Source organism: Hemitrygon akajei, chromosome 11 (assembly GCF_048418815.1).
Source record: "Hemitrygon akajei chromosome 11, sHemAka1.3, whole genome shotgun sequence".
Lineage (NCBI taxonomy): Eukaryota > Metazoa > Chordata > Chondrichthyes > Myliobatiformes > Dasyatidae > Hemitrygon > Hemitrygon akajei.
The window spans coordinates 120,246,391-120,389,143 of NC_133134.1; the positions used below are offsets into that span (position 1 = coordinate 120,246,391).

Here is a 142,753-nt window from a genome sequence, read left to right on the forward strand (position 1 = left end):
ATGTCATCCCTCTGATCCCACCTATCCAAGTCACTCAGAATAGTTTTGCTCATGACTTGGGAAACAAAGCCCCAGCAAGGAGAGAAGGGAAAAGGGACTCTTTAACAATGTAAATAAATCAAATCTATTAACATTTCTACTAAATCAGAATTTGTTATTTGAAGGGGACATGATATTCCAAAGAGGATGAAAGGTAGACTAAGCAGAGAAGCTTGTCCTTAACGAAGCTTGGTGTGAGAATGATTATGAATGCCTTCTTGGAATGAAGAAAGAAAAAATTGTGATACTGGAAGATCACGGTGGCACAGTCATTAGCACTGCTGCTTCACAGCTTCAGTGGTAGGAGTTACATTCTGATATCAGAGTTAGCCTGATATCAGTAAGAGTTTGCATGGCTTGAGTCTCCTGCCAGGCCTCGGGTGCTCTCCCATTTGCCAAAACTGACAGGTGCTGAAAATTACCCCCACCAGCAAGGAAAATGTCAATGGGAAGTTGATGAACATGTGTGAGAGAGAACACATCATAGGTGTACAGGGAAACAACGACAAATGGGCCAACAAGAAGACAACGGAGCTTAGGAGGGCTAATGGTACCTAATGGCGACTCCTTTGCTTGCATCTTCAGAAACAGCTCTATTTCCATCTTTAATATCTACTTTTCCCTTTCAGGGTTCTTTTGAAGACCCTGACCTGGAGTTACACGCTGACTACGGTTCTTTGAGGGAATGGGACCTGCTCTCAGGGTTTCACAACTGGCCGTTGTTCGGCACACCAAGTGCTCAACCTAAGAGTTTGGTTCGCCTTTGGAGGTCTAGGATCTTAAGGCTCTGGAGATGGGCGGATTGAGGGTCAGTGTCATGGCAGGAGATCCGTGTGTCGTCAGGGGAGTCGGAAGATCTACGGCTGTGTGCCCAGAGACCTGAGATCTTTGGACCCAGAGCTCGAAAAAAAGTGATGCGATGGACTTTTAACACTGTAAAGCAGCAAGCTGTTTGTTATGTCTCCCCTCTCGCTGTGAAATGGAGGCATCACTTTCTCTCTTATTAGGGAGAGAGAGAGCCTCTGGTATGTCGAATACCGGGTGAATAGAGTAGTCTTTGGAGTACTGCAAGTCTCTGTCTTTGCTGTAGCCTTGCTCACAATCGAGTGCTCGGTGGTGGGTGCCAATGTTTTTTTTGCCAGTGGGGGGGGGGATTGTTGCTTGCTGCTGCTTACATGAGGGAGGGAGGGGAGCTGGGGGGGATCTTTGGGGTCCTTACATTTAACTGTCGCCTATTCTTTGGGGCACTTCTCTGTTTTTGTAGATGGTTGTGAAGAAAAAGCATTTCAGGGTGCATATTGTATACATTTCTCTGATATTAAATGTACCTTTAAAACATTCGAACAAGATATGGAATAAGGTAGATGAACTTGTAGTACAGTTAAAGGTTGGCATGTATGGTCCAAATCAGAATCAGGTTTATTATCACCAGCATGTGATATTTAATATTTGAAAAAAAATCAAAGGACTATATTGTTATGTTTCGTAACTCCAAGATCTAATCGAAAGAAAAGCACAAGATCTGGGGATAAGCACGTCTACTTCATCTTATTTTAGTGAGGTGTGCACATATGATGTGGTGGCATAATGAGGTATGCCATTCATGTACTTCTTACATATAACCCACAGCTGCAAGAATTATATTGCAAAACTGGAAAACACCCAGATGTCCCACTGTGAGGGAATAGACTGAGGAAATGGTTAAGATTTCATCATATGAACACATGTTGGGAAGAATTAACAGTGAGGGAAAAGTGCAAGACGCGTGGGATCAATTTTGGTTGTATGTTAATTTAAACTTAAATTAGAAGTTTTTTTCTTTTTCTTAGTTTTATATGTTTTCCTGTCATGGGATGGCTGTGTAAATATGCTGTACTGTATCTGCTCTATGATATGCTGTGCTGCTTTGTAAAATAAGAATAAATAATAATAAAAATTTGAATTACCAAAAATAACATTCTTCTCTGCTTAGCTATAAACTCTTAACTCAATATAAAATGAATCTCAACTCAAATATGTAACAAATTGCTCTCCAGTCTATACCTAGAGATTTAATCACTGTGGAGGATTTCTTACTCTTGTGGGATAACATCTTTTCTGACAGGATGGGTTGGGGGAGTCACTCTGCTTGGCAGATGGGAGTTGTGACTATAGAACAATCTCAGGTTCTGGGGCCTCCTTCATGATGGTTGTAGGAGTTGACTCTGAACTGCAGGAAGTGGTTCTGACAGCTCTGGACACCTTTCTTCTCTAACAATCGACTCCGCTCTCTGCTACTGATCAGTGTGTTGCCTCCAGGTGGCATCAGATGTAATCTTTGCTGGGTAAGAGAGTAGTACAGTTCTGTCCTTAATCTTTCCAAGTACTCACTTTTGATCACCTCTGTAGACCCTCGTCACACCTACTTCTCCAGGAGTATTACATCGAACCTCCTTGTTTGAGGAGCCCTCACTTTGTCTCAGTTGTTTGCCTGCGTACTCCTTCTACAACTGGGTTTGAGAAGATCCAAGTGTGAGTGCAAGGGACAACCGGGAACAGCATAGCTGGTGAATTGTTGGTTGAGGACTGTGCTGCATTGTAATATGCAAAGAGGAAATTGGTGAGCTTCCGATTCAGTGTCAGTGTAGCATGTTCTGCTGACATTGCTTGCAGTGTGTTCTTTAGACTCTGGAGAAACCTTTCTGCCAAGTTATTTGTATCTATGTAGTATGGTGCAGATGTAATAGATCTTATTCCATTTATTTTCAGGAATGACTGCAACTGTACACAACAAACTGTGGTCCCTTGTCACCTACTAAGTATTCTGCAATGCCAGTCCTTGGGAAGAGGCTTCTCAATACACCAACAGTGTGCAAGGCTGTAGTGGAGGCTATTGGGAACACTTCTGGCCAGTTTTTAGCTGCATCCAAGAAATTTGGTTCATGAATGGTCCATCAAAATCTGCCAGGGCAATGCGGGCCATTCCCAGGGCTGGAGAGGCACTGCTTTTGGCATCTTCTAGATCTGCTGACATCCCGAACAATGCATAGCAAGCTGCGTAGTCTGCTGCTCTATCTCAGGCCACCAGACAAGGCTCTAAACCAATGCTTTCATTCTGACCGCATGTAGATGACCAGCATGTAACTCCTCCAACACTTAGCTCTCACTTTGGATGGTACATCAACTCTCAATCCCCACATAAGGCAACACCTGTCAAAGGCAAGTTCATTCCAGCACTGGTAAAATAGGACAACTGGAATTTCTGCTGCACATTCCAGACATTTTGGGTGGTCATGTAGACTGAGACTGTGTGGGGATCTTTTCTGATATCCCTTTGGATAATCTCTGCCGTAACAGGGAGACTTTCAATTTGCATTAGGAAGAAAACGTCAAGAGGAGTATCCTCTCTTATAAATTTTTCTGGTATTTCCTTTTGCAAGTGTAAATGGGACTTAGCATTTCAATGACTACTTATCCTCTAAGAAACAGCCCATCTCTGCATTTATGCTGCTACTGGTAATGGAACACCCTTCTTTGAACTGAAATTAGACACTAGTGGCGGATGATCAGTAATGAGTAAACTCTCTTCCATACAGGTACTGGTTGAAAAGTTTTACATCCCAAACCAGACTTAAGGCCTCTCTGTGTGTAATTTTTCTCTGCAGCGCTAAGGAAACACGATGCAAAGCCTATGGGGCATTCGCTTCGTCATTCATAATGTGACATGATTGCACCTATATCATAAGGTACAGCATCACAGGCAAGCTTCACCAGGTGATGTAGATCATAATGTGTGAGTACAGTATCTGACATCATTATTCCCTTTACCTTTTTGAAAGCCACCTCACACTGCTTTGTCTATTGCCAATCTAATGGAGACTGAGAAAGTGAATCAGGAGCTAGAGACAACCCTGGGGTGCCTTGCCTCTTCGAACCCCATGTCCTGGAGCTCCCACAATAACCTCCAGTCATTCTCCACTGGCACGTCCCCCTTTGAATGCCAGAAGGGATTCCAGCCACTGGCGCATCCCCCTACGAATGCCATACAGGATTCTCTGACCAGGAGATTGACGTAGGAGTTCTTGCTGCTGAACAGTTGGTCCAATGCTACAGCGTGGAGATGAGCCAGGGCTTCTCTGTCGTGCACTCAAAAACAACATGCCCAGCAGCCTGATTGGCTCCACTGACAGGTGATGCTTCTCAAGCCAGGGGAAAAGGTCTGGCTGGCATCTAAGGATCTTTCCTTGAAGGTCAAGAGCCGCAAATTGGCCCTACATTATATTGGACTCTATGTTGTGGAGAAGGCTATAAGCAAGGGCTTGAATAGATTCTGCCTACCATCATCAATGAAGATTCAACCTGTGTTCCATGTTTCCCAGTTCAAGCCAGTGGCTACCTCCCTGCTGGCTCCAGTGACACCCTCCCACTCTCTTCATGCTTGGTGGATAGTTCCCTGGTCTATTCTGCATTTTGCCAGGTATGAGGCAAGGACCAGTACCTCATAGATAGGGAGGGGTATGACCCTGAGGAATGTTCTTGGTTTCCAGCCATGACATCCTGGGCAAGTCTCTTATCCGGGGCTCCACCAGGCAAAGGTGTCCGAACCTCAGGAGCTGCACCCAGGGAGGTGGCCTCTGTCACAACCATGGACTCAACTGTCTGTGTGCCCACACAGGAGGGCTGTAGAACAGCTTCAGCAATTGGTCACGTTCCAGCTAATTAATGTTTCATTGCGGTGGTATTTAACTCCCTTCCTCTTGTTCCAGTCTTGGCAGCGTCTACACTCCCTGCTTACCTTTATCCTTGTTCTGGGAGAGAAGACTACCATTTCGATTGGCACTGTAAAGAACAGTATGTCTGTCTGTCTGTCTGTCTGTCTGTCTGTATTCATTTTGCATTTAGACACAACTTCCTGCTGCAATTTTGATGTTAAATTTCAGTTTCAGAATTTTAGTTAATGGCCCAGTTGGCCTGATGTTATTGTTTTTTATTCTTTAATTCTGCACAGTTCTCATTGAACTGTTGATCCTCTTCAGTATCTCTCCGCACTTGGACACAAGAACATACTGTAAATTCCTGTCACAGGCAGATCCACAGTCCATTATCAGTCCAGCCTGTAACAGTATGCACAGAATTATTCCTTTCAATTGATGAGTAGGACTTTTTCATTATGATTCCCCCAAGTACATCCTGTCCTATCAGCCGGACAGACTAACCATGGTGGCAAAACTATAGTATAATCAGAGGGTTATCCTTGAAATTTGCTGGCAAACCTCCTGCTACCTATTACTATCTATCCAGCCACCTTCAGTTGAATCAGGACTCTGCTTTATTGAACACTAAGTGAAAGAACATCAGAAGACTGTCCAGTATCCTGTGAGTAGGTTATTGAGTAGTGACATCGATCAACAGGGTGGCACAGTCCTGAAGGACATGTTTCTCAGAATGTATCTGTGTCAGATTCTAAGGAAAGCAACAGGTGATATAAACCCCCAAGAAGTCATCCTCATAAATCTCACTGTTGTAGATGCATTTGTCCTTGACAATATTGGAGGATTGTGATACTCTGAAGCATATCGAGATTATGAAGAGGGTGGTGTTGGGGGATTTGAAGCTTATAAGAAGTAGACAAATTCCAATGTCCTAATGAGGTGTACCCTTCAGTGCTGTTGAAGGCAAGGGAGGAGCTTGCTAGGGCCTTGACTGAGAGTTTGGTATCCTTGTTAGCCACGGGTGAGGTGTTAAAAGATTGGACGATGGCTAATGTTCTACCTTTATTTAAGAAGGGCAGAAGGTATGCAAGGACAATTTAAGTATACCTTACATCAGTGGTGGAGAGGTACTAGAAGGGTTTCTGAATGACAGGATGAACTGAACCTGCTGAACTGATTACACAACCTACAGACTCACTTTCAAGGACTCTACAATTCATGTTCTCAGTAGTATTTATTTTTTATTTGCACAATTTGTCTTTTGAAAATTGGATGTTTTTCAGTCTTTATGTATATCTTTTCATCAATTCTGTTGCTTTACTTTCCTGTAAACGCTTACAAGAAAATGGGGCAGTACAGTACATGGTAACATACACATATTTTGATAATAAATTTACTTTGATTTTGCAAAACCAGCATCAGGAGAGGATGAACTGATTAAGTCTAAAAGGTTCTATTTCCTCAAGGATGGTGAGGGAGCACGGAGGCTGATTGTTTTTCCTTGTCAGTTTATCAGATCTCAATGTCTTCTGCGGGGGACCAAGAGCCACAAAGCCGTTGTTTGGAGAGCTCACGGGCACAGTCCATTCCGGCTTCCTGACCTCCACATCACTGCAGATTGTTGTAACTAATCAATGCTAATTCACACTTTGCGGTACCGATATTCCGATGCTGAAGGAAAAGAACTCTACACTGGAGCAGCACGATGGCATGGCTGTTAGAGCATCGTTTTACAGCACCACCTGAAAGACTGGGTTTCTGTTCCAGCCAAGTTCATAATGTGACTGTGTGGGTTTCCTCCGGGTGCCCTGGTTTCCTCCCACATTCCAAGATATATAGTTGTGGGTGTGCTATTTTGGTGTTGGAAGCCCAGTGCAATTCTCGCTGATTTGATCTGACTCTATCAATGCATTTCACCGTGTTTCAACGTACATGTGACAAATAAAGCTCATCTTTAGTCTTTATCTTTACACTCAGATAGGAAGCAGTAGAGACACAGTAAAGAAACCGGCCATTCAGTCCATCGATAGGCACATGGATGATAGAAAATGGAGGGCTATGTAGGGGTGAAGTGTTAGCTTGATTTTAGCGTAGGTTAAAAGGTTGGCATGACATTGTGCACTGAACCTGTACTGTGCTGTGTTTATTTGTTTATACCCTATGTTTACTTATTGAGATGTAGTGTGGGAGTAGGCCCTTCCGGCCATTTGAACCGCGCCCTCCAGCAATCCCCTGATTTAACCTGAGCCTACTCACCATCAAATTTACAGCTGGTACGTCTTTGGACTGTGGGAGGAAACCGGAGTACCTGGAGGAAACCCACGCGGTCACAGGGAGAACATACAATGACAGCGACAGAATTGAACCTGGGCCGTTGGCACGGCCAAGCGGTGTGCTAACCACTTTGCTACTGCGCTGCCCCACGTTCTATGTGCTATGTTTAAAACGTGTATTTGCAATTCAGCCTATTGTTAAATAGTCAGTTTCTTGCCACGTTTCTTTCTCATGTCCATGATACTCTTCCCATTCAACTATCCTTATGTACCTCCAAAAGTAGGTGGCCTCGTCATGGTTAGAGAATATTGCAGGAACATGCTGCCAGATGTTTAAAGAAAAATTACAGTTTTAAACTTATTGTCCAGATTATATGTATCACTTTTGAAAATAATTCCTGGGGCTTGCTCATCAGAGTTCATGAAGATCATTCTTGGTGATCAGAATTAGCCGTTGAGGTGAAGGCTAGGTGGGGTGGGTTGAGGCTATTAATTTGTGAATTAACAAAACGTGTTCAGTCATCAATGCTGATGAAGGGTCTCTGTCTGAAACGTCGGCTCTTTATTTCTTAAGACCATAAGACATAGGAGCAGGATTAGGCTATTGGCCCATCAAGTCAGCTTTGCCCTCGATCATGGCTGATACATTTTCACTCTCAAACTTATTCTCTTGCCTTTTCCCCTTAACCTTTGTTGCCCCTACTAATCAGGAACCTATCAACCTTCGCTTTAGATATACTCAATTACTTGGCCTCCACAGCTGCCTGTGACAATGAATTCCACAGATTCAGCCCATTATGCCGGTCCGTCACACCCCATCCACACCATATTCCAGCCCCCATTACCCACATTCGCCACACCCTCACCTTCATTAACCCCGTCTGCCAGACACCCATGGTTCATCCCCCCTCTTCCCGTTCTACCACCCTGCCACTGCAGATGACCCTTTCCACAATACTTGGAGATGAATTAATTATTCCTCTCCATAGATGCTGCCTGACCTGCTGAGTTCCTCCAGCAGTCTGGTTGTGTTACTCTGGATTTTCAGCGTCTGCAGAATCTCAGTCTAACCCCTCCAAAATGTTGAATATCAACATGGAATATTTAGACCCAACATGATAACACAAAATTAATGATAGGTGCCAGCACCATGTGAATAAATTGTACTGGGATAAACCTCAGAGGGTTAATAAAGTATTGGGCCGGTGTGCTAGAACTAACATGGCATAAATGAGTTATCTGTTTCGATCCGTCAAACCTCAACAAACGTCTTATAAAAATGCACTGACCTGTGAAAATGGGGTATTTGAACAGATTAATGAAATCCCACAGTCGATATATGCAAACAGGGTCGGAAAAGAAGAGCAAACGTGGCTTTAGCCATGTGCCATTCCCAGGGTCCAAGTCTGTGAGCTTTGCTCTTGTTTTTGTCATGGCTAGAGAAAGCTAAACCGCAGTCCTTTCCCCCGGCTCTAATCACTTTAATAAAAAGCCTGTATGCTCTTTTATCAGACTGATATCTTATGAATTCAATACCAGGCAACAGCATTGTTTCCAACCTGTCTCATATGCACATTAAAACACAGCCTCTCTTTATCCTGCCCATCAGTGTTGACATTTCTGCTACAGTTTCCATGGACGAGGTCAGAGTTCATAAAAACACTGAGGATATGCCAAAAAGGAGACATAAAGACTCTTTTTTTTGTCGATAAATCTGTGTAAAGGTTATTTATTGCAGAGTAAATGTTGTTTAGACTTTAGTTTCTGGCATGGGGAGGATTATAAATGAAAGAAGCTAGTTTAAGCTGATTTTTGAAAGTCTTTGCATGGGAACGGGTTCCTCCCCATCTGCACATTAGTAATGCCTTGTGTGTCATGTTTTTTTTTCTCAGCAGTACATGCTACTACATTGTCACACAATCTGTAGGCAGTCACGGCTAGCATGAGTGATTACTGGGGAACTTGATGATTTATAATGGCTGTTTACTGCACTAATACCTTCTGCTTAATGAAGCTACATCCGTTTTAAACCCTGTACCTAGCTTTGCAGATAGGAAGGATGGGGATAGCCCTTATGGTTTTCAGCATTCTAAATGCTGAAAACTGTTTGACTGACCTAGAGGAAATAATTTTCCTCCTCTCAACTCCACCTCTTGCTTCACCTCTCTCCTGAATAGGTCCACTGATGCCTGGGGTTTGAAGTTACAAACACCCGATCACTTACTGTGATCTGTATTGGTATGGTTAGGCTACAGGTTAACAGGGTACTCCAGTAGGAAAACGTCACAATGAAGTTTCACTTGTATTTCGCCTGGTATCCACAGAGTCACTGAGAAGAATTTTCATCTGGAAAGTGAATGACCTCTTGACCTCATAATCTATCTTGTTATAACCTTTCACCTTATTGTCTAACTGCACTGCATTTCCTCTGTAACTGTGACACCTAATTCTGCATTCTGTTAATATTCTCCCTTGTACTACTGCAATGCACTGTTGGAAGGAGATGATCTGTTAGGCATAATGCAAGATGTGTTTTTCACTGTACTTTGGTCCCTGTGAGAATAATAAACCAATTTACCAAGTTACCACAGGATTTCCAAAAGCACTTTGTAGTCCATCCCTGTAATCAAACGGATGATGGTGGCAGGCTAGTTTCATGGGTAATCTGATTGTCCGGTCAAACACAATACAGTGCAGGAACAACCCCTGACAAATGCTACACATACCCCTACATCTCCTCCCTCACCACCATGTAAAGGCCCCAAACAGTCTTTCCAGGTGAAGCATCACTTCACTTGTGAGTCTGTCTGGATCACCTATTGTATCTGGTGCTCCTGGTGTGACCTTCATTACATCAGTGAGTCCCAATGCAGATTGGGGTACCGCTTTGTCCATAAGATTGTAAGACTTAGGAGTGCAATTGAGCTATTTGGCCCATCACTCATGACTGATGCATTATCCCTTTCATCCTCATTCTCTTGCTTCTCCCTATAACCTTTAATGCCCTTGCCAATCAGGAAACTATCAAGCTCTGCTTTAAATATATCCAGCGACTTGGCCCTCATAGCCGTCTCTGGCAATGAATTCCACAGATTCACCACCCTCTGGCTAAACAAATTCCACCTCAAAGGAACTTTCTATTCTGAGGCTGTGCCCTCTGGTCCTAGTCTCCCCACTATAGGAATCGTTCTCTCCATATCCATTCTATCTAAGCTTTTCAATATTTTGTAGGTTTGAATGAGATTCGCCCATTATTCTTCTTCTGAGCTCCAGTGAGTATAGGCCTGGAGCTAACAAACACTCCTCATACCTTAACCCTTTCATTCTCACGAAACTCCTCTTGACCCTTTCCAATACTTTCTTAGATAAGGGGCCCAAAACCACTCACAATACTCCAAGTGCACTTTGACCAATGCCTTATAAAGCCTCAGTATTACATTTGAAATGCTGCTGCATTCCTTGGCTGTGTGAGTCTCGGGAAGATGCACTTCAGTCCCGCCAAACCTGTGAGATTGAGATTGGTCTCCCACACCAACCCCGGTTTGTAATTTGCTACCCTGTTACAACTCAGTGCCGAGAAACAACAGATAGCACACTGCATACGACTAAAGGAATGATGTTTTGAATCTTACTTAACTAAAGGGTTAGTAAAGAAAAGAAAGAAAAAAGAAAAGGGCCCATTATAATTAAACAGTCAAATGTGCACAAGTTGGAGCTCATCTTGAACTTCTCTGTCCCTCACGTGCTGGGCCCTCTGTCTGCATGAAAGCACACACCACCTTCCGAATGTCGCTGGCAATCCATCTCGAACAGACGGGTCTCCCACTGGGTCATATCCTATGACCAGTTCTCCCCAGTGTCTTCACTCTTCATCTCCCACCGAACAAAAGACCCGAGACCTACCTTAGTGTCCCTCACCAAAAAAACCTCCCCCCGGTTCCACCATCCTAATTGGATAACACGCATTCCTCATCATCCCTTATCGTCAACAGTAACCCAAACAGGCTGAGCGCAAAACAGACTGCTCTTACAGATTGCTAAATGAAATACCTACAGCATAGCAGTAAAGATGTGAACCAGGACGTTACACGTTCTTGCCTTTATATTCTAGTCCTCTCGAAATGAATGCCAACATTGCATTTGTCTTCCTTGCCACCAACTTAACCTGCAAGTTAACCTTTTGGGAATCTTACATGAGGACTCCTACACCTTGGCATGTGGTTCCTTCCAATTCATGCTTTATCCCTGTCCTTCAATGTCATCGCTGAGAATTGACTAACTTTTCCAATTGGTCAAGCTATTATTTTTGTTCTTCGCAATGAGAAGGACTGCTAGTTACACTGATACATTGTGTTAACAAGCTGGAGTGTGTTCTCACTAGCATTCTAACTTCCCTGTGTTTCCCCTGGCGTGTGGATATAAACCCTGGGTCACAGTGCGATGGAGGTCAAGCAAATTGAGCACACTATCATGATACCTCATCCGCCATGTACAATGGGCCAATTGCTAAACATTCCTTGATGCTTGATTGGTTAGGAGTGGTAAAACAGGGCCAGGGAATGCACCATTCCACCAGCCCATGCCAGCTTGATCCAGAGGCAAATTTGTGAAGTTCCTCTGATCTGAGCGTACAACTAGCACTAACTTCAATGTTGAGTCCTCACTGTCTCACTGGGGGAAGAAAATGCAAGCAAAATGCTGGAGGAACTCAGCAGGTCAAGCAGCGTTTATGGAGGGGAATAAACAGTCGATGTTTCAGGTTGAGACCCTTCATCAGGACTTGAAAGGAAGGGGGGAGAAATCCAGAATACAAAGGTGAGGGGGGAATAGGTACAAGCTGGCAGGTGATAGGTGAGACCAGGTGTGGGGGGAAGGTGGAAGAGGTAAAGGATTCAAAAGGAAAGAATCTAATAGGAGAGGAGAGGGGCCTGTGGGAAAAAGGGAAAGAGGAGTGCACCAGAGGGTGGTGATAAGAAAGGAGAAAAGAAGAGGTAAGAGGGGACCCTGAATGGGGGAATGGAAAAAGATGGGGCAGGAGAAATTACTGGACATTAGAGAAACCATTGTTCATGTCATTAGATTGGAGGCTACCCAGACAGGATATGAGATGTTGCTCCTCCAACCTGAATGTGGCCTCCTTGTAGCAGTAGAGGAGGCCATGAACCAACATGTTTGAATGGGAATGGGGAGTGGAACTGGAATGGATGATAACTGAGAATTCATGCCTTCTTTGGCCGTCAGAACAAAGGTGTTTGACCGCTTTTTGCAGTACTTCCTCTATGCCAGTGTTTGGGTGGGTGGGGTGGTTAGTGGCCAGTGAATGTGGTGCTTCCACTGACTGTGTCCACTAGGACAGCAGTGCGGACCTCCTATAGGTTAGAAGTTGGGTGCAAGGAGCAGATGTGATGTGCCAGCTCACAGACTTCCCACCTACCTGTCCTGTCAGACAGATTCTGCACCAGCTATTGTAGACTCCGCTTTCCACAGTGGCCTCATCAGTTAAGATTATTGTCACATGCACATGTACACATGCGCACAGGGCCAATGTAAAACCTACTCGCAGCAGCATCACAGACAACAGATGAGCAGTATTCACAAGAAAAACATTAATTAAACATAAGTTATGCACATTTTTTAAAGGAAGAACACAATTAGAACAAAATAAACAACTGCGTCAGATCCCCAGCTATGAAGTGGAAGCAAGTTATCTATAATCTCAGAGGACACAGAAAGAAAAGCTCACTTTGAATTCCTCCAGCATTTTTTTTCTGTTGCTGAAGATTTCCAACATCTGCTTGAAGGAAATAAGTAGTTGAGTCAGCTTTCTAAACGATTAATTCCAGTGTAGCTTAAAGCTGGCCTGCTCCTCTTTAAAGCAGACGTGTTCTGCGGCTGTGTAGCAAGCGGACCCCATGTGCAATGAGACTGTGGCTTAGCAGAAGACAGAGAGAGTGAGCTGTCTGAGCCAGCACAGGAGAAGGAGATCCTTTACCCACAGAGATGGAGGGGACCTACCTTCCAGCACAAGCAGAAAGGGATGAGCGACCAGATGTGGAAAAGATGGACCCTAAAGATCAGTCAGGCCCCCTTCCCCCAGGAATGGATGAAGTCTTGCAAAAAGCTGAAATTACTTCAGAGGCCGTAATTTAATACCATCTACACTTGCCACATCGGATCAACTATTTTGCTGGACTCTCTCACTGCTTAGTGAGTCACCATTCACACACCAACACATTATGTTAGTCAGGACATAGGCCAAACATTCACTGCCCCACACCCGCACCCACCCTGCCCTCCAGCAAGGTGCACAGCTGCTACCTTCTGGCTATACGGATGTATAGTCTACCATTTGGCATGTTATCAAAAATCTTGGCAAACTTTCATACACAATATATCCTCGTTCTGTAGAATCTGATCATCACTATCAGACAATCGAGCACAAATAAGCTTTAAACATTTTATTTAGAGATACAGCTTGGTAACAGCGTCTTCCAGCCCAACAAGTCCACACCACCCAATTAGTTCAAAGTTCAAAGTAAATTTATTATCAGAGTACATGCATGGCACCTGTGGTGAACTACATCTACCTGTCTGGACATGCCCCCCCCACTGACTGCTCCTGTGGCTCCTCCCACAGACCCCTGCTGACTCCTCCCACAGACCCCTGCTGACTCCTCCCACTGACCCCTGCTGACTCCTCCCACAGACCCTGCTGACTGCTCCTGTGGCTCCTCCCACAGACCCCCGCTGACTGCTCCTGTGGCTCCTCCCACAGACCCCTGCTGACTGCTCCTGTGGCTCCTCCCACAGACCCCTGCTGACTCCTCCCACAGACCCTGCTGACTGCTCCTGTGGCTCCTCCCACAGACCCCTGCTGACTCCTCCCACAGACCCCTGCTGACTGCTCCTGTGGCTCCTCCCACAGACCCCTGCTGACTCCTCCCACAGACCCCTGCTGACTGCTCCTGTGGCTCCTCCCACAGACCCCTGCTGACTGCTCCTGTGGCTCCTCCCACAGACCCCCGCTGACTGCTCCTGTGGCTCCTCCCACAGACCCCTGCTGACTGCTCCTGTGGCTCCTCCCACAGACCCTGCTGACTGCTCCTGTGGCTCCTCCCACAGACCCTGCTGACTGCTCCTGTGGCTCCTCCCACAGACCCCCCGCTGACTGCTCCTGTGGCTCCTCCCACAGACCCCTGCTGACTGCTCCTGTGGCTCCTCCCACAGACCCTGCTGACTGCTCCTGTGGCTCCTCCCACAGACCCCTGCTGACTGCTCCTGTGGCTCCTCCCACAGACCCCGGTATAAAGGCGTTTGGAGCCTGGGCCCTGCCCTCAGTCTCCAGGATGTTGTGTGGTGGTCACTTGCTGCTTGTTCTTTCTTCCAGCCAGTAAAAGCCGATATCTCGCCTCACGTCTCCGCGAGATATTGATGGTGCATCAGCACCACACAACCCTGACCCTCTTCTTCTGTGGCAGACCCAGCAAATCAATAGAACAGTAACTTTAAACAATGGACAACAAGCTGCAAATGCAGATATAAATAAATAACAATAAACCATGAGCATTAAATAACAAGACAAAGGAGTCCTTAAATGAGTGTAGTTATCCCTTTTTGTTCAAGAGCCTGATGTTTGAGGGGTAATAACTGTTCTCGAACCTGGAGGTGTTCGTCCTGAGGCACCTGTACCTTCTACCTGTTGGCAGCTGTGATAAAAGAGCATGGCCTGGGTGGTGGGGATCTCTGATGATGGATGCTGTTATTCAATGGCAATGTTTCATGTAGATGTGCTCAATGGTTGGAAGAATTTTACCCCTGATGTACTGGGCCAATTTCACAACCTTTTGTTGGATCTTCAGCTTGAAAGCATTGCTGTTCCTGTACCAGGCTGTAATGCAGCCAGTCAGCACACTTTCCACCACACATCTGTAGAAGTTTGCCAAGATTGTTGATGACATGCTGAATCTCCACAGACTCCTGAGGAAGTAGAGGCATAGTCGTGCTTTCTGTGTAATGATATTTATATGGTGGTTTCGGGACCATCCTCTGAGATAGTGACACCCAGGAACTTCAAGTTTCTTACCCTCGCCACCTCTGATCCTTCGATGATTACTGGCTCATGGATCTCTGGTTTCCCTCTCCTATAATCTACAATCAGTTCCTTGTTTTTAGTGAGTGAGAGGTTGTGTTATTACACCACTCTGCCAGATTTTCAATCTCCCTCTTACATGCTGATTCATCACCACCTTTGATACAGTGCACAACAGTGGTGTCATCAGCAAACTTAGCCACATAGTCATAGGTGTAAAGTGAGTAGAGCAGGGGGCTAAGTACACATTTCTGCAGTGCTCCTGTGCTGAGGGAGATTGTGGAAGAGATGTTTTTGCCAATCTGAACTGACTGGGGTCTACAAGTGAGGAAATCCAGGATCCAATTGCGCAAAGGGGTATTGAGGCCCAGGTCTTGGTGTTAAATGCGGAGCTGTAATCAATAAAGAGCATCCTGATGTATGCTTCTCTGCTGTCCAGATGTTCCAGAGTTGTGTGAAGACCCAATGAGATTACATCTGCTGTAGCCCTGTTGCTTCAGTAGGTGAATTTGAGTGGATCCAGGTCGCCATTCAGACAGGAGCTGATATGCTTCAACACCAGCCTCTCAAAACACTTCATCACTGTGGATGCAAGTGCCACTGGGCGATAGTCATGTAGAGGGGTTACCACACCCTTCTTGGGCACCGTGTGATTGAAGCCTGCTCGAAGCAAGTGGGTATCACACACTGCCAGAGTGAAAAATTGAAGATATCTGTGTAAGTACTAGTCCCCTATGTCGCAGGATTTAACTTTGTCGGAGATAATGGCATTCAAACCCTGCCCCAGCTGTCGAGCATCCCTTGTTCATTCCACTCTAGTCCGGAATCTCCACTTTGCCGGTGAAATAGCTTTCCAGAGATCATACCTGCACCTCTTGTAGCATTCTCAATCTCAGACTTGAATGCCTCTGATCTGGCTCTCAATAGATTCCAGATTTCATTATTCATCCCAGGGCTTCTGATTGGGGAAAACCCTGAACGATTTTGTGGGGTCACACTCATTCACAGCTATTTTAATAAGGTCTGTAACGACCCTGGCGTAGTCATTCAGGTCCTCAGATGAGTTCTTGAACACGGCCCAGTCCACTGACTCAAGGCAATCTTGTAACCGTTCCTGTGCCTCCCGCAGCACCTCTTAGTTGTCTTAATCTCTGGAGCCTTGCTTTTTTGGCAAGCAGGTAGTAGCAGTTCAGGCAAATGATCCGACTTGACAAAATATGGTCTTGGAAAGGAACAATAGGCATTCCTTATCATAGTGTAATAGTGGTCTGGTATATTGGGACCTTTTGTGCACCAGATTATGTGCTAGAGATAATTGGGCAGAGTTTACACTGTTGTGACCAATTAACCTACTAAACCATATGTCTTTGGAATGGGGAAAAACTTACAAATTCCTTTCACACAGCAGCGGGAATTGAACTTGAATCTCTGGCTCTATAATGGCACTGTGCTCCAACCGTACCACTCCAACATGGATAACCTGAGTGCTGCTATTCAACTATAACTGTACGATACAAGTTAATTCAATATAGAAAATGCAGGAGGAATTCTGCTGGATAGTGGAAATGGACGGCAGACATTTCAGGTTGAGAGCTCCCATCATTGCAAACTCTCTTACTCTCATTTCCCTCCACCGATGCTACCTGACCTGTGGAGTTACTCCAGCATTGTGTATGTTGCTCTGGATTTCCAGTGCCTGTGTCAACGCAAGTTGCAGCATTCACTGACATGGGGCCCTCACCCCTGTGCGACAAGATGAACCCGAGTGCCCCCAGCAGCAGCGAGCTGCAACAACGTACTCCTTTGCAAAGAAAGAGCGGTCCTAACGAACGACCCTAACCACGTCAATGGGCAGCGGCAGGGCAGTGTCCGCCAAGAGCATCACCCCAGTCTAACCTACATGGTTTCAGGGGAACCAGATGAGTAAAGCTGGTTGTTTATTCATTTTATTATAGATACAACGTGAAACAGGCCCTTCCGGCCCAACGAGCTGTGCTGCCCACCAACTCAACAATTTACAATGACCAATTAACCTTCAAACCGGTACGTCTTTGGAGCACCCGGATGAAACCCACATGGTCCTGGGGAGAACGTACAAACTCTTTACAGTTAGTGCCTGAACGTGGTGAATCTGTGGAATTTATTGCCACAGAGGCCAAGTCAATGGGTATACTTAAAGCAGAGGTTGGTAGGTTTTTGATTAGTAAAGGTGTCAAAGGTCGTGGGAAGAAGGCAGGAGAAGGATAATAAATCAACCATGATGAAGTGGCAGAGGTGACTCGATGGGCCAAATGGCCTCATTCTGCTCCTATGCTTTGTGGTCTTAAGGACTCTGTCTACTCTTCTCAGTGCCGTAGTAATCAGCCAACATAATCAAAAATTCCACCCACACTGGCTATTCACTCTTTACCCGTCTTCCATTGGGCAACATTACAAAAGCCTGAAAGAATATCCCACCAGGCTCAAGGACAGCTTATTTAACACTGTTTTAAGATTATTAAATGTATCCCTATTATGATAAGATGGATCCTTGATTTCATTATGACCTTGTTCCTTATTGTTTACCTGCACTGCATTTTCTCTGTAGCTGCTACACTTTATTCTGTATTCTGTTATTCTACCTCAGTGTACTGTGTAATGGCCTGATTTGTATGAACAATGTACAAGGCAAGCTTTTCACTGTTCTTCAGTACGCCAATTCTTTGTGGCAACAGTTAATAATGTGGTGACCTATTGCACCACCTTGTGGCCCAGAGTCGAGTTTCAGCGAGGTTTTGCCTGAAATGGGTCAGCACCTAAGCTCAAGCTAGCCAAATACCTTTTAACTTACGTTGAAACTCACTTGAACAACACACAAAATCCTGCCTGATCCAGCTCTGAGGCACTGAAGACTAAGAAGATGATTCTGTAAGTTGTGGCCAGTCGCTGATGGCATCCAAGCTGATGGCCGTGGTGTTTAGGTGCATTTTCCAAAAGCTCCCTCTGGAAAGCACTATAGGGCTATTAAAACAAAATACTTCATGCCATTTTAAAAGGTTCTTCCCCCAGGGAGCAACCATTTTAGTTAATCCCCATCCCCTTCTAACTATCACCCCATTCACTGCACTGTGGACACGTTAAACCACGTTTTTATAATGCTGTTTACATCATAAATACATGCTGATATTTATGTATTTATGAATACTTTATTCCATATTGGTCCCTTAACCTCTAACTTTTTTTAATAATTCTTCATTCTTTATAATTGTTGAATGTTGTTTTTCGTTGCATGTCGTTGCATGTTGCAACACACCACTGAAAATTCCTAATATGTGTAAATGTTTCTGGTGAATAAAGTCGATCGTTATTATTTCGAGGAGGCATTCTAACTGGGAAGTCAGGATTCCAGGAGAGCATTTAGCTGGAGGAGTGGGAGGATTGAGGCAGTAGATGTATTGTGGAGGGATTGGAAATAAGGTTTACACGTCATGTAGTTTGTTGTTTTGTGGCAGCAGTACTGTGCAAGGCATAAAACATACTTTATAGGAATAAATAAACAAACACAAAAGAGGAATGGCGAGGTAGTGTTCGTAAGTACATGGACATTTCAGTCATCTGATGGCAGAGGGGAAGAAGCTGTTCCTAAAACAGGCTCTTGTACCTCCTCCCCGATGGCAGTAATGGGATGAGGGCATGTCCTGGATGGCGAGTGTCCTTAATGATGGATGCTGCCTTCTTGAGGTACTTTTTCTTGAAGATATTCTTGATGGTGGTGAGGGTTGTGCTCATGATTTGGCAGAGAGGGTTGTGCCCATGACGGAGCTGGCTTGGTGTACAACCCTCTGCAGCCCCTTTTGATCCAGTACTTTGGAGTTTCCCTACCAGGCTGTGATGCAACCCATCAGAATGCTCTCCACCACGCATCTGCAGCAATTGGTAAAAGCTTTTGGTGACGTTCCAAATCTCCTCAAACTCCGAATGAAGGCCTGCCTTCTTTGTAATTGCATCAATGTGCTGGGCCCAGGATAGATCCCCTGAGATGTTGATGCCCAGGAACTAGAATCTGGTCACCCCTTCCACTGCTCACCCCTCGGTGAAGACAGGGTGCGTTCAGTCTCTGAGATCTGTTTATCTGAAGAGGTGAAGGAGTCACCTGAAAGCATCTCTAGATGCTTTAATCTGATGGTCACATTCTTCTGTAGAATGGGTGCCACTCCCCTGTCTCCTAACCCCTGCTCTGCCAGCAAAGGACTTCAGATTGGCCAATAGTGCAGTGGGATAATCAGAGATAAAGGTGTAGATGTTTTAGCAGCAAACTCAAGTCTATGCTGCATGACCACCATCTTCTTGGGGTTGTGTCCACATAGTCCTATTGACATCAACCAGCCATCTTTATTCTGTAGTTCCTGACTCCCAGGGATTATACAATCTCTCACAGCTCTCCTTCCATAACCTTCCACGACCAGTAGTTGAAGCACTCTTACATTCTCCCCTGCCCATCCGTCCAGTTTGCTTCCACCTCAGAATTTGTCTCCCACTAACCCTGGTACTCTGAGCTTCTGCCATACTCTTCGGCTCCCCCATTTGTTCTACAAGTTAGGCTGCACCAAGCACGTTGACAAATGCTGACCTGCCAGTGTCTCTGTGTTAGAAGTAACAATGGTTCAGAGATCACTTAGGAGATCCCTCGGTCCCTTCAGCCCACTCATCATTTAGTAAGATCACAGCTGATCTGATTGTAAAATCAATCCAAGTTACTGCCCTCCCTAACCCTTCACCCTTAGCTTATCAAAGACTTCAGCTTGGACTTTTAAGAAGTTTTCCTTTGCTTATGCCGGGACCAGAATATCTATCACCATAATAATATGGTTATCTATAACCATAATCCTAGATAACTATAGACCTGGGAACAAATTAACTGTCAAACCACTGTCTGAAAGAAGTTCGTATGCTCCCCAATGACTGTGTGGGTTTCCTCAGAGTGCTCTGGTTTCTTGCCACATTCCAAAAGACACGCGGGTTAGTAGGATAATTGGTCACATGGGTGTAATTGGGTGGTGTGGTCTCGTTGGGCTGGAAGGACTTGCTGCTGTGCTCTGTCTCTAAATAAAACTAAAACTTTGAAAAAATGCTGGAAATGCACAGCAGGTCAGGCAGTACCTATGGAGAGGGAAAGTCAATACTTCATTAATCTTGCTGAATATTACTGGCATTTTCTGTTTCACCAGTACTGATTCTTTGATGGATTTGGATTTAAAAGGCTCAAAATGACTGTCATATTTTGAAATAAAGCTTAACAATATCACCTAGGAAAACATAGTGCCTAAATTGGTTCCCTTTTCAGAATTACATAGGTGAACTTTGTTTTGTACAGATAAAACTATAATTAGAACTAAAAATTGCATGAAAATAATTGCTTTTGCTCAGTACTTTCCATCTGATTCACGTCACCTATCAATATCCCTTGTGCAGAGCCTGAGCAATAAGGGAGAGGCAGTTCTTTCTAAAAACCTGTTGTACAGATTTTTCTAAATATGCCATTTACTGCCACAATACATATTCCCTTTGGGCAGTGCAGTTCTAGATGTCATTATATCTATCCAGATGCAGATGTTGCTAGCCATTTATGCATTGAGTGGTTCCAAGGTTACAATGGAGTTCCATTCCTGAGGACTGTTTGTAAGCCAGAAATGAACTAAAGCAGTGTGTGTGAACCCTCCAGCTCTACTTGGCTCAACCCAACCCAGTTGTTATGGTTCAGGGATCTGTGAAGGGTTGTATTTGTTGAGAGCCCATAGACAGAGAAGCAGAATTAGGCCATTCAGCCCATCAAGTCTGTTCTGCCATTCCAGCATACTGATTTATTATCCCTGTCAAGCCCATTCACCCTTCTCCCCATAACCTTTGATGCCCCTGCTAATCAAGACCCTATAAACCTTTGCTATGAATATACCCAATGACTTGGCCTCCACAGCCAATGAGTTCCACAGACTCACTGCATCTGGCTAAAAAAAAAATTCCTCCACATCTCTTTTATAAAGGGATTCATTCCGAGGCTGTACCATCTGGTTCTAGACTCTCCCACGATAAGAAACATCGTATCCTATGTCCACTCTATCTAGCCCTTTCAACACTCGATGCATTTCATTCTTTTAAACCCCAGCAAACTCAGGCCCAGAGACACAAACACCCCTCAAATGTTAACCCTTTCATTTCCAGGATAATTCTTGTGAATCTCCTGTGGATCCTCTCCAATGCCAGCCCACCTTTTCTTAGATAAGAACCATACAACAAGTGCAAGAAAATGTTGTGAGAAAATGAAATAACAAACCATGCCATTTTAAAATCCAGAAAGGGAAATGGACATGAAAGGATAGGGTATTGCCCTGCCCCTATAAAAGAAATCCAATTCAACTGTTCCAGTCCACAGGTAGGACTTCCTACTGGATTTAGTTTATGATCTCCATTATCTAATACTTCAATGTGCTTTTGAGTTGCTAAGTGATGCAATGGTGGGCCAGATCTCGATGACCAATGATAGAAGTTCTATGACAAACTGGCAATGAACTGCATCCTCAACTCTTCAAATCATAGAAGGAAGTTAAAAGAATACTCAAAGTAGAAAACAGTATAAAATGGTAAATGACACATTAACTCTGTTCTTTCTACAGACGTGACCTGCCTCGAGTATTAAAACATAGAACATAGAAATCTACAGCACATCACAGGGTCTTCAGCCCACAATGTTGTGCCGACCATGTATGTAACCTACTCTAGAAACTGCCTAGAATTACCCTACCGCATAGCCCTCTATTTTTCTAAGCTCCTTATACGTATTTCCACCATCTTCTGCTTTTATTACAGAAAATATTAAAAGAACATTTGAATACTTTAGAAAAGGAATGTTAACATTCAACAATCAAAAAAATCATCTAACCAATGTCAAAACCATTACATATAGGATGGTGGAAGAAAAGGATTTGGAGATTTATTTGCCAGGGTGAGTGACTGGTGAATGAGGTTGGGTTGCATAAATGAACTTTTTAAAATAAAATTGGCGTGTAAAATATGCATCATTTTCATCAAGGAACAGAGAGAAAAATGTTTGGTTTGAGGCAGCAAAGGTTTTCCTGCCTCCTATTTCAGGTGCTGTCCAACGTACTATTAACGTCAATTGATTTCAAAATAGCCAAGACTTAGTACAGTCTTAAAAATTGGCATGTTTGGTCTATATTAGCAAAAACTTATGTAACATTAATTGAAGATTAATATGCTATAAGCTATATGATTAATAGACAGACTATATGCTTTACTGTTGAAAAAAGGTTCTGAAATAAATCCATTTAGCTTGTCTTACCATTGTGTAATAATCATTTTAATTACATTTTACGCTGGGAAATATACATCTTGATGGAATTGAGAAAAAAACAACAGAAGGCATATACAATATACTCAGCTGTAAAATTATACCAGTACTGTTAGCAAAAACAAAAAAAAACGAGCAAAAAATATCAAGGAAACTGAGAGTTATAAAGTCCTTACTAGAATAAAAGTTTACTCTTGTATTTTTAAAATGTAATTTCTACTAGAACAGAACAGAGTAGCTGTAATGTCCATATCGGATTAAGACTATAAGAACAGTTTTGGGGTCTCCTGCTTCAGCTTTGTTTGGAATGACAACTCTTGGAGTCAAGGCACAAACATCAGTGGAATGGTAGTTCAAATGGATATGTGGAATCTTTTTCTAGAGAAAAAGTAAAAGAGGACAAAGCTGTCATGTATTGAAAATGAATACAGAGTATTGACATTAATTGGCTTTGAGAAAGCAGTCACCAGATCAGAGAGGCAGCAAGATCGGAACTGAGGGAATACACCAGCAAAACAGTCCATATCTGGATGCAGCAACATCAAGACAATATTCAAGGATAGGCTGTAAAGTGATGCATGACATCTGCATGTGGAAAGTGGCAGGCAGTGACAATCTCTAATATGAGAACCACCTACTCTTCACATTCAATGCTTTCTCTGTGTTCAAGAGTGACCAGCAATTCAACTGGATCAGCTAGCTAAGTACAGTAGCTACAAGAGAAGGTTACAGATGGGGTATCTGATGAGCAAATCACTTGCCAACACCCAAGGCCCTGCAGCATACTGGCAGTGGGATAGTGCAGTTTCCATTTGTTGAATTAATTTCAGCTGCAGCAATTCCCAAGAAGCTCAGCACCAGCCATGGATAAACAGCTTGTAGGACAGCGAGGTCATCAACCACCCATTTATTCCCTCCAACATCAGCACACAGTCACCGACCATCTACAAAATGCATTGTTGTTAATTATGGTTCTCGGTAAGCACTTCCCAAATCCAAGGACTTTACAACCAAAACATAATTAATGCAAGGGCAGTAGGTGCACAAGAACACCACCACACAGGTTTTGCTTTAATTTAAACACTATTTGGTTTTGGAAATGTTTCCCAGTCCTTCACCACTGATAGCACTGTGAAGAGTGCCTTTACAGAGGGACTGCAGCAGCTCAAGGAAGTTCAACACCAACTTTTCACCTTTCTTTTTGGGGGGGTGTGTTGAGAGGGTTAATAAATCATGATGGAATGACAGACCAAACTCAATGGGCTGAATGGCCTAATTCCGCTCCTTTATCTTATGGTCTTAGGGTAATAAATTCTGACTGCCAGTGAGACCAGGATGCAAAGTGAATAAATTAGTTGTAAAGTTTAGAATTCTTTCTTCCGGTTTGCATTTTTTATTTTTCTAACTTTTGGTACTTTTTGTCTTGCACTTATTGCTGCTACAAAACAAAAAAATTCCCCAACATACACCAACTCGTTAATGCAAATATCTAATCAGCCATTCATGTGACAGCAACGCAATGCACAAAAGCATGCAGACATGGTCAAGAGGTTCAGTTGTTGCTCAGACCAAACAGAGAGAGATCAGAGAACGGACAGGCTAGTTCAAGACAGGTGTTATAATATGAGTCCGGCAACAGTGAATATAGAATTGAGACAGGTTTTATAAACAAACAAACATGTATTAAACTCTGCTCAACAAAAATGAAAAGTAAACAAATGACTAACTTAACTGGAAGTTAACTGCTATACGGCAACTCTAGAACAGTTTTTAAAGTGGTAAATGAGAACACAGTCTTAAAGTGGTAACTACGAAAGTCCAAGTGATTTATACAGTCAATTAGGAGAGACTTTCCTGAAGTAATGAATTCCTCGACGACATGATGTTACTGCTGATCCCAACCAAAATATGCCTTGTCTGAAGGATTCATGAAGAACGAAATAAAAATGGCTTAAAGGAACTGACCTTTTTCTTGGTGAATAACACTACACACCCCTTTCTGCTCTTCCAGGCAGGGGTTATCTCAGATGCAGGTCACTATTTCCTGAATGAAGATTCAAGAAGGTCGATCCTATATTGAACTGCCAAATGACAGCAACTTTACTCGATCCTTCGGGTTCCGGTACTTCGGTAAAGTCTTCACTCTCCAATACTTAGACTTTAAAATTAAATCAAAGATACATCAAACAAACTGGCAGCAATCGGCAAAACTGCCGGCACAATGATTCTGTACCTTACAGTAGAAAGTAAAACATTTTAAACCGAAACTGTGTTATGAGATAAATACGCAGCATAATGGCGTAACTGATGAATTAAACGACTCAACACAAAAACTCCTGCGTCGCAGCAGGCTTTCCCGTTTTATACCTGTTGGAACATGTCATCACATGACCTCACACTGGTGGAAAAATTACATCTCCCCACCATCACAAGACCATTACATCATGCTCACCAGATACTCAATTACATCATGGTCATAAGACAGTCACAAGATACCCACGGGGTATGAAACATAGGACAGCATCAGTAACTCAAGTAGCCATGTGTTACAACAGTGGTGTAACATACCAGAAGAGCATCTCTGAATGCAAAACACATTGAACATTGAAGTGGATGAGTTACAGTAACAGAAGACCACACCAGGCACCTAATAAAGTGGCCACTGAGTTTATGTCAGTGATAATTGGAGGTTGGCAGGTGTGACATTGTGGGCATCACTGAGTTGTGTCTGAAAGATTACAGTTGGGAGCTTAACGTTCAAAGATACACATTGTATTGAAAGAATGGACAGAGTGGGTGACATTGCTCTGTTTGTAAAAAAAAAATAAATCAAATCTTTAGAAAAATGTGACATATGATCAGAAGAAAAGTGACTTGACTTGATATAGAATCTTTGGGGGTAGAGTTAAGAAAATGCAAGAGCGAAAAAACCTGATGGGATTTATACACAGGCCTCTAAACAGTAATCAGGATGTGGGCTACAGATTACAATGGGAGATAGATAAGGCATGTTTGAAGGGCAGTGTTATGATAGTTGTGGGGGATTTCAGTATGCAGATGGATTGGGGAAGTCAGGTTGGTGTTGTACCTCAAGAGGGTGAATTTGTAGAATGCCTACAAATTGCTTTTTAGAGTAGCTTATGGTTGAGCCAACTAGGGCATCAGTGATTCTGGATTGCATGTTGCATTATGAACCAGGTTTGATTAGGGAGCTTAAGGTAAAGGGGTGCTTAGGAGACTGTGATCACAATATGATAGAATCCACCCTGCAATTTGAGAGGGAGAAGCTAAGGACAGATATATCAGTATTACAGTGAAGTAAAGGAATTTATAGAGTCATGAGAGAGGAGCTGGCCAAAGTTTATTTGAAGGGGACACTAGCAGAGATGACAGCAGAGCAGCAATGACTGGAGTTTCTGGGAACAATTCAGAATTCACAGAATAGATACATCCCAGCGAAGTATTCTAAAGGCAGAATGACACAACCATGGCTGACAAGGGAAATCCAAAGCCAACATAAAAGGATTGTGAAATTTTTCAAAACCAACAGAAGGCAACTAAAAAAAGCCATAATGGGAGACAAAATGAAATATGAAGGTAAGCTAGATAACAATATCAAAGAGGATTCCAAATGTTTTTTCACATATGTAAAGAGTAAAAGAGAGGCAAAAGTAAATTTTGAACTGCTGGAAATAACAGTGGAGAGGTAGTAAAGGGGGCAAGGAAATGGCTAACAAACAGAATAAGTATTTTGCATTAGTCTTCACTATCAAAGACATAGCAAGTACTGTATGCCTAAAGTTCAAGTATCAGGGGGAAAACATGAGTGCAATTGCCATTATGAGGGAGAAGGTGCTTGGGAAATTGAAATGTCTGAAGGTAGGCAAGTCACCTGGACCAGATGCCAGGGGTCTGAAAGAGGTAGCTGAAGAGATTGTGGCGGCACTAGTAATGATCTTTCAAGAATCACTAGATTACTAGAATTACTTCCAGAGGACTGAAGAATTACAAATTGTCATTCCACTCTTCAAGAAAGGATAAAAGCAAAAGAAACTAAATTATAGGCTATTTATTCTGACTTCAGTGGCTGGGAAGATGTTGGAGTTGATTGTTAAGGATGTGATTTCGGGTACTTGGAGAAACTTGATCCAATAAGCCAAAGTCAGCATGGTTTCCTTAAGGGAAAATCTGGCTTGATAGATTTTCTGGAATACTTTGAAGAACTAACAAGCAGGATAGAGAAAGGAGAATTGGTGGATGATGCGTATATGGATTTTCAGAAGGACCTTGATAAGGTACCGTATGTGCAGCTGCTTAACAAGGTAAGAGCTCATTATATTACAGGAAGGACGCTAGCATGGATGGGGCATTGGCTGATTGTCAGGAGGCACAGGGTGGGAAGACAGGGAGCCTTTTCTGGTTGACTGCCGGTGACTTGCGGTGTTCTGTAGGTGTCAGTGCAGAGACCTCTTTTTACATTGTATACCAATGATTTGGATGATGGAATTGATGGCTTTGTGGCCAAGCTGACAAATGGTATGAAAATAGTTGGAGGGCAGGCAGTGTTGAGGAAGCAGAGAAGCTACAGATGGACTTGGATAGATTAGGAGACTGGGCAAAGAAGTGGGAAATAGTAAATGGTGTCAGGCAGTGTGTGGTCATGCACTTTGGTAGGAATAAGAGCATAGACTATTTTCTAAACATGGAGAAACAAAGGGACTTGGTAGTTCCTTTAGGATTCCCTAAAGGTTAATTTGCAAATTGAGTTGGTGGTGAGGAAGGCAAATATGATGTTAGCTTTCATTTGAATAGGACTATAATATAAAAGCAAAGATGTAATACTGAGGCTTTATAAAGCACTGGTGAGGCCTCATTTGGATTATTGGAGTAGTTTTGGGCCCCTTATCTAAGAAAGGATCTGCTGACATTGGAGAGGGTTCAGAGGAGGTTCACAAGAATGATTCTGGGAATGAAAAGTTCATTGTATGAGGAGCCCTTGATGTCCCTGGGCCTTTATTCACTGGCATTTAGAAGAATGAGCAGGGAATCTCATTGAAATCTATTGAATTTTGTAAGGCCCAGAAGAATGGATGTGGAGAAGATGTTTCCTATGATGGAGGAGTCAAGGACCAGAGGGCACAACCTCAGAATAGAGGGACATCCATTTAGAACGGAGATGAAGAGGAATTTCTTCAGCCAGAGGGTGATGAATCTGTGGAATCTGTTGCTACAGGTGGCTGTGGAGGCCGGGTCAGAGAATACTTAAGGAGGAGGTTGATAGGTTCTTGATTAGTCAAGGCAAGAGAGGTTATGGGAAGAATGGGGCTGAGAGAAAATGGATCAGCCATGATGAAATGACAAAGCAGACTTAATGGGCCAAATGGCTGAACTCTGCTCCTAAACCTGATTCTATTTCCAGGTAAAATTACATCCTATGCTACTTACATTACCATAGAAACAGTTTAGCTTTGCAGAATTAACACATGCATCCTTAGGAAAACAACGATTAATCAAATTGCTTTCATAGTAGTTGGGGCCAACAATGTCATATGTTGAGATGTTGACCCCAAGCATAATGAAAATACAGAAGTAAATGGTCTAATAAACAGAGTGGAATGTGATATTATGAAATAACAATTGGCTTTTCCTGAGATGCATGTATAACCCTGAATATAATCAGCACTAATGATTTGTTATTCTTTACTCTACACTGTGGTTTCATCCTGATGGCATAAATTATGGGTGATGTTTCAACTGCAATTCTTCAGCACTTAATCTTTATACAGGAGAAAAAATGTCTTTATTTCTGAGAAGGCTGTATTAGAAGTGGTCTTGTGTTTTATAGCCCACGCTCTCCAAAAGCCCATCAACTATACGCAAAAGATGTGAAAGATTTTGGCCCAAGACAACAACTGTTTTTTTTTTTGCTTTCCATAGATGCTGCCTGATCTGCAAAGTCCTCCAGGATTTTGCATGGGTTTTAAGACCACTAGATATAGGAGCAGCATTAGGTCATTTGACCCATCGAGTCTGCTCCACAATTTCATCATGGCTGCTCCAATTTTTCTCTCAGCCCCAGTTTCCTGCCTTCTCCCCATATCCCTTCATGCCATGACCATCAAGAATCTATCAACCTCTGCCTTAACTATACATTAAGAATTGGCCTCCACAGCTGCCTGTGGCAAAGAATTCCACAGATTCACCACCCTCTGGCAAAAGAAATTCCTCCTCATCTCCACACTGAAAGGACACCCCTCTATTCTGAGGCTGAGTCATCTAGTTTTAGACTCCTCCACCATAGGAAACATCCTCTCCACATCCACTCTATCAAGGCTTTCACCATTTGATAGGTTTCAATTAGGTCACCCCTCATTTTTCTCAATTCTGGTAAATACAGGACCAGAGCCATCAAACTCTTTGATATGACAAGCCAATGAACCCCAGGATCATTTTCATGAACCTCCTTTGAACCCTCTCCAGTTTCAGCATCTACTTTCTAAGATGAGGGACCCAAAACTGCTCTCAATACTCAAAGCAAGGCTTTACCAGTACTTCATAAAATCTCAACATTACATCTTTGCTTTTATAATCTATCTCTCTTGAAATGAAAGCTAACATTGCATTTGCCTTCCTCACCTCAGACCCAATCTGTAAATCAATCTTTAGGAGTCCTGCATAAAGACCCCCAAATCTCTTTGCACCTTAGTTTTTTGTATTTTCTCTCTACTTAGAAAATAGACAACCCCTTCATTTCTTCTGCCGAAGTGCATGACAATAGACAATAGGTAATAGGTGCAGGAGTAGGCCATTCGTCCCTTCGAGCCAGCATCACCATTCAATGTGATCATGGCTGATCATCCACAATCAGTACCCTGTTCCTGCCTTCTCCCCATAGCCCTTGACTCCACTATCTTTAAGAGCTCTATCTAACTCTTTCTTGAAAGCATCCAGAGAATTGGCCTCCACTGCCTTCTGAGGCAGAGCATTCCATAGATCCACAACTCTCTGGGTGATAAAGTTTTTCCTCAATTCTGTTCTAAATGGCCTACCCCTTATTCTTAAACTGTGGCCTCTGGTTCTGGACTCCCCCAACATCGGGAACATTTTTCCTGCCTCTAGCATGTCCAATCCCTTAATAATCTTATATATTTCAATCAGATCCCCTCTCACCCTCCTAAATTCCAGCATATACAAGCCCAGTCACTCCAATCTTTCAACATATGACAGTCCCACCATCCCGGGAATTAACCTCATGAATCTACGCTGCACTCCCTCAATAGCAAGAATGTCCTTCCTCAAATTTGGAGACGAAACTGAACACAATACTCCAGGTGTGGTCTCACCAGGGCTCTGTACAACTGCAGAAGGATCTCTTTGTTCCTATACTCAACTCCCCTTGTTACGAAGGCCAACGTGCCATTAGCTTTCTTCACTGCCTGCTGTACCTGCATGCTTACTGTCAGTGACTGATGAACAAGGACACCTAGATCTCGTTGTACTTCCCCTTTTCCTAACTTGACACCATTCAGATAGTAACCTACCTTCCTGTTCTTGCCACCAAAGTGGATAACCTCACATTTATCCACATTAAACTGCATCTGCTCATTCACCTAACCTGTCCAAGTCACCCTGCATTCTCCTAACATCCTCCTCATATTTCACACTACAACCCAGCTTTGTGTCATCTGCAAATTTGCTAATGACCATACACTTCCCAACAATATATTCCATCGACCATTTGTTTGCCTATTCTCGTAATCTGTCTAAGTCCTTCTGTGGTCTCCTTACTTCCTCAAAACTACCTGCCCATTAACCTATCTCCATATTGTTTGTAAACTTTGCAACAAAGCCATCAATTCCATCATCCAAATCATTGACATATAAAGTAAAAAGAATTGGTTCCAACACACACTTGTGGAACACCACTAGTCACCAGCAGCCAACCAGAAAAGACTTCCTTTATTCCCAGTCTTTGCCTCCTGCCAGCCAGCCACTGCTTTATCCATGCTAGAATCTTTCCTGTAATACCATAGACTAGTAACTTGTTAAGCAGCCTCATATGTGGCACCTTGTCAAAGGCCTTCTGAAAATCCAAGTACACAATATCAACCAATTCTCCTTTGTTTATCCTGCTTGTCATTTCTTCAAAGAATTCCAACAGATTTGTCAGGCAGAATTTTCCCTTGAAGAAACAATCCTGACGATGGCATATTTTATCACGTGCCTCTAAATATCCTGAGGTATCATTCTTAATAATCAACTCCAAATTCTTTCCAATCATGAGGTCAGACTAGCTGGCCTATAGTTTTCTTTCTTCTGTCTCTCTGCCTTCTTGAAAAGTGGATGACATTTGCAATTTTCCAGTCTTCCAGAACCATTTCATAATCTAGTGAGTCTTCAAATATCATTTCTCATGCCTGTATGATCTCTTCAGCTACCTCTTTCAGAACCCCGGAGTGTACATCATCTGGTCCAGGTGACTTATCTGCCTTTAGACCTTTCAGTTTCCTAAGAACCTTCTCTCTAGTTATGGTAACTTCACACACTTCATGATCCCTGACACCTGGAACTTCCACCATACTGCTGGTATCTTCCACAGTGAAGACTGATGCAAAATACTTCTCAGTTCTCCACCATTTTGTTGACCCCCATTACTACCTCTCCAGCATCATTTTCCAATGGTCTGATATCCACTCTCACCTCTCTTTTACAGTTTATGTATCTGAAGAAACTTTTGGTATCCTCTAATATTATTGGCTAGCTTACATTCATATTCCATCTTTACCTTCTTAATGACATTTTAGTTGCTTTCTGTGGTATTTAAAAGCTTCCCAATCCTCTAATTTTGCACTAATTTTTGCTCCATTATATGCCCTCTCTTTGGCTTTAACTTTTCTTGTTAGCCATAGTTATGTCATCTTGCATTCAGAATACTTCTTCCTCTTTGGTATGTATATATCCAGTGCTTCAGAATTACTTCCAGAACTTCTAGACATTGTTGATCTGCTGTCATTCTGCCAGTGTTCTTTTCCAATAAATTCTGGCCAACTCCTCTCTCATGCCTCTGTAATTCCCTTTACTCCACTGTAATAGTGATACCTCTGACTTTTGCTTTTCCTTCTCAAAATTCAGGGTGAGTTCAATGACAGCATGATAAATTTCCCCTAAGAGTTCTTCTACCTTAAGCTCTCTAATCAATTTTGGTTTATTACACAACACCCAACCCAGAATAGCTTCTCCCCTAGTGGGCGGAACCATCTGCTCTAAAAAGCCATCTCGTAGGCATTCTAGATATTCACCCTCCTGATTTTCTCAAACTACCTGCATATTGAAGTCCCTCAGGACTATTGTAACTTTGGCAAGCATTTTCTATCTCCTGTTGTAATTTGTAGGACACCTCCTTACTACTGTTTGGAGTGGCTTTTTATCCTTGTAGTTCTTTAGCTGTATCCACAATGTTTCAACACCTTCCATCCCTGTCAATTCTTTCTAATATTTGATTTCATTTTTTACCAACAAAGCCACCCGCTTTAGCTTCCTGCTGTCCTTTCAATAAAATGTGTATCCTTGAACATTACGCTCCCAGCTATAATTTTCTTTCAGTCACGATTCAGCGATGCATACAATATCATACCTGCCAATCTGCAACTGTGCTACAAGTTCGTACATTGCATATTCATACATAACACTTTTAGCCTTTTGGATGTTGTCTGACTTTTACATTGTGACTCAACCTGTAGATTGCAAGTTTCAACTATCAACAGCCTCTCCTCACTACATTTGCCTCATTTGTAAACCAGCTACCTCATCCTCAGCACATAGTAATGTACCTTTACTATTATGCTTCTTGCATTGAAACATAGGCAGCTCAGGACACTAGTCACACCATGCTCAACCTTTGATTCCCAACTTTGCCTGAGGTCTTACAAACATCTGCTTCCACAACCTCTCTACTAACTGTTCTGGCACTCTGGTTCCCACTCCCCTGTAACTCTAGTTTAAACAGCACCATACAGCATTAACAAACCTTCACGCTAGGATATTAGTCCCCCTCCAGGTCAGGCGCAAACCATCCTTTCTGTATAGGTCCCACCTTCCCTGGAAGAGAGTCCAATGATCCAAAAATCTTATACCCTTCCTCCTAAGATACATATTAAACTGTATAATCTTCCTAGGTCTGGCTTTGCTAACACATTGCATCAGCAACAATGCTCAGATCACAGCCCCAGCAGTCCTGCCCTTTACTGTAGCACCTAACTCCCTATCCAGAACCTTGTCACTCATCCTATCCATGTCATTGATACCTACGTGGACCACAACTTCTCGCTGTTCACCCTCCCAGTTAAGAATGCTGAGGATTCGATCCAAGATATACCAGCCCCTAGCACCCGGGAGCCAACATATGATCCAGGAATCTTGTTCTTGCACACAGAACTTCCTGATTCAGTGCCCAACTGCTGTGACTTCCCTCCGCTAGGCACCCCCCACCCCCCCAATTGATAGTATCCAAAGTGACATTCCTGTTGTCCAGGGAGTACTCCGCACTGGCTCCTTTCCCGACTGGCGCCCAGGTTCCTCTGTGTCCTGCATCTTGTGTAACTGCCTCTCTGTATGTCTTATCTATCACCCTCTCAGCCTCCCAAATGATCCAGAGATCATCCATGTTCCAGCTCCAGCTCTGTAACACAGATTGTTAGAAGCGGATGCACTTCTTGCAGTTGTAGTCTGCAGGGTCATTGGAGATCTCCCTGCCTTCCCACTTCCTGCAAGGGAAGCATTCAACCATGCTGCCTGGCATCTCTATTGTCCTAGTTCAGCAGATATAAAGAGAAGGAAAAAACTTAACCTTGGGCTTTTCTTTCCTTTACTTTTTGACTGAAGATTCTCTTCGCCGAAGCCTCAAGATCACCACTCTGACTACAGCCACTACACTTGCCACTGCCTTCCTTCAATTTACTCTTGCCAATCAATCCCTGGTCGCTGGTCAAAGCTCTTTCTTTGTAGCAACCTGCTGCTGCCTTTTGTACTCGAGCAGTGGACCTAATTCAAGTCCTCCCTCTCAAAACCTTCGATGTCCATACTGGCTGTTGGTCAGAGCTCTGGCTTTCCAGCACCAACATGTAAGGCTTCAGAGTCTCTGCACACTTATTTATTGAAAGTTGTCCCAGGTGAGATTTCTATGTTGAGTTTATTATTGGTACCAAATTTTATTTCACTTTTCTCCCCCCAGAAGAGGAATCAACCAAGCCAGTATTGTGCTATGCAGACAAAATACTGGAGAATCTCAACAGGTTAGGTAGTATCTATGGAGGAAATCAAACAGTCAACTTTTCTCTCCATAGGTGGTGCTTGACCTGCTGAATTCCTCCATTTTGTATGTGTAGCTCAAGATTTACAGCACTTACTAATTCTCTTGCAGCATTTAGCTGTGTTTGAAGCTGGACTTTTAAGGTGTTAATGGGCTAATCGATGTTGCAGGCTTTCAGTAATCATCACCCCCAAAAAAAACCACTGGATTGTGTGAGTGCATTTTAACAATTACAAGTTCCTGCAAATAAAACAAGAGACTAAACAGCATGAACACATTTGTCCTTCCATCTTGGAAACAATATTCACATCACAATAGAGTGCTACAATGGCAAGTTCTTTTTAAATTGAGCATCTGTTATATATTAAAATGGAAAACAAGAAGCAATGACAAATAATACAATGATCAAGCACCTGAATTCCTCAACTAGATCTTCACATTGTCATTCACCTGCAGGCATTCAATAATCTGTACATAATATTTTTGTATATATTCTTTATACACATACATTAAATATATGTATAGATCTGTCTGATTTCTCAGAAGGTGGAAGCTTGTAATTCTTAGATTTTCTTTTATAAACACACAGGTTCATCAGTCCATTTTAAACACTGTGCTAAACCTTTTAATAAACATAAAAATTTGCATTTCAGGCTTTTTGCAAAGATTCAGTACCAAGTTTTATGCATTGGTCTAATCACTGACCAATCTGCAAAGGCCCTGTAGACAAGGAAAGGATGAGGTCGATGGTTGGAAGTGAGATGTACAAATCAACTTTTCATTTGTTCACTGCATGCAAAAGCTGGTGAGGACAATTTGGGGAGCAAACCAAGTTATTGTTAAAGGCAGTGAATGTACAAGTCATTTTGTTTTCTCCCCCATCTCCTGGCCTCACTTTCTCCCATCTTTTGCTCAAAAACAAAAGTGCTCCAGTCTTCATCTGCTCCTTCTGCAGTGTATTAGTCTTCAGAATACGTAATGACTTCTGCATGAGCCATCTCGTACTGGATTGCCTGTTGCTGAAGTTGCTGGATTTGTTCCTCTGTAGCTTCGGTAGTGTAGATCCCTTGGACCTGAGCCATGGCAGCATCTGCTACAGCTGAGGAGGAAAGGGATACAGCAGCTTACCTTCCACATTTTACAAGGATTTGCAGAAGACAACTTCAAAAGCCAATTTTAAGTGTTAAAATCAACATATCTTTCTTCATGAAAAATGCTGCTTTGCAAATTTGTTAATATTTAATATTCAGAAAGTCAAATGACAATGGCCAGATGAATACAGCTACAACAGGAAACATTTGGAAATACTATAAAATCTGCTCACTGTTACTAATTCTGATAATTTTCTGTTTTTAATAAATTTAAAGCTGTAGAGTCAGAGCACTCCAGCACAGAAACAGACCCTTCAGCCCATCTAGTCCAAACTATTCATCTGCTTGGTCCCATTGACCTGCACCTGAACTAGGACTGTAGCCCCTCATACCTCTTCCATCCATGCACCTATCCAAGTTTCAACGTTTAAGAAAAACCAAACACACATGCAGCACTTGTGCTGGCAGCTTGGTCCGCACACTCAACACTCTCTGAGTGAAGAAGCTCCCCTCAGATTCCCCTTAAACATTTCACCTTTCACCCTTTAACCTCTAGGGCTAGTCTCTCCCGCTTCAGTGGAAAAAGCCTACATTTATCCTTTTTATACCCCTTATAATTTTGTATGCCTCTAACAAATCTCCCCTCATTCTCCTACCCTCTTAAGGAGTCCTAACATATTCAACCTTTCCCAATAACTCAAGTTCATGGGTTCTGGCAACATCCCTGCAAACTTTTTCCAAAAGGCGAGTTATGTACATCCTGAACATGGAGCCATTTAAATATAACAAACACAATCTGAAGGAAGAAAGCATCGATGCCTTAAACAGAACCCATGAAGATATAATGCTAACGACTGTGTTTTACTTTATATCCAAGAGGAACAAAGAAAGTTCCATCAGCGAGGGCTGGGAAAAATGGCCTAAAGATGTGAGAAAGGAAGATGTTATGTTGGCTGCTTCCATTAGTTAACGTTAATTGTAGTCATCGCTAAAGTAGAAGACAAGCAGCAATTCCTGAATGACAAGGTTTCATAAGTAGCGGTGACATTAAATAGTCTGACTTTGGTGATAATGTTGGTGGGATAAATATTGGTCAAAAGACTAGGAGAATTCACTAATGTATTTAAAAGAAAGCATAACACATGGAATTTTTTTCCACTTGGAGCAGCAGATGGAACCTTGATTTAATGTTTTATTTAACAAAGGTTCACTGCAATATTTGCTGGCATGATTGCACTGAACCCAGCAAATTGAATCTGAAAATCAGAAATGCATACTTCATCATAGGCTTTGATTACATGCTGGAATGGAGCTCTTGTCATAAAATCTAGGCCCATATTAGGTGTTTTAAGTACCAGGGTTAAAAAGAATAAATGTTACAGAGTTAGTAGCAAATGCTAAATATTACCATAGAAGGAAATGGATCCATTGATAAACTACAAGAAAAGCAGATAAGGAAAATATTCAAGAAACAATTAAAGTGTTCATAAAGAAAAAAATACAGGCAATGGAGCACAAGAAAAACCATGAAAGCAATTCAGTCGGAAACTGGATACACGAGTATAAATGAAAAAGTGCTGAAACCCCTGCTGCATTTGTAAAGTGAACAAAACTGATCACTGGAAGAACACAATGGGTCAGGCAGCAGTTGTGGAGGCAGAAGGTGCGAGTTGATGCCCTGGACCGAGATGATGCATCAGGACTTCGGTGGGGGGGGGGGGAAGAGAACGATTGCCAGTGAGTGTGCCTGTTCAAAACTGGGATGTGATAGGTGGAAAAGATAAAGGGCTGAAGGAGGAATTGAGTAGGAGAGGAGAGTGGTGCATGGAGAAAAGGATTGGAGCAGGACATCAGAGGGAGGTGATAGGTAGGTGAGGAAAAGAGGCAAGAGGGGAGCAGAAAGGGGAATGGATGAAGAGAGTGGGGAGGAATGAAAAGTTACCAGAAGTTAGAGATATCGATGTTCATGCCCTCAGGTTGGAAGCTATCCAGACAGAATGAGGTGATGTGCCTCCATCCTGGGAGTGGCCTCATCGTGGCAGTAAGGGAGGTCGTGGACTGCCATGTTGGAGTGGGAATGGGGTTTGGAATTAAAATGGTTGGCCACTGGGAAATCCTACTTGCTGGTGCTCAACTGAGATTTTTGAGGAAGTGCCAAAGGAAGGGCAAGGCAGTGAACATTTTCTACATAGATTTTAGTAAAGCATTTGATAAGGTCTCTCATGTTGGGCTGATTCAGAAGGTAAAGATGGGATTCTTGACGAATTGCATGTTTTGATTCAGAACTGGCTCACCCGAAGAAAGCGTAGGGCCAGAAGGCTGCTTCTCTGATTGGAGGTTAGTGATTTGCGGTGTTCCCCATGGATTGGGGCTGAAACCCGACCGGGGGGGGGGAGGGGGAGAAAGGAGGCATGGAGGTGAAGTCAGAATCTGTTTCCCCGAGAGGAAATGTCAAATACAAGAGGACATGTTTTTAAAAGATGGCTGAGAGGTTGTTTAAAGGAAAAATAAGGGACAAGATTTTTTTAAAATCAGAGTGGTAAGTATTTGGAATGGGCTCCCATGGGTAGTAGTGGCAGCAGTCAATTTGCTGGAGTTTAAGAGGTTTTTAGATAGACATAGGGATATATAGGGAATGCAAGGATATGGATGCTACATAGGAAGAGGATATTTAGCATAAATTAGTACAACATTGCAAGTCGAATGCCCAGTCCAGTGCTGTCCTGTGTAAGAATATATGTGATGCCATGTGGACTCAGTGTGTGTGGGAGGAGAGCATTTGAGGGGGGTGTGGGATTACCTGACATTCTCCTCAAACTTAGGAGTGAACCCAGTCGAAAGAGCATTAAACATTGTTTCAGGTGCAGAATTCATTGCAAGGCTCCTCAAGGGGATTGAAGCAGAGGTTGGGGTGGGGTATGCTCATTTGTGGCATTAGGCATGGCTACCAGGTACAAGCGCTAGAAATACTCAGACAATGGCAGTGTGGAGGGAAGAACAGGTTAATGGCCTTCAGATAAACATAGCCACAATTTTCCCTTCACACCAGAACTGGGGGAAAGAGGCTGGTTTACCTGTCACTGCCGAGTGTGCAGCGGCCTCCAGCTCCGCCTGTGTCACTACCTGTCGGTCGGTGATCGGCACGTACTGGATCTGTCCATCGTGGCTCACTGCAATCTTAACAACACAACACCATGTAAAGACGCTGAAGTGATCAAGCAAGCAGAAACTGGTTGCTTCAACATGAAGAGACTGGGATGAAATATATGGAAGGTAGGGAATGCTCCTCCTGCAGCAGGTAGGAGATCAGAGACACTTAAATGTTCTTGACATCCTCGCCGGTGTTCAGCTGCAGCTCTATCCACTCTATGAAGTCTGACCTAGTTGCAGATGGACTCTCTATGCAGTATCTGAGATGCAGATGATCTGTTAGGCAGTAGTTTAGTCAGCTGGTCACCCCATAGGTACAGAAAGAGAGAGGTCCTTGATGGTCACTGACAATCAGTGTAGGAATTTGTTGTGGTCATTTTCCTCTCATTTGGAACACTGGTGTATCAGAGTCAGACTCAGAGCAAAACTGTACAGATATAAGCCCTTCAGCCCAACCAGTTCATGCTGACCGTGTTGTCCACTCAGCTTGTCCCCTATCCCTTTAAGTGTCACCTCCATGTACCTATCCAAGTGCCCCTTAAATGGTACTACGGTACCATTTTCTGGCAGTTCAACCCAAATACAGGGTGGAAAAAGTTGCCCAGAGGTCTCTTAAATCCATCCCCTCTCAATTCTAATCTTTGCCCCCCTAGTTTTAGATTCCATTTCCCTGGAGAAAAGACTGTTAACATCCACTTTTTCTATGCCTCTCACTCTCAATTGTAAAAAATTCTATAAGATCACCTCTTATTCTTCATTCTGAGGAATGAAGAGCTAACCTGGCCAAACTCTCCCTATAAATCAGGCCCATTAGACCACAAGACCTTAAGACAAAGGAGCAGAAATCGGCCATTAGTTCCAGCAACCTCCTCATAAGATGGGATTCAACTTGGAATACACTCCCAGAGAGTGTAGTGGAAGCAGAGTCACTGATAAGTTATCTGAAGGAGCACTTAAGTCAGCTAGGCATAGAATAGTACTGGCCAAGGATTGTGAAATGGGATTAATGTAGTGAATGTTGTGGGCCTAAAGGCCTGTTTTGATGTTGTACATCCCTGACTCCCAAGAATATTTTAAAATAATCGTTGAGAGAGCAGAAGTTCCATACTTTATCCAATGGAGGGTTGAGACTTTAAAATGGAGTTTCTATGCATAGGAAGCACTGCAAGATGCTCTACCTGAGCAAGTTCAACAGAGTTTTTACTGACTGCAAATCTGGAAGGAGAGCCTTGCTCCCTGTCAGAAGTCCCAAGTCATTTAAAACCTTTAACATTTTTTTTATTTAGACATTTTTAATCACTTTGCATTAAAATGAACTTTGTTAATTCTGTTCTTTCTAGTAAAAGAAAATATATATAATTGATATATTTCTTGTGAATGCTGCTACTCTGAAGCTCTGTGCCTGTGATGCTGGAGCAAGTAAGTTTTTCCATTCGACCTTTGCACACACATTCTTATGCACATGAAAATAAACTTGATTTTGAATACATCAAGTTGGTGTACATATTTCAAAAATAATTCTAACAAAATAATGACATTAAAGTGTTGCTGCTTTGTGGGACAAGCGAATGGGATCTCTGTAGGTTCGGAGAGACACACCCCCAGCAAGCAAGGACTTCACTCCCTGACTCCACGTGGAGACAGCAATGTGGAGTAGCACCGGAAGTGTTGTGGGACCTTTTTCAGTGTGAAGGGTTGAGCGTCAGTGGTTTCACTTCTGGTCAGCATGGTCTGGTCCTTTGGCTACAGGGGCTGAAACACCAATATGTACTTTTACCTTTCCAGTGGAGATGTCAACTAAACCTGGCATCATTACTCATTGAATTACCAATGCTCTGTTCTGCAGCATGAACTTTGTCAACACGCAATGCACTTACTTGCTGTCAACAATAACAAATTATGAAGAGATTATGTAACCCTTTGATTTAAAATCATTGTACCATCTACTTTATTAATAGCTTAATTTCTAAATGAGAACTGTACCTGCTGTCCCTCCAAGACCTGTTGTATCTGTGGATCTGATTCATATTGTATGTGGTGGATTTGACCATCTTGAACCTGCAGAAAACATCAATACATTAGTGAGCTACTATTTACCTACAGACTGGAAAACATTCATACTTACAACACTCCTAGCTTAGTCAATTCTGCAAGTCACAGGCTTGAAGAAATGACAAGATAATAGGTGACTGGATGCTGGATCAAATGTAGTTTAGTGTAATACCTTGAAAGGCAAAAGTTCCAAAATACCTTAAATCAAAGATCTTGATTACTGCAGACACAACTATCAATGGTGGAAAATTAAAAATGTGTAACCACCCAAAACTAGGGGAGTTCAATAGTCTTGTGCTGGGGAGTTTGTGTTGAAATGTGATTCCAGCTGAGTTAAGAAAAATGCAATAAGTTATATGTGTAAAAGCACTGGTGTACAGTGCTATACAGCCTGTAGCATCCTCAATAGCAAGGATTTGCTTTAGTGGTAAAGTAGGAAACAAAATGGTGAGGAAGCAGAAGTTCAGGTCAAACGTTACTGAAGCAGAAGGAGGAGCTGTACATGTTTTATACATAGACTTTAGTTAAAGAGTGATTAAGTTTCATGTCAAATGGCTGGTCCAAAGGGTTAAGGCATATGGGATCCAAGGCAAACTGACTAATTGGATTCAAAATTGGTTTGGTGATGGGAGGCAGAGTGTCATGGTAAGAGGATACTTTATTTTGATTGGGAGTCTGTGACCAGTGGGAATATTTGAAGGATTGGTACTAGGACCCTTGCATTTAGTGATATATATTATGATGAAAGGCTTAGAGTTGGTCGTGGCTAGAATCAACTCCCGTCTCAGAAAGGACCTAGACCCACTGCAATTTGCTTATTGCCACAATAGGTCTACAGCAGACGTGATCTCAATGGCTCTCCACACGGTCTTGAATCACCTGGACAATGCAAATACCCATGTCAGGTTGATGTTTATCGACTATAGCTCAGCATTTGACACCATCATTCCTACAGTCCTGATCAAAAGGGTACAGAACATAGGCCTCTGTACCTCCTCCTGCAAATGAATCCTCTACTTCCTAACCAACAGGCCACAATCTGTGTGGATTAGTAATAACATCACCACCTCACTGAGAGTCAACACTGGCACACCACAGGGATATGTGCTTAGTCCACTGCTCTACTCCCTCTACACTCAAGACTGTGTGGCTTGCCATATCTCAAATGCCATCTATAAATTTGTTGATGATACAACTATTGTTAGCAGAATTTCAGGTGGTGATGAAAGAGCTTAAAAGAGCAAGATATACCAGTTAGTTGAGTGATTTGGGAGTGCTTGTGCACAAATCACAAAGGGTTGGTTTGCAGGTGCAGCAGGCTGTCAATAAGGCAAATGGAATGTTGGCCTTCATTGCTAGAAGGAATGAACTTAAGAGCAGGGAGGTTATGCTGCAACTGTACAGGGTACTGGTGAGGCCACATCTGGAGTACTGCATGCAGTTCTGGTCTCCTTACTTGAGAAAGGATATACTGGCTTTGGAGACGGTGCAGAGGAGGTTCACCAGGTTGACTCCAGAGATGAGGGGGTTGGACTGTGAGAAAAGATTGAGTCTCCTGGAACTGGACTCACTGGAATTCAGAATAATAAGAGGAGATTTTATAGAAACATATAAAATAATGAAAGGGATAGAAGATAAAGGCAGGAAAGTTGCTTCCACTAGTAGGTGAGACTAGAACTAGGAGACATAGCCTCAAGATTCGGGGGAGTAGATTTAGGACAGAGATGATAAGGAACTGCTTTTCCCAGACAGTGGTGAATGTGTGGAATTCTCTGCCCAATGAAGCAGTGGAGGCTACCTCAGTAAATATATTTAAAATAAGGTTGGATAGATTTTTGCATAGTAGGGAAATTAAGGACTATGGGGAAAAGGCCAGTAGGTGGAGACGAATACATGGCCAGATCTTATTGAATAGCAGAGCAGGCTCGATGGCCTAGATGATAGATAGATAGATAGATAGATAGATAGATACTTTATTCATCCCCATGGGGAAATTCAACTTTTTTCCAATGTCCCATACACTTGTTGTAGCAAAACTAATTACATACAATACTTAACTCAGTAAAGAATATGATATGCATCTAAATCACTATCTCAAAAAGCATTAATAATAGTTTTTAAAAAATTCTTAAGTCCTGGCGGTAGAATTGTAAAGCCTAATGGCATTGGGGAGTACTGACCTCTTCATCCTGTCTGAGGAGCATTGCATCGATAGTAACCTGTCGCTGAAACTGCTTCTCTGTCTCTGGATGGTGCTATGTAGAGGATGTTCAGAGTTATCCATAATTGACCGTAGCCTACTCAGCGCCCTTCGCTCAGCTACCGATGTTAAACTCTCCAGTACTTTGCCCACGACAGAGCCCGCCTTCCTTACCAGCTTATTAAGACGTGAGGCGTCCCTCTTCTTAATGCTTCCTCCCCAACACGCCACCACAAAGAAGAGGGCGCTCTCCACAACTGACCTATAGAACATCTTCAGCATCTCACTACAGACATTGAATGACGCCAACCTTCTTAGGAAGTACAGTCGACTCTGTGCCTTCCTGCACAAGGCATCTGTGTTGGCAGTCCAGTCTAGCTTCTTGTCTAACTGTACTCCCAGATACTTGTAGGTCTTAACCTGCTCCACACATTCTCCATTAATGATCACTGGCTCCATATGAGGCCTAGATCTCCTAAAGTCCACCACCATCTCCTTGGTCTTGGTGATATTGAGACGCAGGTAGTTTGAGTTGCACCATATCACAAAGTCCTGTATCAGTTTCCTATACTCCTCCTCCTGTCCATTCCTGACACACCCCACTATGGCCGTGTCATCAGCGAACTTCTGCACATGGCAGGACTCCGAGTTATATTGGAAGTCTGATGTGTACAGGGTGAACAGGACCGGAGAGAGTACGGTTCCCTGCGGCGCCCCTGTGCTGCTGACCACCGTGTCAGACCTACAGTCTCCCAACCGCACATACTGAGGCCTATCTGTCAAGTAGTCCACTATCCAATCCACCATGTGAGAGTCTACTCCCATCTCCGTTAGTTTGTGCCTTAAGATCTTGGGCTGGATGGTGTTAAAGGCACTAGAGAAGTCAAGGAATGTAATCCTCACCTCACAACTGACCCCCTCTAGGTGAGAGATGGCCTACCCCTGCTCCTATTTCTTATGTTCTTACAGCCTGCACTTAACAATTAGCAAAACCAAAGTGCTGATTGTGAACTTCAGAAAGGGTAAGAATAGGAACACAAACCGATCCTCAGGGGGATCAGAAGTGGAGAAAGTGAGCACTAGTGAGCAATTTCAAGTTACTGTCTGTCAATATCTCTGACGATCTAACCTGGATGCAACGTACTGATGCAGCTACAGAGGAGGCAAGACAGTGGCTATATTTCATTAGGAGATTGAGGACAGTTGGTTTGTCAACTAAAACACTCAGACTTCTACAAATGTATCACGGAGAACATTCCGACAGGACAAATCGCCCTCTAGTATTTGGAGATTTGGAGGGGGGTTGTGGAGAATTGGCTACTCCGCAAGATTGAAGAAAGTTACAGAAACTTTAAGATTAGTCAGCTTCATCAGATAGATAGATAGATAGATAGATAGATAGATAGATAGATACTTTATTCATCCCCATGGGGAAATTCAACTTTTTTTTTCCAATGTCCCATACACTTGTTGTAGCAAAACTAATTACATACAATACTTAACTCAGTAAAAAATATGATATGCATCTAAATCACTATCTCAAAAAGCATTAATAATAGCTTTTAAAAAGTTCTTAAGTCCTGGCGGTAGAATTGTAAAGCCTAATGGCATTGGGGAGTATTGACCTCTTCATCCTGTCTGAGGAGCATTGTATCGATAGTAACCTGTCGCTGAAACTGCTTCTCTGTCTCTGGATGGTGCTATGTAGAGGATGTTCAGAGTTATCCATAATTGACCGTAGCCTACTCAGCGCCCTTCGCTCAGCTACCAATGTTAAACTCTCCAGTACTTTGCCCACGACAGAGCCTCCGTAGTATCCAAGACAACTTCAAGGATACGTTAGGAAGGCGGGGTACCACCACCCAGGACATGCCCTCTTCTCATTGTTACTGTCGGAAAGGAGGTACAGAAGCCTGAAGGTGCGCACACAGCGATTTAAGAATAACATCTTACTCTCTGCCACTACTTATTTTAACATGGTTATTTAAAAGACATATACACACACACATTTTATATATAATATATACATACACATACAACATACATATACATTTTATATAGATACACACACACACATATATTTTTACTGTAATTCAGTCTTCTCCCTCTATATTTATCATATATTTCATTGTATTGCTGCTATAAAGTTAACAAATTTCACAATATACACCGGTGATATTAAACCCGATTCTGATAATCTGATACATTAAAAACTTGGATGTGAACATAGTTAAGTTTGTGGACACCATGAAAGTGGGTGATGATGTGGATAACAAGGGAGGTTGTCCAAGGCAAAAGCATGATATAAATAGGTGGAAAGCCCGGCAAAGTTTTGGTAGATAGAATTAAATCCTATTAAGTATGAGGATAAATACATATATATTTTGGAAAGTCAAACAGATGCTTTTCATTCCTTTGAGGGAGGAAGAGACGGTATTCACAATTTCAACAAAGTGCTTCACAGCCAATGGATTTCTATTGTGGCATGGCAGATAAATCTGTGTCCCATTCTTGCATACATTTTGATGCTGCTCCTGTATGCCAGTTTCTAGTAAGTTTGCATCAGAATACATTGGCACCCACCTGAATATGGTGGCCGTCAGGGACAACCACGTACTCCTGTGGAACAAGATGCTGTACACCTTCCTGGGAAATTATGTATTGCACCTTCAGAAAGGAAAAGAATATCAACACGTTTAGGAATAGAACAGAAATCAATTAAAACTATAACCATTTACCTCGTTCAAATAGAACATTATCTGAATTTGAATGAATACAAATTTGAACTCTGAACCTTACTTTTAAAGTTTGTATGGAAACTTGCAGCACTGTACTTGATCTGGTATTGGGAAATGAACCTGATCAGGTGTCAGGTCTCTCAGTGGGAGAGCATTTTGGAGATAGTGATTCACAATTCTATCTCCTTTACCATGGCATTGGAGAGGGATAGGAAAAGACAAGTTAGGGAAACGTTTAATTGGAGTAAGGGGAAATATGAGACTATCAGGCAGGAACTTGGAAGGATAAATTGGAAACGGATGGTCTCAGGGAAACGTACAGAAGAAATGTGGCAAATGTTAATGGGATATTTGTGTGAGGTTCTGTGTAGATACGTTCCAATGAGGCAAGGAAAGGATGGTAGGGTACAGGAATGGTGGTGTACAAAGGCTGTTGCAAATCTAGTCAAGAAGAAGAGCTTACGAAAGTTTCAAAAAACTAAGTAATTATATGAATCTAGAAGATCAAAAGGCTAGCAGGATGGAGCTTAATAATGAAATTAGGAGAGCCAGAAGAGGCCATGGGAAGGCCTTGGTGGACAGGATTAAGGAAAACCCCAAGGCATTCTACAAGTGTGTAAAGAGCAAGAGGATAAGACGTGACAGTAAAGGACCAACAAAGTGTGACAGTGGAAAAGTGTGCATGGAACCGGAGGAAATGGCAAGGTAACTTAATGAATACTTTGCTTCAGTATTCACTACGGAAAAGGATCTTGGAGATTGTAGTGATGACTTGCAGTGGACTGAAAAGCTTGAGCATGTAGATATTAAGAAAGAGGATGTGCAGGAGCTTTTGGAAAGCATCAAGTTGGATAAGTCACTGGGACTGGATGGGATGTACCTCAGGCGGGGGAGGAGATCACTGAGCCTCTGGTGATGATCTTTGCATCATCAATGAAGACGGGAGAGGTTCCAGAGGATTGGAGGGTTTGCGGATGTTGTTCCCTTATTCAAGGAAGGGAGTAGGGATAGCCCAGGAAAATATAGACCAGGGGGTCTTACTTCAGTGGTTGGTAAGTTGATGGAGAACATCCTGAGAGGCAGGATCTATGAACATTTGGAGAGGCTTAACATGATTAGGAATAGCCAGCATGGCTTTTTCAAAGGCAGGTCGTGCCTTATGAGCCTGATTGAATTTTTTAAGGATGTGACTAAACATATTGATGAAGGTAGAGCCATAGATTTAGTGTATATAGATTTCAGCAAGGCATTTGATAAGGTACCCCATGCAAGGCTTATTGAAAAAGTAAGGAAGCATGGGATACAAGGGGACATTGCTTTGTTGATCCAGAACTGCCTTGCCCACAGAAGGCAAAGAGTGGTTGTAGATGGGCCATATTCTGCATGGAGGCTGGTGACCAGTGGTGTGCCTCAGGGATCTGTTCTGGGACCCCTTCTCAGTAATTTTTATGAATGACCTGGATGAGGAAGTGGAAGGATGGGTTAGTAAATTTGCTGATGACACAAAGGTTTGGGGTGTTGAGGATAGTGCGGACAGCTGTCAGAGGTTACAGTGAGACATCGATAGGATGCAAAACTGGGCTGAGAAGAGGCAGATGGAGTTCAACCCAGATAAGTGTGAGGTGGTTCATTTTGGTAAGTCAAATATGATGGTAGAATATAGTATTAATGGTAAGACCCTTGGCAGTGTGGAGGATCACAGGGATCTTAGGGTCCGAGTCCATAAGGCTCTCAAAGCTGCTATGCAGGTGACTGTGGTTAAGAAGGCATATGGTGCATTGGCCTTCATCAACTGTGGGATTGAGTTTAAGAGCCAAGAGGTTATGTTGTAGCTATATAGGACCCTGGTCAGACCCCACTTGGAGTACTGTGCTCAATTCTGGTCACCTCACTACAGGAAGGACGTGGAAACCAAAGAAAGGGTGCAGAGGAGATTTACAAAGATGTTGCCTGGATTGGGGAGCGTGCCTTATGAGAATAGGTTGAGTGAACTCGACCTTTTCTCCTTTGAGCGGAAGAGGATGAGAGGTGACCTGATAGAGGTGTACAAGATAATGAGAGGCATTGATCGTGTGAATAGTCAGAGGCTTTTCCCAGGGTTAAAATGGCTAGCACGAGAGGGCAAAGTTTTAATGTGCTTGGAAGTAGGTACAGAGGAGATGTCAGGGGCAAGGATTTTTTTAAAAATAAATGCAGTGAGTGGTGAGTGCGCAGAATGGGCTGCCTGCAGTGGTGGTGGAAGTGGAAATGATAGGGTCTTTTAGGGGACTCCTGGATGAATACATGGAGCTTAGAAAAATAGAGTGCTGTGGGTAAGCCTAGGTAGTTCTAAGGTAAGGATATGTTCAGCAAAGCTTTGTGGGCCAAAGGGCCTGTATTGTACTGTATGTTTTCTACGTTTCTAAAATAGTTGAAGGTCATATTCATTTATACAATTTATTTAATGCCAAATTTGGAATATAAATTTCAGAGCTTTGTTGTAAATGAATACTTTGAGGGCCATCCAACGTCTTACTGAACACCCATGAAGTTAAAGTAATGCGCCAATATCAATTTTGTATTCCAATGATAATGCCAATATTTTGAACTCAAAATCATATCTTGCAATCTTCTCTCAAGTTCTCTTCCCACACCTGTACATACAGCCACAGGTTAACTCATCTTGCTCCTAAATCAAATATTGAAATAGCTCAACCTTCTAAACAATAAGTCTCTAATACTATCCTTCATGGCCAGATGAGCAATATAGGTGATTAACAACGTCCATTAACACAAAAATTTACTTCATAGAGTGGACCAGCCAATATGTCAATATTTGCCCCACAGCACACTTGCCAAATCTAAAATCTGCCTGATCCATGGGAAGAGTCTGTGGGGATGAACTGAAATGATCAGCCCAACCTAGAGATTACAAAGATGCTCAGTTCCTCACACTCGCTCCACTATTTAATAACATAGCTCATCTGATTGTTACAATTCTGCACTCTCCTCTACCAGTCTGAAGTACATCAGTTTTTAAAAAACTCATCTGCCTTAAATAAGCCATCCATTCATTTTAATGAACAACCCTCATCTCTAGATTTTTCAGCAGTAGAAAGCATTTTCTCCATAACAACTATGTTAAGTCTCCTTTGGACATTACATATCTCATTCAAGTTCCCCTTTGCTCTTCTGAACTCCACTTCTCCCCAACTCATATGAGATACTACTCCATTAAATTGCCTCTGACCTGCTATCAAAGCACTTATATCCTTCCTTAACAAAGACTACTACTCTATTTCCTTAACAAAGACTACTACTGGTCTAGTCCTGACCAAATCTCCTGTGCAACTGAAGTCTTTGGTTCCTCCAGCAATAAAGAATAGTATTCTGTTGGCTGCCCTCATTACTTGCTCTGGCTACATTCTGTCTCACTTGATCCATGCACCAGGGTACCCATATCACTCTGGCCCCTACAGTCTCCCACTATTTGGGTCATACACTTTTTGTTCATCTTTTTCTGCTAAAAATTACCAGTTTGCCATTTTCTTCCATTATCATACATTTAAAAATTCCTTGCCCCTTCGCTTAACCCGTCATCTGTAGACCTTTGTAAACCCCCTTTTGTCCTTTTTAGAACACACAGTCCCATCTACGTTTGTGTCATTGGCAAATTTATTAACAACACTTTTGGTTCTTTCTGCACAACCTAATAATCCTCAATGATGAATAATATACTTTGGATCTTACCCTTACCCTTTATCTTAATCTTACCCTTTGGCTGATTCAATAGGTACATTTAAGAGACTCAATGCATATGGATTTAAGAAAAATGGAGGGTTATGGGCTGTGTAGGAAGGAAGGGCTAGGATCATGGAGTAGGTTATAATGGTCAGCACATTATGGGCCAAAGGGTCTGTACTGTGCTCTACTGTTTTATGGACAGCAACTAGTATAATTACTAGGACATTAAATGGGACGAATTCTCACTTTGCTGGGTCTCCCACACTCACATTCATGGAGCATCAGGTATATTTGTAAGTTTGTGTACGGGGCTGCAGGATGGCATAGCTTTACAAGGCCAGCAATCTCTGGCAGGGGTTCAATTCCCACCACTGTCTGTAGGAGTTTGTACATTCTTCCCATAACTGCATGTGTATCCTTCGGGTGCTCCGGTTACCTCCCATCTTTCAAAGACGTACTGTTAGAGTTAGGGTTATAATTGTGGGCTATGTTGGTGCCCAGCATAATCCTCACTGATTTGATGCAAATGATGCATTTCACTGCTTCAATGTACATGTGGCAAATAAAGCTAATCTTATTCTTCCTTAAATTCCATTGACATACAAGCATTAAATTCAGATTAGTCATTCGGCTTTTATTTGTAAAATTAAGAATCTTATTACCACATTATTACAAGGTTGACCAATACTAAGAGACCATTTAAATATGATTTAACCCAAGAGTAAACAGATTAAAAATTAACAGTTCATTAGGTAGAAGTGGGTAAACTATTCAATAGGTACTACTATGAAAATTCACAATTACCTGGTTATCTCCTGTCACTAAATGTTGAACGGTTTGCCCATCAGACGTTATGTGTTGTATATACGTTGTCTCATCCTAAGTTTGTGGTTGTCAGAGGAGGAAAGAAGAAAACAATAACAAACATTGTAGAGAATCCACAGAGCAGTTTGATATTGAGTTTACCTCAGCCCATTCACGCTAGTCTCAGGATTATAAACTCAGCACCTACCTGGTCAGAAATAGACTGCTCCTGGGCCACAATGATATGGTCCTGGGCCAAGGCCTGGAATCGATCTGATGAAATGACAGCATCATCTGTCTGCAGAGCTGCACAGTGGATATGAACAATTTTCCTCAGTTAGCAGAAGATTCACTGAGTCAGCTCAGCCCTCTTAAACATTATCCAAGCTTCTAAAAATCAAAACTGAAAACCCAGAACAATATCTGGAAGAGAGCAGAGCAGGATGGCTCACAGTGAGAAGTAACAAAAACATTACATGTAGATATGCGTGTGAGGAAGCTGGTCTCAGCTACTTCTCTAGTAGATTGTACAGAATTTGACTCTGCTCCCAAGATTAGAAACATGTGATAAAATGTTATCAAAAATTCAATATTGTATAAGACACCAGAGGGTAATCCTTTTTGGCCATTGCATGAGCCATACAAAGTAATCAGAGATGGTGTGAAAGGGAGGTTGACTTTGATGAGTGGCCATCTTATAGACTAGAAGGCACCTTCTCCTTACGTATTTATAAAAGGTAAAGAAGAAATAGTGTAGAACAAAATGAAAGAGAAATGATTGCTTTAGACAGACATACATCAGTTACACCAGCACCAGTGGGTACCTGCTTGATTCAGTAAACTATGTACAGGTTATCAGAGGTTTGTCAGCATTTAGCCCCTTCTGCTAACTGCCTGATGCAGACAGTTTGTCACTCGTTAGTTTATCATCTAGAGAGGACATTAACCTATGCACCATGGAATAGAAACCGAGTCTGCACATACACCCTACAGTACTTTTCCTTTATCATGGAGGACGTTGCAGGGAAACCCAAACTGGAGCAGCAGGCACAAGGGTGGGGTAACCAGGTGGGTGCAGATGTGGTTATGATACTCTTGGGCCTGGCCACCATGTGCCCAATGACCAACCAGATGATCAATGATAATGGAGGACGACAGTACATTCACATCTAACTGTTCTCAGAATCCAATTTCCCTCCTCTCATGTACGAGATTCTAGTGGTTTAAAAGTGTCCTCCCCTCTCTGCCTTTCACACACAATATGACCACATCCTTTAACCACTTCCCTCATTCCTTCTGCACAAGCAACACCATGGTATCAGAACTGTTCCAGCCAGAGTAACGGAATGATAAGCATGTCAATGCATTAAACTGGTAGGCCCGTTATTAGTAAGGCCAGAAGAAAAGGGGGGGGGGTGAGAGAAGGGGGGGTGGAATATAGTAAATCAGCCATGATGGAATGGTGGAGCAGACTTGATAGGCCAAATGACCTTACTCTGCTCCAAGTCTTATGGTCAATCTACCAACACAGATTCTAGCTCACGTCCAACAGTAGATTAAAAGTAAGTAACCAGTCATGAGCACCATGTTCAGAGCCTCAAATCACACCTTTTTCTGTGACTTATTATCCAAGTAAAAATTCTTTCAGTTCTTTAGACTTCCTAGTGGCCTGTTACTCACCGATTGCTTCATCATCACTATTCAGAATGACGTGTTGCTGCCGAGGCTTCTTCTGTGAGTCCGAGCTGTGCAGTCGCTCGATGTGGAACTTCAGGTGCCCGTTTCGGTTAAACCTTCAATGTTTGTTGTTGCGAAATACAAAGAAATTACACGATAGAAATTATTAAATTGAACACAAATTTTGAGGTAAATTATACACAAGATCTTGGAATGGACCATCAGCACTACCTTGCTATTCTTCTTCTGCATTGTTATTTGTAACTTAGTAATTTTTAATGTCTTATACAGTATTGCAGCCACAAAACAACAAGTTTCATGATATATGTCAGTGATAACAGTCATTTAAAGTAAAATTGGATAGGTATATGGACAGGAAAGGAATGGAGGGTTATGGGCTGAGTGCAGGCCAGTGGGACTAGGTGAGTGTAAGCGTCAGCACGGACTAGAAGGGCCGAGATGGCCTGTTTCCGTGCTGTAATTGTTATATGGTTATATATAATAAACCTGACTGCGATACAGATGATATTCAGTAGTATTATATTGGTTTTATAGAACATTAACAACCAGCAACATGAACATTGATGCAATCGCTGATCAACTGATTTCTCGACACAAACATCCCTGAGCATTAGTGAATAGGGCAAAGCAAGAAATGCCAAGTCACCCCACCACTTGTGCCAGATTTCTCAGGATAGAGAGTAGAAATCTTAGCTGACAATGAAGCAATACTGGAAGGGGTAAAATATAAAGACTTCGATGTAGGCTTCGATACAAAATTAAAAATGTGAAAGCTAGGGGATAAAAATCATTAATATTGGAAAGAAAAATATTTATTAAGTATATCATACTAATTTAAGTCTGCATTTAGCAAGTTCAGAAAAAAAAGACAGTGAAAGAATGGGGCAAATTTTCCAAGTCATCCACGGGGCTATGTTTAAGTCCACAGAAACCTACCACACACACAACTGGCCATAAAGCTTGAACTAGTTGGTCCAAAATTGGAGAAAGTCCTAAAAATAGACAATGTGCAATTCCAAGAAAGCTGCAGCGAGGGAATAGGTTAATGGGGAATACTGACAGGAAGGCTATTTGAACAAATATTTCATAAATATATGGGATACACATAATGCCTATAATTATGTAACTTTGCTGTTAAAAGATAGCTTAAATGAGAGTAAGACAGTTGATGGAAAAAGGGAACAAGCTCGAAGTTCACATTCATGAAGCAGAGAAATACTGGACTTTTAGGAGTTTTTTGGCAAAAATTTTCTAATATTCTGTTAATTGATAACAATAAACAAAATGTACATTATAGTAAGTCAGCTGCCTGCCTAACCTATGAAATTTAGACAAAACTTACATCTTCCACTGTAATTTTAAAGAAATAATTCTTTGCTTTGAAAGCTGCAAAGTACAAGATGAAAGATTTACCTCTGTCCACAAATATCACAGGCAAAAGGCTTCTCATTTGTATGTGTGAGTAGATGCCGCCGAAGATCTTTCTTGTTTTTGGATGCAAAACTACACTGGTTACATTTGTGAGGTCTTAAATTGGAATGCTGCAACATATGATCCTGCAGGCAAGAAGAGTTCCTCTTTTACTGGGGGGATACATTCACAATACAATCAGTACAAATGCATACGCATTAAACCACATCGAGGGGGGTAGCAGTAAAAAGCTCAAGCAGCTTCAAGTTCCTAGATGTCATCAGCTCAAAGAACCTATCCTGGGCTCAACACATTGACACAGTTCTGAAGATATGCCAACAGCTATACTTCATTAGGAGTTTGAGATACGGCACATCACCAGAGACTTGCACAGTTCTACAGATCTACAGTGACGAGGGTTCTGAGTGGTTGCATCACCACTTGGTATGTAGGCTCCAATACACAGGCTTGAGAAAAGTGCATTAAGCTGTAGACTCAGCCAGCACCTCCATGGGTACAAGCTTCCTCAACATCAAGGACATCTTCAAAAACTCGCGCCTCAATAAAGCTGCATCCATCATTAAGGACTCTCACTTATTCAGGATATGCCCTCTTCTCATTACTACCATCAGGAAGGAGGAACAGGAGTCTGAAGATGGACACTCAACATTTTAGGAACAGCTTTTTTTCAATTTCTGCATGATCCATGAACACATTAACAGTATCTCACAGTTTTGCTCTTTTTTTGCACTTTATTATTATAATATTTCATTTTTTAACTTCAAAAAAAGATTATGTGTCAGTGATAATAAATCTGATTCCTGTTCAGTTTACACTGTTATAACATCATATGCAAACCTTGGGCAAGTGTTTAAGTGAATGAGCCGCTAAAAGGTCGAAACCACAAAAGGTGCATGTGCCACATTTGATCTTCACGTCTCTCTACATTGGTTCATCCATGGGTAGTGCCACCTCTGATCAGGTCAATCTATTTAAAGGTCAGAATCAGATTTAATATCACTGGATATGTTGTGAAATTTGTTGTTTTGCAGCAGTAGTACAGCGCAATACATAAACACTATATACACGTTTTAAGTAGGTAGCCCAAAAAGAGAGAAAAAGTTAGGTAGTGTTTATGGGTTGGTTCACTGTCATTGATGATGCAGGTAAAACTGTCCCTAATACGCTGAGTATGTGTCTTCAGGCTCCTGTATCTGCTCCCTCATGGTAGCAATGAGAAGAGGGCATGTCCTGAGGGTGATGGGGTTCCTTAAGGACAGACACCACCTTTTTGAGGCATCACCTTTCAAAGCTGAAGGTCTACAAGCCTTCAGCGATGGGCACATAAGAACCATGATTCGTTGTCCTACAGGTTTCTAATTTTAAAGGGGCCAAGCAAGGTGCCAAAATAATTTACTAACAGTCAGAGTCAATTCATTTGACTAATGTGGATTAGATTCAATAGGCTAGTTGTACTCTTCAGAACAGATTGAGATGAAATTTGTTAAAAGGTGATCAAAATCACTAATGTCAAAATGAGAAAACCTTTTCAACGGTAGAATGATTGAGAAGCAGAGGGTAGAGATGTAATTATCTAAAGAACCATGAGAAATGGTTTTCACACAAACTGGTATAATGCAGAATGTATGGTCTGAATGGATGATGAACAGAAATGCAGATATGGTTTTCATGACAGCATTAGAAAAAGTACTCGAAATGCAGAGAAAAAACCTGCAGGATTTTTGGGGAGTGTCAGGAAATGAGATCAACAAGATTGTTCTTAGAAAGTGCCAGTTGTTACGAAGGATGAACAACTCTGATGGGCAGAAGGGTGCAGTGGCCCATGCCCTCCCTTTTGGAAAATCGCAAATCGCTACTATTTCGATGCTGCTAACAAGGAAGTAAGAGAGACAAAAGAAAATCTGCCAGAGCAGATTTTATTGATAACAGCTCATGAAAGTTAATGAGAGAGAGGCACGGCTAAGGTGGAATGTCTCCTAACAAAAGAGGAACGGAACCATTGATTACTGCTATTGACTTTTGGAGAAGGATTGTTTACTTGGTACTGTTCTATTCATTGAAACCCCTCAGGGGGCAACCAGAGTGGGCTGGTTTGATGGTTACATCACCCTAACCTGATTGACACCTGAGACCCCGTGAGTGGGGATAAAAATAAGGTCTGGGGTAACACCCCTGAGACGCACCAGGAGAAATGCTAGTGAGCATCAGAACCCCCACAAGACAGGGTGGGAGACCGGAGACCGAACGAAGGGTCGGTAAATTTTAACTCACAGTGTTTTGTAGCAAGACCAGTGGGGGCTTGTGTGTGTGTCCACCCTTGCCTGGGTGACGAGTCCACCATGGAAGAACGGTCTAGCTAAAGGACGGAGGGGTCATATGTGAATGGCCATAACAACAACGCATTGACGGATCAAAATCGTAAAGGAAGGTTGGCAAGATAATAGCTGTTACTGTTCACACGTTTTCTCTCTCTCTCTCTCTCCAACAATTGCAACACATCGACAAACAACTACCGCAGCCTGCATGAACTGAACTGAACTTTATATTTCCATCTGACAATTCATTATCCCCTAGACAACGATAGAACATGTTTCATTAGTGATTATTATTATACCCGCACTTTTAGGTTTAGTATTGCTAACGTATATTCTCTGTATATTCGCATTGATATTATTTTGTATATTTTTGCTAATAAATATTGTTGAAAATAGTATCACCAGACTCCAACGGACACTTCTATCTTTACTGGTAAGACACCCAGTTATGGGGTTTGTAACACAGTTAACATCTTTTGTTGCTTTGAGTCAATGATTCTGTTTAATTCTGAATTAACAAAACTGAGATGTATATGAGGCTGAAGTATAAGGTAAAATGCTGATTGTCCCAGTTTACAGACTATTGATGAAAGCCCAAGAGCTTAGATAATAAAAATAACCCGAACAGGACAGGAATTTAAAAATAACCTTACACGAACTTCTGGCCATGTGCTGGCTGCAAAGTTACAATCAAGACATTTGAAGCCATGTTCGCCTGCGTGTGCTCTCTTGTGGCTCTCCATCTCCGCTCGGCCATGAAATGACGCTGTGCATATTTTACAGGAGAACTTCTTCATTGATGACTGCAGGTTTGAATCAACTTGTGGAGATGTGATGTTACCTGCAAACTGGGAAATTAAGGAAGAAAACTAGAACTTTTAAACTTGGTATCCCCTCAGACAGGTCTGAAATCACCAGTCAGTGCAAGAAATGGAACCAGATGAGACACAGGCACTGTGGTTGAGGTTCGCTGAAGTAACACTACGAAGTGCAGCAGGTCTTCACCTTTTCAGAAAAGTGATGCTTTTCTTATCCCATGACAATGATTTTTTCCAAGCATTATTTGTTTAAAAGAAATTACAGATACTCTCCATCAAACACTACTCATGATATTAGGTAGTTTGTTAAAATTATGTTCACGGGGTATGGATATTACAGAGAAAGCATTTGTTGGCACTTTGGTCGGTACAGCTCCAGTATCTGCGCATTCTGTTGAGATTTTTGTTAAGAGACTTGCTTGGATACTCTCAAGAATGTTGGTGGCTAGATCAAGGAGGACAGCAGATTTCCTTCAGACATTAATGAACAATTTTAGATAGTTACAATACATTGACAGCTGCAAGGCCCTTTCTGGTTGATAACTCCCAACTTCAGGTTTTGAAAAACTCATTCTCGTGTTCATTCATCCAGTAATGTGAGCAGTACACTATCATATCCTGTAGAGCACAGAAAAACAGCAGAACAGACCTTTGAACCACATACCTCAATCTGCTGAAACTGGTTGCCCTGCAGGTTTGTTGTCATGATAAAGCGGCCCTGGTGTTGCTTTAACTCATCACCACTAACTAACACAGTGTGAGCCACATCTCCATTGCCAGTAGAGCCACTGAGGAGGAAGTACAAAATTATAGCATCTAAATTGGATTCACAAAGGAAATGTACCACAGAAATATTGCACCATTAAATTCACAGTTGATATTTTGTAATTTCAACACCACCATCCTAGTTTTAAAGTGAATCATGTTCAGGATAAATCATGAAAATTAAGAAATGTGCTACTTTACAAAATAGAAATCCATCATAGCATCTTCAGAAGGAATTTTACTTGTATCGTATAAAATGGGAATCAAGATATTCATTGCCACCTGAAAAAGGTCTTGAAGCAACCAGCCCTAATCACTACAGTATGACTACTTCAATCCCTGCATTAAAATGGACTTGTTCAAATTACATTTTCTTATAAAGAATGCACCTGGCATTAGATAAGCAACATTCACAAGATAAACTATGTGCCTGTGATGTTGAAGTAAAATTTTCACTGCACCTATGCATACAAGTACTTATGAATAAAATAATAAACTCATCTTATAAGCATATAACAATTACAGCACGGAAACAGGCCATCTCGGCCCTTCTAGTCCGTGCCGAACGCTTACTCTCACCTTGTCCCACTGACCTGCACTCAGCCCATAACCCTCCATTCCTTTCCTGTCCATATACCCATCCAATTTAACTTTAAATGACAAAACCGAACCTGCCTCTACCACTTCTACTGGAAGCTCGTTCCACACAGCTACCACTCTCTGTGTAAAGAAATTCCCTCTCGTGTTACCCTTAAACTTTTGCCCCCTAACTCTTAACTCATGTCCTCTTGCTTGAATCTCCCCTACTCTCAATGGAAAAAGCCTACCCACGTCAACTCGATCTATCCCCCTCATTATTTTAAATACCTCTATCAAGTCCCCCCTCAACCTTCTATGCTCCAAAGAATAAAGACCTAACTTGTTCAATCTTTCCCTGTAACTTAGGTGCTGAAACCCAGGTAACATTCTAGTAAATCTTCTCTATACTCTCTCTATTTTGTTGACATCTTTCCTATAATTCGGTGACCAGAACTGTACACAATAACAGAAAACAGGGATATCTTTGAGATAACAGGGATAGTGCAAGATGTTATTTTTCAATAGACTCAAAAAGATTTCATTAGATGAAATAAAAAACAATGTGCTGTACTCAGTGGCCTGGAAACATTTAATTTTAAATGATACATTGTTTCTGTAACAGAAAGTACATTATACTAAATCAAAATAAACTAATGATTGAAATCTGCTAAGGGAATATACACTCAGTGACCACTTCATTAGATACATTTGTTCATTAATGCAAATATCTAATTAGCCAATCACGTGGCAGAACTCTGTGCATAAAAACATGCAGACATGGTCAAATGATTCAGTTGTTGATCAGACCAAACATTAGAAAGGCAAAGAAAAGTCAAAAAAAGATGACTGTGGAATGATTTTTTGGTGCAGACAGGGTGGTTTAAGTAACTCAGAAGCATCTGATCATCAGGGGATTTCACACACAAGAATTTCTAGAATTTACAGAGAATGGTGTGGGGGAAAAAAACATCAAGTGAATGGCAGTTCGTGGGCAAAACCGCTTTGTTAATAGAGAGGTCAGAGGAGAATGGCCTGACTAGCTCAAGCTGACAGGAAGGTGACAGTAGCTCGAAAAAAAATCACATATTACAGAGTGGTGTGCAGAAGACCACACTGGGTATATTACTAAGATCCCTTGGAATTTTCTTACTTTATTTAATGCAGGTTAGAGACAGGTCAGGAGCAGATAATTATGCTAACCCAGGTCTGTGAAGTCTAGCCACAAACTCGAGAAGATCTGCAGATGCTGGAAATCCAAACACACACAATATGCTGGAGGAATGAGGATAGGTCTCCTGATGAAGGGTTTCAGCCCGAAACATCAATTGTTTACTCCTTTCCATAGGTGCTGTCTGGCCTGTTGACTTCCTCCAGCATTTTGAGTGTGTTGCTCATGAAGTCTAAATCTGTTGTGCTGAATAAATTTTTGCAAAAGTATTCAAAGCAATAAGTATATTTTCTCTCTGTATTAGAAGGTAGGTAAAACAATATTGTTGTTTGTACAATTTTGTACGTGCAATTAGATCTACTTTGAAGTGATAGAAAATGAAACTAATTATGCAAGAAAGTGGGTTTTGACATTATGTTGATGTTACCTGTACACGGTGGTGTGTTGCATCTCCTCATTTCCCGGTGTGACAATATTGTATTCTGTGCCGTTGGTGTAAGGGCTAATGGTGACCTGTGGGATTCCAGAGCTGTCAATGGTTGTAGCTTCATACATCTCCTGGACCACAGTCTCACCGTGTTCACCCACATGAAGTGCAACGATTTTGTGTTGAGGTGACATGGTCAACTGCTCCTCCTCGTGGTCTTGAGATTCTTGTGAGGGCTGGTCTTGGACTGCATTGTCTGATTTGAGTACTGCTACCTGAGCGAAGCACATGAACAAGAAACAAACCGAAGGTTATGTGAATATACTCAGCACTGCTTGGCAACAACAGTGACATAATAATCAAACACACTCTAGGGAAAAGCATTTCAAATCGATTATTAATGACGCTTCTCCCATCAGTTTCATGGTGGGGGCACACTGGGGCTCTGCAGATGGTGTCATGGTACTCCTCTCACACTTAGGCAAATATCTTAAGCAAAAGGTTCAATTACTATGGAAAAATCTCAATATTTTACAAAAAATGTTGAAATCAGACCATTTCAGAGATAGTCTATTTTCCAACATTATTGTATTATTTAAACACTAATAGGAGTCGGCACTCATCTCCATGAGTAATGATTCAATTTAAAAAAATCATAAAAGGCATGTTATTTTTGAAGAATACATCTCAGGATGCTCTGAACACATCAACAGTGATGCAACTTGGGTTCTTTGGGTCTTTCAACATCAGGCACCTTTACATAGGCGACCCAAACGTAGTAGATCGAGCCATGACCTGTGTTCAAGCAGCATCTGCTGCAGATCCCCATGGACTTGCTCTCTTCATCCATTTAAAGTTAATTAAAAATTTAAAAAAAAGCGATGAAACTTCAAGCCTATGCAAAGACGGCTGATGTCTCAGGATATGTGATAATTTTCAATGAGCAATGCTCAAAATTTTTTTTAAAAAAAACAAATTCTGAAAAAACTAAGCAGGTCAGGCAACATCTCTGGATGTTTTAAATGGTTGACTGGTCTTTAGATCAAACAATTTTAAAATGACACACAATTCATTGAAACAACAATCTCAGGAGTTCTGTACCTGTAATGAATTTGTAACAAGCTCTCTTGGGGTGCTCATGTTCAGCAAGAGGTCCAAGGCATTTTGTGCTGCAATCTCCGACGATTCACTTGTACCTGACAGATGAAAGATCACATCCAAATTCATCTACTACACAGTTATGCTTTCCATCAATGGAGACAAAGACTGGATGGCTACCAGATAAATTGCAAGTAGGAATCTACACACTACAAAGACACTGAATCTGCATGTAAATTCTAAGGGAAAAGGTTTTCGAAGTTAAATAAATCTCAACAACCAATGGGGGGAAAAACAGGAATTGAGCAGTCAACACCCATTGATTGAGTCTTATCCATTCACATACAAAATGTCTGTGCTTTAAAGAACGTGTCTGATCTGTTGACTATTTTGCATTTTCCATTTAAATGAGCCCAAATGAATTGCGGTCACTTTTATTGTAATATAGTTGCTGACATTCCTTGGTTGTAGGTCGATTAAAGAGCAGAGTTTAAATTATCATCCTTTTCCACTCCCAGCATCCTTACTCCATCCCCTTCAGTTCCTGCAAGAACTCCATGCACACTGGCCATGCTTCTTATTGAAACCTATCCACTCCAAAGGCCTAGACAGAGTGGATGCGGAGAAGCCATTTCCTATAGCAGGAGAGTCTAGGACCAGAGGCCACAGACTCAGAATAGAGGAACATCCATTTGGCACAGATGAGGAGGAACTTCTGCAGCCAGAGGGTGGTGTATCTGTGGAATTAACTGCCAAGAATGGCTGTGGAGGCCAAGTCACTTAGTATATTTAAAGCAGAGGTTGATAGGTCCATGATTAGTCAGGGTGTCAAAGGTTATGTGGAAAAGACAGGAGAATGGGAATGAAAGGGATAATAAATCAGTCATGATGGAATGGAGGAGGAGAAATGATGGCTGAGTGGTTCATTCTGTTCCTATGTGTTTAGGTTTGCACTCCAGTAAATTCAGGTTCCACCTACTGGGATACACTCACATACACCCCCAAAATGCACTGTGAAACCCATTCTTTTTTTTTGAGCTTGATTCCAGCATTGGATTACTCTGCTGCAAGATGCCCTGCAAATGATTACACATTTACAGCACTATGCCAATTGAAATTGTTGCTCTACACATGGCTCATATCAAAAAGGTCTTCAGTGTCAACATCTGCTTTTTACATGTGCAACAGAATTCTGTCAGACTTATTTACCTTGCTCATAAATTATAGTAGCCGTTCCTAAGGAATCCTGATTGACTATTGATGCTGGAACAGTGTGGTACGTCAGGGGCATCTGTCAATATAAATGTACAGAATTATACAGAAGATATATAGTTTAGGGATAAAAGATTACTTACATTTGTGTCAATAAACATAAATAGAAGCAAGAGACATTTGGCCCCCCAGTGCCTGCTCAACTGTTCGTGAAGAGCAGCAGATGATTACAGGAATTGTTCATCAAGTGAAGTATAATGAAGATTATTTACATCAGAAAATCTTGGAAGTTTACTCGGTAAACTTCTGTGGAATGTCCCTATGAAAGAGGCACTGGGAGCTTTGAAACGAAAATACTTGTACTAGAGGAAAGGCAGTTCTGTGAAGACTTCACTGAACAGAATCCTGCAGCATATGAACCTCAAACATGTTGCACAAATTCCAAAAGAGTACAGAGAAAAGCACAGATAACCCACTATCTGAATTGAACATCCTCTTTGGAAATATCAACATGTACAAACAAACTCAGCAGGTCGGGCAGCATCCGTTGAAAGGAGCAGTCAATGTTTCGGGCCGAGACCCTTCATCAGGACTGAAGGAGGAGGGGGCAGGGGCCCTATAAAGAAGGGCCTTCTCCTTCTTTATAGGGCCCTTGCCCCCTCCTTCTTCAGTCCTGATGAAGGGTCTCGGCCCAAAATGTTGACTGCTCATTTCAATGAATGCTGCTCGACCTGCAGAGTTCATCCAGCTTGTTTGTACATGTTGATTTGACCACAGCATCTGCAGTGTATTTTGTGTTTATTATTCTTTGGAAATACTCTTCTGCTAAACTGTCACGTTTTATTTAACTGTGATGGTAGGGTACAGGAACCCAAACTTACCATTTTGTTTATTGAGAGATTCCTATTAGTATTGGGCCAATTGTTGGAACTAACATTATAAGTAATGGGGAGGGACAGGTAAAGAACCTCAAAGCCTTTTTACAGTGGATTCTGGTTAATTGGGACACATCAGACCCAGTTCATTTAGACCCATTTAAGTGGCTGCTTCAATTAGCCAAAGTTTCATGGAGAGAGTTAAAAGGGTATAAAAAAAAATAAAGAACAAATCAGAATAGTAATAATACCTCTACAGTAATATAAAATGGAGTATTATTAGTTCCTAATAATTCATCCGGTGTATGCTGCAGTCTTCTTTAGATTGACTAAATGAACAAAACCTGTGCAGAAACCTAGTGCAGATAATGGACTGCCTTCGTTCAGTATTTTCGTAACTTGCATTCACTGAATCTTAATTTTCATTGTAACATTCAATATGATTGTCGATACCCCAAATTCCTTGCAATTTTAAAACTGAAAAAGAATCTAGTGCTTTCCTGGCATATATGACAAATAAACTCTTCTTGGGCTTCCAGCTGGGTACAAGTATCAATTTTAACTGATGTTTCAATGACAACTCTGCCATTTTTATCAGGGATGATGCCTGGGCATCTCTAGTCCGTTGGAATTTATTCCCCACGTCGCCTGCTTCTCCAGATTGGTTAGTCCTCATCCAATCAGGTTTCTGTTGTCCTACCTCGTTTACAATCAAATTCCAGTTCTTACTTAGGGCGAGCCCTTCACCTTTGTTAAAAATGCAATGTCCTGCTACCGCCAATTTCTCCGGAGTGGCCATGGGATCGCCCTTGTTGTCAGCTATTGATTGTTTCTACATGGGGAACTCTGAGGAGAGAGCTCAGAGTTCATCGCCCTTACACCCCAAATGTTTCTTCAGATAATGTCAAAGACAACTTTGTAGTGTGGCTTCATGGACTCCACGCACTCCAACAATTCCATGATCATCTAAACAGCATACATCTAAACATTCAATTTACGATGGAGATGGAGAAGAATGGCTGCCTCCCGTTCCTGGACATTCTAATATGACGGAAACTGGACGGTAGCCTCTGACATGGTGTCTATCGGAAACCCACTCACATAGACTTATATCTCAACAGTAACAGCAATCATTATGCCTCCCAACATAGAGCAGTTTTTTCTATTTTGATTAACTGTGCAAAAGCTATTAGAGACTTGCAGAGTCTCCACAAGGAAATAAGACGATTACACACTATGTTCCTACAGAATATGTAAAAGGTGTAAGAAATGAATTAGGCCCTTAAACAGGTTAATAGAAAAACCAGGAACTAACAAGGAGGTGGAACACATTACCACCGACTACCTTCTCTATACTTCCACAGTTTCTGGAAGGATCACCAGGATGCTGGAGAATTACTGGATTAATACCATCCACAAACCGGTAAGGAAGGTCGAATCACAGCTTATGCAGGTCAAAAGATGACCTGGGATTCAGGATGACTGGCATCTACAGGATATCAGCCAGATGGGATGCACAGTAAACCCGCATCAAGGAGCACAGGAGGTGTATCCATTTGGGTTATCCAGAGAAATCGGCAAATGTAGAACATTGTGTTTGCAACAGCCTTAGGACTGACTTTTAAGGTACAAAGCTTCTGTGCCACACCGGTGTCTTTTAGGACAACCTGGTGAAGGAAGCCATTGAAATAAAACTAGAGGAAGAGAATTTAAAAACTGTTTAAAAACTATTGAAAAACATTTTGCTCTAAGTATGGTGTACTGTCTAATGTTAGAAACTAATCGGCAACAGCCTCCTGTCCCAATTAAGCACATAGAGTCCCATATAAACAAAGGGAAATCCCGGCTATTCTCTCGATTAGTTTTTGTTCTTTAAGAGTTGTCCCAAATAAGCACCTGCTCCGATTAACAGATGGCTAATTAACCAAAATCCACTGTATAAATTTTTTTTGTTTTTTTAAGGGATTATGATAACCTAGGATGAGAAACTGGTGTAGTAATTTACCTCCAATTTTTAATTTGCTACATTTCTTGAATAGTGTATCAGGAAAAATTGTGAAGTGCAGAACAGTTAATCCAAAGTTTTCTATAAATTTTCCAGCCAACTATAATGTGAAATAAAAGAATAATATGGAAGTGGAACGCTAACAGCATTCGTATGCATACAGCAGTCACCACTCCGACAGGCATGTACAGAAACTTGTGAACAATTCCACACTGACGTCTGGAGAAGTGCACTTACAATGGTGTCCCGGATGCTCTCCTGTGTAGACTGCATCTGCTCGTGCTGTTGTTTCAGCTCTTCAATTTGCTGCAGAGTGAAGAATGGCCGGCGTCTGCGTGGAGGCTCTTCAGGATGGATTTTTGACCAGTCTTCGTAGTATTCTGGGTGCCGACACTGAACGTGAAGTCGCAGGTTCTTCTTGTGTTTGGTATTGAAATGGCATAGGTCACAGGAAAATGGCTTTTCACCTAGCAAAACAGTTAAAATGTATTCCCCACCAGAACAGCTTTTGTAGCATTCCAACAAATAATTAAACTAGTCTGCGGTTCGCTTTGCTTATAAACAGGAACTTAACTCTTACTAAACTGCAAACTCTAATTTATCACAGTCGGCCCTCCTTATCCGTGGGTTCCGCATGCGCAGATTCAACCAACCGCGGATCGGGAAAACCTGGAAGTTCTCTCTCCAACACTCATTGTTTGAGCATTGTTTGCCTTGCGTCTTGTTTGGTTGCTACCTTGTTTCTGAAAAAATGGCTCCTAAAAAGCAATTAAGTGTATTAGGTATTATAAGTAATCTAAAGATGATTTAAAGTATACAGGAGAATGTGCGCAGGTTATATGCAAACACTACGCCATTTTATATAAAGGACTGGAGCATCCACGTTTTTTGGTATCCGCGGGGGGTCCTGAAATCAATGCCCCGCAGATAAAGAGAGCTGACTGTATTTATGAAACATAGGGCTAGAGCAGTCTTTTCACTTCAGATATCCTGGTTTGAAACATTGATGCAGGATTTATTTGTAGTTTTATATTGTTTAGCCAAAATATATAATTGATTCAATTCACAGAAAATCTCTAAATCAACACTTTTGTATTTAATATTTCAGTAATATTTCAATATTGTAAATTTAATGTTTCATTAAGCATTCTTTGTTACTTACACAAATCATTACAAGTTGTACGTAAAAGTATGTTAATGGTATGTGTCATTACACGACCATATCATATGCGTGCACCTCACAAAAGTAAAAACAAACTTTAGTATATACATAATTCAACTACTATACACTGACACCCACACATAGTAAATTTTAAATTGTCTCATTCAGGTCTAAAGATTTAAATTGGTGTGGAAAATTTCTTACTCTTGTGGGATAATGTCTTTCCTATGGGAGTGGGTGGAGAAAGTCATTCTGCTTGGCTATAAAACAAACACAGCAGTCAATAGACAATAGACAGTAGGTGCAGGAGTAGGCCATTCTGCCCTTCTAGCCAGCACCGCCATTCACTGTGATCATACACAATCAGTACCCTGTTCCTGCCCTCTCCCCATATCCCTTGACCCCGCTATCTATAAGAGCTCTATCTAACTCTCTCTTGAATGCATCCAGAGTCTTGGCCTCCACTGCCTTCTGGGGCAGAGCATTCCACATATCCACCACTCTCTGGGTGAAAAAGTTTTTCTGCATCTCTGTTCTAAATGGCCTACCCCTTATTCTTAAACTGTGGCCTTTAGTTCTGGACTCACCCATCAGCGGGAACATGCTTCATGCCTCCAGTGTGTCCAATCCCTTAATAATCTTATATGTTTCAATCAGATCCCCTCTCATCCTTCTAAATTCCAGTGTATACAATCCCAGTCGCTCCAATCTTTCAACATATGACAATCCCGCCATTCCGGGAATTAACCTTGTGAACCTACGCTGCACTCCCTCAATAACAAGAATGTCCTTCCTCAAACTTGGAGACCAAAACTGCACACAATACTCCAGGTGGGGTCTCACCAGGGTCCTGTACAGCTGCAGAAGGACCTCTTTACTCCTATACTCAATTCCTCTTGTTATAAAAGCCAGCATGCCATTAGCTTTCTTCACTGCCTGCTGTACCTGCATGCTTACTTTCATTGACTGATGTACAAGAACCCCTAGATCTCGTTGGACTTCCCCTTTTCCTAACTTGACTCCATTTAGATAGTAATCTGCCTTCCTGTTCTTGCCACCAAAGTGGATAACCTCACATTCATCCACATTAAACTGCATCTGCCATACATTTGCCCACTCACCCAACCTGTCCAACTCACCTTGCATTCTCATAACCTCTTCCTGACATTTCACACTGCCACCCAGCTTTGTGTCATCAGCAAATTTGCTAATGTTACTTTTAATCCCTTCATCTAAATCATTAATGCATATTGTAAACAGCTGCGGTCCCAGCACCGAACCTTGCGGTACCCCACTGGTCACAGCCTGCCATTCCGAAAGGGACCCGTTAATTGCTACTCTTTGTTTCCTGTCAGCCAGCCAATTTTCAATCCATGTCAGTACTCTGCCCCCAATACCATGTGCCCTAATTTTGCCCACTAATCTCCTATGTGGGACTTTATCAAAAGCTTTCTGGAAGTCCAGGTATACTACATCCACTGGCTCTCCCTTGTCCATTTTCATAGTTACATCCTCAAAAAACTCCAGATTAGTCAAGCATGATTTTCCCTTCATAAATCTATGCTGACTCGGACTGATCCTTCTACTGCTATCCAAATGTGTCGTAATTTCCTCTTTTATAATTGACTCCAGCATCTTTCCCACTACTGACGTCAGGCTAACCGGTCTATAATTCCCTGTTTTCTCTCTCCCTCCTTTCCTGAAAAGTGGGACAATATTAGCCACCCTCCAATCAGCAGGAACTGTTCCTGAATCTATAGAACATTGGAAAATGATTACCAATGCGTCCACGATTTCTAGAGCCACCTCTAAGTACCCTGGGATGCAGACCATCAGGTCCCGGGGACTTATCAGCCTTCAGACTCAACAGTCTATCCAACCGTTTCTTGCCTAATATAAATTTCCTTCAGTTCATCCTTTACCCTAGTTCCTTTGGCCACTATTACATCTGGGAGATTGATTGTGTCTTCCCTAGTGAAGACAGATCCAAAGTACCTGTTCAACTCATCTGCCATTTCCTTGTTCCCCATAATAAATTCACCCGTTTCTGTCTTCAGATCAGAACAGTCATTGTGGGAGCTGACCCTGGAGCTACAGGAAGCGGTTCTGACAGTTTTGGACACTTTTCTTCTGGACGTGGTGGCATACTGAACAGTGCATAGCAAGCTGCTCAATCTGCTGATCTATCTAGTGGTTGGTGATCAATAATGAAGGGTAAACTCGCTCCCATACAAGTACATGTGGACATGACTACAACTATCCCATAAGGCAAGGCATTACAGGCAAGCTTCACTGTGTTGATCATAATGTGAGAATACAGTGTTCGATGTGACCATTCCCTTTACCTTTTAGAACGCCACCTGACACTGCTTTGTCCATTACCATTTCTTCCTGATCTGTGGATCAGGCCACCAGACAAAGCTTCCAGCCAATGCTTTCATTTTAACCACACCTAAATCAGAGGAATATAGCTCCTCCAATGCTTCGGCTTTCAGCTTGGGTGGTACAACTCCCAATCCCCACGTGACGCAACCTCCAGAAAGGGCATGTGCATCCCAGCACTGGTGAAAATAGGGACTTGGAATATCAGCTGCATGTTTCAGCCTTTTCGGATTTCCACGCAGACCTGAAACAATGTTTGGTGTTTTGGGGGTTTTCTTCAATTGTGTTAGGGAGAATGTCAAGAGGAGTGTCCTCCTTTGTAAATTTCAGGTATTTCTTTTCTCAAGAGTAAACAGGATGATTCATCAGTATTTCTATGATTACTCTTGAATTCGATCTTGTAATTGTGTCCTCCAAGAAACAAAGCCCATCTCTGCATTTGTGCTGCTGCTGTTAGAGGAACACCCTTCAGTGGACTGAAAATGGACACTAGTGGTTGGTGATCAATAATGAAGGGTAAACTCTCTCCCATACAAGTACATGTGGACATGACTACAACTATCCCATAAGGCAAGGCATTACAGGCAAGCTTCACTGTGTTGATCATAATGTGAGAATACAGTGTTCGATGTGACCATTCCCTTTACCTTTTAGAACGCCACCTGACACTGCTTTGTCCATTGCCATTTCTTCCTGATCTGTGGAACTCAGTAGCCAGGCTTGGCAGGAACCTTTTATAGTAATTGACATATCCTAAAAATAACCACAACTGTGACATGTCCTTTGGCCTTGGGACATTCACCACTGTTTAAATGTTCTCAGCACCCTTGTGTAATCCACAGTAAGCGAAGCTTGGTTTAAAGAATTCACACCTGTTGTATCATGCTCCGAGTTCATAATCTTTTAATCTTTTTAACACAACCTTGAGATTTTGCCCTTACTGGTAATAAAGATGCCATCCAGGTGACAGTGCCTGGGCACCCTTGCAACACTCGGTCCAAAGCTTTCTGCTATTGTGTAGGTCATCACAGATCCCCAACGGACCCATTCTTCTTGGCAACTGGTACTACTGATTTTGCCTATAGGCTCCACTCAGCCTTGGAAAGAATTCCTCAGCCTCCATGTGAGTGATCTAGCTCACTGGCTACTTTATCACAGATGGGATAATGAACTGGATGGGCATTGTAAAACTTGGGTGTAGCATATTCATTTAACACTGTTATACCCTTGATGTGCTTGAGTTTTCCAGTACCATCATTGAACACTGCTGTGGCATCAAGTACCTTTTTTAATTCGCTTTCAGCTACAAGGCTGTCTACAAGAAGGGTCAGAGCTGTCTCTATTTTCTGAGGAGAATGAGGTCCTTTAACATCTGCCGGACGATGTTGAGGATGTTCTATGAGGCTGTGGTGGCCAGTGCTATCATGTTTGCTGTTGTGTGCTGGGGCAGCAGCCTGAGGGTAGCAGACATCAACAGAATCAATAAACTCATTCATAAGGTCAGTGATGTTGTGGGGATGGAACTGGACTCTCTGATGGTGGTGTCTGAAAAGAGGATGCTGTCCAAGTTGCATGCCATCTTGGACAATGACTCCCATCCACTCCATAATGTAATGGTTAGGCACAGGAGTACATTCAGCCAGAGACTCATTCCACCGAGATGTAACACTGAGAGTCATAGGAAGTCATTCCTACTTGTGGCCATCAAACTTTACAACTCCTCCCTCGGAGTGTCAGACACCCTGAGCCAATAGGCTGGTCCTGGACTTATTTCCACTTGGCATGATTAACTTATTATTATTTAATTATTTATGGTTTTATATTGCTATATTTCTTCACTATTCTTGGTTGGCGTGGCTGTAACAAAACCCAATTTCCATCGGGATCAATAATCAATACTCAATAAAGTATGTCTGTCTATCTAACTCTATTCAGGGGATGTGGCATGAAAATGGTGGATGGATCTTCAATCAAGTTGGAGATGTCTCAGTCGGAGTCACCAGGAGACGCTCATGGAGTGAGTACTGTTTCAGATTCGCTCCAAAACCTTTACTTTTTTAAACCTATGATCACCCTTATTTAACTTACTTTTACCTACACCAAAAGATTCTTGCTACTTTTTTGGACTTATCTTTAAGAGTGTACCGTAAATTTTGAAGAAATGAGTACAGAAATGGCTTTAAGATCTAAAGGGCGAGACCCTGGGAAAGATCCTAACGGCAATGGAAAGAAAAAAAAAAGACTGATCCTAAGTGTACTGAATTGACTTATGATATGTTATTGGAGCTCTTAAATGAAAAATTTGAAGAACAATGACAAACTTTCAAACAAGATCTAAAGGCTTTCCAGGATTCTATGGATAAGACTGATTTAGTAGTTAAACAGCAGCAAACTCTAATCGCAACTTTGCAAGAGGACGCTCGGAAGTGAGACTTGATAATCGAAAAACTGGAGCAGAAATCATCTTCGACGATTAAACAGGTGGAAACACTTAAAGCCAAGAGTGTCGACTTTGAAAATCGGTCCAGAAGACAGAACTTACGCATACTTGGTCTCCCGGAAGGTATTGAACAAGGGGACCCCTCGAAGTATTTTGCTCAACTTTTAAAGGATGCGCTCCCTTCTGTAATCCCAGACAGTCCTCTGTTACTTGATCACGCCCACAGAATTATGCGCCGATCATCAAGTTCTTCATCTAAACCACCTGTTGTAATTGTTCGATTTCATTATGAGCATGTCAAAGAGCAACTTATTCGTGTGGCTCGGCGTTTAGGGATGGTTAAATTTAAAGATTTCCAATTCCGATTAGTGGAGGATTTTAGCCCAGAAGTAACGAAGGCAAGGCTCCTTTTTAAACCTCTGATGTCCGAATGTTATGAGAAAAATCTAAAACCAGCGCTTTTATACCCTGCGAAACTTAGAATCTCGCCTCCGAATGCACCACGGCGTGTTTTTCTCTCCACATCTGATGCTCGAAGCTTTCTGGATGAGAATTATCCTACTGCTTTGGACTCCCGTTTCTAATAAATGAGTGATTTTGATCGTTACAAGGTAGTTTTTGTTTCCAAAACCAGATTTTGTTTCTGGCTATTGGTGTAGGTTTATTCTACATTTTATATTCTAATTAAAGTTTTTTTTCAACATACTAATCTTTTTAATTTACTTACTTTAACCATTGTACTTTATTTTTGGTCATTATTATTAATTCTTTGAAGGTGAATTTTTTTTAACGGTTTGATATATATCCTTTTCATTTTTTTGTGTGACTAAGATGGTGGTTTCTTCTCTAAAATATTTCTTGCTTTTTTTTAATTTCGCCTTTTTTTTCTCTCGTCTTCTTCCTATAATGCATTTCTTATCACATTTTAACTTTTTTTGTTTGGGTTTTAACCCGATTTATAAGTTACTAGTGTTTATATTTTTTTTATTAGCAATTATATTAATAAGTTTGTTTTAGTATAGTGTTAATTACTTTTTTGGAGTTTGGGTGGATCTCTTTTTTCCCTCCTTTATATATTTGAAGTTGCCTTCTGGTGATACGGGGGGTAGATTTAGTATCATTCCTTTTTTTTCCTGGCCTCCTCCAGGCTCAGGAAGAGCTTTTTTTTCCATGGGTGGGGGGTGGGGGATTCCTTTCTAATTCTATTGTTCTTTTTACTAGTTTTTTTTAGTTTTTTCATTTGGGCTGATTTTAAACTACTAAAATGTCCGCGGTGTCGTCAATTCCGGGTCTGCCCCTTATTTTTGTTCCTCTTCCGGGTGCATGAGTTCATAATTTGGTTAACTCTTTATATACCAAAGGGTTGATTTTAGAAATATGGCTCAGACCATTAATTTTGTCTCTTGGAATACTAATGGCTTAAACCATCCGATTAAATGGAAAAAGACTTTCAAACTATTCCAAAGACTGAATGCACATATTATTTTTGTACAAGAAACTCATGTGAAGAAAGAGGACAATCAACTTTTTTTTTAGGTTTTTGGGGGGGGTCAACAGTACCATTCGAATTCGAATGCCAAAGTAAAAGGAGTTTCAATTTTTATTGACCCCTCTATTACATTTGTCCAACACGATATTATTTCGGATCCGAATGGCAGATTTTTGTTTATTACTGGGTTACTTTTTAACAAAAAGGTTGCTATGGTTAATGTTTATGCTCCAAATGTGGATTATCCCGATTTTTTTAAGTCCTTATTTACTTCTCTACCTAATCTAAATGAATATATGTTAATAATGGGTGGTGATTTTAATTGTTGTTTAAATCCTTTGCTGGACAGATCTATATCCACTCAGACTTTACCTAATAAGTCCGCCACTTACATTAATTCTTTTTTGACTGATAATGGAATTTTCAATATTTGGAGATTTCGGCATTCTAAGGACAAAGAGTTTTCATTTTTGTCACGTTTATCATTCTTACTCGAGAATTGACTATTTTTTCATTGACTCTCATTTTATTCCATCTGTAATTGGTTGTAATTATGACATTATAGCCATCTCTGATCATGCTCCATTGAAACTTTCTATTAAATTAATGGATACAGCTTCTAGTATCAGGCAATGGCGATTTGATTCTACCTTACTGCAAGTTCCAGATTTCATTAAATTTATGAAGGAACAGATCGATTTCTTCTTTTCAACTAATTCCACGGATGACATTTCTTGCAGAACACTTTGGGACACTTTTAAAGCATATATACGTGGACAGATTATCTCCTATTCCGTTGGTTTGAGAAAACATATTAAGAAGGAAACTCTTTTATTGGTTGATAAAATTAAAGAAATTGACAAGAAATATTCGACTGCTCCTAGTAAGGAGCTTTACAAACAAAGGGTTGAACTTCAAATGGAACACAGTTTATTACTTACATCTTCGATTGAAAATCAATTAATGAAAACCAGATCTGATTTTTATATACATAGTGATAAATTGGGTAAACTGTTAGCTAATCAATCGAAGAATGCTTTGGTTAAACGTCAAATTATTAAGATTCGTCAACAGAATGGTGAATTGACATAATACCATGCATGATTTTCTTGGGAAATTGAATTTTCCAAAATTATCATCAGATGATCTTTCAATATTAGAAACGCCTATTACAGATGCAGAAATTAAAGGGGTTTTTCTTCTATGAATTCTGGGAAAGCACCAGGTCCAGATAGGTATACAGTGAAATTTTTAAAAGTGTTTTTCCTCTACTCTTTCTCCTTGGTTATGCAGGGTTTTTGAAGAAGCAATTAGATTGGGTAAACTGCCACAATCTTTTTATAGAGCTTCCATTTCTTTAATATTGAAAAAAGATAAAGACCCTACTGACTGTGCATCCTATAGACCAATATCCTTATTGAATGTAGATTCCAAGATCTTTTCCAAGTTACTGGCATCCAGGCTGGAGAAGGTATTACCTCAAATTATCTCGGAAGATCAAACTGGTTTTATTAAAAATCGCTATTCTTTTTTCAATATTAGGAGATTATTGAATATTGTTTATACTCCTTCACGTAGCACCTCAGAATGTGTCATTTCATTAGATGTGGAGAAAGCATTTGATAGAGTTGAATGGCCATACTTATTTACTGTGCTTGAGAAGTTTAATTTTAGTCCGACATTCATATCCTGGATTAAACTAATATATCATACTCCAGTAGCCTCGGTCTTTACTAACAATCAAAGATCTCCCTTTTTTCGTTTATTTCGGGGTACCAGGCAAGGCTGTCCTCTTAGTCCATTATTATTTGATATTGCTTTAGAACCTTTGGCAATTGCTATTAGAGAATCACCGAACATTTTTGGCATTACTCGTGGGATGGATATACATAAGTTATCATTATACGCAGATGATTTATTATTATATATTTCTGATCGTGAGAAATCCATTCCTGTAGTTATATCATTGTTGGCTCAATTTAGTAATTTTTCCGGGTATAAATTAAATCTTAATAAGAGTGAATTGTTTCCTTTAAATAGACAGGTTCTAATTTATGGAAATTTACCTTTTAAATTAGTTAATGACTCTTTTATATACTTAGGGATTAAAATTACAAAAAATTATAAGGAGTTATTTAAGGTTAATTTTTTACCCTTAATTGATCAGATTAAATGTTTGTTCACTAAATGGTCACCATTATCTTTATCTCTGATAGGTCAGATTAATGCTATTAAGATGATTATTTTACCCAAGTTTTCATATATATTTCAAGCAGTCCCAATTTTTATTCCGAAATCTTTTTTTGCTAATGTTGATTCAAAAATTTCCTCATATATATATATGGCAGAATAAAAATCCTAGATTAGGTAAAAAATATTTACAGAAGGCAAAGAAGGAAGGTGGATTGGCATTGTCTAATTTTAGATTTTATTATTGGGCAATTAATATCCGATATTTGATATGTTGGTTAAAGGATTGGGATTTATCTTTTAGCCCTCATTGGGTAAACCTGGAAACTAAATCTGTACAAGGATTTTCATTGGGTTCTATTTTAGGGTCTTCTCTTCCCTTTGCTCTTTCTAAATTGCAGAAACGAATTGACAATCCGATAGTTAAACATACTTTACGTATATGGTTTCAATTTCGGAAATTTTTTGAGTTGAATCAATTTGTTTTAACTATTCCTATTGTATCCAATTTCTTTTTTCATCCTTCTATTATAGACCAAGCCTATTCAGCTTGGAGAACTAAAGGATTACTACAATTTTCCGGTTTATTCTTGGATAATTGTTTTATGTCTTTTGAACAGTTATCTAATAAATATTATTTGCCTAGATTTCATTTTTTTAGATATTTACAGATTAGGAATTTCTTAAACACTGTACTTCCTACCTTTCCAAATCTTCAGTCTTCGGGTATTTTGGAGAATTTGTTAGAACTAAATCCTTCTCAGAAAGGTGTAATATCAAAACTCTACAATATAATTATGAAAATACATTCAGAGCCCTTCTATAAGATTAAAAATGATTGGGAAAGAGAACTTAACCTTATTATCCCTATTGAGAATTGGGATAAAATTCTTCAATTAGTCAATTTATCATCTATATGTGCTAAACATTCATTAATACAGTTTAAAGTTGTGCACAGGGCTCATACGTCCAAGGATAAATTGGCTCGTTTTTATTCATATATAAATCCTCTATGTGACAGATGTCATTCTGAGATAGCGTCTTTAACTCATATGTTTTGGTCATGTCCGCTTTTGAAAAAATATTGGAAAGACATTTCTGATATTATTTCCACGGTATTGAACATTGATTTACAACCTCATCCTATTACTGCAATTTTTGGTTTACCAATGATGGACTCAATCCATTTATCTTCTTCTGCTTGTCGAATGATTGCATTTCTTACATTAATGGCTAGAAGATCTATTTTGTTGAATTGGAAAGAAATTAATCCCCCTACCGTATTTCATTGGCTTTCTCAAACTATGTTATGTCTAAATTTGGAGAAAATTATAAGTGTTGTATTTGACCCTTCTATTAAATTTGAAAAGACATGGAGACCATTTATTCAATATTTTCATATGATGTAATTTGACCCTGTTCCAAACTTATTTGTTTTTCCAGTTTTGATTATACGTATGTTGAGAGGATCGGAGTTGGCGACACTGATGATTTTGTATTTTTTTTATAGATACTATAAACAGCCCATTATTCGTTATTATTTTTTTTCTTCCTTTTTTCTCTTTATTAGTTATTAGGTTGTTAGATTAGTTTTTCTTAGGGTTAAATTTTTTTTCTTTTTCTCTTTTCTGTTCTTTTTTACATATAATATGATATACCTAGTTTTGCTTTGTTTATATGATATTTGTATCATTCATGATTTGGGAAGACTTAACTATATTGTAACTATTGCTTGTGTATCCTTTTATATTCAGTTTAAATTTGTAAGTTTGTAATCCCACTATCTACGTATTAATCTTATCATGTTGATATTAATAATAATAATTAAAAAATTGAAAAAGAAAGATGTCTCAATCATGGCCCCAAAATGCTGGCCCTCTTGTTTTTACCACATACAAGCACGGATTTGTTGGTTGTTGTAGTTTGCTATCACAAATATTATTCCCACAGCAGTTATCTTTTCACCAGTACAAGTTCCTATTTGGATATCTGCAGGCTTCAGTTCAGTATCTTTGAAATGCTGTTCAAACTCATTTTGTGGAATGACTGAAACAGCCGAGCCAATGTCCAATTCCATTTTAATTAATTTGCCATTCACATCTGGTGGAAGCTGTACTGCTCGTTTCTTATTAGTTTTCACATTATAAATCTCAAGGCTATCCAGACCTGTGACACTCTCATCATTATCAGATTTTCCATTAACAGCTTACCGATTAGTGCTCTCTTTGGAACTACAATTTGACTTTTTAAATCTAAATTTATTTATTTTTGTCTGCCTGACATGCTCTTTGTATGTGTCCTACTTTGTACTTTCTAAAAGTTTTGCCTTTAAAACTGCATTGGTCTGGTATATGTGAGCCCCTGCCACAGTGGTGACACAATTTATTCAGCCAGGCAGGTTTCTGTTTGATGTTGCAATTTTGCTCATGCTCACTTTCATTCCTGCCTGCAACTCAATTGTGTTTCTGGCTGCGGTTTACATTGATACAGCAATTTCAGCTGCTCTTTTAATTGTAAGTTGTGCGTCAGTTAGGAGTTGTTTTTGCATTCTTTCTTGTAACATTCCACAAACTAAACTATCTCTCAGTGTATCATTAAGCCAATCATTGAACTGACAATGCTCAATCTCTTCAATTGCACCACACAAGCTGAATGGACTCCTCTTCCTTTTGATTTTGCTTACAAATCCTAAAGGGTTTTAAATAAATTGCAAGTGGGAAAGCACATGGCAAAGTCAGAAAGGAATATAGGTTCACAGAAACAGAGGCGTGACTAGGCAAGAAGGGGACAGGTAACATGAAATTACCTATTTCAGTATGAGCTGTAAAAAGTTGCAAGGTCTTGTATACAAATCTCAAAATTATTGTATAGGTGTAGCAGGAAATGAGAGAGATAAATGGCACATTTAACTTTTATTGCCAGATTGGATTGAATCAGCAAGGTTGCTGTAATTTACAGCAAAATCATACTTGGAAGTGCTGTACAGTTTTGGTGTCCTTTAGGAGGTACATGCTTACTTTAGAAGGAGCAGAAGAGTGATTAATTCATGGGAAATGGGGTCTGTCTCAGAGGTCAAGTCTATATTCTCTGGTGTATTGAATAACGAAACATGATCTTATTGAAACAATTCTTTCAAGGTTCAACAGGATGGTGCCAAGAGATTATTGGGAGCTAAAAATGAGGGGTCAAACTCAAGTGATCTGCTTTTTGTGAATGTGTTGAGCAAAAATGTCTTCATTCAGAGAGCATGCAGCATTGTTCCTCTATGTGCTGAAAACTTTTGGACAATGGAGAAATCAAGGAATACAAGGATTGGGTAGGAAAATGTGTTTGCAGAATTTCAGCCATGATTTTATTAAATCATGGGGCAAACCTTATGTGCCATAGAGACCAAATAGAGACCGTGTCTGTCTTAATATTCGAAAGTAATTACTTAACAGCTGTCCTGATGAGAGGCAGTTGTTTCAGATGAATAGCCTAGAAATTGTTTTGCAGTTACAAAGCCACACAACATGGCGTGCAATATAGAACATTACTTTGCATGTTTGCATCTCCTCTTGACCCTTTTCTCACGGGCTAAAACTCCACTAAATAAAATATACTAGAGTGCAATGGCCAAAACACTTCACTATGATTAATTTTGAATCTCCCAGGTTTGAAAAGACAAGTGCCTATTTAATTCAAGTACAATCAAATTTTATTACACGTGGTTTTGAGGGAAACATATTTAAAAAAGGCCTGTATGCAATCTTAATTCTTTCTCCTTAGTGAAATGTTGGGTTCTGTTAAAGATAAGCTTTATCGGTCACATGAACATTTTGTGTTAACGACCACAGACTGAGGATTGTGCTGGAGCAGCCTGCAAGAGCTGCCAGGTTTCCAGCAGGAATGCAGCACGTACACTTGGGATTATTAAGTTGTGGGCGTCTTTGGAATGTGGGAAGAAACCAAATCACCACAGGAAAAATACACAGTCATGGGGAAACATATAAACTTCTTAGAGACAGTGGTGGGAATAGAAACTCAGTTGGTGATTGCTGGTGCTGTAAAGTGATTCTGCTAACTGCAATACGATTGTGCCACCCTTGGCTATGGAGTTCAAGGTCAATCTCAGCCTTAGCCTCAGGATCATGCCCAGTTGTTGATTTTTGCAGCATCTCACCCTTCTGCTCAAAGTTGCATTGGAGAAGTTAACCAAGCTCCATTATAAAGTAGGGCCTTCATGTATTTTAGCCCACAAGAAAGGTGGTGCAGAGACAGCACTAGCCTCTATTTGTAGGCTTCTTCAAAAAAAAAATGCAGGCATCTATGGACTGCATATCCTAAGCAACTTCCTGTCATTCTGCACAATCTCCATGGCCCTCTATCACCAAGAATATTCACTTTATAAGCATTTTCAGTATGCAGTCATAGAGCTCAGGAACAGGTCATCTATAGAACATTGGACCAAAGTTATTACCCCTCTCAACCCCATAATCCTACCTTCTCCCCATAACCTTTGATGCCCTTGCTAATCACAAAGCTATCAACCTCCATTTTAAATACACCCAATGACTTAGCCTCCACAGAAGAAATGAATTCAATATATTCACCATCCTCTGGCTGAAGAGATTACTCCTCATTTCTGTTTTAAAGGGATGACCTATTTTGAGTCTGTCTTACCTATGGTTCTAGACTCACATACTATAGGAAACATCGTCTTCACATCCACTATCTGGGTTTCAATAAGGTTCTTCCCCCTCTCCCCCCCCCACTATTTTTCTCAGACCAGAGCCTTCAAACACTCCCATGTTAACTCTTTCCTTCTGAGAATCATTCTCGTGAAACTCCTTTGAACCTTTTCCAGTGCTAGCACATCTTTAAGAGCCCAAAACTGCTGACAATGCTCCAAGTGTGGTCTAACCAATGCCTTATAAAGTCTCAGCATTATATCCTTGCTCTTATATTCCAATTCTCTTGAAATGAATGCTAAAATTGCACTTGCCTTCCTTACCAACTCAACCTGCAAGTTAACCTTTAGGAAATCCTGCATGACTCCCAAGTCCCTTTCCATCTCTGATGTCTGAACATTCTCCATTTAGAAAATAGTCCATGCCTTGACCCCCTCCACCAAAGTGCATGATCATACATTTCCCTACACTATATTCCTTCAGCCACTTTGCCCATTCACCTAATTGTCTAAGTCCTAATCAAACTGTCAGCTTCAACACTACCTGCACTCCAACTATCTTTGTATCATCTGCAAACTTGGCCAGAAAGCCATCATCCAATTCATTGACATAAAACTCGAAAAGAAGCCGTCCCAAAACTGATTGTGGCAGAACACCATGGGTCACCAGCAGCCAACCAAAAAATTCCCTCTTTATTCCCGCTAGTCAGTCAATCTTCTATCCACGCTAGTACCTTTCCTATAATTCCACAGGCTCTTATGTTGTTAAGTAGCCTCATGTGCAGCACCTCGTCAAAAGCTTTCTGAAAACCCAAGTTAACAACATCCATCGACTCTCCTTTATCCACCCTGCCTGATACTTCCTCAAAGAATTCCAACATACTTGTCAGGCAAGATTTCCCCTTAAGGAGACCATGCCAACTTTGACCTATTTTATCATGTGCCTCTGAGTACCCCAAAACCTCATCCTGAATAATGAAATCTGGTTCTTATAGCCAGGGTTGTAATGGGGATAAGCTCCCATTACCTATTCAATGCTCCCAATGGCGTGCACCTGAAGTAGCTTCTGACAACCAAGTTCAGTTCCTGATCTCTACAAGCTACTAAGCCCGATGGAACAGTTTCTACTGACAGGAGAAAGGGCAAAGTCAGGTTACTGGTGCCTTAAATCCAGTTGCTTTGGGCAGATGGGGTTCATCAGCCATGGTTGGCAACTCATAGGAGAAGGAAAACTGATTTCAAACTTCTGCTGCCTTGCAGCTATACCCACTCATGAGGAAGGCTTCGGGAGTAAACCGGGAGGGAAAAATACACAGCTGGAATCCCTAAGATAGTCCTATGTTGAGTTCAACACTCAACACCGTTAGGGTCAAGCTGTATCAATCTCTGCCGTTCCTTTGCATTCATCAGATGTGTGGGGAGGGGGAGCTTGCTACAAGGGCAACAGCTTGCTCTCCATATCATACTGCCCAGGCTTGTGCACCTAGACAGCTGGGGTGCAACATCCATGGTCAACCCCGTCCTAGGAAGGCCTCAAAGTAATGGAATCCAGCATCTTCCTAACTACTGAAATGAGGCTAACTTTCCTATAATTTCCTGTCTTTTGCCTCACTCCCTTTTTAAAGAGTGGAGTAACATTTGCAAATACTAGCATATACTGATCCAATTTACTAGCACTTGGTTGCAACCTTTTATGCTTGGCAATTCATGTACTTGTCTACGTAATCCTTAACTGGTCTCAGCATCTTTGCCTCCACTACCCCCTAGACAATAGTCTAACTAAAGCCCTTGGATCTCCAATATTCCCTAACATCTCATCCCCTCAAATCAGTGGAACAGTCATTCAATAGCAGCATTCCCTTACAAATGGGAGAATATTGCTCGTCTTGTGATATCTCCCTTTAAGAGCTGGCTGCAGAGACCCAACTTACAAGGGTAAATGATGGCAGCTATGAGAACCTGGAACAGATGAATAGAATATGCCTCTTCTAACTGATAGAACTTGGTGTTGGAAGGAAACTCTCAACACTCTCCTGTGAACTCTGCAGCTGAAGATGGACCTTTATCCAACTTTCAAAAGGATTTTAGGGTGACTCAGTGTTCTTTTGGAGACATTAAGATTGAAAAGTCAAAATGCTTCTTCTTCACCCGCTGAGTATTTCCTGCATTTTCATTTTGACAGATGAAAGTTTACAACTTGTTAAAATTTCAATTACCCTCTTCATGCTACAAGAAAAAAAATGGAATTGCTCAAACCTATTGAAGTGATGTCATACATCTTAAAGTAATACATCGTAATCTTGTTTTTTTTTACAGTTTGAGAAGATAGCTAAATTCTCATAATTGCTCAAATATATTTAACAATGAAAACTAAAGATTTGCCTTGCATTAATCTTTCTAAATTCTAAATAGTCCTGAGACTTTGCCACTGCTTTGTGAGGAAGAACAAAGGCAGACCAAAGAGAATTTTCATTTAACAGTACTGAAATTGCAATAAGAAATCCCCATCCATAAACGCACCTGTATGTTTGATGGCAACATGAGAAACCAGGAAGTCTTCTTTGATAGTGGAATACTTGCAGAAATCACATTTAAATGGTTTATCTGTGGTATGTGAAAGCTGATGATTGAGAAGAAGCTTCTTATTTTCACAGATGTAATCACAGAACTCACACTTAAATCTATAAAGCAGAACAAAGATTAAATGTATTAAAATGAATGCTGCTCACTGTCACAATTTACAAAAAAATAATTAGACTTTCTGTTCACCATTGGCAATATCAACATTTATTACCATCTTTATTGATCCTGAATGTCTTAATCACCCATTTCAGACTCAATACACATTGCTTTGGGACTACAGTCATATGAGGACCAGATCAGGTAAAGGATGGCAGGATCCCTCTCCAAAGAACATTGGGGAATCAGATGGACTTTCATAGCAGTCTGGCAGTTTTAGGGAAACTATTTCCAATACTACCCTTTACCCTGTACTCACTGGAGTTTAGAAGAATGGGGGAGGGTGGAAATCTCATTGAAACCTACTGAATACTTAAAAGCCTAGATAGAGTATATGTGGGGAAGATGTTTCCTATAGTGGGGGAGTTTAGGACCAAAGGGCACAGTCTAAGAATAGGACATCTGTTAGAACAGAGATGAGGAGGAATTTCTTTAGCTGGAAGGTGGTGAATCTGTGGAATTCATTGCCACACACTGCTGGAAGCCAAGTCATTGGGTATACTTAAAGTGGAGGTGGATAAGATTCTTGATTAGTAAGGGTATCAAAGGTTAGGAGAGAAAGTAAGAAAATGGAATTGAGAGGGATAATAAATCAGCCACAATTGATTGGCTGAATGGCCTTATCCTGCTCCTAAGTCTTATGGTCTTAATGCAAGACTGACTTAATCAACCAGTTTTAAATTTCCAAGCTGTCCTGGCAGGGTTTGAACACATGCTATTTATGTCACTGGATAGCAATTCATCAATTTCACCACTACGTTATAGCTCCTGACATTTATCTTTTATAAACTAATTATTTTTGAAAGTAGCACTGTCAGTTCTATTATTCCTTGACTGCTAACCTCAGCCTTCCAGTCTAACTATGCCCAACCTCTATGATCTACCACTGGCTGGGCTATCTGTGCATCCAGTTACTGTCTGGGGGAAAAAGGCAGTGAAGCCCCCACCCCCTCACCCACTGCTAATTTTGACTGGATTATCAGATTATCTTGGCTAAAGTTCAGCAGCACATTTCCCTACCAACTATACAAACAATATTGAGAACTCATGAGACACAAGATTCCCAAAAGTTAAAGTAAATGCACAACCATAAGACAGAAAACAATATTTACCAAGTGCATTGACACCTTCTGCTGCCAGATATATAATCATACAAAATCATTTGAAGTAAATTCAAGTTAATTGTTATGGCAAAAATGTTTTTTTTTTTGAAGTTTTCCATTCATTTCCTCTGCCTAGTCATTTCCTAGTACTGGTGTTCCACTGTCTTTCTATCCAAACTTCTTTTTACATTTGAATTACCCTTCAATGCCTCATATTTCTCTCATCACACATCCTCTGGGTGCTCCTGTTTACTCCAACGTTTATTTCAAAGACGTACAAGTAGTAAGCTGGGAGCTGCTACGGCAGCTCTGGAAGCACGGTGACATTTGCAGGCTGCCCTCAGCACATCCCTGGTCTGTGCAGGTCAATGACATAAACAGTGCATTTCACTCTATGTTTCAATGTACATGTGACAAATAAAGCTAATCTAATCTTTCAGTTTTTACATGTCTCAAATTTTACCCATCAAAGCTTTAAAGCAATCAAAATAATTAAAAGCAATAAAAATTGAAAACTGAAACATCTACCAAATACTTGAAACTGTCAATTAAATATATAGCAACTTCCAAGTTCCAGAGAATCCTACCCTTATTTATAGAACATCACTGTGTTCTAGCTAGTGCTCCTTCCCCTTCACCCTCCTTTTTATTCTAGCTTCTTCCCCCTTCCTTTACAGCCCTGAAGAAGGGTCTCAGACCAAAACATCAACTGTTTATTCATTTCTATTGATGCTGCCTACCACAAACATGTGAATGACTGGAAGATGTAATCATTCAGAATGCTACAGAAAAAAAAAAAGACTTCAGATACCAGAAACCTAAAATAAAGACTGGTTTAGGTTTCAAGCATCTGCACAATCTCTTGTGTTTATAACTGTGTAATGCAACTCTTAGAATTCAGGTAATTATATGCTTCATTCTCCCTAAAGCTAATACTTTCATCCAAAGACATGTCACTAAAATTGCTGACAATGCTTCAGGCATACACAACTTTGTTGCTGCATTGAAGCGATTCCCCAGTAACCTATTCCTAAAGTTTATTATCCTTTATATATGAATGAAATATTTCACCTTGCTACTCCTAGAACTTCAGGAAGGGGGGGGGGGGGTTCTTAGGTTTTACCATTGTATAGAACATCTCCATAATCCATTAGCACATTTAACCAGCAGTACGGTCCAGCTCAGTAGTATCCTGTGTTGCAATGTAGCTCTGGACATCAGGCTTACCTGCTGTTCCCAACAGATTGAATGTGGGTTAGTAGATGCATCTTGAAGGTGTATCTCTTTTTGAATGATTTTCCACACTGTAATAAAAAGGTTTGAGTGTAAAACAGATTACACGGTCTAAACCTGCATTCCACTGAATGTCAGAATCATGAGTGTGCAGTATAGAAGCAACCACTTTAGCCCACAATATTCTTTTCAACTAATGAATCCATACCAATCTTACATTCCAGCGCTCAGCACAGTCCTGATACCTAAAGTGTCATAAGCACCTACTGTATATCGACCACCCCCTCAGGGCAGATTCTAAACACATGTTCTTCCTCAGCTATCCTCCAAATATCACACCTCTTACCTGAAACATTTGCCTTCTGGTTTTGGGCACTTCTGCTGTGGGAAAGTTACTGCATCTATCCTATCTAATACTGTACATCTCAATCAGGCCCCTGACTTCCTCCACTCCAACACAAAAGAATGGTGTGCATCCAATCTTTCCTCAAAAGTGATGGGATCTAGTCTGGGCTGAATTTCTACTGTATCCTTCAAAGTGTAATCACATTCTTCTTCGTGGGCAACCAGAAGTGTACCCTCTACTCTACCAGATACTTAAGTTGAACTTTAATCTCCAATCTCTGATCTACCTCCAAGCTAATGATAGCAGGCATCCTACATGTTCTCACTCACCTTTTAACTACTAGTGCTGCTACTTTCAGGAATCACTGGACAAATTGGTCACTTCGTATTCCGTGGGGTCTCGTCACTTGCTATGTACATCTTAGTTTTATTATCCCCCCTGAAAGTGCTTTAGCAACGTAATGATCAATTTAAAAGTGTATAATCACACACAAAGTATATCAAGGTGGACTTTAATCTAACAACAAAAAAGTGTGAGCAATTTACAAGAATTTTTTGAGCAGTTAGAACAATAGAAGACATGCTCAAACCTTATCACACATATGGGGTTTCTCAGCACTGTGTGTTTTCAAGTGCTGTGTTAGTCTCTTCTGCATGGGATAGACCCGATAGCAAACAGGACAAGGGTAGGAATTCACCTTGGGCACCTGCAGGAACAATTCAAACATAAAGGATGAATTTATACTAAACAAGGATTCTTTTTAAAAACACAGAATTTGCTACATAGTGGATTAACTGCATTAAATCATATTAAGATACAGTTCTTCAATTAAAAACCAAACTGTACAGCTCAGTCAGAATATTCAGATTAGTTTTTCCAGGCATGACCGGTTTTTAAAAAAAGGATAAGGGAGCACAAAAATTAAGTGATTATTTTCTACAGCCTTACCCAGAAGAGCATTCCACACTCACAATACCAAGTTGTTTGAGTAAAAAAAAAATCCTTTTCAATCTTAACAGGAGAAAGAGAAATGGCATTGCATAATTAGGTTTAGGGACTAAACAGATTCTGAACCATAAAGAGAATAAACCTTCAATGAATCAAATGGCCTTTCATGAGCTGTCATTCTGTGAAGAAGATAAGTACAGGAAATGGAGAAAGAGCAAGTCCACTGCAAGAGGGAGAAAGTCCAAACTTCATTTTGCAAAATTTACTAAGTCCAATTTCTCCAAATTTATGCTTGACTTGGAGCTGTGCCTTCTCTCAAGACTAACATAGATTTAGTCACATGTCCCAAATTGCTAATTAGGGTAGTTAAAAGAAATCTGGACCCAATTACAATTAATGTAATCATGATTAAACACAACTCAAAATATGACAGAAGTAATTGTTACTTCTTAACACTTACAGGAAGTGTGAGATTTTTTTTGTAAAGTAATGACAGTTTGAACCTGGCTCCAATTCCATGATTGATTGTGGCCTGTTGTTGCCTACCTTAATTTAGTATTGCCCTGAATAAAGTTCTTCCTTTATCCTTCACAGGCTTTCAAAATACATTTAGTTACACTTCAACATACATCACATTAACAAAACAGAAGGCTAAGTAGATTTCTTGCGCCATTTTTATTTCATTACCTGAAACTACTATCACTACTAACATTCTCAAACAAACATGCAAGATTTCATCTTAGATTTTTAGAACACTAAATATTCTTCCAAGACCCATTGTGGTTGGAAAGGGTTTTTCCAACCTTTTTTTAAAAAGTTTGCATTTACCGGCCCAAAATGGAGGTAATGGTTTATTCTTCTTGAATTATTGTAATCTATTGGGTATTCTTTGTGCAGATTTGATATAATCAATCACTTCAGAAGAGATCATGAAAATAATTTTTGTATAAAAGTTTGGGATGTGATTACATCAGTAAAACACGGCAAGAAAAATAGAGATCCTTCTTAAAGATCAGTAAATAAGGGAAATTCTCCCCATTGTAGCTTCAAGTGGAACAGAAGTCTAACATGAAGCATAAACACAACATGCGGCCATTAAGAGATCATTTCCATGGCATCAGGTTTTCAGATACAAGCCAGAATCCATTTCTCCCCCTCCCTCTCACTACTGTTTGAATCAATTTAACATAGCACAGTACAGGCCCATAATGTTATGCTGATCTTTTAACCTACTTTAAGTTCAATCTAATCCTTCCCTCCCATATAGCCATTCTCAAGTCTGATTGCTCCCTTTCTATTTCTGACCTCCACACACACACCAACTCAGTACACAATCCCTCCGTGGTGTCCTCCCTTTCTGCAGCTGTGATATTATTCTTGATTATCAATGCCTTTCCTCGAACCTCTTACATTCCTCCCTGTCCATTTTGAAACATCCAAGCCACAGAAAATCCAGCAGCCACTGTTGCCCTTGTGACAGCCAAGTCTCCGTTATGGCTACAACATTGTAGTTTCAAGTACTGACCCATGTTCAAAGTTCATCACCCTTGCTCTTGATGTTTTTATGCATTATACTAGACGCACTTCAACCCATTCCACTAACTGCAATTTTTCCCTTTCCACTGTCTATCCTTCCTCACCGTCTCTCTAAACATTGAATCTACCTGTACACCAACAGCCCCATCCTCTGACGCATCACTGATTCCCATCCCCGTCAAATTTGTTCCAATTAATAGAAGTAGCAACTAACAAACAATGAACTGAAGTCACATCCAAATGCTCAGTTTTTCCTAGTACAATGCCATTCCAATGCCAGTAGTAAAAAGGGGAATATAAAAAATACGAAAACAAATGTTAAATTACCCAAGCTCTACCCAGACCTTGCTAATGCTTAATGAACACTTACCAAATCAGCTTTCTTCTTTCTAGGAAGGAAGAAAAAGAAAACAAAAGGTCAGACAAAATTAAATATTCTCTGGGAAAAAGAAAGCAAGCATATCCGGTCTGCTTGTAGGGCTTCCTGCCTTAAATGCATGATGGCATTTATACATCTTTTATTAGGTGGTTTTCTCAAATGGATCTCCACAAACACTTGCATGATTGACAATGCCCAGACAGAGCTTGAAAATACAAAATATATCTGTAACATTAAAACCAGTCTGGAGATAAGCCCTTTCTGATGCAAAGTCATTCAGCTGCAGCATTCATTCTGTTAGTATTTCTACAGATTCAGCCTAATGTGCTCCATATCCCCAGCAGTTTCTGGTTTTAATTTCACCTTTAGCTCAATTTGTGTTGTAGCAATGCTAGTTATTTTAGCAAGTGTAACACTTACAATAATGCTGGAAAATGGTCAGAAAATGAGTAGAATTAATCTTTGGATTTAGAGATAGAACTCCCATACACTTTATCCTTAATCCAAACAGTCCCTTCCCTTAATCTCTTATATTTAGAATTAAGAATAGGAAAGCTCAAACCAATGCGGAACCACAGTTTGCAAGAGACAAGTTTGTGCTTTAGCTCACCGCTCCTTTGTGTGAATTGAAGAGTGCCTGAGAACATCCTTCTTGTAAACACTTGTATAATCACATTCTTCACATTTGTATGGCTTTGTTCCAACATGATTAAACATGTGCTCCTGTCGGACAGTCATAATAAAACAGAAGGATATGTATTAAAGAAGTCCGTCATTTTAAATGTATTTTCATTCTCTTTTAATCCATTTCCAATGGTTGCATAACATGCAGTCAAACTGTGAAGATATGTAATTATCTCTCCTGCTGCTCTTGAATGAACTAGAACTACTTAGCAGAGGCAAAGCACAAACTGACACCAAGTCTTCATTGGGTTCATTTGCGAGATAAGACTTAATTCAACATGATTTGAATTATATCACTCAAAATTTCCCTTTCCTCAATACTTGCAACCACTCTCTTGCCAAGATGCGATTACTGGGTAGCAATCCAGACAAACTCTGGGTGTACATCACTTTAACCATATGTAGTTCAAACCACAAATGACCAACTTTACATCTTATAGCTCAGAGTATCACAGAAGCCCTGTTGATATGGCATGGAAGGGGACTACTTGGTTCTCTGGATCCATACTGGCTCTCTGCGAGAGCAATCCAGCCAGTCCATTTCTCCAAAGTCTTGCAATCCCTCTTCTCAGGCACCTATCTAGTTCCTTTTTAACCTACCTCTACCTTGACAATGTTGGGTACCCTCAATCTATTCAGAAAAATTCCAGCTCCTCTGATCTATCCAGAACTGAAGACTCCCATCTCAAGAATTGTTTAAATCACCCACACCTCTAGAAACAATATGCCCCCATTTCCTATTTCTGTCATCTTTAGTCCTAAATAACATGGCCAATTAGTCAGATTACCGGAAACTCTGCACAAAAGACCTGCATTCGCTATAGGGCAACAGAGTCTTCTATACAGGATCCTTGTAACCAGAGGATTTTCACTGGAGTGGGCTGGGCTTGAATCCTGACCTATCATCTGAGCCCAACCCTCCAACACAGTGTCCTGCTCTATCAGCTACAGTTCATGAATGATCACAGCAACATTGCACAATTGTGGCGTTGGTTAGAATGTGGGGTGGGGTTGAGATGGAAGAGGAAGAAAAAATATAATCTTCACAGACAGTTCATAGAGATTTATTTCATAAGGCATTGTTTAGACATTGTTTAGAGTATCGTGAGCAGCTTTGGGCCCCTTATCTAAGAAAGGATGTGCCGACATAGGAGAGGGTTCAGAATGACCGTGGGAATGAAAATATTAATGTATGGGAAGCATTTGATGGTTCTGGGCCTGTACCCACAGGAGTTCAATAGACAACAGGTGCAGAAGTAGACCATTCGGCCCTTCGAGCCTGCACCGCCATTCTGAGATCATGGCTGATCATCTACTATCAATACCCGGTTCCTGCCTTGTCCCCATATCCCTTGATTCCCCTATCCATAAGATACCTATCCAGCTCCTTCTTGAAAGCATCCAGAGAATTGGCCTCCACTGCCTTCCGAGGCAGTGCATTCCAGACCCCCACAACTCTCTGGGAGAAGAAGTTTTTCCTTAACTCTGTCCTAAATGACCTACCCCTTATTCTCAAACCATGCCCTCTGGTACTGGACTCTCCCAGCATCTGGAACATATTTCCTGCCTCTATCTTGTCCAATCCCTTAATAATCTTATATGTTTCAATCAGATCCCCTCTCAATCTCCTTAATTCCAGCGTGTACAAGCCCAGTCTCTCTAACCTCTCTGCGTAAGACAGTCCGGACATCCCAGGGATTAACCTCGTGAATCTACGCTGCACTTCCTCTACAGCCAAGATGCCCTTCCTTAACCCTGGAGACCAAAACTGTACACAATACTCCAGGTGTAGTCTCACCAGGGCTCTGCACAAATGCAAGAGGATTTCCTTGCTCTTGTACTCAATTCCCTTTGTAATAAAGGCCAACATTCCATTAGCCTTCTTCACTGCCTGCTGCACTTGCTCATTCACCTTCAGTGACTGATGAACAAGGACTCCTAGATCTCTTTGTATTTCTCCCTTACCTAACTCTACACAGTTCAGATAATAATCTGCTTTCCTGTTTTTACTCCCAAAGTGGATAACCTCACACTTATTCACATTAAACGTCATCTGCCAAGTATCTGCCCACTCACTCAGCTTATCCAAGTCACCCTGAATTCTCCTAACATCCTCATCACATGTCACACTGCCACCCAGCTTAGTATCATCAGCAAACTTGCTGATGTTATTCTCAATGCCCTCATCTAAATCGTTGACGTAAATTGTAAACAGCTGTGGTCCCAATACCGAGCCCTGTGGCACCCCACTAGTCACCACCTGCCATTCCGAGAAACACCCATTCACCGCTACCCTTTGCTTTCTATCTGCCAACCAGTTTTCTATCCATGTCAATGTCTTCCCCGCAATGCCATGAGCTTTGATTTTATCCACCAATCTCCTATGTGGGACCTTAGCAAATGCCTTCTGAAAATCGAAGTACACTACATCCACTGGATTTCCCTTGTCTAACTTCCTGGTTACATCCTCGAAAAACTCCAATAGATTAGTCAAGCATGATTTACCCTTGGTAAATCCATGCTGGCTCGGCCCAATCCTATCACTGCTATCTAGATATGCCACTACTTCATCTTTAATAATGGACTCTAGCATCTTCCCCACTACTAATGTTAGGCTGACAGGTCGATAGTTCTCTGTTTTCTCCCTCCCTCCTTTCTTAAAAAGTGGGATAACATTAGCCATTCTCCAATCCTCAGGAACTGATCCTGAATCTAAGGAACATTGGAAAATGATTACCAATGCATCCGCAATTTCCAGGGCCACCTCCTTTAGTACCCTAGGATGCAGACCATCTGGACCTGGGGATTTGTCAGCCTTCAGTCCCATCAGTCTACTCATCACCATTTCCTTCCTAATGTCAATCTGTTTCATTTCCTCTGTCACCCTATGTCCTTGGCCCATCCATACATCTGGGAGATTGCTTGTGTCTTCCTTAGTGAAGACAGATCTAAAGTACTCATTAAATTCTTCTGCCATTTCTGTTTCCCATAACAATTTCACCCAATTCATTCTTCAAGGGCGCAACACTGTTCTTAACTATCTTCTTTCTCTTCACATACCTAAAAAAGCTTTTGCTATCCTCCTTTATACTACTGGCTAGCTTGCGTTCGTACCTCATTTTTTCTCCCCGTATTGCCTTTTTAGTTAAGTTCTGTTTGTTCCTTAAAAATTTCCCAATCATCTGTCCTTCCACTCACCTTAGCTCTGTCATACTTCCTATTTTTTTAATGCTATGCAATCTCTGACTTCCTTTGTCATCCACTGTGGCCCCTTATCTCCCCTTTGAATCCTTCCTTCTCCGGGGGATGAACTGATTTTGCCCCTTGTGCATTATTCCCAAGAATACCTGCCATTGCTGTTCAACTGTCTTTTCTGCTAGGATATCTGTCCAGTTAACTTTGGCCAGCTCCTCCCTCATGGCTCCAGTCTCCTTTGTTCAACTGCAACACTGACACCTCTGAGCTGCCCTTATCCTTCTCAAATTGCAGATAAAAACTTATCATATTATGATCACTACCCCCTAATGGCTCCTTTACTTCAAGATCGCTTATCAAATCCTGTTCATTACATAACACTAAATCCAGAATAGCCTTGTCCCTGGTCAGCTCTCGTACAAGCTGTTCCAAGAATGCATCCCTTAGGCACTCTACAAATTCCCTATCCTGGGGTCCAGCACCAACCTGATTCTCCCAGTTCACCTGCATGTTGAAATCCCCCATAACTACTGTGACATTACCTCTGTCACATGCCAATGTTAACCCCCTATTCAACTTGCACCCAATATCCATGCTACTGTTTGGTGGCCAATAGACAACACCCATTAGGGTCCTTTTGCCCTTACTGTTCCTCAGTTCTATCCACACAGACTCCACTTTGCCTGATCCTATGTCCCCCCTTGCAAAGGACTGAATCTCATTCCTCACCAACAGGGCCACCCCACCCCCTCTGCCCACAGTTCATAAGAATGAGGGACATCTCATTGAAATCTAACAGATACTGATAGAGTGCAGGTGGAGAAGATGCTTCCAATAGTAGTAGTGTCTCGGACCAGAGCACACAGCTTCAGAATAGGAGGATGTCCCTTCAGAACAGAGGCAAGGAAAAATTCCTTTAGCCAGCCGGTGGTGAATGTGTGGAATTCATTGCCATGGACAGCTGTGGAGGCCAAGTCATTTGCATATATTTAAAGTGGAGTTTGATTAGTTCTTGATTAATAAGGACATCAAAGGCTACAGGGAGAAGGCAGGAGAATGGGTTTGAGATGGATAACAAAATCAGCCATGACCAAAGAATGGCAGAGTAGAGTCAATGAGCCAAAAGGGCCAACACTGCTCCCAAGGACAATTCCTGGAATACAATTTTAGTAAGGGCTTGGACAGTGTGAAGAGAATTGTACTAGAATGAATTTCACTTATTGGAGAAACTTGACTGTTCTCTTCAGAGCAGTGTAGGCCAAGAGACTTATGAAAAAATAACTGCAAAATTGACTGACTTTAACAAGAGTGAACTAATAGAAACTATTAATAAAAAACACAAAATGATGGCAGAACTCAGCAGGCCAGACAGCATCTATGGGAGGAGGTAATAATGACATTTTGGGTCAAAACGTCTGCCAGCATTTTGTGTTTTTTATTTATTTCCAGCATCTGCAGATTCACTCGTGTTGTAATAGAAACTATTTTCCAGTCTAGGACAGCTAGAAATCAGAGGACACAAATTAAGGGTTATGGGCAAAGAAACTAGATTGGAGAAGAGTTTTTGTTTTTCAGGAATTAAATGTTATTTACCAAAATGTATCATTTAAAAGGAAAAATACAACAACTGTCAAAACAGGAGTTGTATATATTGGAAACATAAGTATGGTGTTATGATGAGTGCAGTGGGAGTAACTACCCAATTAATGTGTTGGTGTAAATAGTTGTCTCCTTTGCAGCAATAATTGACAACACATCTTAACAAAAGCTGGCTAACAAAAATCACAAACAAAAAAAAACTGAAGAAGTGGATTTAACACAGGCAAGTGTAGTTGAACTGATGAGAAACACTATCTTAGTGTTGTTTCCAAAACCTCCAGAAGTTCATTTAACTTATCACTCACCTTGAGTGATGACCATCGCTTACAACGATAGCTGCACTGCAAGCACTTGAAACGTTCTGGATCATTCCCTTCATGAGAATCAATGTGAAATCTCAAGTCTTCTTGTGTTAGGAAGCGTGATCCACAGATCCGACAGTGGTGGGGTCTCATCAGGGGCTTGCTTGACCTATAGTAATTGTATCTTTGTGCCCATACAAAAAAGAAGTTTGTATTCAAAATTTAATAAGTTTCTAATTTTTTCCATGTACACACACACTCATTTTGTGCTATTATTCCTACACTTTACATATAATATAGAATGCAAGAAAGATTTCAATATGGCTGTCCTCAGAACTCGTAGCTCCATTTTCAAGACCAGGGATTTGAGATTATTGTAGAATTAAGAGGTTATTGATGGAATACATTTTATAGTTTTAATGTGTTTATGCAGGTCGAGTACCCTTATACAGATTGCTTGGGCAGAAGTGATTTGGATCTTGGAATATTTGCATTTATATAACGAGATAGCTTGGGGATGGGACCCCAAATCTAAATAGAACGTCAATTTACATTACATATATAGCTTATACATATACCCTTAAGGTAGCTTTACATAATTAATAATTTTGTGCATGAAACAATAATGTACACATTGAACCATCAGAAAGGTAAGCTATCACAACGTCGGCCGGCCAGGTGGATATTCAGTGGCTGTTTGGCATCGCTGTCATTCCTGACTCTGAAGCAGTCGTCGTCTCGCAATTGTTCATCACACGTGCAGCCATCCAGCATGCTAGATTTTTATCAGTGACGATCGGCAAATTCAATGCATTTCTCTACTGCTTTGTAATCAGCAGAATCCTTATCACCACAAATCTTTAAAAATTTAATGCTGTGCCTTTTCTTAAATTCCTGCAGCCAGCCTGCTGAATATTCACAACTACCTTCAACTCTCAGTTTGGCGTGATAAATCTTTGCTTGTTTCATGATCAGCATACCGTTAAGCAGCACAAGAAGCTGACAAATCCATTCTTTCAATACACAACCAAGATCTTCATTTTTCGCTTTATGTGGTATTTTTCTATTTTTCACTAACTTCTGTTCATTACTTTCAGCACAGAACAGTTTGTCAGTCTAATTCTTCAGGTTGTAGACAGTGGTCATTCTAACACTGCATAATCTGTCAGAAGCTTCACATTTACACCGCTGTCAAGTTTTTCCAACAACTTGACTTTGTGTTATAGATAAACAAATGCTTCCTATTTTTCTTTTCACTATTACTCATAGGGATAACTGTGCACCTTTTCTGACATTTCCAATTATACCATCACAGCATAGAACAGAGAATAATCACAAAACACATCGTAATTATTGCAAGTAATGCACGAAGATCTGGCTATGATGACAGCAGAAAATTGGCAACAGGGCCCCACTCAGGGTATGAGGTCACTTCTCTATGATTGCTGAAAACAAACTGTCAGCAACAGGGCCCCATTCAGGGTACGTGAATTGTCTGTGATGCACAGAAATCTGTGCACTGCTGGGAACCTTCTCTGCACCTTGTGGAATTTTCCATTTGTGACATCATGTTAGCTCTCAAAAAATTTCGGATTTGGGAGGTTTTTGGAAAAGGAGAGCTCAACCTGTATATGGGAGGTGGAGGAGGTGAAAACAAATATGTTTCACTAACCTTCCATTCAAAAATAACTTAATTAGCATTACCAGTGGTAAAGGTATTGAAAAATCCCAGGATTAGTGCCAACACACTTCTGAGTATCTTTAATCATCTTAATGGCTTCTAAAACTGGATTTACTGACAAAGGGGGAAGAGATGTCAAATGATGCCCAAAAGTTACTATTTTGAGTACATGATCTCACTGAAAAGACATCTAATCAAATATATTTTAAGCAAGACAAATAATCAATGTGAAGCAGATATGCTGGATCTGGCAGATTAGTTTCATGAATAAATGAACTGGCAAACACCGAATATATTAAACATCTCAGTGGGTTTATCAATCGGACTTTTTGGAGAACCTGTGTCTTTGAACTCAGTCATGATAGCTGCAATTCTTGTAGAAACATTAGGTTCTCTAAACTAACTGCATTCACATTCACAGCCTGATGGATGTTGAACTAAAGTACAAATACAAAGATGTCCTGTGCTTCAAAAACTTTTCCATTTGAATGACTTCAAAATATCCCCCTTCTATTGCTAGGATGAAGTTTGGGTGTAGGAATGCTGCATTTTCAGGCCTCTTAACGCTGCATCAACAATTTCAAGCAGCAGATGGCTTACCTGCGGCCCAGGTACCCTCTGTATTTCCTCCTGCCAAACCTTTTAGGTGGGCGGCCTCGCCTTCTCATGTGTTTGTAAGATGGCTCGCTGGTGTTCGATGATGGATCTTTGTTCTCAGAATCAGACTGGCTGATCCCGGATTCTGCAACCTCACTGGGTGTTGAAACATCCCCATTCTCTTGGGCAGTGGAACTGGCTGCTTCAGAGGTCTGCAGATCCATTGGGTTGGACTGAGAAGTAACAAGAGCCTCAACTTCTGCTCCTATTCAAAAGAAAAAAAAAATTGAGGTGGAATTCCAATATTCAATGGAGCCAGAATGGAGGACTGAGAGTCCAAGATGTTGATTGGAGAATGCGTTTTAAAAAGGTAGGAAGAGATGACACAAGATGGAAGGATTTACAAAAGGAAATTCCAGGATAGAACAGGTGGTTGTACAGACTCTGTCGCTAACAGTGCATCTGCAGCAATGAAAACATAGTACAGATGAGAGCCAGAAAGATTCTGAAGTTGTACCAAGGATGAGGACTTTGTAAATTAAGATTTAGCAGGCCAACAGAGGTCAATAAGCTGACTAAAGGAGGAGAGAATAGGCAACTGGAACATTACCAATTTAAAATGCTGCAAAGTACTGCACAAGTTGAAGCTTTTTAAAAAAAAAACAGGAATTAGAGAAGGCCAAAATGAATACTATTAAACCAGTGTGAACTGAGGTTCCGTGATTGTGATCAAAGTTGTGATTGTGGGAGATTTTAATTTTCCACACATAGACTGGGAAGCCCATTCTGTAAAAGGGCTGGATGGTTTGGAGTTTGTAAAATGTGTGCAGGATAGTTTTTTGCAGCAAAACATAGAGGTACCGACTAGAGAAGGGGCAGTGTTGGATCTCCTGTTAGGGAATGAGATAGGTCAGGTGACGGATGTATCTGTTGGGGAGCACTTCGGGTCCAGTGATCACAATGTCATTAGTTTCAATATAATTATGGAGAAGGATAGGACTGGACTCAGGGTTGAGATTTTTGATTGGAGAAAGGCTAACTTTGAGGAGATGTGAAAGGATTTAGAAGGAGTGGATTGGGACAATTTGTTTTATGGGAAGAATGTAATAGAGAAATGGAGGTCATTTAAAGGTGAAATTTTGAGGGTACAGAATCTTTATGTTCCTGTTAGGTTGAAAGGAAAGGTTAAAGTTTGAGAGCGCCATGGTTTTCAAGGGATATTGGAAAACTGGTTTGGAAAAAGAGGGAGATCTACAATAAATATAGGCAGCATGGAGTAAATGAGGTGTTCAAGGAATATAAAGAAAGTAAGAAGAATCTTAAGAAAGAAATTAGAAAAGCTAAAAGAAGATACGAGGTTGCTTAGTCAAGTAAGGTGAATATAAATTCAAAGGGTTTCTACAGTTATATTAATAGCAAAAGGATAGTGAGGGATAAAATTAACCCCTTAGAAAATCAGTGGTCAGCTATGTGTGGAGACAAAAGAGATGGGGGAGATTTTGAACAATTTCTTTTCTTCGGTATTCACTAAGGAGAAGGATATTGAATTGTGTAAGGTAAGGGAAACAAGTAGGGAAGCTATGGAAACTATGACAATTAAAGAGGAGGAAGTACTGGCACTTTTAAGGAATATAAAAGTGGATAAATCTCCGGGTCCTGACAGGATATTCCCTAGGACCTTGAGGGAAGTTGGTGTAGAAATAGCAGGGGCTCTGACAGAAATATTTCAAATGTCATTAGAAACGGGGATGGTACCAGAGGATTGGCGTATTGCTCATGTGGTTCCATTGTTTAAAAAGGGTTCTAGAGTAAACCTAGCAATTATAGGCCTGTCAGTTTGATGTCAGTGGTGGGTAAATTAATGGAAAGTATTCTTAGAGATGGTATATATATTTATCTGGATAGACAGGGTCTGATTAGGAATAGTCAGCATGGATTTGTGCGTGGAAGGTCATGTTTGACAAATCTTATTGAATTTTTTGAAGAGGTTACAAGGAAAGTCGATGAGGGTAAGGCAGTGGATGTTGTCTATATGGACTTCAGTAAGGCCTCTGAAAAGGTTCCACATGGAAGGTTAGTTAGGAAGGTTCAATTGTTAGGTATTAATATTGAAGTAGTAAAATGGATTCAACAGTGGCTAGATGGGAGATGCCAGAGAGTAGTGGTGGATAACTGTTTGTCAGGTTGGAGGCCGGATGTCTAGTGGTGTGCCTCAGGTATCTGTATTGCGTCCAATGTTGGTTGTCATATACATTAATGATCTGGATGATGGGGTGGTAAATTGGATTAGTAAGTATGCAGATGATACTAAGGTAGGAGGAGTTGTAGATAATAAAGTAAGTTTTCAAAGCTTGCAGAGAGATTTAGGCCAGTTAGAAGAGTGGGTTGAACGATGGCAGTTGGAGTTTAATGCTGATAAGTGTGAGGTGCTACATTTTGGTAGGAATAATCCAAATAGGACATACATGGTAAATGGTAGGGCATTGAAGAATGCAGTAGAACAGAGTGATCTAGGAATAATGGTGCATAGTTCCCTGAAGGTGTAATCTCATGTGGATAGGGTGGTGAAGAAAGCTTTTGGTATGCTGGCCTTTATAAATCAGAGCATTGAGTATAGGAGTTGGGATGTAATGTTAAAATTGTACAAGGCATTGGTAAGGCCAAATTTGGAGTATTGTGTAAAGTTCTGGTCACCAAATTATAGAAAAGATATCAACAAAATAGAGAGAGTACAGAGAAGATTTACTAGAATGTTACCTGGGTTTCAGCACCTAAGTTACAGGGAAAGATTGAACAAGTTAGGTCTTTATTCTTTGGGGCGTAGAAGGTTGAGGGGGGACTTGATAGAGGTATTTAAAATAATGAGGGGGATAGATCGAGTTGACGTGGGTAGGCTTTTTCCATTGAGAGTAGCGGAGATTCAAACAAGAGGACATGATTTGAGAGTTAGGGGGCAAAAGTTTAAGGGTAACACGAGGGGGAATTTCTTTATTCAGAGAGTGGTAGCTGTGGGGAATGAGCTTCCAGTAGAAGTGGTAGAGGCAGGTTCGGTATTGTCATTTAAAGTAAAATTGGATAGGTATATGGATAGGAAAGGAATGGAGGGTTATGGGAAGAGTGCGGGCCAGTGGGACTAGGTAAGGGTAAGCGTCGGCACGGACTAGAAGGGCCGAGATGGCCTGTTTCCATGCTGTAATTGTTATATGGTTATATGATAGCACTTGCAACCACATCAGATTGTTGTTCCTTTCTGCACATTGGGTGGCAACCTTATTATTCCTTTAGCATTTTTGTCTTTTTTGAGATAAAGTTGCTAGCTTGACGCTCAATCCAGCACAAATGGAAAGCGTGCAAGGAGCTGGCCAGATTTGGACCCCAGGAGCATTCGCTTTGAAGTCCGGTGTGGATGCCACTACACTGCCATCTGATATCTACATCGGAGAACATGGGTAAAAGCTCACTCCGCACATAATTTATACAGATTCAGCAATGCTGTACCAAAGCTCCAAATTTCAAAGTCAAAGAGGGATTGCACAGAAGCAAAGATTTCCAAGTACTACGTTTTCTGTTCAAAGATTTAACATGCTGATCTTTCCCTCCTGGAAGGATTTCATCCCAACACTAACATACAAAGCCAATTTTCATCTCTCAGACAAATCCAACAATAGTTTAAAATTGTTATTGACTTCAATTTTATTTTCAGAGCCTTACTGCTTCTAAATAGGCTGTCATGTTTTCCAGCATTCCAAAATGGAAGACATATCAAAAAGTATCTCACAGAAGTTAAAGAATCCTATATTTGTGAGTGGTGCAACAAAAATACAAGTCATAAATTGTTTCCTTTGAGGTATTCAAAAGCTGTAAATGAGGGTTTCAGAAGAGAATAATGAATAAGAATGGAGGCACGTTAGGAATGAAGACAAAAATGATCTTGGTGAATTACACACAATAATTAAGGTTCGATTCAGGGCCAAACAAGTAGATTTCTGACCTAAAAGAGGATTGTAAAATTGTGCTGATGAGTGGATTTGTGCATTGGGTTTATATATCAGTATGGCTTTGAATTTATCAGTGTTGAATTGCCAAATTTCTGGTTTGACACAACTTGATGCCTTTGACAGTTAGCATCCTATCTTCAAGATTCTTCATCAAAATTAATGGACAAATTGGTACTTCCCATATCTAATGTCCATCTTTTCCAAACTTGCTTTCTATTGACCCTCAACTTTGCTTTCTATCCCTATCACCACTATGATTTAGATGTCTCTGGTGGATCACAAACCAGATCCTATTACTTAGCCTTTTTTTGCTTCTCCACCTTTTGCTTGGTTTTGACATGGTTGACTATTCCCTATATATTAATATAAAGGGTAGCTGAGTAGAAACTACCTACAATTTTATTGTCGCCTCTCCAGTTGCTGAAACTTGATCCAATTATCACATCAAACTCTACATTTGATCGAGACACTCACGTATACTTCACTACCATGTTGTTTGACTGTGGCCATCCTGCCAACAACACCCAGTCGCGGACAAATTGAAAACTGAGTGTTTGCAGTCACAAAGTCATTTAATGCTAGGGGAAGTTTTCATTCCCCAGATCTTATTTTCTCATCTTGCTGCATTGTCTCAGCACATCTGCAGTGCCTTCATCCGTATTTCTAAGCCCTCTTTAATTTCCCTTCTTCCATTTACCAGTAACTTTAATATATTCATGTTCAATTCCAAATTTTGTTCATACAAATTCCAAGTTCTGTTCATACAAATGAACTTCAACTCTAATGCTCCTACAGGACACTGACACCACCACAGCTGCCCAAGATGTGTAATCTTTTCTAAACCTTTAATTTCAAACACCTTCAAAGACATTGCTCAATTCTTCTGGCCATGACCGAGCTTTATGTCTTCTGGACATTTGCCTCTTCTGTTTGCTTACATTCTGGTGAAGCACTGTGAAACAATTAGATTTTTACATTCATTGCACCTCGTTGCGAAGGGTTAGACTGTTGCAGTCAGAGAGACAGGGCTCGCAATGAAGCAAAGTGAAATCTTATGTGGAAGTACCTCCTATATTAATCAACTGAGAGCATGTAGCAAGAAATAGGAAATGACTACATTTAAAACATCAGATCACGTGACAAGCACGAGAGTAAAGGACTTTAGGCTGATATGAAAATCAAGATAAGGACCAGGTGACAAAAGGAGGTAGAGACCTTATCTGAGGCAATGCCTAGTAAATGGAATACCACAGTAATGGTTTCAGAGACTCCAGTAACAGACCAGAACAGTTTGGTTGTAACAATACCGTTCCATGGCTAGTCAAATCAAGAACAATCAATAAGAATGGGAGCGGTTTAATTCCACCCAAGACAGTCTTGAGTTATAAGCAATGCCTCCAATACTTATCACGGTATAGTGTTCCACTTAATGGTCATTGGCTTGAGTAAGATTTGCTACTCTACCTTTAAATCTCAATCCATTCATGGTTATATTATTGATCATCTCAAACTATGCAACACTACCTAACAATAGTTTTAACGAAACAAAGAGAAAACTTTTCTCTCAGAATAAGGATACAGTAGCAAAATTAGTGCTGTCAGTGATCTTCAAAAGCAAGCACATTTCTGCTGAGAAACACCATACATATTGCAGGAGGAGCCAGATTTTAACCCACAAGTCACAAGGACTGCGCAGCAACATATTTTACCGTCAATCGCAGATGTCGCTTCTGTGTGCAAAACCTTGCGAGGCCTCCCCGGCCGCCTGCGAGGCCGATCACTGGTTGAAGTGGTGACACTGCGGCTGTAGTTCAGCTGCCTTCCACGTGTCTCATCTTCCGCTGGGTTATAATCGCTGTCGGCTAATGGGAGAGGGGTTAGTTTGTAGAATAAAAAACTACTCAGGAGGAAGCAATTTCTCTACCTGAAGGAGCAATTGTTAGTGAAACTGGCAGAATGACTGTTGCCTGACAAACATTAGCTAATGCAAATATTAAATAAAAACAAATGATACTGGAAATACTGGGCAGGTCAGACTGCATTTTGGTTAAGAGAAACAGAGTGAACACCTTAGGTTGAATCTGAGTACTTTCCAGCCTTCAGGACTTGAAAGGAAATTCAACAAACTTTATTTTTCTCTCTATCAGTAATCCAAATATGTTACTGGCTGACAAACAAGATAATCTTATTTCACTATCAGGGCCTGTCCTGATGAAGGGTCTTGGCCCGAAGCGTCAACAATTTGCTCTTTTCCATCGATGCTGCCTGGCCTGCTGAGTTTGTGTGTGTTACTATGTTTATTTTCCCTTCTTTCCCTTTGGAAGGTGCTGTACACTTCCAGCCTGACCTGCCAAGCACGACTTCCTATTGCGCCATTTTGTAACTCTTACATTCTTTTGTCTATGCTCTCATTCACTGACTGACTAGATAAACTCACCACAACTTATTCCCAAGGTCATCCCAGTGTTACTCTGAGACATACACCATCCTCCACAGTTCTTGGAGCTTAATGAGCTTTTGTCTCCTTCCCTGTTCTGACAAAGTGTCCTCACCCTAAACTGCTAATTGTTTATCTACCACAGACATGGTTTAACTTGCTTATAAAAAGTATTCACCCCTCCACCCCCCTTGGGCATTATTTTACATTAAATCACAGTGGATTTAACTTGGCCTTTTTTGACACTGATCAACAGAAAAAAAGTCTTTCATGTCAAAATGAAAACAGATCTGTTCAAAGTGGTTTAATTTAATTACAAATATAAAATACAAAATAATTGATTGCATGGAAATTACACTATAAAGACAAAAGAACACTCCAAGCAACTCCACAGAAAGGTTTTTGAAAAGCACAAGACAGGAGGTGGATACTAGAAAATTTCCAAGTCACTGAATAAAGTACAATTAAGTCAATCATTAAGAAATGGAAAGAATATGGCACAAATGTAAATCTGCCTAGAGCAGCCTGTCCTCAAAAAGTGAGTGCCTTTGCAAGAAGGGGACTAGTGAGGGAGGCCACCAAGAGACCTTTGACAGCTCTGGAGGAGTTAAAGCTTCAGTGGCTGAAATGGGAGAGACTGCGCAAACAATAACTGTTGCCCGGGTGCTTTATTGGAGAGTGGCAAAGAGAAAGCCAGCTGTTGAAAAAACTCACATGAAATCTCAGCTTGAGTTTGTCAGAAGGCATGATGTGGGAGACTGAAGTCAGCTGGAAGAAGGTTCTATGATCTGATGAAACCAAAATTGAGCTTTTTGGCCATCAGACTAAATGCTGTTTGGCATGAGGCAAACACCACACATCATCAAAACCAGACCATCCCTATTATGAAGCACGGTGGTGGTGGTGGCAACCTGCTACCCTGCAGCAGGCCCTGGAAGGCTTTTTAAAAAAAATTTAATTATTAAATTTTAGAAATTACAAAGAATAAATGTGATATAAAATAGTAAGAAAAATAATATTAACCCTCCCCCCTCCCCTTAACTCTTATCTAAAGAAATAAAAAAAAAGGAAAGAAGAGAAAGATTGCCTGGATATCGGAGGATCCCCACATGCTCCATGGAGTTCAAAATAATTTTAATATTTATTTTTACTTTCCCCCATTACTTTATAATTTTATCTTCAAAGGACCTATGTATTTAATCCTATCTTTTGTAAGTCTGGGAACCATATTTTCAAAAATATATCATATTCATTTCTTAGATTGTACGTAATTGCTTTATATTCCACACTTTTCACTCTATCTTGAATATTTTTTGATAATAATAAAAAAATCAATCCTTGAGTAAGTTTTATGTCTATTTGAACAAAATGAATAATCTCTTTCTCTTGGATTAATTTTTCTCCATATATCAATCAGGTTTAAATCTTTCATTAATGATAAAGTTAGTTTTGTTACTTTTGATTTTGTAAAAACTTTTGTTGACCTATCCAAAACTGGATCTAAACAAAAATTAAAATCTCCACCTACTAATATTTTATCATGTGCGTCAGCCAAGTTCAAAAAAACTTCTTGTATGAATTTTGCATCATTTTCATTTGGTGTATAAATGTTCATAAAAGCCCATCATTCTGAAAAAATTTGACAATGTATAATCACATATCTCCCCACAGAATCAATTATTACATTTTGTATTTTAATTGGTAAAGATTTATTAACCAAAATTGCAACTCCTCTCGATTTTGAATTAAATGAAGCTGCAATGACATTTCCAACTCAATCGCTCTTTAATTTCTTGTGTTCTGTTTCTGTTAAATGTGTTTCTTGTAAAAAAGCTATATCTCCTTTCATTTTCTTAATATATGTTAAAACTCTTTCTTTTCACAGGTCCATTAATTCCATTAACATTAAAACTTAAAAAATTAATTAATCATTCATAATACCTTGGGAACTCTTTAAAATTCTCCATGTTGCTATGAGTCTCTCCCCAACCATCCAGGCAAAAAAGAAGAAAAATAGAAGAAAGATAGCTAATATATAAAAAAAAACAAAATACCCCCCCACTAATGTTGCAATTAAAAAGAACACAACATTACCCCCCCCCCCCCATTTTACGGGTCATGGCAATCGCCATGATTGTACACGTGAAAACCGCAGCTATCGATCAGTAACTCCTCCAGCTCCCCCGCAAAAAAAAAAGAAAATATATTAATGAAGAAAAAAAAAGAAAATAATTAATGTCTCTACTCCCAATTAATACTCCTCGACTATTTTTTTCCCTTATAAATGTCCATCAAGTCCAACCTTGTTTCAATCTTCATCATTAGTCCATTTCAATTCTATAATTCTTTACTCCTCTTCATGCACATCAGGTAATTCTTGTACAAATTTCTCCACTTTCCGATAGTCAATGAAAAAAACTTCTTTCTTCGTTATCCAGGAAAATTATCAATTTTGCTGGGTAGCTCAACAAAAATTTATAGCCCTTTTCCCATAAAGATCTTTTCACTGGATTAAATTCCTTCCGCCTCTTCAGAAGATCATAACTTATGTCTGGATAAAAAAAAAACTCTTTTCCCTTCTATTATCAACGGCCCATTTCTCTTTTTAGCACCTTGAGTAGCCACCTTCAAGATCATTTCCTTATCTTGGTACCTTAAGCATTTTATCAAAATTGATCTTGGATTTTGATCTTGTTGAGGTCTTGGTCTTAAAGCCCTGTGTGCTCTTTCAATTTCAATTACTTGACTTCCTTCTTTCATTTCCAAAATTTTCAGAATCCATTCTTGAAAGAATTTTATTGGATTTTCTCCCTCTGTACCTTCCATAAGACCAACAATTTTAATATTATTTCGTCTACTAGAGTTCTCAAGCGCATCCATTTTTTCCAACATCCGTTTTCTTTCTATTGTCCAGGCAAGATTATTGTTTTCTATCTTATCTATTCTTTCAGTGTTTTCTTCCACTTTTACTTCCATCTCTTTAACTTTATTATCCATCTTCTTTTGTTTTTCCACCACATTATCTAGTGTATTCTGCATCCTTCTTATACCTGTTCTTATAGCTTTTAATTCATTCATCATATATATCAGGATATCTTTTATGTCTCCTTTAATGTCTTCCTTCTTTTCTTTTTCTTCTTCCTCTGAACTTCCCAAAGAGTCTGATTCTACTTCCGATTCACTTCCAGCCGTAGTTGGGATTTGTAGATTTGTTAATATCTGTTCATGCATACCTTCGCGCATGCGTTGTTCTTGCCATTTCTTCTTAGAGACCGCTGACATTACTGCAACTTCCTGCCCCGCATCATCAGAAGTGCCATGCACTTCGCCGGGAGGAGATCCAACTTGAGTCCGAGGCTTCGCCGATACAGTTAGGCCTTTTTCTCCGCCGATTTGCGCAGTCTTCGAAGTAGTAGCTTTCTTCTGTTTCAGTTTAGGAGCCATATCAAAAGATAATCCTGAGTTGCTTATAAATAGTTTCTAGTAGGTATTTGTTAACTCTTCTTCATTTAAACCCTATTTCATTACTTTTTACGAGGGAGCTGGATTCCCAATGTCTCGATCCTACGTCATCACGTGATGTCCCCCAGGCCCTGGAAGGCTTGTGAAGGTAGAGCGTAAAATGAATGAGCAGTCTGCAAAAGAATTGCAACTTGGGAGAAGTTTTATTTTCCAGCAAGACAATGACCCCAAGCAAAAAGTCAAACCTACACAGGGATGGCTTAAAAACAACAAGGTTAATGTCCTGGAATGGCCAAGTCAGAGTCCAGACCTCAATCTAATTGAGAATTTGTGGCTGGACTTGAAAACGGCAGTTAATTCATGATCCCCATGCAATCTAACAGAGCTTGAGCAGTTTTGTTAATAATGGGGAAAAATTGCAGAGTCCTGATGTGCAAAGCTGATACAGACCTATCCACAAATATTCAACGCTGTAATTGCTGCCAAAGGTGCATCTACTAAATACTGACTTGAACGCTGCAAGTAATTATGCAATCAATTATCTTGTGTTTAATAAAAGTAATAAATTTGGACCAATTTGTAAAAATTTGTTTTCACTTTTGACACAAGTCTTTTCTGTTGATCGTTTCGAAAAAAAAAGCCAACTTAAATCCACTGTGATTCAATGTTGCAAAACAATAAAACAGAAAAGCTTCCAGGGGAGAGGGTTAAATACTTTTTATAGGCACTGTACTCCCCATTATCACACACAAAATGCTGGTGGAACGCAGCAGGCCAGGCAGCATCTATAGGAAGAAGTACAGTCGATGTTTTGGGCTGAAACCCTTCATCAGGACTAACTGATAGAAAAGATAGTAAGACTCTTACTATCTTTTACTTTTTTAAAAATCTCTTACCATCTTTTCTTTCAGTTAGTCCTGACGAAGGGTCTCGGCCCAAAATGTCAACTGTACTTCTTCCTATAGATGCTGCCTGGCCTGCTGCATTCCACCAGCATTTTGTGTGTGTTACTTGAATTACCAGCATCTGCAGATTTCCTCGTGTTTGTGTACTCCCCATCATCACCAATTTTTATTTTAGATTTGATTTTGATAAAGTTAAGTTTCCCCATCTATTCAAGATACAGCTTTATGACATTACTCCCTATATATATATATTAAAAAAATCTGTATAGCTAAGCTGACCTAAGTCAAGAGTAAGGCTTGTTTCCAAAATTGGCTGTGCATGAACTCTGATCTTACAGCCAAGGTAAGGAGAGAGAAAACAAAAAGGTGTCGAAAGGAAATCTGAAGTCTTTGATTTACCACTTCCATTTAACTGTAATGGTGGCCAACATTTGCTGCATTTCCTGTCCTTTTCTTTTGATCCAGGTGAAATTAAAGAACAGGGCTGAGGGCTGGACAAGTTCCAGTGGAGCATTACCTTCTCGGTCATCAATAGCACCAGCATCCACAATATCATCCTCCTCATCTTCTTGCTCTTGTTCCTTGTCCTCTTGGCCTTTTACTTCCTCTGGTCTCGGTGAGGCATTCTGCTTTCTTGGCCGCCCCCGTCCTCTCTTTTTACACAGGAAGCCTCCTAAAGATTTAAAAAAACTCAGTACAGAAGTCAAGATAAAATTTACAAAGTACCAACTATTGCTCTGCAAAATTCTCTATAGCAACTTTCAAAAACTTAAAATCTGTATTCAGTAGACCCAAGAGTGAGAAAATGTAACAATGGACTCTCTCCTTTTGAAAGGGTATTACGGAGAAAGATTATGAACATTAAAATAGAAAAAAAAAACAAGAGATTTGTTGCTTATTGCAACAATATTCCAACAGCCAGCTTACTACAGAAGTTGCAGATTAATTTCTAGTTAAACCAAGAGCAACCTCACCAATACTCCTAAACATGCTGGAGTGGTGGGACCCACATCTGCACTCGCATGCACCCTACAATTAAGTTGCTGATTGGCAAACAGCAGGTGTATGTAATATAGAAATGGGGCAGAAAAAGCTTTGAAACATCATAATACTGTACAGAAGCAATTGCTCTCGGAGGTCAGAGAACCATTGTGCCTGCGTCAATTACCTTACTGTTCTATACTAAAAGGTCTCCCCTTGTCCTGCTGGGAGGGACTGCATCACCTTGTTCTATGTCTATCCTGATGCAATGAGAGAATTAACTGCACTGCCTACTGCCTTCTTTTTCCATTGGACAATTACCTGTAGAATAAGTGAAGAATCTGTACAGATTGGCTGCCATTTATTGACTATTGGCCGACCTTGGCAACTTCATCTGTAAGCAAAATGTCCGGCTCTGTGTGCAGTCAGTTTTACCATACACTTTTCTGACACCATCAGCATTATTATTGGCCACTTTGCTCAGACATCCAGAACTAGATTAGAACAAATTTTCAAGTACTGTATATAGAGGAACTACTTAAAACATTGTTCACATCTCATTGAGTGACCACTGCCTAAAGATGTTCACAACTTTGACATTCTTTTAACAGGTTCCCTGATCCTACAGCACAGTCTGAAAATGGCCATACTGAAGTAAGAGGCGTGTTCTCTTCAAAAAGTAGAGAAAATCATGTCCACCCAGAACATGCCCTCTTCAGATTACTACCATCAGGGAGGTAGTACAGGAGTCTGAAGACAAACACTCAACGTTTTAGGAACCGTTTGTTCCCCTCCTCCGTCAGATTTCTGAGTAGTCCGTGAACACTATCTCATTATTTTGCTCTGTTTTTGCACTATTTCTCACTGTAGCATAGTATTTTTCAAGTAGTTCTTTAATACTGCTGCAAAACAACAAATTTCATGACACGTCAGTGATAATAAACCCAATTCGACTGTGGAAATGCAGGCCAGTGATCTGGAAACAGATTGATGTCCCAGTCCGGTCTGAATGTCTGGACTGACACTCAAAGGCATTAACGTGAAGCCGCCATCAGTAACACAGAGCCAATGTACGAGCTGAAGTCCAGGCAGCAGCTATATCCTGGCTGGAACAGAAACTCCTTCACAAATTCTGACACCTACCAATGTTGAGGTGCCGCTCCTTCATGTGATTGATGAGGTTATCCTTTGAAATGCTTTTGTACGGGCACATTTTGCATTTGAACTGCTGCACCACCACCACTTCCATCATGTCCTCCAAGTTGGACAGGTCGTGCTGTTCTAGATGGTCTGCACAGGTAGATGTTGGCCCCTCCGCCAACCCATCCCCTGAAAGGTTGGAAAGTCTGCAGCTGGACATTTCGGAGGTAGACATTTGGGAATCAATGGGACCACCTGGAGGAATAAAATACACACACCAAAGTCAAGGGTAAATAGGCATCAGTTACATGTGAACAGCAAACTATCTGGCTACACATATTCCAATATGGAATGAGCTGCACACAGAAGAGGTGGATGTGAGTTTAGTTTCAATATTTAAGAGAAATTTGGTTAGGTACTTGAATGGAAGGGGGATAGAAGACTATGGTCTGAGAGCAGATCAATGAGACTAAGTAGATTAATAGTTCAGTACGGACTAGGTGGGCTGAAGGGCCTGTTTCTGTTCTGTAGTATTCTATGACTAATAGTTGCAGCCTACAGATCACCCCCATACGCCACAAACAGTGAGCAGCAGGTTCAGTATTGCTGAGTTTATACACAACAGAAAACCTTAAATGCTGCACAACAAATCAAAATGCCATTTAACGGCTTGTAAGCCTGCAGCATACTATACACAAGTTCAATGAGTAGCCATATATCAAGCATAAATCACATTACAGAAAATTCAAAGAAGTTATGTTTCCAATTAAATGTACACCTCTGGCTTCATTTCAAGAGAGGTTATGTTCTCACCATCGTCGGGGCCTGGCAGTACAAGGTACTGAGTGGCTTCAGCTCCTTCATCTCCCGCACTCGTTACAGCGATACAACCTAGCAAGTAGATACCATCACTGTCAACTACAAAGCAATGACTTTTCAACTGAACACACCTTAGAAATCTGATTGAACAGTCAGATCTAAAATACATATCCCAGTGAGCAAGCTAAACTGAGGCTTGGGTGTAACCTTACGACTCAAGGGATTTCAAAATTGTTACTTTTTGAAGATTTATACAGAACATATTACAAGATAGATGATTTTTGTTATTAATTTAAATCATTTAAAAATCACAATACCAACAAACAAGCTTTAAATACACTGTGGTCCCACTGTGGTGTCAATTTAATTAGGATTTATTTTAACTTATTCATTCAAAATGTGAGCACTTATCATTCACCCTAACTGTCCCAAATGAGGAGGGAACAGAGAGGTAACATACTGATGGGTTTGCAATCATAAATGCTGGGCTTATCAAGGATGAGAGGATTCCTTCCCTGAAGGGCACTAATGGATGAGTAGGGGTTTTAAAAATCATGGTTGTCATTCTATTTTTTATTGAACTTAAATTCCCCAGTGGGATTGGAACTTGTATATCTGGATGAATAGCCCAGTATCACAATTGCTGTGCTACAATGATTCATTATATTTCCAAGATAACTAACCACCAGTAAAATGCCCCTTAGCTACCTTGGTAAGCCACTCACTTTGCATGGCCTCAGGTCCAATAATTTTATCGATAGCTGAGCCAAGATCAGAGGATGTAGAAGCAGTGGAATCAGATACGATCATGGTTCCATCGGGTGCAACACTGGAATGGACCAGAACTTGGCCAGACTCAGACACCATGATGGACTGCGTCACCGTGGAGACACTGGATACTATGGTGGATTGAGCAATAGACGAGGAATCTGGAAGGTGAGCAACGGTGATGACATCTGTGCTGGAACTTGTTTCAGGAACCACCTCCTGAAATAACACAGCAAAAGGAAAAGCGTTAAGATTCTCATCATTCATATGTTCATCACATCTGAGATAATTCAAAGCTCTAAGCAGGATCCTTCTTCATCATAAGCTGATCAGACTGCCTACCCTCAATCATCTACACAACAAGGTCTAACACACATCACTGCCAACAAACTACCTTTTGCATTCCAAAAGCTAAAATACAATTTGAACTTTTAAACCAACATTGAACTTTTAAGCTTGCACTAAGCTTGCACACGGGTAAAATTCTGACACATTTTACAATTTGAGTTAGTAGTACAATTTAAAGTTGACAGACATTTTTCCAACACCTGGCCTTTCCTGAAAAGTCTTCACCCCCCCCCCCCCACCACATTAAAAATGTTACCCACAATTCCCCCACTTCCTGATCAGCATTTTGGGTCAAGTATGTCATGAAACTCCAAACAACCCAAATCCTATCACAGAGTTATTATTCTCAGCACAAACAAAAAACTACAAACGTAGTTTCAATCTCAATCCTATTGCTAAAACTTATCCCTTTATCATTTTGAGAGTTAATGACATGAGAGACTGGATTCCAATATGCTGTGAGCCGCCTTCTCATCCTTTGCCAAGTTCTGAAATTTCTCCCCCATCCAAGTATTGTTCTGCCAGGAACATCCTTTCTTTGACCAGTTTTGGTCGCTTTTTCCTTCAAGGATGCTTCTTGCAAGTGTAATCAATATTACTTAAATACAAGCTGTTATACGAGTTAAATCCAGGTGGGTTAATTCAATAAACATAGCAAATACATAAAGTGGTAAAACAAGCATAAATCTCAGCTATAAAGTGGTAGTTATAAATAAAATCAGTTGTTATATCATTACATGATTGTTCCAAATCCTGAACAATTTTCCTGAGCAAAATGAATTAAGTGATGATCTAGTACATGCATGGCCTGCACCTGAAATATTCTTTCACTAGATGCTATTAAAATCAATACAAAATACTGGGAATTAGTATGAATCATAAAGGAAAGATGGTTAATTGGATTCAACCCAAAGAAAGAAACCTGGGATTTAACAAATTTAATAAATGACTGAATAAAGAGTTTTAAACCATCCAAAAAAATTTCAGAGCAGTTAAATGGTCTTTCCCACCCCAAACTGAGTACATGGAATATAGCGGCAAAAGAACAAGTTCAGTTTGAAAATCTTGTGACTTCAGATATTGAGGGATTTTGTTCATTGCTCTTGTTCATGTTTCCCGTAAGGATGCCATACCATGGATTCTTCTGAGCTCTGACCCACGCCCGAATCAATGGCCGAACTGTTGTCTGCCTCAGACCCCATGCCATGGGTGGTTACGGTGTCACTGCTGTCTGCAGATACAGCCTCAGATGTGTCCACTACCATGCCGCTCTCAGAGGGCTCCTCCTGGCCCAAGGGGGCAGCGTCACTGCTGCTCTGCACTGCATTCTCCTCCAGCTCCATTGTCCTCTCCTTCTACTGACGTCTGTAAGAAAGAAGAGAAACAGGCCATTTTATAAAGAACCATCACTCTTTCACAGAAATAAAAAGACAACATCTGAAGTAAAGTTTTTCTCTTACTGTTCAACTACCAAGTTGGTGGATGGACAGGGACAAATTCAGCTACCTCTATTGTCACTGGTTTTCCATATTTGCAGGTCATTGACACAAAGAATTACAACAATACAAGCTGCTTTAGGGCGTATAAATATTTTTCTCCCTTTCTCCCTCATTCTTTTCCAAGCCCATTTCCCCTGTACCAACTGTGTCCACCTTTAAAACCTTTTCCAGCACAACCAAATATTTGTTCTAATGTGGTGACCACAACTTCAACCACCACTTCAAGTGTGATTTAACCAATGACTGGTAAACCTGCAAAATAACATTTGAACTCTATGAATTCTATGCCACCTCCTATGAAGGCATGAATGGTATATGCTGCCCACCACAAGATGGGGAGTGCTAAAGGGAAGTGGAGAATAGATAATCCATTTTGGCTTATTCCTGAACACCCCACCTTCACAATGATCAAGGATCAACTTTATTTGCCTTATACATTTAATTAGGAATTTGCTGTGGTGCGTTGGCATGGCATGCAACAGAAATAAATACACTTACAAAGAAGAAATATATTAAAAAGTAAGCTTAGTGCTTTAGGTGCAGACATGGAATAAAATACAGTATGCATAAATATCAGCATGTATTTACAATGCAAACAGCACTATAAAAAGCAGTTTAATGTTTACAGTGAAGTGCAGTGTCTGGGTAACAGATAGAGGGGGTGGGGTGGGGACTAATTAGAATGGTTGATCAGAATAACTGCCTGAAGGGGGAAACGCTCACGAAGGTGCAACACCTTTGTTTTAATATTCCTATAGTGCATTCCAGAAGGGAGCTTTTGGAACAGACAGTCTGCAATGATTTTACCCGATGCTTCTTTGCCCCAGACACATACAAGTCCTGCAGTGATGGCACGCTGAAGGCAATGACCCTTTCCACCGTCCTGAAAGTTTGCTGTAGTTTTAATACATTGTGAAAGGAGACAGTAATGGCTGATGTTAAATCTGGTTTTAATTTTAAAAAAATCACAATTGATACACAAAAGCCATTTAAAAAAATATTTTGATAGACAGGGAGCAGAGAGAGAGAGTAAAGGCTAAGGGACCTGTCAGCATTCAGACCACAGTACTGAAGACCTGCAGTGCAGAACCAGCTGCCCATCCAGTCAATAGTTACATCACTGGGAACAATGAAGGTAATTCTGTTCACATTAAAGGTAAGTCGCCACCTAACCAGCCTACTCAGACCAATAGCAAAGTGACAGAAGGTGTCATCCACATGAAGTCTCTAAACTCAAACTACTCAGCAGTTTGATGCAGCTCTTGACCTCAAACTATGAAGCAAAAAGACGAGTGAATCCGTTCCCACCAGAGATTAAAGTTTAGCTTTATTTTTCACTCATACATCAAAACATATAGTGAAACGCCTCGTTTTGCATCAAATCAGTGAGGATTGCACTCGGCAGCCTACAAGCATTGTCAGAATAGCACATCCACAACTGACTAACCCTAACCAGTACACCTTTGCAGTGTGGGAGAAAATCAGAACAGCGAGGAAAACCCACCCGGCCACGGGGTGAAAGCACAGACTCCTTACAAACAGCAAAGGAACTGAACCCTGATCTACTGAATGCTGGAGCTGTTAGCCAGGTTATGGTAACTGCTATGCTACCATACCCCCGCCGTTTCAGCTGTTTACACTGAGTCAGTGGGTATCAAGGGAAAAACAATGCAGAATAGGATGTGGCTCTGGGATGTCAGCCATTCCAGTCTGATGACATGACCGCACGAGTTCCTCCCCAAAGTGCCCTGGATCCAACCACCATCAGCTGCTTCATCAGCAATTTTCCTTTCAGAAGGTCAGAAATGCCACTCGGAACTCCTCAGCAAATGAAGCCACCCAAACCCACGTGTAGCAATGCCGAGACAGCTGTCAGCTAAGGGACTGAAAAGTGACGAGCAATATTCATGTCACTCAAGTGCCACCTACACAGAAAGTCCAACCATTTCATAATATCATCTATGAGCTTTCAATCAATACTCTGGCCTAGGGTGTCACCAACTCTATCAGCAACATATCACAAAATTAACAGTAGGTCAAAGCTTGAATCCTGTACTGTTACCTCCACCACCAAGACCAGGGGCAGTAGGTGTGTGGGAACAAAACTCCAGGAAATTAAACATCCCAACTTGGAAACACATCCGCAGCCCATCCTCATCTCTGGATTTCCCACCCCAGGAGGCACATCCAGAGTATTACAGCTCAAGGCAGCTGGCTGCTCACCAACATCTCTCCAAGATTAGAGTTGGGTAGTATGAGCTGACTTTTCAGTGAAGCCCCCAGCTTGAAATATGAATAAATATAAAACTAATTCTGCCCTCGACTGTCCTGTTCACAGTAAACATGTTTATCCACATGGAATGAATGAGGCAATCGTACTCATCTACTCCTACTGGTCATCAGGAACAATATATAAAATCTTACCACAGAGCACAGTACCTATTCTAGAAGTGAAGTGGGGTTTCTATTCACATCACCAATGCTGGTACAATGCAAATGCAGACGGTATGGAGACTCTGTATGTTGGCTTCATTTATGCCAGCACTACTGTACAACACAATCTTGTCGCACTCCTTCAGAGCCACCAGTGCTACTGCTGAAACTACAGTCGGCCCTCCTTATCCGCGAATTCCGCATGCGTGAATTCAACCAACCGCAAATCGCCAAAACCCAGAAGTGCTCTTCCATCACTCGTTGTTCGAGCACGTGCAGACTTTTTTTTCTTGTCATTATTCCCTAAACAATACAGTATAACAACTATTTTACATAGCATTTACATTGTATTGGGTATTATAAGTAATCTAGAGATGATTTAAAGTATACGGGAGGATGTGCGTGGGTTATCGTAGATCTGGATTGAAAAAAAATTGGAAGTTCTCTTACTAAGTAAGTCGGAACAGGTACTTGTGGTATTATTTAGCGCCAGTTAGTCAAACGTTTGTCTTAGTATATAGTATATATTTTACCTTTCTATGCACATAAAACACTTATGAACGTATGTTTCAGTGCCGGCCTTGGGAAGTTCCGGAGTTCAATCCAGTGACAGACCGCTTTCGAGTGCGCTCTCCACCATGCCGGGTTGATGTGGAGGATCAAAAACCCAAAACCCGATAATTAAACCACTGTGTTGCTTAATAATAATTGTAGCTTTCATCGGGGCAGAGTCTTTCTCACTTTATCCTTTAAAATTGTTCTGATCGTTGACCGACATAGCCTAACGCCTTTCCAATGACCGATGGCATTTCACCTCTTTCCGATCGCTTTATTATTTCCACTTTATTTTCAATCGTGTTCGTGATTATTTTCGCGAACAGAAACACTGTGGATTCAGATCTCTACCGCCGGGTCCTAATGTCCACCACATTGAGAAAGGTTGAACAAGGGACTTGAGCATCCGCGCATTTTGGTATCCACAAGGGGTCCCGGAACCAATCCCCTGCAGATAAGCAGGGCCGACTGTATAGGGAAATTGACCTCTGCTGTGCTGATACACAACGGTACAACCAACACAGTTTTTACCGTAAAAGATCATTACATTAGGCAAAATATTCAAAAATGCCACAGACTCTTCACTATCACTCCACATGTTGCCTTTTGCAGATTTTCCAGGTAATTGGATATTATTCACATTAATATTTGAATACACTTCTAAATCAGTTTTTAAAACATTTTTACATGAATATCTTTCCACTGAACCTGACAAGTTTAAAAGTAGTGAGGAAACATGGTCCTAGTGAGCCAAACCCCAATCTATCAGAATTTCTGAACAACGGAACAGAAAGTGACTGAACTGTTGCTCCAACTTGTGCAATAGCAAGGCTAGATTGCTGCACACCTACTTTGAGAATATTTCCAGCCATTTTCGATCCACATAATACTTAATTTGTTCTGTTCTATAAAGCTGCAGCCAGGAATTCTGCTTTAATTTTGCCAAATGACAAAGTTAAGACTTCAGTTCATTTGTTCAGTTCACACAATTTAAATAAAGAACAATTATTCAACTTCAGTTGCTTAGTTCAAGATGGTGAAAAATGCTGATCATTTTATTTGCAAGAAACAAAAACGAATAGACCGTGAAAATATAACCACTTCGGCAATTTCTTTTGCAGCTAGATTTCTGCAATGCGAATATACCTAGTGAGTGATTTGGCTTTTCCTCCCCAGTTTAACCATCACATAGTAGTCAATCCCCACACTGCTGATCACCATCAACTGTCCCACCACTACAACTTGCCATTCAGCACCCTATTGGCCACGTTAATCAGCATTGCTCTATCTGGGATGGCAATGTGGGTGTGTGAAATGCCACCAAACCACACACTGACACCACAATCCATGTGGTATACTTTTCTTCGTCAGCCATCCAGGTGCTCCCACTTCCCCACATCTAGTCAGTCCAACGACCAACAGGACAGAATCTCTCCCTATTTGGGTACAGCAGCCCAACATCCAGTATTTACTACCCCACCCCCCACCCCAGCTGCTCATTTCAGCAAGGGAACCCCACCAACATCATACTGTCTTCTGCAGATAAAAGCTGCAATCAGTCCCTCTCTTCCTCCTGTGTCCACTTGCCCTCATTTCCTTCTTACCATTATTCTCCCCATCTTCATTCCCCTGCTCCCTCTCCGCTCCACCACCCTGTCACCCTCTTGAACTCTCCTAGCTCCTTACTCATCTGCCCCAGACACCTTCTGCCTTAGTACTCCAGCCCAGCAGGTTGATTGCTTATTTCTCTGCATAGATCTGCCTGGCCAGATGAGTTCTTCCAGCATTTTGGGTGTTTGTGGCTCAAGATTTCCAGCATCTACAGAAACTCTTGTGCTAATGTATACATTTGAAGAAGCCTACAATATGGATTGCACATCCCTAGTAACCTCCTGCCTGCCTGCTATTCTACACAAAACTCAGCCCCCCTCAAATACACTTTAGACATTTCAGTATGCAATCATTGAGCTCAAAACCAAGCCTCGCAACTAATTTATATCGACGTGCTGTTCCCTTCCCGTGTCCAGCTGATCCCTGTCCTTTTTCAACCCCCCTCTACACATTTCCCACTCCCATGTGTACCCCTCATTTATCACCCTCCCCCCTCGATGGGCATTCACCCACCCCCTCCCCCTCCCCCTCCCCAGCCCTGGCCCCCGTGATGCTGCCCTCCTCATTGCCTGAGCCGCCCGGCTGCAATTCCGCGCAGGCATTGAGCCGAGCTCCTATGGAGGGGGGGACGTGAGCCTGGGCCCTCAGGCCCCGCTCCGTCAGGCCGCCTCGGCCTCGCCTCCCGCGCTCCCACCGCCACCCGCCGTCCGAGCGGCCGCCCCACCCTCACCTTGGCCCCGTCGCCGAGGAGAACGTGAAATTAACTGAGTACAGGAGCGGCGCCACCACGCCCGAGCTGCCCACAAACCTACACAAATAACACGGCAATCTTGAAAGACGCCATCTCGCCTCCCATGCCGCCTCACTCCCTGGGCCTTCTTTTGTATCCATCAGCGTAAGGACCGGTGCCGTCGCCAACGGGACGCAACCGGGAGGCTCGGGCTGCTTAGCTACATCCTCCGTCTTGTGGCCGCTGAGACCCGGGGAGGTGCCGGTTCAACTTTCCACAGGCTTTGCCACAAAATGAAAAGGGATGATGGAACTATGTTTTCTCTGGGCTGGCGGATGCGGATATCGGATCGGTGCGGTAACGCGGTGCAGCAACGATCCATGTCGAGGCGTCCGCGCGTCTGACGTCAGAGCTGTCGCTGGGGGGGGGGGGGGGGTGAGGGGGGCGCTGGGCGAAGTTAAAGCCAAGTTCAGAATCAGGTGGCGTTAAGTTTGGTCATTGTAAAGCAGATTAATTAAAAATCAGTGTACCAGTTTTCTTTAATGTAGAAAAAGCTTATGATACGTTATAAAAAGGGAATAGGTGGGTAGAATTTTCAAATGGATTGAATAATTTTTATGTGACAGGAAGGTACAAGATATGGTGGGAACAACATTTTGTAGGGAGTGTGAGATGGGGAATGGAACTCCACAGGGGGGTGTGTACCCCACTCCTTTTTAATATTCTGATTAACGATATTTCCTTAAATGTTGACTCAGACTACAGCTCAACATTCAATACCACCATCCCCTCAAAACTAATCAATAAGCTCCTAGACCTTGGCTTCAATGCCTCCTTAATTGGATTATTGATTTCCACAACTGCAGACTCCAGTCAGTTTGGATTGGAAAAAACATCTCCTCCACTATCCCCATCGGTACAGGAGCACCACTAGATTGTGAGCTTAGCCCCCTGCTCTATCTGCTTTACACTCACAACTATGTGGCTAAACACAGCTCCAATACCATATTCAAGTTTACTGACAACATCACTGTCATAGGGTGAATCAAAGTTGGTGATGAATCAACATATAGGAGGGAGACTGAAACTCTGGCTAAGTGATGCCATAAGAACACAGTCTTAGTCAATGTCACAAGACCAAGGAGTTCAGGAGAAGGAAACCAGAGGTTAGTGAGCCAGTCTTCATGGGAGAATTAGAGGTGGAGTGGTCAGCAACTTTAAATCCCTCAGTGTTATTATTTTGGAGGACCTGTCCTGGGCCTAGCGCATAAGTGCAATCATGAAGAAGGCACAGCAGTGGCTCTATTTCGGAGTGCGAAGATTCAACATGACACCTAAAGCTTAGATAAACGTCTATAAATGATAGTGGACAGTATATTGACTGGCTGCACCACAGCCTGGTACGGAAACACCAGTGCCCTTGAATGGAGAATCGCAGGAAGAGTAGATAATATGGCATAGTCCATCACCGGTAAAGCTCTCCCCACCACTGAGCACATCTACATGATGTGCTGTCTCAGGAAAGCAGCATCTATCATCAGGGATCCCCACCACCCAAATCATCAGGAGGAAGGTGCAGGAGCCTCAGGACCCACACCATCAGGTTCAGGAACAGTTATTACTCCTCAGATACCAGGCCCTTGAACCAAAGTGGATAACTTCACTCGCTGTCACTGAACTGTTTTCTCAACTAATGGACTCACTTTTAGGGACTTCATCTCATGTTCTTGATATTCATTTATCATTATTATTTGTTTCTTTTTGTGTTTGCACAGTTAGTTGTCTTTCGCATACTGGTTGAATGCCCAGGTTGGTGCAGTCTTTCATTGATTCTGTTATGGTTATTATTCCATAGATTTATTGAGTATGTGATGCACCATCAATAACTCTCGGAGACGGGAGGCGAATGATAAGCTTTTATTAGCTGCAAGAGACCACCACACAACATCCTGGAGACTGAGGGAGGAGCAGTGCCTCCAATCGCCTTTATCCAGGGGTCTGTGGGAGGAGCCACAGGAGCAGTCAGCAGAGGGGCGTGTCCAGACAGGTATATGTAGTTCACCACAGAATGCCTGCAAGACAATGAATTTCAGGGTTGTATATGGTGACTTTGATAATAAATTTACTTGAAGTTTTGAACATCAGTGGCAGAGTAGTGGAAACTAAGCAGTTTCAAACTCCTGGGAGTGCACATTTCACACAACCATTCAGGGTCACAACCTTTCATGGTAGAGGCAGGTTGGATATTGTCATTTAAAGTAAAATTGGATAGGTATATGGACAGGAAAGGAATGGAGGGTTATGGGCTGAGTGCAGGTCGGTGGGACTAGGTGAGATTAAGCGTTCGGCATGGACTAGAAGGGCCGAGATGGCCTGTCTCTGTGTTGTAATTGTTATATGGTTATATGGTCCCAGAACCCATTCCATTCAATCAGGAAATCTGATCAATGCCTCTACTTTCCGAGGAGGCTGAAGAAAGCTGGACTATGCACATATATACTCAACGTAATTCTACAGGTGCACAGTAGAGAGCATCCTAACAAATTGCATCACTGCAAGATACAGATACTGCACTGCGGTAGACATGAAGGATCGACAGCGGATAGTCAAAACTACCCAACACATCACCGCCACCAGCCTACCCACTATCAAGAACACATCAAGAAAGGTGCTAGAATAGGGCCAGTAACAGCATGAAGGATCCCACACCTTGTTCATGGACTGTTTGTCCCACTCCTTTTGGGGAGGTAGCAGCATAGCATCCAACGCCAGGGACACCAGGCTCAAAAACAGTTACTTCCCCCAAGCAGAAAGACTGATTAACACTTTCATCCACTAACCCACCTCTCCATGCCCCCAACCACTACTACTTTAGCATATCCTGTCAGAGTCACCTTATGTACAGACTCCTGTGCCTAGCATCACCTTATGGACACGCAATCTATTTATGTGTATATGCTATCTTATTTATTAATATTGTGTTTTTTATTATTATTGTGTACTTTAACTTACTGTTTTTTTGTGCTGCATCTGATCTGGAGTAAAAATTATTATGTTTTCCTTTACATTTCTGTACAGGAAATGACATTAAACAAGCTTGAATCTTAAATCTTGATCTTGAGATGCTTAGTTGGGTGTGATTGGGATACAAGTAGGAGGTCACTTAAACAAATGTATATTGCTGTAATCAGATCTGTCTTTGATTATGGATATGTTGCTTACGGGTCAGCCTCACAGGTAATCTTAAGGACCCTATATTAAGTCCAAGTTCAAGCCTAATTTTGGCATTACTGGTAGAAATGGGTGAAGTACCTTTATATCTATGAAGGTTTCAGTTAGCAGTGGTTCATTGGGTTAACATAAGAGAGCTTAAAGTTCGTCATCCAATATTGGCAACATTACTAGAGTGTTGGGAGTGTTACTTTATTTGTAAAGACTTAAGTTTTGGGTAGATGGGAAATGAATGGGCACAAATTCTTGGGTTGTTTAACGTGGAATATAGTCCCAGTGTACCCCTTTCTGCTGTTCCTAAGGTTTTTCCCTTTGCCTGTGGTTGACTTAAGCCTTCAAGAAAAGATCAAGATGAAGATTCATTTCCATTTTCAATCTTTTTTTGATTTAAAAGAATAAGGATAGATACAAGAAAGAGGAGAAGTTATCTCAAATACATATTTCAATAATAGTACAAACAAAGAAAGGAATATACACTGTCAAAATCATATGTAGTATTAAGCTAATGTAAAGAGAAAAAAGAGAACCACATCTCCTCTTAACAATTCATAGAAAGAAAGACTCAGAAATTTCTTTTATTGAGAAACCCCCCCCCCCCCACTAAACTAACCTAAAACAACAAAAATAGGGGACTGGGCAGTCCACTTTGAGGATGCAATTAACAAAAAAGGAAAAATCCTTCTGCTCAAATCTAAAACTTCGCGGAGAAGAAAAAAAAGATTAACTGAAAAAGTAAAAAGAATTAGATCATATGAAAATATTGAATAAAAGGTTGCCAGGTTTGCTCAAATTTAAAAGATGTATCAAACGTCCGACTCCCAACTTTCTCCAAACTTAAACACAACATAATGGAAGAGAGCCAGGAAAAAACAGTGGGTGGATTAGGATCCTTCCAATACAATAGAATAGCTCTCCTAGCCAATAAAGTTGAGAAAGCTATCATGCATTGAACGGAAGCAGAAACATTTCCTGCTTCCTTTGGAATAATCCCAAAGATTGCCGTAAATGAATTAGGTTGTAGATCCAAACCTATGACTTCTGATAACGTTCTAAAAACATCTCTCCAAAAATTATTTAACTTTATGCAGGACCAAAACATATGAGTTAAGGTAGCCACCTCAGTGTTGCATCTGTCACAGGTGGGATTTATATTAGAAAAAATATGCGCTAGTTTATCTTTTGATGTATGCGCCCTGTGCACTACCTTGAACTGAATCAAGGAGTGACGGGTGCAGACAGATGAATTGTTAACTAAATGACAAATTTCATTCCATTGATTATCTGAAAGTGACTCTTGAAGTTCCAATTCCCAAGCATGTTTAACCCTATCATTAGACATCATTTGTAATTCAATAGCTGTTTATATATATTGGCTACTAATCCTTTTTGAAATGGTTTAAGCCAAAAAATAACATCTATCATATTTAGTAAATGAGCAAATTTGTAATTGGTAATTCGGTAACAAATCATGTAAAAAATTCCTGACTTGTAAATATCTAAAAAATTGTGCATTAGCTATAATATGTTTGTCCACTGACTGCGAAAAAGACATTAAACAATCCTCTAAGAATAAATCTAGAAAAGTTTTTATTCCCTTAATTTTCCATGTTAAAAAGGCCTTATCTAAAATTGATGGTTTAAAAAAAAGTTAAGATGAATATTACTAGAAAGAACAAAGTTATTTGAGTCAAAAAATCTGCGAAACTGAAACCAAATTTTTAATGTATGTCTAACAATGGGACTAAGATCTTGTCCACCAATCCTACAAAACAAAAAGGGAAGAGAAGCTCCCAGTGAAGAAGCCAAAGAGAACCCCCTTACCGAGTTCTCCTCCAAGTAGAACCATGAAGGACAGTCCTGGTTACCTAAACAGTGAATCCAAAAAGTAATATAATGAATATTAATTGCCCAGTAATAAAATCTAAAGTTTGGTAAAGCCAAGCCTCAATCTTTTTTTAATTTTTGCAATAAAGGTCTACTCACTCTAGAACTCTTATTATTCCAGATATATGACAGGATCATAGAATCTATTCTATCAAAAAAATGTTTTCGGGACAGAGGATGGAAAAGCTTGAAACGTATAAAAATTATGGTAAATTTGTCATTTTTATAGCATTTATTCGACCAATTAATGACATCGTCATAGGCGACCATTTGGAAAACATTTGTTGTGTATATTCAATTAAAGGAAGAAAATTATATTTATATAGATCTTTAAAATTTTTAGTAATTTTAGTACCAAGATAGGTAAAATAATTTTTTTAGCAATATTGAAAGGTATTTGATCATAATAATCAGAATAATTATTAATAGGAAATAATTCACTTTTATGTAAATTTAACTTATATCCAGAGAAAGTACTAAATTCAGTGAATATGGATAACATGGAGGTAATAGATTTCCTAGGGTCTGAAATGTAAACTAATAAATCATTTGCGTATAACGAAACCTTATGCACTTTATCCCCTCTCTTAATGCCCTGAACAGAGTTGGAATCCCTAAGAGCGATAGCAAGTGGTTCTAAAACCAAATTAAATAATAAAGGACTAAGAGGACATCCCTGACAGGTTCCTCTATATAATCTAAAATATGGAGATTTTTGATTGTTAGTTATAACCGCAGCCATCGGGGCTTGATAGATCAGTTTGATCCAGGAAATAAATCCTGGACCAAAATTATATCTCTCCAAAACCTGAAATAAATAAGGCCATTCCACCCTATCAAAAGCTTTCTCTGCATCGAGAGAAACAATACATTCAGATTCTTTAACCGAGGGAGAATAAATAATATTTAACGATCTTTGAATATTAAAATGTGAATACCTATTTTTAATAAATCCAGTTTGATCATTTGAAATAACAGTAGGCAAAATATTCTCAACCCTATTAGCCAGAACCTTCAAGAGAATTTTAAAATCCTCATTCAATAAGGAAATTGGTCTATAGGAGGCACATTCAGATAGATCTTTTCCTTTTTTAGGAATCAATGAAATTGATGCCTCAAAAAATGTTTTTGGAAGATTCCCAGAGGATATAGAATCAGTGAAAGTTTGACAAAGATGTGATGTAAGCACTTCAGTAAAGGTCTTATAAAATTCCGCTGTATATCCACCTAGTCCTGGAGATCAAGATGAAGACTGATCGTACATCAGTGATACAGGTAGGTCAGCAATTTCTGCAAGGCAGATATTATAGTTTCTTACATACCTATATAGATGGTTCAAAAAATCCAGTGATAGCTCATTCGTGTATTTATGTTCCAAAGTTTCAGGTGACTATTAAGAAAAGACTATCAGGCAAACAATCAGTATTCACATCTGAGACGGTTGCTATCATTTTAGTCTTGGTATGGGTTGAAGAAGTATGTCTGATTATGTACTTATCTGCTGTCATTCATTCTTCGTTTTGACATCTATTAAAACAGATATATCAAATTGTACGCCAGACATTCACCTAGAGAGTGGGCAACATCGGATAAGGCCACAGTGTCCAGGCTTATGTATCCTTTCCTTTTGGGTCCCCGGTTAGGTTGGGGTTGAAGGAAGCAAAGTAGTAGACCTTCTAGCCAAGCAATCACTAAGAAATAAGTATGCAAATGTCGTGGTGCCTTTGCATAAAGAGGAGGTGAAAGCCTTAGTTAAAAATTCTATTCAATCACTGTGGCAACAAAATTGGGATAAGGAAAGGAAAGTTTGGCATTTATATAAAATCAGAGGATGGTGGGAGTTCAACTGGGAGATGTGTATAACAGGAGGGAAGAAGTTATACTTACATGTTTATGTATGGACAGTAATTCTTTGTACAGAACTCTTATCTATGATATGGATATTTGTAAAGAGTGCACTTGTTAAGAAACAGTGAAGCATATACAGTATTGTTTGAATGTGGACCCTATGAGATGCAAAGGAAACATCTAATTGCAAAATTGAGATCTTTGGGACAGGGACAGTTTAACATGGAAAGTTAGTTACGATATCACTGTGATCCTAATGTATATAAGTACGTATTTGATTTTTTGATATTATTTGAGCTATTTTCGGTGGGGGAGAGAATTAAAGTGGGTGGACTTCCTGTCTTTGCTCCACACTCCAGCTCAGTAGGTGGCAGTAATGCACCTTGTGTTGGTCTGCTAAACTTCATTAAACATCACCTGAAGAAAAAGAATCAGTATCAGGTCTATTATCATTGACATGAAAGTTGTTTTAAAAAAACATGAAAGACAGAATAATTACAATAAGTTCAAATAAATAAATAGACAGATGATGGATACAAGAGCAGAAAAGTAGAGGTAGTGTTCATGGACCCTTCAGAAATCTGATGGTTGAGGGAACAAAAATATTGAGTGTGCATCTTCAGGCTCCTGTACCTCTTGTCTTATGGTACTAGTGAGAAGAGAACTTATCCTGGATGATGACTGTCCTCAGTGATGGATGCCACATTCTTGAGGCACCACCTTTTAGATATATCCATGATGGAACCGGCTGAGTCTAAAACCCTCTGCAGCATCTTGCCGTCCTGTACATTGGAAACTCCATACCAGACTGTGATGCAACCAGTCAGAAAGCTCCCACCATACATCTGTAGAAGTTTGCAAGAGTCCTTGGGAACATACCATATCTCCACAAACTCCTTCAAAGTTCAAAGTAAATTTATTATCAAAGTATGTATATGTCACTATATACAACACAAGTCTTAGGTACTCTAGATTTTGTATATAAATTTTGTTTTAGATGTTTAATTGTTGTCTTCTGCATTAGTGTGTCAGTAGAAAAGTAAATTCTAGACTTGCAAACATTTATTTTCTAGAAAGTTAAATGTTACAGAGAATTTTTTGTATTACAGATAGTAATATATTAAATAATAGACCACTTTTCAAATAAGAGCTTGATTACTTTGTAGGTATATAGCCCAGTGCATGATTAAACAAAGATAACAAACAGGATGCTAATGATCAATGACATAATGAGTTGCATGAACTAAACAGATTAACTGAAGGAATCAAACTGGGCAAAGGACAAAAGGTGAGGGTGTGGCAGATGTGACAGCTTAACCTTCAAATCATCAATTCTTACACCAGGGCAAGAGTGATCATAGCAACAAGACACAATGTGGTCATCCAGCATCAGGAAGCTCTCCCCCAAGCAGAAACTTGGCTGCAGACAGGAGTTTCAAATGTGCTGTCCAAACTCTTCTGAAGAAGCACAAAGAAACGGGCAAGGTTGAGGACCAGAGACATAGTGGTCAGCCACGGAAACTGAGTTCAGCAGATAAGAGATACACCAAACTGATTTCCCTGCTAAATCTGCAGAAGTCCAGCGCTGCTATCAGCTTGGAGCTCCCAGAAACCCCCTGAAACTGAAGTAGTGCAAAGAAGTCTTGTCAGAAGCATAGAAGAATGAGGGGAGATTTGATAGAGGTGTATAAAATTATGATGGGTTTAGATTGAGTGAATGCAAGCAGGCTTTTTCCACTGAGGCTAGGGGAGAAAAAAAACAGAGGACATGGGTTAAGGGTGAAAAGGAAAGAGTTTAAAGGGAACATTAGGAGGGGTTTCTTCACACAGAGAGTGGAATGAGCTGCCAGATGAAGTGGTAAATGCGGGCTCACTTCTAACATTTAAGAAAAACTTGGACAGGTACATGGATGAGAGGTGTATGAAGGGATATGGTCCAGGTACAGGTCAGTGGGACTAGGCAGAAAAATGGTTCAGCACAGCCAAAAGGGCCAAAAGGCCTGTTTCTGTGCTGTAATGTTCTATGGTTCTAAGTGATCCTCATGGAAGAGTTGCTGACACAAAGCCATTCCTCTGAAGTTAAAACAAAGATGAAAAACTCACCTATGCACAAAAACATGAGGGCTTGGGTGCTGAACAGTGCCAGCAAGTGCGCTGGACTGATGAGTCAAAATTTGAAATTTTGGGCCCATATTGTAGAAGAGCTGGACAGCGCTATGTGGCTGAGTGTCTGCAGCCAATAGTGAATCACGGTGGTGGTCCCCTGCAAGCTTGGGCATGCACTTCTGCAAATGGAGTAGATGATCTGATCAGAATTAATGGAATTCTCAATGCTCAATCCTCAAGCATATTCTCACCATCATGCAATACCATCAGGGAGGCATGTGATTGGTCCCAACTTCATTCTGCAGCAGGGCAATGACCCCAAATCACTGCTGTATGGATTACCAGGCGGGACAGAGCAAACAAGACTGCCAAAGTCTGCAGAAGAACTGTGGCAAGATCTCCAAGATGCTTGGAACAACCTACCAGATGATTTTCTTCCAAAACTGCACGACAATGTACCTAAGAGAATTGATGGAATTTTAAAGGCAAAGGGTGGTCACATCAAATATTGATTTGATTTAGATTTTGACTTTTTACTGCTCTTTAAAGTCATTTTTTGATATTTAGAAGCTTATCATTATTTTTGAAAGCATCTTTTATTTTACAGATTTTATTTATATGTGCCTAAAACTTTTGCACAGTACTGTACTATCTTGAGATTCATTTTCTTGTGGGCATTTGCTGTAGATACAAAGAAACACAATAGAGTCAATGAAAAGCTACACACAAAGAAGGACAAACAGCCAATGGGCAAAATAAGACAAATTGTGCAAATACAAAAAACAAATACTGTAATAATAAAAATGAATAAATATATAATAAAAATACTGAGAACATGAGTTGTAGAGACCTTGTAAGAGAGTGCTCCACTTCATGGTTATTCATAATTGCATTAAATGTGTTGAGCCCAGGACAGATTGGTTGAGATGTGGACACTCAGGAACTTGAAGCTGCTCACCCCTGCTGACTCTTCAATGAGGAATGCTGTGTGTTCTCCTAGCTTCCCCTTCCTGAAGTCCACAATCAATTCCTTGGTCTTGCCGATACTGAGTGCAAGGTTTTAATGATATATGCACAAGTAGGTACGTGCCTGCATGGGTACAATGTAAAGTTCACTTGCAGCAGTATCACGGGCACATAGCATCAGAGAAGCTGCCTTCACAAAAGAACACATAAATTATACACTATTTTTGTAAGATAGCACAAATAGAATTTTAAAGAGCAAAGTTCATTTCAGTGCAAAGTGCTAAGGTGGATGTAGTGTTTCTAAACTCTGGTTGAGTCATGGATTTTTGTGTAGTACAACATGGATACAGGCCCTTTGGCCCAACCACTCCATGCTGACCATGGTGCCCACCCAGTTAATTCCAAATTCCTGTGTTCGGCCCATATCCCTCCAAACCCCACTCCTGCATGTACTTATCCCAGTGCTTTGTAAATGATACCATTGTAACTGCCTCAACCACTTCCTTTGGTAACCCATTCCATATGCTGACGATCCTCTGCGTGAAAAAGTTAACCCTCCGGTCCCTTTTAAACCTTTCCTCTTTCATCCTAAACCTATCACCCTCAGTTTTGTTCTCCCTACCCTGGGGAAAAGACTATTACCATACACCTTATCCATTTCTCTCAAAACAATGCTGCTCCTCAAACTCCCATGCTCCAAGGAGCAAAGAGCTATCCTCGCCAAACTTTCCCTCTGCTCCTGGCAACATCCCTGCAAATCTCTTCCAGACTCTCTGCAGTTCAACTGTGTAACTCCCCCCCCCCCCCACCACACACACACACCCACCCACCTCCCCTCCACTCACACAAAACCGAACACAAAACTCGCACCAAAGACCCACATGGTTGGTTCAAGGGCCAAATGATGGAAGACAAGCAGCTGTTCATGAACATGGTGGTGTGGGAATTCAGGCTTTTGTACCTCCTGACCAATGGCATGGACATTTTGGATGCGATCTTCGACTGATTTTGCCTTCCTGAGACAGTGCCTCCTGTAAATGCTACTGATTGTAAGAGGGATGGGCCCATGATGTATTGGGCAGAGTTCACTGCCCTCTACAGCTCTTGTGTTAGTGTATTGGGCCCAGGATAGATTGTTTGATAGGCTGACACCCAGGAGCTTGAAGCAGCTTACCCTTTCCACTACTCACCCCTCAATGAGGATTGATCCAATGACTTCCCCTTCCTGAAGTCCACAATCAGTTACTTGATCTTGGTGAAAACCAAGAATGGCATGAAATCTCAATGTGTCAAATTTTGCCTGTGAATGAGCTGATATTTAAGCCCCACATGTATACAGTCCAGTGAAGTAAAGAAGAAATGTTACCAAGCCAGGGGTCAGAACTTCCAGGTGAGGCTTTGAACCAAAACTTGCAAATGTCACTCCACTCTTCAAGAAAGGAAGGAGGCAGATAAAAGGAAATTATAGGCCAGTTAGCCTGACCTCAGTGGTTGGGAAAGTGTTGGGAGTCAATTGTTAAGGAAGAAGTTTCGGGGTACTTGGAGGCACATAATAAAATGAGCCGAAGTCAGCATGGTTTCCTTAGGGGAAAATCTTGCCTGACAAATTGCCGGAATTCTTTGAGGAAATAACAAGCAGGATAGAGAAAGTAGAATTGGTGGATGTTGTTAATTGGATTTTTTCAGAAGGCCTTTGACAAGATGCCACACATGAGGTAACTTAACGAGTTAAGAGCTCATGGTATTACAGGAAAGATACAAGCATGGATAAAGCAGTGGCTGACTGGCAGGAAGCAAAGAGTCCTGATGAAGGGTCTCGGCCCGAAACGTCAACTGTACTTCTTCTTATAGGTGCTGCCTGGCCTGCTGCGTTCCACCATCATTTTGTGTGTGTTGTGGGAATAAAGGGATCCTTTTCTGATTGGCTGCCAGTGATTAGTGGTGTTCTGCAGGGGTCAGTTTTGGGACCGCTTTTTTATGTTGTATGTCAATTATTTGAATGATGGAATTGATAGCTTTATGCCAAGTTTGTGGACAAGACAAATATGGTATAGGTGGAGGGATGGGTAGTGCTGAGGAAGCAGGATGGCTTAGTCAGATTAAGAGAATGGGCAAAAAAGTGGCAGATAGAATTCAGCGTAGAGAAGTGTATGGTCATATACTCTGGTAGAAGGAATAAAAACATAGACTATTCTCTAAGCGGGGAGAAAATCCAAAATTCTGAGGGGCAAAGGTCTTAGGTGACCTCGTGCAGAATTCCCTAAAGGTTAACTTGCAGGTTGAGTCAGTGATGAGGAAGGCAAATGTAATGGTAGCTTTCATTTTGAGAGGACTAGAATAGAAAAACAAGGATGTAATGCTGAGGCTTTATAAGGCACTGGTGAAGCCTCACTGGGAGTATTGTGAGCAGTTTCAGGCCCCTTATCTAAGAAAGGGTGAGATGTTGTTGGTTAGGGTTCAAAGGAGGTTCACGAGAAAGATTCCAGGACTGAAAGGCTTATCGTATGAGGAGTGTTTGATGGCTCTGGGGCCTGTACTTACTGGAATTTAGAAGAATGGGGTGGTGGGCATCTCACTATAACCTATCAAATGGTGAAAGGCCTCAATGGAGTGGATATGGAGAGGATGTTTCTTATGGTGGGAGAATCTCAGACCAGAGGGCACAAACTCAGAATAGACATCCATTTAGAATGGAGATGAGGAGGAATTTTTTTATCCGTAGTGTGTGAAGCTGTGAAATTCATTGCCACAGGTGACTGTGGAGGCCAGGTCATTGGGTGTACTTAAGATGGAGGTTGATAGGTTCTTGAAAAGTCAGGGCATGGAGAGAAGGCAGGAGAATGGGGTTGAGTGGGAAATGATGAAATGACAGAATGGACACGATGGGCCAAATGGCCTAATTCTGCTTCTATGGCTTATAACCTTTTTAATTGCCCTTTCCTTTTCTTAATGATCATGGAACCTAGTGTAAAAATTGCCCCATGTTGAATCACACAGCATTCTGTCAGGATCGAGGATTAGACTGAAGTTTGAGGATACTACAACAGGTATTATGGTACTCTGCAATGGCTCATGAGGAAAGATGGGGACCAGAAGACTGTGGTGAGACAGGAAGTGATCAAGGGGCTATTGGGTGAGGATCATTCCCTCTGTAACTCACACAGGGTTTCAGACCTTGGCCCTTGGTTCTCAACAACATCATGAATGTTCCTTTGCTTACTTAGAGCAGTCGAGGAGTGAGAGATTCCAAGGAGTTATTGGAATATTAAATTACTTCAAGGAGGCTTTGAACACATCTTTGAATCACGTCCTCTGCCGCATCTGTCGGGATAGCAGTTTCAAAGCTGGGCCTAATACATTGAGACACTAACACACTAAGAAGGCACACTAGTGGCACACTAGGAGTTTGAAGATATTTGGTGTGTCACCTAATAACTTGCAAATTTCTGCTGATATACTGTGGAGAGCATTTTCATGGCGGCCCAGTGCACTGATCTCAAGGCACTGCAGAGGGTCATAGACTCAGCAAGCTCCATCAAGGCCACAACCCTCCCTGGCATCGATGACATCTTCAAAGTGCAGTGACTCAAAGAAGTGATATCCATCATTATGGACCCTTACCCCCTAGGACATATATCAAACTCAAGGCCCGCGGGCCAAATTCGGCCCGCGGTGGAATTATCTTTGGCCCGCGAGATAATATCTAATTACTATTAAAGCTGGCCCCAGTAATCGAAGCGCCTATGGCGTATGATATGGCTAATGCTGAGTTTATTCAGGTACCAGGTTTTCAGGGTTTTTAGTGTTTATTCGGCAGTCTTCTTCATAAGAAACGGAATTTGTAAAGTGAAACACTTTGTAGTTATAGCAGAAACTGAGACACGAGAGCAGGCTGAAAAAATGGAGGCAACGAAAGCTGCGTTCGCACGCGTCTGACTGATCCAGCCCGCATGAAGCTGTATTTTGCTCAATCCGGCCCGTGACCTAAAATGAGTTTGACACCCCTGCCCTAGGACATGCCCTCTTCGAGTTACTATGATCAGAGAGGAGGTACAGTAGCCTGAAGAACCATAGCCAGTATTTCAGTGCCGCCCCTTCTTCCCCTCCAATGTCAGATGTCTGAACACTCTATAAGCCATTATAGCTACCTAATTATTTTTTATACTATTTATTTTGTAATTTACAGCAATTTTATGTCTTTACACTGTACTGCTGCCACAAAATAACACATTTCATATAATCTAAAACAGTGATAGTAAACCTGATTCTGAACAGCTTCCTCCCTTCAGTCATTAGGTTCATGAACCCACTGGCAAAACCTAATCTCTACAGCTTAGCAACACCATAACCACTTTGATCTAAGGTTCCAAGGTTGTCAAGCCGAGAAGTGGTGGTGGGGACAAGCTCCCACTACCTAAAAGTGCTCCTCACGGCATGTGCCTCAAATAGCCTCTGACAACCAAGTCCAACTCCTGGCCTTCTCGCGTGGCTTGGCCCCTAAGCCCAGCAGAAATGTTTCTACTGACAGGAGAAGGGGCGAAGACAGGTCCTGCCACCTTAAAACCAGTGCTTCGGGTAGATGGAGCTTGTTAGCCTGGGAAGGCAGTCCATCTAAGAGAGGGAAAACTCTGATTTCAAACCTCCGCTGCCTTGTGGCCATACCCACTCATGGGAAAGGCTTAGGGAGTAAACCCTGAGGACAAATCCGGAGCTGGAGTCCCTGCAGTCCGACGTTGCCTTCAACCTCGCTCTGGCAACTCCTGCGAATTCACTGGTGCTAAGCTGTATCGGCCCTTGCCCTTCCCTTGGACAACATCAGTGGCATGGAGAGGGGAGACTCACTGCTTGGGCAACTGCTGGTCTTCCATACAACCTTGCCCAGGCCTGCGCCCTGGAGAGCGCGCTGATCCATGGTCTCACAAAACTAATGGATGCCACATTAAACCACTTTGATCACTTTGCAATAAAATGGGCTTTGAGTTCTGTTCTCTCTTGTAAACTTGTATATAATTTGTTGTTGAATGAATGTTTTCCCTGTGAATAATGTTTACTTCAGTATATGGCTTATGGTATTTGCAGAGATGTGTTCTGCGACCCCTACTCCTTATGATTTTTATAATGGCTTGATGAGGAAGTGGAAGGGTGGATTAAAAAGTTTGCAGGTGACACTGAGGTTGGTGGTAATGTGGATAGTGTGGAAGGTTGCTGTATTTACAAATGAATATTGACAGGATGCAGTGCTTGGTGAAGTGGCAGAAGAGTTCAGTCCGGAGTTCAAGAGCTGTAAGGTAATGTCGCAGCCCTATAAAACTCTGGTTAGACTACACTTGCGGTATGGTGCTCAGTTTTGGTCACCTTGTTGTAGGAAGGATGTGGAAGCTTTGGAGAAGGTACACAGGAGATTAACCAGGATGCTCTCTGGATCAGAGAATGTATCTTATGAGTATAGGTTAAGTGAGCTAGGGCTTTTCTTTTTGGAGCGAAGGAGCATGAGTGACTTGTAAAGGTGAATAAAATAAGAGGCCTAGATGGAGTAGACAACCAGTGCCTTTTTCCCATGGAGGCAATGGCTAATATGAGAGAGCATAGTTTTAATATGATTAGGGAAAATATCAGGGACATGACAGAGGTAGGGTTTTTACAGAGTGCTTGGTGTCTGGAGTGCACAGCCAGGGGTCCCAGTAGACACTGATACAAAAGGGACATTTAATAGTCTCTGAGATAGACACATAGATGTAAGAAAAATTGAGGATTATGAGCTGCATATGAGGGAAAGTTAGATTGATCATGGAGCTGGTTTATAAAGATCAGCACAACAACATGGGTTGAAGGGCCTGTATTGTGCTGTACTGTTCTCAGTTCTGTTGCCTGCTGTGTTCCTGCAAGTAAGTTTTTCATTTTACCTGTGCATGCGTGTGCTTGTGCCTGTGACAATAAACTTGCCTTTATTTATTTATTTGGTGATATAGCGCAGGGTGGGTCCTCCCGGCTCTTTAAGCCATGCAGCCCCAGTAATCCCACAACCCTGATTAACCCTACCTTATTCACCGGACAATTTTAGTGACCAATTAAATTATCTGGTACACATTTGGACTGTGGGAAGAAACCAGAGCACCCAGAGAAAACCCACACATTCCATGGGGAGGTGTACAGAGGCTCCTTACAGAAAAGCACCAGAATTGAACTCTGAACTGCAGAATGCCCAGAGGTGGAATAGCATTGCACTAACCTCGGCACCACTATGGCATCCATCGCAACCCTACTTTAACTTTGACTTTGAGGTTTCTTTTGCCTGTTGAAATTTACTGAGTTATTTCTATTTTAGTTGCATTTTGGGGGTAATTTTCACAAGCAGCAATAGAGGGCACTGCAGTGTGATAAATCCCTGAAGTCTGTCTATCAGCTTCCTACGGTAAAGTGTCAGCTTCTCTTTCCAACAATGTCCATCTTTATCCACCCTGACAAGTTGTGGAGACTTCTGATTGTGGAATTTCTCTCCACACATTTTAATGTAATAATGAAATTCCCACCCATCTCCATTTAAATGGACATTGTTCTATTCTGAGGTTGTACCCTCTGGACCTAGACTCCCCAACCATAGGAAACATCCTCTTCACATTAACTCTTTCTAGGTTTTCCAACACTTTGATACCTTCCAATAAGATGCCCCCCTCATTCGTTTAAATTCCAGCGGGTAAAGGATCAGAGCCATCAATTGCTCCTCATATGACAAGCCTTTCATTCCCAGAATCATTCATATGTACCTCCTCTTAGCCCCCTCCAATATCAGCACATCCATTCTGAAATAAGGGGCCCAGAACTGTTCACAATACTCTAAAAGAGGCCTCAGAAGTGCCATATAAAGCCTCAACATTGCATAAGGTTTTATGAGGCATGATGGGGGGGGGGGGGGGGGGGGGGAAACAGGGAGAGGGAGGTTAAACTGCAACCAGCCAGCAGGGAAGGAAGTAATAGGCATACGAGTGACACAGCTGCATTTTAAAGACTGTTGGTCAATTTTCTGGAATGATCTCTGCTTAGTCTTGTAGGTAGCCATTAGGGATGACAGCGTAGATGTAGATGCACATAGAGTAATTTGGGGAGAGGTTCTGAAGCAGAGCATTTTTGCTGCCCTGTTTGATTAGATCCTCCTTAACTTTTGGCCTTTCTGGAAACAAGTTTAGTTTTATCCAGGAGGGCCAAGAGGAGTGATTGTTAGATCATATTCTGGAGTTAGGTTATATAGCAAATGATTAATTTCAGCAACCAACCTTTAGACCTGGACATAGATTGTAGATTAAATTTAAAATGCATTCCTGAACAATAGTTTCCTAGAGCTGTGGACTGCAGTTCATTAAAAAAACCGGACAATGACAATTATCATTCATTTTGGTGTCTAGAGGTGTGGGTGCAAAGAAGGAAGTGTGAAAATTAGATGTAATTCAAAGGAAGTATTGTAGATACATCTTAAATATAGAATTGTCCTTTGATTTTTAACATATAAAATGTTATGTAATTATTGGGTTGAAGTGGCCTCTTCCTCCAAAAGGTCTCAATATGATGCCTGCTGCTTGTTTTGGTTGAATGAAGCTATATCGACTGTATCGATACTTCTGTATCGACTAGCTTTAGACTCTCTCCGGCCACTTTGTTCACATCACAGCACCCTGCACTGGCGCGCCCTCTCTCCTTCCTGTTATCCCTTGGCACTCCCCCACTCCTCACCAGCCCTCTCTCAGGAACAATGATCGCTCAGCCCTCCTTCCCTCAAAAATGATGGCAGATGATAGCTGAGGGTGGGGAGAGGGTAATTATACCCCTCCCATGCCAGAGAGGACCAGAGAGATGTGGTGGTCTGAAATCGAGGGGGGCTGGATCATCCTACGATAAGTAGCTTTGTGGTGAAACAAATCTACAGCTACATAAAGAATCAGGTGCCCACCTGGCTCCATGGAGGAGAGTCAACATGGTCTACTTCTACAGCATGGCAGAGTATTCCCACGTCGGGGACAAAGAAGGTGGTGGTGGAGCAATAGACAGAGAGAAAAACCCAGAAAATGGGCCCCAGAATGGGATATCTCCACTTTATGGATCATCTGAGAGTACGAAAGAGAGAGAAGGAGGGTGATGGAGGGGGAAAGATAGTGAGAAAGATGGCAGTGATGGGGAGAGAAAGGGGAATAATGGAGTGGGGTGGAGAGCAGGATGAGAACATACAACATAAATTATACAGCACAGACACAGGCTCTTCAGCTCATGGTGTTGTACTGAACTAATTATTAGCTAACTAAATGCGTGATTAAACTAATCCCCTCTGCCCACATAATACCATATTCACATCCTTCCATAAATATAAGAGTTTCTGCAGATGCCTCCCCCACCCGACCCCACACACACCCCACAGTATTTGGGCCACAGTAAATTAATATAAACAATAAATAATGGATGGCAATAAAGGCAAGTAGGCCTGGTGCTGGGGAATGCAAGTTTGGGCACATTGAAGGGAGGCCGAACCAGCAGTAAAGAGAACAAACACAAGAGGAAGAGTTATCCCACTGCCCAGACACAGACTCTCCAACATTCAGAGTGACACATTCTTCATTACCTTGGTCCTTAAAACACCCCCCCCCCACCACAAGATATTGAAAAAAGGCCACAAACTGTAGCCCAAGCAAACACTTTATAGCCTTAACACTTAAACTAATGACCATGGACTCCTAAAGCAACAAAGCAGATGTCTGATAAAGGCTCAACGGCCTGTAAATTAGGAGTAACTTGGTTTTAAATTAAAAATTGCAGCAATGAATTTTGGTGCCTTCCCTTTTGAAAAAGTGAAATGAACAGAGGAGAGGTTCAGGTGTACCTATCACATGTACATTGAAAACATTCAGTGAAATACATCATTTGTATTAACACTAACCAACCTGAGGATGAGCTGTGGGCAGCCTACAAGTGTCGCCATACATTCTGGCACCAACGTAGCACGTCTATAATGAGGCACAGGAGAGAGAAATCAGGACTGTTCGGTTCAAAGACAAGGGCATTGCTGAACCAACAAGTTAATCACTGACTGATTTCCAGCCAGTTCAATGGGATAGGGAGAAATAATGGGATGAATGGCCAGTCTAGTGAGCAAACCAATAGGTGTTTGCTAGGACCACATGGAATGTATCTGCAAAGGACACCAGAAATGCCCAGCCACAGGAGACTGGTTAATACTTAATGAACTGATAAAGACAAACAATCCAAGCCAACAGTCCTTGCTGGACAGTTTTAATTTGGTCCAGATTAGATCCACTGGAGGGAGAACACAACCTGATCCACAATCAAGGTGTGGTTCAGTCTTTACATTAAAGGGGATACAACACCTAGCCAGGCAAGGCCATCATTGGGAGAAACCTTTGTGAACATGCCCAGAACATTTATCTTCACAAAACCCAAGAAAGGGCTCTAAATAGGGGCCTCAACTTTCTACCAACTGCAAAACTGCATAAAGGACAAATCCTAATGGACAATCTAGTTCTACAACAAAATCAAACCAATGGATTACTTTGGTAATATACGCAAAATGCTGAAGGAACTCAGCAGGTTAGGCACCTTATATGAAAGGGAATAAAGAGTTGATGAGTCAGGTCAAGACCCTTCATCAGAACTTTGTACAATCCTGATCTATTGAGTTCAAAGAACTAACATATCTTCAAAAATCTGATGATGGCTATCTCTATAATAGTGATGGAAGTGACAAAATCGGATGTGGTTTGATCAAGTGGGCAAAATTAAATTATGCTGGTAAACTGATTGACCACCAGTGAGCATACACAAGACAGCAAACTGTTGTTCTGACTGTCAGTGCAGTTGAGGTTACTGAACATAACTTACAGCTTGATTTCAAATGAATCCATTTATTCACCAGAATTTTCTTAACATTATATCATTGATGCATTGTTGAATATTGCAGCCTTCCTGAAAATGGATGTAGAGGCAATTACAAATCGTCAATTTGTGACCCAATGGTTTGGTCATTTGTTTACTCCTATGTTTCAGTTGTCCAAAAGTTAAACTTACTATAACCATACTGAAGACAAGAGGACGTGACTGCAAGTGACGCAGGTAGAGGGATCCAAGAGGTAGTGCTGAAGGAGCTTCAACCCTTGAACTTGCACAACAGGTCTGAGATTGTTGCTCCCTGTGAGGATGAGCAATCAAACCATGGTACTGTGTTTCAGGGTGGGGGAGGTGGAAGAGGGGGAAGACATTTAGTTAAAATTGGGGAAAATATAGTCAAGAGAATAGACACAATACTCTGTTGGAAGGATTGAAAGACCCACAAACCATTGTTGCAAGGATCCTCGAGGACTGTGTTGTCTGCCTGGTGCCTGGGTCCAGGACATTTCATCTGACCTGTAGGGGTATTTAGAGTGGGAGAAGAAAGATCCAGTTGTCACAGTCCATGTCCAGGTGGGAAGAACAAGGGAAGAGTTACTGCTGAGGGAATTTGGGCAGCCTGCGACAAAAACAAAAAGCAGAACCAAAAAAGGGAAAAATCTCAAGATTGATATCTGAGCTACATGAACATTTGCACAGAGTTAATAAGACCAGACAGTGAAATGTGTGGTTGAAAGATTAGTGTGAGAGAAGTGGGTTTGAATTCATTGGATATTGGCACCAGTATTGAGGAAGGAAGGAGTTATTCCATGGGACAGGCTCCACCTGAACCATCAAGGGTTTCCCCACCAGTCACAAACGAACACAATCAAGCTTGTCTTCCTGGCAGCAAATGCTGGAGGGGATATCTGCCAACCCAGGATGGAATCCAGCAGCAGTAACATCAAGGGACAGGATGAGACTTGGTTAACAGTATGTGCAATGTCTGTACTACTGCTAAATCTCTGAGTCCCATTAACAGTATTTATTGGGTATGTAGCCAACAGGCATATCATTGACTGTCATGGGTATCCCTTTATGTTATGCTGCCTGGCCTGCTGCGTTCCATCAGCATTTTGTGTGTGTTGCTTGAATTTCCAGCATCTCCAGATTTCCTCGTGTTTGCTGAAGTCAGAGGAGCTTTTCTTGATTGTTGTGTGGACAAGACCCATATGCCTCAGTCGCCTGTTGCGGTCTCCGACGAAGGAGACAACAGGGAACCTGTGCGATTCCAGAATGCTTCGCTGGTTTGCTGATTTGGATGGAAATTTATAGGAAGCTGTGTGTGTTTTATAATTGAGGATGTGTATTTTATGATGGGGGTGTGTGTTTATGGCAGGAATGTATTGACAACAGAGAAAAACAGGACAGAGCTGGCATGGGGGAGAAGCTGATTTAACTTTTGTTGTTGATGGCTCAGCTTTACGTAAGGGTCTGGGAGAACCATGCACAGGATACACAATTGTTTCCCTCACATGTTGTGGAGGCAGCGGCACTTTCCGTGTCTACTTCAGCTCAACAAGCGAGCTCTTTGCACTCACTAGGGCTTGCATACTTAATAAAGGCCAGATTGCCAATATTTACACTGGACTCACGTTACGCCTCTGAAGTAGTGAATGATTATGGACGGATTTGGAAATGTTAGGAATCTTTGGGCTTTCCCCTATTAAAAATTCAGTGCATATCCAAAGCTTAGTGGCAGCATTACAGGAGCCTAAACAAGTTGCGATCGTTAAATGTGCAGCACATACTGGACAAATGGATGAGGTCTGTACAGGGAACTAAGGCCCACCCTTGTTGCGCCAGAAACAAGCAGCCCCACTCAGCTGGCCCTGATGACACCCCGCACTGTGGAGGACATACGAGTATGCCAATCCACTGCAAGGGTAATGTGGGAAAAGCTGTGTTGTGAGCAGCACCTTCACCCTGATGGATGCATTGTGGCCCCAGGTAAAGTGGTATGGTGGATTGCACAATGGTGTCACAAGTTCACACATGCAGGCAAGGAGGGAACAATTAAGTCACAAAACAAATCTGGGAAAACTGTTGTGAGTAATAGAGACTCATACCCTGCTGTCAGACAGATGGCCCTTTTGTACACTTAAAGATGGACTTTATTGAATTGTCTTCATGTAAAGGATTATGTATTAGTCATTATTGGTGTGTTCGCATGATGGTGTGAGGCATTTCTTTGTAGAAAGAATGATGCAGATACAGTAGCATAATGTTTGTTAAAGGAAACAATCCTATGATTTGGGATCCCCTGAAAACTATCTGGTGACAGCAGCATCCATCTCGCTGGTAACATAATCAAAGACTTACAGGCGGGTCAAACATTTCGATTCTCAGTCAGAGGCCCTAGCGGAAAGGACAAATGGAACAATTGAGAAAAAACAGAATGCGTGAGGAAAATGGACTCAAGTGGAAACAGGTGCTGCATACAAGCACAACAAGGTAAGCCTAATTTATTACCATAGAATAGAAAGCACAAATAAACCACACAAAATTCCACATATTAAGTTACAAAGATTTCCACAAAGATTTCAGGGCTCACGATTCTCCGCAACTACTTGATTATCTCTATTGTCAGGGGACTTAATTGCCACTGTGGTCAGGGGACCTCTGAATTCTAACTCGTGAAATCACCGCGGCACCTACCAATCATGATTCTTCAGTCTAGGTGAAGCCCCAAAAACCGAGGGAAAGGCACCTCAATAAATAGGGATTAAATCACAAGCACCGACAGACATGCAGAAACAGATCAACTCTTTGGTCTTTTGTTCTCATGTCACTAACTCAGCGTGGTTTCTTTCATTCATACAACTTGTGTTTATTGGCAGATATCCTCATGTCACTTGTGCCCTGAGGCCAAGGAAGACTCTAGCCACTGTCAGCACACGTTAGACACTAATAGTCCTACAGTGTTTAACTTGTACAGACACCTTGACACTTTACATGCTGTGAGCTCACAAAGAGTTAAAGCGTCACTTGGAGCCATTCAGACTTTCATTCAATATTTTTACAAAATTTAATACACCATAACATAAAGGGATACCCATGACAGTCAATGATATGCCTGCTGGCTACATACCCAATAAATACTGTTAATGGGACTCAGAGATTTAGCAGTAGTACAGACATTGCACATACTGTTAACCAAGTCTCATCCTGTCCCTTGATGTTACAGTAACATACAGTACTTCACCCCAATCCCCATAATACAGCTTCAAAATGGGGTGGGGGTGGGGTTAATGTAGTCATTGTAAGTAGGTTGATAGTAACCCTCAAAACAGTTGCATTGACAACAGTCATTCCTATGGGCAGTGCAATTCTGGGTTCCCTTACAGTTCTGGTTTCATTACAATGTAAGACATGGAACCAAACTCACTACAACCCAGGGGTATAAACACATTGTCAAACAATCTTCTGAATGTATAGCCTCTCTACAGCACACCCAACAAACTGACTAATACGTTGACACATATTCATAAATGCAGCGAAGACAAGTGTTAGGAGTATTAGTGTCATGAGATACTTCAGCATTTGGGCATAAATACAGTAGGTGTCCAGATTACATAAAACATAATGCATAGTGATCACTCAAAGTGGCAAATAGCAAAGATCCATCAGTTCTTATTATCAATGTTCTTCTGGCCACCTGCTCCTGGTCCAGTGGCAGCACTGCCCAAATGTGTGAGGCGGGTGTCCATGTCTGTTTTCCTTGAACCTTTGAAGGCGGGCTCTGTCGTGGGCAAAGTACTGGAGAGTTTAACATCGGTAGCTGAGCGAAGGGCGCTGAGTAGGCTACGGTCAATTATGGATAACTCTGAACATCCTCTACATAGCACCATCCAGAGACAGAGAAGCAGTTTCAGCGACAGGTTACTATCGATGCAATGCTCCTCAGACAGGATGAAGAGGTCAATACTCCCCAATGCCATTAGGCTTTACAATTCTACCGCCAGGACTTAAGAACTTTTTAAAAGCTATTATTAATGCTTTTTGAGATAGTGATTTAGATGCATATCATATATTTTTTTTTACTGAGTTAAGTATTGTATGTAAGTAGTTTTGCTACAACAAGTGTATGGGACATTGGAAAAAAAGTTGAATTTCCCCATGGGGATGAATAAAGTATCTATCTATGTGGTCAGCAACACCTGGAATGGACCTTCCCAGTGGGGCTCCAGCCAGTTCTTTCATCAGTAGACTCTCACCAGTACCTAATCTCCCAGTGGATATGTGTGGCACTCTGCAGTCAGCACCATCTTCTGGGCTTTAAGTACCTGTTGCTGGAAGCTTTAAGAGTTTATGTTAGTGCCATGCAATAATGCAGCATGTTTCCACTCGTAAATCTAATTAAAAAGGATGGAGAGACTGGCAAGTGCATGGGACATCCCAAAATTACCTCAGGTGTAGATAGTCCTGTCATGTAATTTGGAGCACAGCACATTGTCTTGATGGCCAGTAGAAGCACCTGTGACCACTTTAATTTAGTTTTGTTGCACCATTTAGCTAACCTACATTTCAGGGCCCCATTCTGTCTTTCAGCTGCTCTGTAAGATTGAGGATGGCAAGGGCAGGTGTCAGGAGGGGCCAGTTGCGGTAGGACTCAAGTGCAGACCAATGAATGTTCTTTTACCAGGATTTTATTAGCGGCCACAGGGGCAACAGTCTTTCAACACCAGGAAGCAGGCACGAAGCCGGAATGGCAGGCGGAGGTCTTACCCGGGAAAGGCTGTCTGGCGAGGGCAGACGATTACGGGTGCTTCAGGCAAGAATCAGGTTCCAAACAGGCAGAATCCAGAAACACAGAATTCAACAATTTCCATTGGCAGTAGTCACTATCGCAGGCTGGAACGACTCAGTTCAGGACTGGGACGAACAGGCAGAGAGTATGAGTCGAGGCAGGGTTTAAGTGGACCGGGTAATGAGCGAGAACAGAAACAGGTGGGTGCTATTGAGGAGATAAGTGGGTAATTGGCGAGAGTCCAATTAGGGAAGGGGCTGGTTCAAAGCCCACATGGCCAGGTGAAAGAAGGTAGAATTTAAAGGCTGTCGTGGTCCAGAGCTATCAGCAGAGCCCCTTTGACCCAGTGTTCAGGCTGGATCCTTAACAGCAGGTGAAATGATATTTACATTACAAGGCTTTTGTCAACTCCTATATATTTTTCCAGTAAAGTGAGGACCATTATCACTTGAGATTTTCTAAGAAACCCTGAACCTAGGAATAAATTCTCATAAAAATTATCAACAGTTATGGTACCATTTCTCTGTTGCCCATGGGGATAACAACCAAAATAACAAGTGCTTAATCACAACCCATACATAGAAACATAGAAAACCTACAGCACAATACAGGCCCTTCGGCCCACAACGCTGTGCTGAACATGTCCTTACCTTAGAAATGACCTTAGGTTACCCATAGCCCTCTATTTTTCTAAGCTTTATGTACCTATCCAAGAGTCTCTTAAAAGACCCTATTATCTCCACCTCTACCACCACCACCGGCAGCCCATTCCACACACTCACACTCTCTGCGTAAAAAACCTACCCCTGACATCTCCTCTGTACCTACTTCCAAAACACAAAGCTGTGCCTTTTCATGCTAGCCATTTCAGCCCCGGGAAAAAGCCTCTGACTATCCCCACCATCACTGCCTCTCATCATCTTATACACTTAGGTAACTGTACATTTAGGTAACTGCATAAAATCCATTTGGAGATGTTCAAATAACCTCCTGGAAATGGCCCAGCAGCAGCTGATACTAGCAGTGTCCTTTGGGATTATGTCTGGCAAATCAGACAGTTGCTGCTACTTTCTCTTTTTATAGGCTGGAATCTCCCATTCTCTATTATACCTGTCATCCTTTTGTCTTGCACACGGTGTGCTCCAGTCCATAATGTCCTTTCAGCCTCTGAGGCATCACGCTGTAACTGTAATAGTTCATCAAAAGAATTTGGTAAGTATTTACAGGCCTATCACAGTGGAGTGCTACATGGCCATAAAGTTCTTCTGTTGCTGCCTTAGCAAAGGAGTCAGCTTGTTCGTTCCCTCTAGATATTTCACCATTCCTGTTAGTATGAATTCATAATTTACCAATCATTGCAGTAAGCAATTTGAAAGCAGGACATGGTTCATAATTAATTTGGAGTTCGGAAGAGGTGAGAAGCCCGCGTAGTTTCTGTACTGCTCCTGAGGCCAGGCACAACGAGATTCAGTGACCGGCTGCAAGGGCGCAGGCTTTTGTTCAGGTAGAAAGGTTCAGCTGCCGGAGCAGAACAGGGAGGAAGGTAGCTCTGCTGCATCAACTCTTATATGACACGCACACGCCGCATATCCACTAAACATTTCTACTATTTTTTTCAGTTTCAGATCAGGAAGAAAAGCCGCCACAGAAAAATTTAACACGGGCTTACATCAGGTGGCATTTTACAACGTGCAGGTTTAAAGTCGTAAAAGTTCTTGGATTATCTAAACTGCGTACGGTACTCTATGGTGTCGATGGAAACTGAACTAAATTGCCCCGGCCCGAGAGCA

General features: G+C 41.1%; 1 protein-coding gene across 5 annotated transcripts; it reads right to left on the reverse strand.

Annotated features, from left to right (window-relative positions):
• Positions 1-34,011: 34,011 nt before the first annotated feature.
• Positions 34,012-116,448, reverse strand: znf335 (zinc finger protein 335). 5 transcript variants are annotated; one of them, XM_073061603.1, is made up of 28 exons: positions 116,337-116,448; positions 110,560-110,791; positions 109,036-109,297; positions 108,305-108,382; positions 107,495-107,746; positions 105,888-106,043; positions 100,276-100,428; positions 94,572-94,833; positions 92,294-92,474; positions 87,121-87,233; positions 86,502-86,520; positions 84,237-84,353; positions 83,296-83,372; positions 80,747-80,907; positions 64,132-64,361; positions 61,012-61,093; positions 59,806-59,900; positions 58,705-58,979; positions 56,430-56,553; positions 55,601-55,795; positions 52,615-52,757; positions 51,184-51,296; positions 49,712-49,809; positions 49,504-49,578; positions 44,822-44,905; positions 39,970-40,044; positions 37,911-38,013; positions 34,012-34,844 (listed from the first exon to the last, which is right to left on the reverse strand). In XM_073061603.1, the coding sequence occupies exons 2-28, from the start codon at positions 110,767-110,769 to the stop codon at positions 34,705-34,707; spliced, it is 3,873 nt and encodes a 1,290-aa protein (XP_072917704.1). In that variant the 5' UTR covers positions 110,770-110,791; positions 116,337-116,448; the 3' UTR covers positions 34,012-34,704. The 5 variants fall into 5 exon arrangements, with proteins under 5 accessions (XP_072917704.1, XP_072917703.1, XP_072917706.1 ...); XM_073061602.1 differs by having other exon boundaries at positions 116,255-116,388; XM_073061605.1 differs by lacking the exon at positions 116,337-116,448 and adding an exon at positions 113,892-114,903.
• Between the last annotated feature and the right edge of the window lie 26,305 nt (positions 116,449-142,753).

Bases quoted from the DNA above. Each gene is read 5' to 3' on its own strand.
- znf335 (XM_073061603.1), bottom strand. From the start codon at position 110,769: ATGGAGCTGGAGGAGAATGCAGTGCAGAGCAGCAGTGACGCTGCCCCC. The intron at 100,429-105,887 runs GTAATGCTCCAC...CTCTCCCATTAG, and splicing joins TGCTATTGATGACCGAGAAG to CCGACAGCGATTATAACCCA. The intron at 51,297-52,614 runs GTAAATCTTTCA...CAAACATTGAAG, and splicing joins TGTGATATTTGTGGACAGAG to GTTTAACCGAAACGGGCACC.